Genomic DNA, 144,179 nt, shown 5'->3' with positions numbered 1-144,179 from the left:
TTTGAAATCCTATTTCGTTCACCTAAGCTCATTGATAAAACCTTCTTGTTATTATCTCGAATCATAGAATGGTTTGGGTTGGAAGGGATCATCTAGTTCTAACCCCCCTGCCATGGGCAGGGACACCTTCCACTAGACCAGTTGCTCAAAGCCCCATCCAGCCTGGCCTTGAACACTTCCAGGGATGGGGCAGCCACAGTTTCTCTGGGCAACCTGGGTGAGAAATTATAATTTCTTACCTTCTAATAACTTCACATGAAGAAAGTTACTTTCAAGTCCCTCCTGCCATTTTCCAAGATACTCAGGCAGCTACTTAGAAACCACAGTCCCCTTTTCCCTACGTTTCATTTTCACAGAACACAATATCTAAAACAAGTGAGCTGGCATACACAGATACTCTCTCATACAGTTGATTCTGTGATAAAAGGTAGGGAAACAATTCTCACCAAAATTGCCTTGAGTATTTCTAGACCTTATTGTTATAAAAGAAAGCTTGAAAACATGAATTGGGCAAAAAATGATGCAAGTTATGTCTGCATAAATGCCCTTATAATATGAAACATTATCAGTTGTAGTTCTGAAGGGTCTACTGGTGGAAACATCAAGATAATAATAAGCAATACACAAAGATAATGAAAAAGGTAAAACATTGTTAAATACATAAAATAAGCAGCAGTTAAGTGGCTGAACCGGAGCTTCTGAACTAATTGCATAATCACTGCCCAATTAATATTCTTATTCTTATTCTTATTCTTATTCTTATTCTTATTCTTATTCTTTCTTCTAATTTGCAATGTAAGGTTCAAAATTCCTGTTAGAGCAGTATACAGACATCTTAGAGCAGAATTTGAATCCAGTTTCACTGCATAAATCTTGCAAGAGCTAAACAAAGAAGCACAGAGAATTTATAGATCATCATCTTTTAAATACCCATACAGTCTGCTGAGAGTATCATTTTATGTAGAAGGACCTTATTTTGTAGTGGCTAAAGAGGGTGCAATTATCTGCTTTTCCTCCTTTCCTGGTTAGCCAGTGCTCCAGAGAAATAGAAAGGCAGGTAGCTGGAGTGGACCAGAGGAGGCTCTCAGGAAACAGGGAAGGAAGAAGTATTCAGGATAAATGGAGCAATTGTCTCACAGATGTGAATGTCTGAAATGGAGTAAAAGAGCCCAGATATGTTCAGAGGTAATTGTGTGGAATAATAGAGATTGGTTTCTCCTAAGTAATAACCTTAGGGAAGAGAAGGTTTTTTACCACTGATAGCAAAAGCAAGGCAGGTTGCAGAGAAATTGCATAAAGAAGGGATTTGAGTTTGGGTTTTCTTTTCCTCTCATGTGCTTAATCCAAACTTCTCTCAGTTTCTATCTGAATTCAGGTTAGCTTACTAAGCCTCACGGCCTTCCCCACTTACTGTACCACCTTTTAGTGGTACATTTGTTCCTGAGTCAGTTTTGGACATCAGCTTTGGAAAGGAGCATATCTGTGAAAGTATCTGCATACCCGATGATTCCAAACAGAGCCCAGTGGAATTTCACTTGTTTCCCACAAAAAATACTAAATTAATCAAGCACAAAATGAAATCAACAAGCACTAAATGAATCTGGTTATTCGGAAAAAAATTCTGCTATGTACCCTTTTTGGTTTAGAGTTTTAAAACTTCTGTTTCTTAACCAGGCTGATAAATCCAGAGGCCAAGTCAAACCAAATATATGCTGGCTGTATAGTTAAAGGGGGGCAGGGGGAAAGAGGAGGAAGATAAAAGGAAAAAAAATGGAGAAGAAAAAACCCCTGAAACAATATTAGTTTTGACTTTGCATAGACACCTCCTGATAAGAATTTTAATACAACATATATGAGGTCCAAATTCCTCTCTTATTTGCACTGTTAGCTAGAGGAAATGTTTTGACTGACAGGAAGTCAGTTCATGTTCTGATATACAGCTTTTCATTACTACAGTGTTATATAGGTTCAGCATGAATCCCCGAGAGCAAATCCCTAGTATATCCTAGCACATTGTTCTTTTCACTCCTGACGGCTGAAATCCTAATTGAAATCTTACGTTTATTTATTTATTTTCTAAATCTGTCTCTCAGTCGAACCTCAAGTGATTTCATTATGATTTCTATCTTTTAATGACTACTTGACCAGCTCTGGGTCTCACCTTGTCCATGCTAATGGAAATACTCTGATGATTTCTATGGGGCCAACTCTACAAGCACCAAAGACTCACTTTGGTGTATTTGCAGGACTGGACTTTTGGTTGGCAAATTATTCAAGTTCAAAAATTAAAAAGGAAGATTGGTTGAATGATATAACTGCAAGGAGCTACATTTATTTCTAGTACAAATCCCATGATGAAATGGCAGAGCAATGAAAGTCATCAGGGTATGGCAGGGATATTGTTAGAGGTGAATCAACAGCTACAGGGTTCATTTGACAAAGGAATTGCAGTGAGCCAGCAAGAGAAAGGTTCAGTTGTACAGCAGGAAAGCAGATGCCAGGCTGGCCATCAAAGCATAATGATGAGAGCTCTTTCTATCAATCCCCTCTCACTCCAAAAACCAACAATAACAACAACAAACCAGTAATTACAATCCCTATTTTTACCATATGGGGAAATCGGCTTTTCCCAGCCAATACACCAAGACATCCCTAGAGTGCTAACCGTTTAGAAATGTGTTAGAATGAACCACAACTGAAAAGAAACCTGCATTGCCATTTCTACAAGTGGTAGGAAGCTCCCAGTGTAAACAATCCCCTCCTGCATTATCAGAGAGAGAATGGGATTTTTTGCTATGGATTATTGAGTCACAGAAAATCCTCTGTCTCCTCAAGGTCTGAACCCAAGTTGAATCTCAAAAATGAAAATGAAGTACTTTAATTGTATCGTTATACTTCTGACTTGTTCAAGAGTTGCAAAATAATACCAGAAAGGGCAGTGGTGGTTTTATTTTCTGGTGGAAAGAGAGAAAATAAGAGGTCATGAGAAAGTCTCTTCTCATACCAGTCTTCTGTAACCAAGGGTTCAAAGGTTTGGAAAAATCCTGACATTTTTACTCTTTCATAATCAGGATTTAAAAAAAAATTTATTTTCATTTCATGACCACCCTGCTGCTATTATAATAGCATACATATTATTACACTGATATTCTAATGCACAGGCCTGCTAGTTATTGAGCAAATTTGAGTATCTCACAGGAACAGATTACACTGTTGTATGAGTTATTGAGTTACTGGAATCTGTTTGAAACAGCAGTATCAGGGAATGTTGAAACAATAATAATGAAGGCCTTAAATTAATACAGAACCTTTTTATTCCATATTATCACAGCTACGAGTTTCTTCAGACATATGTACACATGCATATAAACAGATACAAGCACACATATAAATGTATTTGGATGCAGAAGCTATTAAACAGAGCACAGAATCTGTAACACAAGAAGAGACCCACATCATGGTATTGTGATGACAAGGAACTGCTTAAGAGTTAAATCATAATATTTTTAACTTTGCAAAACAAGACAATAAAATTCTTTAAAAATGTGTCTCAATTCACCAACCTCTGTTTAGAAAGCCTAGACCAACAGACAGAGAAAGGAGCCCAGACACAGAGTAGTTAATTTAATTTCTCTGGTAATACACCTGGTAATGCCCTATTTCTGAGAGGGTAACACACAATGAAGCAGTAAAACTGGGCTGCAATTCATATTTTTTAGGTGCAATTTAGCATTTAAAGGAAAATTTTTACTACAGTTTATGGAAAAATCACACTACTGTCACATTGACGAGGAGCTTGTTCACCTTTTTCTGAAAGCCTAGGATGTCCCCAAAATGCTGAATATCTTCTAAAACAATCTTGATCTTTTAAATAGGCATCTTTATTACATTGGAAAGAACCTCGGTAGAACCTATATCTGTATTTAAAAGGATTGTAATTACACAGAGCAGCCAACATCTATACACTTAGATTTCAATAATTAACTTGCTATTAATTAGTACTTTAAAATCTCAGTAATTGTGTGTAATGCAATATTTTTGTAACAAAAGCAGTATTTAACTTGTGCACTTACTTTCAGTCAGATCTGTAAAGATAGGAAGTAAATTGAGGCCAAGTTCAGTTTCTCTCTCTCACTGCCTAAAAACCACAGAAAAAGAAAGGCAACATTGTCAGTATTTTCTGACTTTAACTCAGTTGGGAGGCATCAGTGGTTAAGTTGCAACTGCTGAGATGCATTTGATGAAAATCTTAAAAGCAATTGAGTAGTCTAAACTGTTGACTTTTATGAATTTGTATTGCGAATTACCCTTTGAAGGCTCTTTACCTGGAAGGCTTTGAACTGCCATTGTTGTGCTAAGCTTCCTGTATTTGGAGATAACAAAAATTAACTTTTCAAAGATTCAGTGGTCTGGAAACTGGGAAGTTATTTAAAAGGTTTAGTTTCCAGAGTACAGCAACACCCCGAACCCTTAATTATTGGAGACAATCTTTAATGCTTATCATCCAAATAAGAACAGGTCTATTCATTATTTTTTTAAACAAATAATCTGAGCTCATTCATTTGTGGATTAGTTGGACGTTAGTTTTCACAGAATTTTTTTGATGATTTGATACTGCCTTTGAAACGTAGTGGGGCACTGCTGTATTTACTTCACTTTCTTTTTATCCCTGTAGATTCTCTCACACAGTCATTAGGAGCACAAAAGTAGCTTCACAGTGAGTTCATCCCTTTCATTTTGTAAGGCATTCCTTAACGGTAAGATATATTTTTTTCTTTCTAAACATAAAGGGCCAGATCCTGCATTAATGAGCGCTTTTAACTCCCTTAGAAGCTAACAGGCAGTAAGTTTCTTTGGGGTACTGCAGAAGATGCCCAGCAGGATGCAAATCTGGGCTCAGAGTGATTTAAAAAGACAGTATGTGCTTCAAGCCCTATTCAAACCATATTGCTGCACAAGTAATATATTTCAACATGACTGAAAGACAAATCAGGCATTAACCTTGTTTCCTGTGGCATATGAAACCATAGATTTAATAAAATCAGAATATATATTGTTTACTGCAGCAAGATGGCCTCTGCAGTGTTAGACCATTTAATCTACCTGGTAAGAAACCATACTAATTACAGCAAGGAGATGTGGGGGATAAACTTCAGTACTATCTCAAGCTTGACTGAACTTGAAGAAACACAATTGTTTTTAACATCTGAAATACAAATGTTTGAGATTTCTCCTTTGCTTCAACATCAAGTACTAAGTTTGGAAAGAATATTCAACATTTCTGACTGTTGTTATGTTTAGGGCTTCTGCTATGCAGGATTTCATAAGAATCTTTAATTGTCAGTTCTGCATAGTAGAGAACACATAGATTGCAAACAGCTACCTACCAACTCAGACAGGTAGCAGAGAAGCCAAACTATGCTTGCAACTTTTGTCATGAAACATTAATATGATACAAAGACAGGGTTGTGTCAGAAAAAAAAAAAAAAATTGAAAAAACACCAAAAATGGACGTTTGCAAGGTATTTGTTTTAAAAAAATATGCTACCAAAAATGGACTCCAGCTTTTCTGAGACAAAGTGACAGTTAGAGGCTGCACAAAGGATTATGAGAAAAAAAAAATACTGAGAATTATTTTCTTTACAGACACTCTGAAGTCTGCAAATGTGAAGGAAACATTTTGGTTAGTAGGAGCCTACCTGCATTACTGAGAATTTTTAATACTCTCAGCAGCCATAATGAAAAACTGTCCTCGGGTCACTAACAGGGTAAGCAAAGCAGAGCTGAAAGCTGCTAAGTCCAACATCAGAACAGCTCCAGTTATCCACTTTGAGTAGGACAACATTTGTAATCTCACCTAATCTGCAGAAGCAATGGGGCATAACATACACCAAGGACAGACATCCACACAGCAGAGGGAAATGAGTGGAAATCCTTTCCCCTCTAATTAGACAGGACCTAATGCCAGTTGGCCTTGCCCTTTAAACAATGTTTCTAACACGCATAGACCGGGAGGTAAGAATTGTAAAGAATGTAGCTTTACTACGTTGCTGATGAGGGTAAATAACATCATCTGAGTTTCCCCTTCCATTTCCCATCCCCTGTGTCCCCCTCAGCCTGTAAATCTGCTGCCTCATACTTTGCCTTTCAGAAGGAATATGTGCTTGGAATGGCTAACAAAAAAAAAAACATACGAAATGCAGCCCAATAAATGGTTATTCTAACTACTGTCTTATATTGTAAGTAAGTCAGGGAAAGTAGTGTGAAGGATATTTAGCACACAAGTTAGGTTTTATCATACCTTTAAAATAAAAAAAAACAAAAATGCAATTCTTGATTCTGACAAGCTGGCTCAGAACCATGATTGCTGGATATCTGCACATCTTAACTCCTGGGTTCCCAGAATCAGAATCAATCTGACCAGGGGTATATTTGTATTCACCATAGCATTACACCAAGAAAAGTAAACTAGCCGGAGAAAAAGCTGGAACAGACTAAACTAGAGACAGTCTAAACCCCATTCAAAATCTGCAAACCAACCAGACAGAAATATATTCAGGCAATGCTACAAGAGTAAAAGAAGTAAGAATAGTTTTTCTTCTCCCCCACAATGCTGAAAAACACTGACTGGCAGGGATCAATATCAATTCACTGGATGAAATGTTGGATTCATCAAGCCCAGGAAGATGAAAATGACAATAAGAGTGAAAATATGCTTCAAAAAACTGCTGGAGCACTATTGTTCTTTTCCGTGGAAGACAATTGCCCTTTGTTCATCAAATGTCAATCTAACTCGCTACAGCTTTCATAATAAGGACTCATGAGTAGGTGTAAATGAAAGAAGAGTCTCTGTTATTTAAATTGAAATCCTCTTGCAATTCCATGGTATGTAAATTACAGATTATGTTATACGCTGATAGAGATGGTATAAATAGATCTGGAAGAATCTAAGGGGGCCTTTTGAATTGTTCTAAGTAACATGTGCCACATCTGAATTTGGCCTTGAATACCAACATAGAGACAAACACAAAAGAAAATTTAACTGCTGGAGAAACTTCGAATGTGTCTATAGGCAGTGCACAAGTGAACAGGCACAGCAAGGAAGATGAGACATCCTCTTTTACATTCAGGATCAAACACAAATATCAGTAAAGAAAGACATTATACTTTATGTGGAAAAGAAAGTTTCACCAAACTGCTCAAGATCCAGCAGGACTGTTAGCAGTATAATGTCTCCAAATGACAGTGAGACCTAACACCTTGTGAAATCCAACCCTGCTTAGTACCAATGGAGATGTAAAGTACAAGAATCCATGAAGGTGACATGACACAAGAAATCTTTCAGTCTGTAACAGTGCTAACGATTTCTTTTTGTCATAAAAACTTCCACAGAAGTATAAGATCATTAGTCTTTGGGGACATAATGTATGGCCTAGTGTTTTAAGTCATCCTTATTTCTTAAGTGAGAAACCAAGCGCTTTACACTTGGCAGCTGCAAAGTTTAGCAGGTCTGCTAATAACAGTACATATTGAACTTGTGAGGAAGTTTAATACTCCAGCCTTTCTTCGCCTACTGTAGATGATATACGTTATGCTGGAGGATAACATTTCTTATATTGTCACAATCATCAAAACTGCAATTGACAAGAAGAAACTAGAAGGTGGGCTAAATAAAAAATGGTATGTATCATCCTGGCTTTGAAAGGAATATTACATAGGCATGTAATAGAATACCTGTATTGAAAGCTGAATACTAGAAAATATCAGAAATGTATTATACAGTATCCTGGCTGTGAGCAAGGACGGCAGAATGATAAAGCACATAGGGACCAATCCATGAAGTTATTAAGGTGTCAAGCTGCCTATATTCATTGATTTCAATGGAAAGTAAGATACTAAATAAGATTTAAGCAACTAGAAGCCAGTGTGGATACAAGACTTCCTTTCTTTTTTTTTTTTTTAATGAAGCTTAAATGTGCAGATGATGTTTTCCACTTATCAAGTTTAGCAGTAGAAGCATTATGTTTCAAAATATAGGCTCAGAATTAAAGGTGCAAATATATACATAGCATGAGCATCACATAATGGTCAAAAAAGGGAAGGACTGGGAAAGCAAAAAAGATGAAACTATCACACAGTATGCTAGAGATTGGAAGGGACCTCAAAAGATCATCTAGTCCAATCCCCCTGCCGGAGCAGGAACACCTAGATAAGGTTACACAGGAATGTGTCCAGGCGGGTTTTGAATGTCTCCAGGGAAGGAGACTCCACAACCTCCCCGTCACCCTCACTGAGAAGAAGTTTCTTCTCAAGTTTAAGTGGAACCTCTTGTGTTCCAGTTTGTACCCATTACCCCTTGTCCTATCATTGTTTGCCACTGAGTAGAGCCTGGCTCCATCCTCGTGACACTCCCCCTTTATATATTTATATACACTAATAAGGTCACCCCTCAGTCTCCTCTTCTCCAAACTATAAAGACCCAGCTCCCTCAGTCTTTCCTCATAAGGGAGATGCTCCACTCCCTTTATCATCTTAGTTGCCCTGCGCCAGACTCTCTCCAGCAGGTCCCTCTCCTTCTTGAACTGAGGGGCCCAGAACTGGACACAATATTCCAGATGCGGTCTCACCAGGGCAGAGTAGAGGGGAAGGAGGACCTCTCTCGACCTACTAACGACCCCCCTTCTAATACACCCCAGGATGCCATTGGCCTTCTTGGCCACAAGGGCACAGTGTTGGCTCATGGTCATCCTGTCGTCCACTAGGACCCCCAGGTCCCTCTCCCCTACACTGCTCTCTAACAGGTCGTTCCCCAACCTATACTGGAACCTGGGGTTGTTCCTGCCCAGATGCAGGACTCTACACTTTCCCTTGTTATATTTCATCAAACTATAGAAGCCAATAAACCTGTGCAATAATTTTCAAACAAAAACTGTTTTTATAAGCTGTTTTAAATAAAAGGGTCTTGTTTGCACAGCAAATTCTGTACGCATTTGTGTGAAGTACGAATCAATATAAACAAATTGGTTTGTATCCTATTCCAAAATACAGAAGGAAGGAAGAGCACAACTGCATAACTAAAGATGTCTTTTCTATCCTATCTGTGATACACAAAAAGTGTAGGTAAGGTAGGAGAACCCTTTTCACAGAGAGCAACACTTTATTAGTATACACTTGTAATCTTGTTAAATTTCTTTGTGCAAATATCTTCTCATAAGTCTTAAAATCAGAAATGCCAACCCTACTGCTGGCATTTGAAATGTCCTCTGGTAAAGTACAAGGATGATTCAACTCTGAAATAGTTTAAAAAAAGTAATTAAGCCTTAGAATGTTCTATTAAATATATCCTGACAAAAACAGATATGCTGGTGACAGAAAGGTAAGTTAAGCAATCCACCACAGTCTTGACCTCAAGTCAATGAGAAGACTGACACTCCAAATCTGTTCTGGCAAAGTGCGTTCCATAGCTGCATGAAGAAGCTATGGGACACAGTGATTTATAATTCTTGCTCTGAACAAATGAAAGCCCAACTTTTTTACACTTGGGTAAAATAGGGTCTGGGCAATAGGGAACCAAAAACTCATTTGGATACATGTGGTGTTTTAAAACACATCATCAGGATCTTCAAATCGATCCAGTGCCTAATGGCAGGCAGCCCTGAGATCTCAGTGCAGAGACATACGATGACTGGCTATTGTGCATGCTTAAAATCTCAGTGGTTGCATTATTGTACAAGTTCTTGTTTTGTGAAAGGAGGCCTGAGTGAGACCTGCAAGCAGGGAATTACAGTAATCCAGACGAGATGTCACAGAAGCATGAATTGACGTTTCAGTATCTTTATGCGACAATGCTTTCAAACTTGTTATATTTCTAGGCTGATAATAGGAGTTTTGTTCCCCCTGAATGCACACGATCCCCAGAGAAAAGCCCTCAATTAAAGTTTACCTCTACATTTTGCACAGATGAAGACCAAGCAGTATTTATGTGTGCTACAGTGAAGGAACAAATCTTCAGACAGTGTTAACAGCATTATTAAGCACAGTGGTCTCATCTTTTTCATGTTTAAAGCAATTTTGGGGCAGTCAGAACTACATTTCATAAGAAACAGGGATCAGATACTCCTACTGAGTCTGTAGCAAAATAATGTAAGCCTTATTTCCAATAGCTGTGCAAGCTTTTTACTTCTCCTCTTCTCATCTTCCCCTGGATCTTATTATCCTCTTTTGTCTATGACATTTAATCAGAGACACAGTGGTTTAAACTGCTATATGACCTGAGAGATGACTTCTTTATCACCTCTGCACTTTTATAACATAAGTAGGTGATGGATAAATTATACAAGAAAGCCTAGACTGTGACCTGGGCTAATAATTTTTGTGGGCTAAGTCCTGGCATTGTAAGTGTTGCACAGTGCTTGTTCAGGCAAAATCCACACAGGAGTGAGTAAGAACTTTATCAGAGTCAAGCCTGAATAAAAGCAGAGTAGGGATCTCAAGATTTGGTCCTTTTTGACTTTCTACTTAGAATTTCTTGCAAGCATATTGGGCCATATTTTCAAAGCATTCAGAAGAGTGAAAGTCCTTTCTATGATATTATAAAATACTACAGTTCTGTACCTTCATTATTGGGGCATTTTCTAATGGTTTCCTGAATAAATCCAATATGCTATATAAATAGCACTCTGACTTTGCCAGTAAAATAATCAAAAACTTTAGCTTCACAAATTACTTTAGTTAGAAAAGACAGGGTTAATTATGAAATACCTCTAATGCATCTTGTCATGTTATAAGGGCTGTGCTTTGGAAATAAGTTTGGTGGTGCTTACAGTACCAAAACATTCAGAGCTAAAGTCACAAGTCAACAGGCTTGTCCTGGGTTCAGCAGTAGCAGTCATTTTTCCCCTTCTTGGTAGCTGGTGCAGTGCAGTGTTTTGACTTTCAGCTCGGGAACAGAGCTGATAACAAGCGATGTTTTGGTTTGGCCAAGGACTTTGTGAGCCTCATGCTCTGCCAGGGAGGAGGGGGAGCCAGGAGGAAGCAGAGACAGGACACCTGACCCAAGTTAGCCAAAGAGGTATTCCATACCACAGCACGTCATGCCCAGGATGTGACTGGGAGTTAGCCGGAAGGGCTGGGAGACTGCGGGGTTGGAGGAGGTATCGGTCGGAGCTTGGTTGGGCCTGGGGGGCGAGTTATCGGTCGGCTGGTGGTGAGATGATGTATTCTCTTCCCTTGTTATTTCCTTTATCATTATTATCATTGGTGGTAGCAGTAGTGATTCGTGTTATACCTTAGTTACTAAACTGTTCTTATCTCAACCCGTGGGAGTTGCATTCTTTTTGATTCTCCTCTCCGTCCCTCCGAGAGCAGGGGGAGGGCAAGAAAAGGGGGGGAAGTGAGCGAACGAGTTACCTGACTGGGTTTAAACCTCGACAAGGCTTCACTGACAAAGCTAAAAATAACACACTCTTGTTATTTCTCTTCATCAGAATATCCCAGGAGAAAGGACTGAGGGTGCTCTTTCCAAGGAGATCCCCAGCTCCAGTATCCAGGTGCAAAATCCATCAAGGTGAGTTATTGGGAGCAGCTCTCTGGATCACACTTCATACAAAGGGGGGTTGCTGTGTAAGGGTGTGGGACATTTTCTGGGATACAGGGAAGAACATTTTGGAAAGCAGCTTTACAGGAAAAGACTTGGATCTGGTGGGCAGCAAGCTGAACATAATAAGCAAAGCATGTAAGCCAGCAAAACGTGCCCCTGTAGCAAAGGCAGCTAACAGTACATGCAGAGATACAGCATTATGAATGTTGCCGGCAGGCCAAGGGTGATCCTTCTCCTCTACTCAAACTAAGAAGGCTACGTCTGGAGTACTGTGTCCAGTTCTGGGCTCCCAGTACAAGAAACACATGGACATACTGGAGACAGTCCAGTGCAGGGCCACAGAGATGATTAAGGGACTGAACTTTCTCTCCTGTGAGGAAGGGCTGAGAGTTGGAACTGTTCAGCCTGGAGAAGTTTCAGCAGGGTCTCACCATTGTATTAAAACATCTGAAGGGAGGGTATAAAAAGGACAGTGCCAGGTCCTTTCCGGTGGTGCTCAGTGACAGGATGAGAGGCAATGGGCACAAACTGAAATACAGGAGGTTCCCTCTGAACAGCAGGAAAACACTTTTTCACTATGAGGGTGATAGAGCACTGGCATAGGCTGTGGCCAGAGCTCGTGGAGTGTCCATCTCTGAAGATATTCAAAAGCTGCCTCGACATGGTCCTGGGCAACTAGCTCTAAGTGGCCTTGCTTGAGCAAAGGGTCTGGATTAGAAGACCTCCAGAGGTCCCTCTCAATGTCAACCATTCTGTGATTCCGTGAAAAGGAGTGGGGCTTCAGTCCTGGGAGTTTCTATTTCCAGGTCTTCCAAGCTGGAGAGACTGAGATCCAGAAACAGCTACTGGGCAGACTGAGCATGTGAGCCTCACTACTGGAGGGACCCACACTGCCCACGAGTCTGTCTGTGTATATAATGGACCTCTTCCCTGGTCAGCCAGGGAGTGGAGCAAGATGAAGCCATTGGTGGTGTCTATGTTCTTGTGAGTGTTCTGTGGGTCTGTCTGTTCTGAGTTGCCAGCCATGTAGAAATGCAGGTATACAGTATCCAGGTGCTCTGTGTGCTTGTGCATACTGGGAAAACATTGTCAGACCACTACTTGTTGGACCTGGGGCACTGCAGTAGTCTCACCTCCCCCAGGCTGTCAGATCCAGCATGATATATATTCCTCTGACAGAGTTCAGATAAATACAGAACTGTTAATTTTGCAGCTTCCCTTTCTCTTCTGTATCTCTGACTTGTCAGTTTTTCTTTTTTTTTTTTTCTTCCCCATTCTATTTCATCTCTTCTGTAAAGTCATAAAGCTGGCAAAATGTAACAACAGCTCTGCTCAGCTCAATAAGTATAGATCCAAATGCTTAAAAAAGCAAGTGGTAGTTATTGTTTGTTATTACCAGTTACACGCTTCATCAAGAGCTTCTGTTATCAATGCTCAAAAGCCCTGAGAATGCTGGCAGTAGCCTCTGACCAGTTTCAACACCCAGTATGCATAATGTAAACACCGTTGTTACTGTATTCTAGGGAGTGCTGGTCATTCTTAGAGGCATACATTATGGCTGTATAGATTGTACAGGGCACTAATTCTATCACTACCAGAAAGCAGCTGTTTTCTAATCAGCAGCTTGGAAAGTCAGGTTCATTGAAATCAACCAGGCATAGGATAATTTTGTCTGCTAGTATTTCTGAATGCTCTTCCTCTGCTTAAAAGCTCTTCTGTCTGTCTCCTGAATGTCCAGGATTCAGCAATCATCCCCAAACCAAAACAGAAGGCTTTCCTTAAATATCATAATAACTTTAAAGTAAATTTATCTTTCCCTTTTACCTATAGCCTTTAAAAGCCTTTTGATACACTGAAGCCATGTTTTCAAACTTTCCTCTCCAAACAGGAAGATAAAAAATTGTATTTTTGTTTAGCTGAAAGCTGAGATCCTGTCTTGACTACACGATTCACAAAGAGAAACAACAAATATTGCAGTGTAATAGTAATGGGTGGTGCCATGGTGTAGGCTTTAAATTATGTAAATATACATATACAACTTGTTGCAGAACCAGGGCCAAAGCCAGTAGTCTGGTGTCTCTCCTTCATCTGTAAAAAGAAGGAATTCAAAGGAAGCTGAAAACAGACAGTAAACTTAGTAGCAGGCACCCTAACCTTATAATTGAAGAGAGGGGACTATGGGGAGATGGGGGGGAGGAGGGGTGGGTGGAGAACCAAAACATGTAAGTCAAATGGAGCAGATTTGAGAAATTTATGGTTTTGCTGCTGTAAAAAGACAGTTTTGCACTTATGTTCCTCCTGTAAAAAAAGGTTTGCACTTCTGCTGGCCAACATAAAGCTCATAAAACCTTACTCTCCAAAAATCCAGTTTAAAACTTTTTCAATCCAATCTAGAAAAGATTAATCCATGTATGTACCTAACACCTATGGGAAGAAATGTCTTGTTGAAAAAAAAAAAAGAAAAGAAAAAAAAAGAAAAAGAAAAAAGAAACTTGGATAAAGCCATATCAGGAAAGCCCTTCCTGTTCTTCAGTGCAATGTATCTATATGTTCTTCAGTGCAATGTAACTATATCCGGGTCAATTGCTGAGACATAAAGGGTTAATAATTAGTTCCTGTATAATTAAATTTTGTGGTTGAAGTAGGGATGACTTCAAAACATTCAAAAATACATTTTAAGAATCCAGACTTAACTCAGGTAAATAACCCAGGCCTCTTCTTGGCTTTCCAAGTAAACTACTGGTTACGTGATTGAATTTTACATGAAAGTGAGCAAAATCACTACAAGAAACAGTTCCATGATATTCTGGATTTGGTTTTGGCCACCTATATGAGGTATTTTACTGGGTGATTGTCACAGAACCAATGCAAAATTTATTGCTCAAACTCAAGTAAAGCTCCACCATCAACTATGGATTTAGGATGTTACATGGATTTGTCACTATGATACAGTATGTTGCTTGCTATATACTGCACCTGCAATTGGTAGCCATAGTTACATAGTTACTGCATCTCGGGCCTGGGAAGAAGTCGCCCTTTTAAAACAGTAAGGAACTCACGGGCCCAGACCAGATCTTGGTTATGTTTGAAGGAACAAAGGAGAACATCCGGGATTGATGGCACCAAAAGGATGAGTTATTTTACAACTTAGCAAAGTGACTATTCAATTACCTAACTTGGCAAAAGAACCAACTTTTAAGGTGCCCTAACAAAAACATATTTCACACATGTTGCAAGCAGTGGCAGCTTTAAAGCTTGTCAGCTGGTGGGAATCTCAACAGAAAAATGTCTAGGAGGCTTGTGTACAGGTGAATGCGTCTTTGTTTGCATGCATGTAACTCAAAGGAGACCTCACTCAGGGCTACTGGGCAGGCTCAGAAGTGTCCTAAAACTGTGCATTATGGTTTATCATATACAAATAGATAAAGATGGAAATTACCACCTATTTTAACAAACTGTTGCATGTTAGGAACTTCATTGGTCATCTCCCTTCTTTCAGAGCCTGTAGCAACTCAGACAACACAAAAAGGCTGTTTAGAGTTGTAGCAAAAAGAGTTGTAAATGTCTTGCAGAGTTTTTATAGGTGAGTGGTCAGGTTTTCCTGTCTTCCAGTACTTAATAAGTAAATATTCTTGGTCCATTTCTTTTATCCTCATAATGAACAACCTGTGTTGTTCTTAAACTTCTGTTGCATTGCACTGCCATTGTGCTGGATATCCCTAAGAAAACATCCCTATTAAAACAGACTAAGAAAGAAAGGTTTTAGCAGGGTTTATAATGCTCTGATGGTGCCAGATCCCACTCTCCCCAAGGTGAGAGCCACCCCCAGGTGCAAAAAACTTTTGGCAATTTAGTTTTTTTTTTTATTTTTAATATGGGTAGCAAAAAGAAACATTAAAATATAGCACAGATTCTCCTGAATTGCAGAATACATTTTAATAATAACTAATAGCTACTTTTTCACCAGATCCCTAAACCCCATGAATCATAAGCATTGGAAACTCTGAGATATAACAGGCCTAGTCCAAAAATAATTAAATGTCCCAACTAATTATTGTCTACTTGACAATTACAGCAGGGATATAACCTATCAAAGGAATGGAGGGATAATTGAGACAATTTGACAGAAAGTGCTCAGGACAACAGAGTGCTAGGTCAGACAGACTAAACTATCAACATTCCAAAGCACTACAGCAGCAAAAACTTCCAAATATAAACACTGTCCATTGCCCTAGAGTAAAAAGTATGGACAGCTTAAAAGACAATAAATTAACCAGTCAAGTCACATAATGAAATTTGAGAAAGCAAAAGGCTGCCTAAACAACTGGGCAGATAGCTAGCCTTGTGTGAGGTCATTCTGAAAAACAGCAAATACTGAATCTGCTGACCCTAAAGTATTTCATTAATTCACAAGGCAAATGAAAAAAGAACATCATGGCCCTATATAACATAGTATCTGTATTTCAACACTTCACGTTTCATGTCTATAGAAGCAAGATTTTACATTAAAGTGAAAATTTAATATTAATCAGACAGGCAGCCCATCCATTGCATGCACTGGGAATCTTAAGAGGGGAACTGTAAATGATCCTTATGGTGGTCTCCACCTCTGCAGTGTCTCCTGGCCCCACATTCTGCCCCAGGTCTCCAGGGAAGCTGCCAGCTCTAACCAGCTCCACTGGGCTGCTGCACCTACTACTTCTAGCCCACACCTCTGAGATTCCTCTGTGAATTTTCTAAAGCATCAGTATTATGAGAAAAGAGAGAAAAAACAAGGAACACACAGACAAAGTTACCCACATTCTCCTGATCTGAACTAGTCTTCACACTGGAATCACCACCCCTGGAAGTGTTCAAAAAATGTGTAGATGCCCTCAGGGACGTGGTTTAGTGGTGGACTTGACAGTCCTGGAGTAATGGTTGGACTTAATGATCTTAAAGGTCTTTTACAACCTATCTGATTCTATGATTCTAGCAGTGCTTAGGGCTCTGATACAACCAGAGCAGATATACTTCAAAAACTCATTCTAGTAAAATATTTCTAATTCCTGGCTGCAATTCAGGATTCAGGCTGAAATTAACTCTTCCCGCTGAGGTGAGTGAACTGCATGTGCTCCAGTTTGCACCATACTCCATCCTCACCCGACACTTCAGACATAACTACTAGAACTGATGCAGTCCACTGGCTCTCCTGAGCTACCTCTAAATACTTCATATAACTCTTGCAGGCTTTGCAATCTACTGCAACCTCATACATTTTCTACTTAATGTGTAGATAGAGTATGAATTCTTATGAGCATAAAATAAAAAAAAAATGGACTATGAATTAATCAACATTTCTTTATTGTAACCCAGTGTAAAGCATTTATCTAGTGCAGTTATTCCTGATCAGTACAGCTCTGCTGTAAATGTGCTACAATTCACATGCTACATTGCCACCTAGTGAACAAATTCGGAAATTCGACTGAAAACGCGAGTACAGCAGCACTCTTACGATACACATGGCCTTAAAAATTTCCATCTACGGCTCCATTGTGACAGTTACATACTGTGTAAGCAGGTATTCACTGACCATTTTAATCCTTGTTCCTGCGTGCAGTTTGTTTATGTTTACATTGCTCTGCCTAATCACAATGCACATATGCATGATTATGAGTGTATTTACAATGTATTCCACTTTGATGGACATCAGTTTTACCTTGTATAATATATGTATGCTGCCACCAATGTCAAATAAGTATGGAAATTTTATGTGGTGCAGTCTGACATGCTTGTCATGAAACCACCTATGCCTTGGTGACATTAAATTGTTCAGAAAGATGAGGCAGTCCAAATTCTGCTTAGATAAAAACATAGCACTCATCAGACTGTGCTGGTTTACTTAGGCTCTGTAACCAACAAGCTGGACTACCAGAAGATTTGCCATGGCTTCTAAGACAGAGTGCAGGGATAAAAGATCTGCAGTGAAGCTCCTGGACTGACAAATTGCAGGTGGTATCTTGACAACCACCATATGAATTTTATGTCATGCTGAAGGCAGTTTAAGGACTTACATGGGACACGGCAATGCCAGACAAGAGTAGACAAGATGGAAATTTGCTGATCAAAGATTCTGAAGGCATAAGGCAGTGCTATTCTGAAAACTTTTGAATGTACTCCATCACCCTGACTGTCCAGAGTTGTTTCAGATGACATCTTCCTCACCATCACTCTCCACCAAGCAGGCAAGGTCATGACGTGAGAAGTTTAAGGACCTGTTTGTCATTATTTTTCCAGCAGGAAATACCCAGTTCTCAAGCAAAAGATGACAAAATTAATTATATGGCAGGGACAGCCTGTTTGGAAAAGTCTGGATTATTACAGCAACTAATTGAATGCTATAGCTCTTGGTGTATTTTGTGAATGTGTCTATATAGAAGGATGCATCTATTCAAAAATACAATTCCTAATAAACATGAAACAAGTGCAAATTATTAATGGCATATATGTCAGCTCAAATTTTTTTTCTCGTACTGCTGAGTCTGTAATTAGGATTTCACATTACTGGAGTAGTAAAAAGCAAAGTATGCTTCAATAGCTGCTGGAAATGGATGAAGTTCCTTTCAATGATGTCCTTTATTTTAAGACTATACATACAGACATTAGGGTACAATTAAATGGTAACCTATAATTTATAATTTTTTTGGCTTCAAAGTCCGTTTGCTTGTGTGCATTTTGATATTTACCATCTTTTATTGCCCTCTAGAACAGTAGTGGACAATAAAGCCAAATGCAGCTGATCCAGCTGTGTACCTAATTACAAAGTCACTTGCTGATCAAGGGTCATTTTCAGCAGCATACTTCCTCAGCTGGGTTCACTCATGCTAGTATAAAATAATCAGAATGCAGGCAATACATACAGTGTATGGAACCAGATACTGCTTATGTTTCACAAGTTAAACAATGAAAAATGCTGCTTGAAAGTCCACACATACCTCACAATGTCAAATGAAGAGGAAATTCCAAGTCCCATCTGGTTTTCAAGGGAATTTTATTATACCTTTTAGATATATTTTTCAGCTTCTGGGTATTGCGTTTATTACATGGATTTATTTGTAATCTGTTTTATTCCTTGACTGAAACCCGTTTTTATGAGTGAGACACTGAAATAACATGTTTTTTCTTCTGCTAGCTCTTATAGACTGTACATAGAATCATAATTTCATACTGTCTGTAGACTAGCAGGAGTCTTGTATTTGCTACTTCAAAGCCAAGTATGTGCAAAGTTAATGAATGTAAGTTCTTTAAACACAGGCAGAATCACTGCTTATAACTAATGCTTGTATAGTTCTAGGACTAAATACTAGTTAAGGATGACACTTCTGTTGGAACAAAAAAAAAATTGCAGAAAAAAAAAAGCCAAATTTTCAAAACTACAGACTTACTCATTAAACATTATCTGATCTATTTAATATCTGATTAATAATCCAGATTATATATCAAATTGCTGAACAGTTAGTCTCTGTATTTCTACATACTTGTGCAGAAATAGATGTGTCACAGGCGGTATAGCAATACACACATCACTACAGGAAAATTACAGAAAAAAATGGACTGATAAAAACAGTAACAGTTGATCTTTGAATACATACAAGAAAGAAAACTGACACTGCTGAGATAATAAACACCATAAACTGAATTGGCACCAGCCCTTGTTTAATGGAGATTAATCTTTTGCTAGAGTAAGCGCCTCAGAAAACAGCCCATCATACTGTACATTGATTGAGCCATTTTTAACAAAGCACAGAATGTTTTTTTTTCAGTACTAGAAAATAAAGCAGTCCCTGATTCTGCACACATTTTTTTGTGTATAGTAAATGCAACTTGTACATCTGATACATTATTAGAATGCATATTATGCACCATTAGAATATATACTATAAGGCATATTATATATGCACACTGTAATACACATTATACGCTATTAGAATGCACGCTTGATCAGAGCAAACTCTGACAAAAACAATTAATAAAACAAAATGCACAAGTTTAGAAATTGAGTTAGAGAAAAGTGATAGCACTGTTTCAGTCAGCTCAGATGACAACAACCGTATTTGTTGCCACAATGGTTTTACTGATTAGGGTTAGTAGCTCCCAGGTGGTACATTACCTAGCCATGATCATATTTCTAATTCAAGGATTACTGAAATTAACAAATGTTAGAATAGATTTCTAAACCTATAATATGATGTATTTTGTCTCAAAGCCTTTAAGCAGTTTAATCTTAAATAAAAATTGCTGGGATAGGCCTTTTGGACAAAATTTCATTAAATAATGTGTCACATATGGATTAAGACAAAATTTCAGATTCACGGTTTATAGGAAATTCTTACCATTTGAGAAAGAAATTAACAAAATATATGGAAAAATCTGCCACATTTTGTTCAATTTGTTATAATACAGGGCAATAGCAACTCCTCATGATTCCCTGCTTCTCCTCCCTGCTTTCAGATTCCCTGTAACTTGTGGTTTGATGAAAACACATTAAATGGGTATACTTTCAAAAACATTTCAGTTGTTATGTGGAAGTTTTCTTGAAGAAACTATGTCTTACCAGTTAATTATGCCTATTATTATTATTATATTTCAATAGCAATACATGCAATTCTTTAATGTGTACAAAAGATTGTTAGACAAATTTTTTTCATTGAGACAATATTGTTTAAAATAAACATAGAAAAGAAATATCTGCACAATAGAAAAGGAAAAATACTTCAAAGAAGTTAATTTAAGATGACTTTGGTAGATAGAAATGAAGAATAGTAGGCTCTTAAGAAGGAGGGCGGAGGTATTTCAGTCATCCATGACCCATTCTCTGTCTTCTCTAACGTGTGCTGCTCTGCCTTAGTGACTCACAGCCACAGTAAATCTCAAGTCTTCATATGTCTTCTCTAGTGATGCTCTTGAGCTGTGCAGACACTGGTGGCTGCCAGGAGATAAGAGTTCTCTACACGTACATACATGCGGGTCACTGATTTGAAACAGTCATAGGCTGCAGGTCATTTTGCACATTACTCAAAAATGGAAGATGCAGATGTAGAGCCAGCGAGTCATAGAATCATTTATGTTGGAAAAGAGCCTTAAGATCATCAAATCAAACTGTTAACCTAACATTACCAAGTTCACTACTAAACCGTGTCCCGAAGTGCCACATCAATTAGTTCACTGTGTTCTGTTAAAGGGACTATATTTCAAAGTAGTATCTTGAGATTTAAACCAGGTTTAAGTCAGTTGTTCAGAAACCAGCCATAGGCCAGGCCACACTTGAAAAGGGTTTTGGATTCCTACCTCCTAGTGTGCCTGTAGTATCACATGGTTGGTTGGGAACCTAAGCGTGAGTTAGGAGCTTAAAATAGTTCCTAGATCTAGGCTAGGCCCAGGACTCTACTGCAAACTATCATGTATTTGAAACATCATATGGTACTTCCTCTAAATATAAATTTGTAAATATAAACTATGTTTATTCGCACTACAGCTCTGGTAATTCTGCTTTTAGGGGAGTCAGACTTGACTAATAAGTCCTAATATGTAAAGTCTAGATGTTTTCTGGTGAGTGAATTGTTGGTACAAGGGTTAATTCAAGCAGCAACACACCATCTTATAATAAATTTAACAAAAACAAGTTAATGGAGTAATTCCAGTAGAATAAGAGCAATATTAGTATTGCCTGTTATTGAATTTGAATCTCCAGATGAAATATGGTCAGCTAGAGCCAGGTACCATATGGTTATCCAGACTATAGCTCAACAGATATCCCCCAAGGTACACAGCTCTCCTTCATATACATGAATGCAAAGAACACATGGTAGAATATATAATACAACAAATATGTTTGAATAAATAGTGGGGGAGCTGTTAACATAGTTCCTCTCAATAAGAAATGTGTAGTGTTTATGCAGATATATATTTTAAGTGAAAATTCTTGCAGATTCTCTTTACACTCAAATCCAAAAAGCATTATTTCTATTTAGAAGCTTGACCATTTTTATAGTCACACGAAAGTCATCTGGTGCCAGAGTAGCTCAAAATTAGGACCTGTTTGAATGGAAGTCTATACAGTAACACCATAGTTTCAGCTTTTCAACAAGTCTTACAGCTCCTTTAAGTAAAGTCTAAGCGATGATATTGCTACAGTGATTGACAAGCTTGTCTAATTCCAAATTCTGGAGCAAAAACTAGGTTTGCTTCTAAATAAAGAGTAGCTAGAAAGCTATTGGGAAAATTAACAGATAATAAAGACACTGGACTTGACCAATTTTAATATTTTAGAAAATGCTTTTCTGAATAGTTATATATATAATACTGAAAGAGTATAGGAATGTTTTATGAAAGTCAAGGCAATGTAAAGACGACCAGAGACTATCATAAATGGACTCAGTAATTCCTGTCTCGTACACCATAACATGTGTTCTTACAGACTAAGGGAGTTCCAGGTCAGAAGATGAGATATGTGTCCCTTTTTTCTCTATCAACTGCCCAAGCTAGCTAGGGCTCCAGGCAACTCCCTTGTAGTCTTGTAGGTGAACCAGTTCTGCTGATGAGGGAGTAGTCATTTACCAGATGCTTCTCCAGCGAAGCCAGTTAAGCCATCCAGAATACTAAGAGTCTGAAAGGTCAGTTTAACTATTATTTATTTACAAACTGAATTCATTATTTATGCTGCAAAAGCAATGTGGCATCCCCTTTCAATGTGACTCTATTAAAGTCTAAATCTAAAAAGTAATTGTAAAATCATAACCTGGAAGAGAAGAAAACATAGGAAGAAATACATTTTATTGAGGTTTATCTAGGGTATGTGATGATGTTAAATCACAACATAATTTCAAAAGTGAGTATCAAAGATAACAGCAAACACACGAAACACCACCTTTCCCTCAAGTAAAAACTTACAGAATCTGAGAAACATTTACATAGAATGAAAACACAAAAAATCTGAAGCAAAAATCTGCTCTTGTTTCAAATACAGAATCTCCTCTGTATTCTGTGGTATTGCACTTGTGTGACCATGAAAGGATGAGATTATTATAGTCAAATAATGAGACAAAATCCTTGCAAAGTAAGTAAATTCAGACTCACACCTGCTGCTTAACCACTGGCTTGCCCCTTGTCTCTAGGCATCATATCCTATGATTTAGTCAGTACAGAAGGTCAATTCCTGGCAAAAATTAACTTAAAAATGCAGTGGTAGCTCATAACTTTGTATTTCTGTTCTTTGTATCTCAGTTATTTCATCTTAAAATACAGTTGGTAAATGCTATCAAGAGCATTTTTGTTCGAGACTCTAGTTTGTCAGTCTGAAGCCAAAAAAAAAGATGTATTTCCCACTTAATAACCCCTGTGGTTAGTATCAGAGTCTAACAGAACTTGCAAAGGACAGTAACTGAATGGTTGGTACTTGCAGAAGCAGATTCTCAAAATTACTTTGACCTGATTTGTACACTTCTTCAATGATTTGGAAACACTGCAGAGCTGAGGATACATCCAGTTCAGACATCACGGAGCAGGAACTACCTCTTTATCACTTCTCTGTCCTGTTCTTAAAATCTACCTTCAAAATATTTCAGCCATCTTTACACCAAACACTATTGGGCTGGGATACCTCAGCAAGGTTTATGTGGACAAAACTGAGTATGAGACACAGAAGCAGGTATAAAACTTGGGGCTCTGCTTGTACAGACTAATACATAGGGAAACACAGAATAGCATAAGTGTGTCCTGACAAAGACTACAGAGGAAACAACTTGCACAGAGCACTATGCACAGACATCGTACAATTTTCTTTTCGAAGTTGGGTCTTACACATTGTAAACTATATCCTAAAGCAATTGCTTACTGCTTTGGGGTGTGATAACACTGAAAACATCATAGTGCTGCATGCAGTGTTGATATGCCCTCTAGTCGTAGGTAATCCAAAATAGATGAGGATCCCTTCTAAAAATTTTGGTAAGCATACTTGAAACACCTGAAATAGATGTACACATTGTACATTGCGATATTTCTAAGATACTATTCGTATAATACAAGTTCCTGGTTACCTTCCCTTCAACATTGAAAACTTTAAGTATGCTCATTTAACAATGTCAAGATAACTTTCAGACTTGGGGGAAGCAAACAGTAACTTGCTGCATTTGTCCAACAACTTTATTATTGCTATGGATCACATTTATGAAGACATCATAAAGTTACAAGGACTTCTAATAAAAAAGGCAGTTCCAACAATGTAAAGTGGTCCTTTACATGTTCCATGTGACAACTTTATTACTGCAGTGGACCAGTATAGCAATTACAACTAGGAAATATATTACACATAACTTGTTTTGAGACATAATGCTACAATAGGCCAAAATAATAGTGCAAGAACATATTGTTCTGTAACATGTCATAATTATTTTGAGGTTACAAAGTAAGAAAGTAACTTAGCAATCTGATAAAAAAGTGGCAACAAAAGCAAATTTATCAATGGAAACATGACTATTATTGCTTAGTTACTATGATGGCTGTGTGGTTATTATAATTAGCATCTGTACTTTTCCTCATTATAGATATTAATGCTCATTAACATATTGTCAAGGATCAGAGAGTGCTAAGTTAGGACACACTGGTGCTGTTCGCTATATACTTAAAATGATAACCCAGACCCAAGAGACCTTACAGTAAAAGTAAAAGAGAATGCATAACACATGGGAAAAGATTGCTGGGGAAGACATGAAACCAGAAAAACAATATGGGAAGCAGAGGTCTGGGTAACTGTGTGATTTTAACATTACACATTTTGAGAGAACTCACACTGATGCTGATTTTTATGGAGGATTCAGGTAAGTATAACTAAGTAGCTTTGAAAATGAGAGAGGGCATAAGGGTCTTTCCTAGAAGATTTAAGAGGTAAATGATGGAAACACTTACCATTCAACCAGTGTTGTCCAGTGAATGCGAGAACATACATATTGTAAGAAGCCATGAAAGAGATCCAAAGAGAAAAAAAGGAATTTAGAAAACAACAGAGTAGGTTGCTTCCACAAATCTACCCAAACCAGAAACCCATAACACAGGGTCATTTAAAAATATATTTTAATTAGAAGCATCATGGATTCAAAATGTTACGTGTCAAAAAACAAAACAAAACAACATAACAAAATCCCCATACTAAGTTTCTATAGCAAATGCTAATCGAAGGGTTGATTGTTTTTACTAAGAAAATTATTCTCAGATTTGCTTTTTGTGTTTATGTATGTTAGCATTAGAAAGCGTAAGCAAAATCAAGATTAAAATGTAAACAAATTACAGATATAGCTACAACACTTAATCAGATTTCAAAGCACATTTAGGGAAAATTTGAGACAGCAAAAAGGAACTAGGCATGCATTTTTGAACAGATGGTGCTAGATAAGGTCACACAGATATAATTGAGGTCAGAATTTGGACACTGTAGGAACAGACACTCTCAGTGAAAGAGGTGAATCTCCTCCTGTGTATTTCATTAATTACACAGTGCCAGTCAGTCACAGTGTTGTCTGTTACAGATCCTCTCAGTAATCCCTTGTCCACAGAACTATTTCTCTAGAATATTCTTTTAATATTATGCACTTGAAGAAAAATGCTGTGGAAACAATTATTTGATTTTTAGCTGCAGAGAAAAACGTCTACTGGTATCACCATTAATCTTAGCTACAGGTAACAGTAACTATTGAGGGGCAAACAGATGAAGGTACATTTTCAATGCCCATTTAGGAAGAACTGATATAAACCAACTGCTACTTCTCAGAAAAATACAAACAAGTTTTACATTCAAAGACCAATTTTAAAATACTTTATATCAGAGACAGAAGGCAAATCAAGAGCCCAGATGGATATAACAGAACTGATTTGCAAAGTTGTCTTGGGCAGATACTGCTCAAATTCTGCTCAGCTTTCAGCATGTAAAAACAGTTTTATCGACTTTGGTGTTGGTGTTGATTTCACACACTGCATCTGAGAGCAGTCTTTGCTTTGTGAGTTTTTTCACAGTTAGTATAAAAATACATTATATTTAATAACATAGTATACAGTAAAGCATGGATTCATTATTGCATTTATATCTAGCTGGAAGTCATTCACATTTGAATGCCAGTTAGAAAGCATACCACAGAAACCAAAACAACTTGAATTTCTACATGGGCCTCAAAGCATTATGTTATGCTGTTTCAAGTTGTACAAAATATTCTCTCTACAGCTGTGCAGATGCAACCAGCACAGTCAATACTTTTATTTGAATGAAACCCATATCAAAGTGCTTTTCTTTCATAATGGTCTATTTTACCTTTCTAAAAGAAAACATTATTTGGAAAATATCGTTAATATATCAATTTTAGGCACATGCTTGATTATATTTTCCTTTTTACTGACTACTGAATTACTTCCCTGAAAATATTTTCCTCTGTTTTCCTTCCTTTAACATTAATTTGGATCTATATTTTGGCCCTTTTTCCTTCTTGAACAGCTTCATACACAAATATGTGACAAAAATAAGAACAGTAATATCAGATATAAATCAGCTAACAGTATTTATATGAGTAAAGGTTTCTGTAGACTACTTGCAGCTTTGCTTTTGGGAACTGGCTGAAACCAAGGACAAGCTATTACTAAAGTCAAAACCAATACTGTATTTTATTACTTTGGTAAATAAAGGATAACACATTTCTTTTATGACAACTATTGAATTCCAAAGTCTCTGGATCATTTTGTTATAATAAAAATAATACTGTTTCAGGCTTTTTAAACCAGCTTAAGTACGCTTACAATTTATGCATGCCTACAAGCTTGAGCTTGTCACACATAAGGTCCAAGTGTCTCTTCTTAATGCAAACCCAAGAACAATGACATTACTGGTGAAGGATAATCGAGTTTGGCCATTAGATGTTGTAAAAGAGTAATGAGAATGAGCTGAAAAAAAAAGCAATAAACAAAAAAGCAGTATATTTTATATCCTTTTCTTGTGGTAGAAGCAGAAACCACCTTTTTTCATGTTTTTCAAAAGTAATGCAGCTGGTTGATGACCAGTAACTGAACATAATCAGCCCTGAACACAAATGGGTGCATTACGCTGACAGCACGTGAGCCTATGGACCTGACGTCAGACTGCTATGGCAGCATGTCAAATGGCTTTAAAATATCGTTAGTAGTTTACAATGAAAAGCTTGAACAGCAGGGACAGAATTAAAAAAATTACTTGTTACGTTTTATGATTTCTATAAAGCAAGGCTTTTTACAGATTCTTTTGTAAGCTATTCACTACAGTAGATCACAAAATGTCTTTCGCAGAAACGCCTCTGTGCCGTTCGGACCCTTTTGACAAACAGGCACGTGTTGGCAGGGTGCACGCTGTATGTGAATCTCATGAGCACACATGGAGATTGTTTTTGTACATGCTTTACCAGGTGTGCTCCAACCCCACAGCCCTGCTGCCACAGGGTCTGTGCTGGCACCCACCGCTCAGCCCCAGCACCACAGCCACCTCCAACACCCCAGCGTGACACTTCACTACCGTGACCTCCACACACACATGCTGGCTTTAAAGCACACCAGGCACACAATAAATATATAAGTGGCATTTTAATCTGCGCTAGGCCTTGGCTTTAGATGGGAAGCGTTTAGGCTTTCCCTTGACACAAAGTCACCCCTCAGCCTGCCGCCTGCAAACCCAACCCCTGCACATAAGCTAATCCCTACCGGACGCACCACTCCCCCCGGCCAAGTAGCGCCCTCCACCGCGGCCGGTACCGACAGCGCCCGCACCGCTGCGCTGCCGTGTGCGCATGCGTGGCAGCCGCCGTCCGAATCGTGGCGGTGCGGGGCTATGGCGGCGGTGGCAGGGTGTGGTGCGGCCCGGCGGTGGATGGTGGTCGCTGCTCTCCTGCTCGTCCTGTTGCAGCCGGCGGGTGCTGCCTTGGCTGCCGCCTTGCCTGTAGTCATCAACACTTGGGCGTTTAGGAAGGCCGCAGAGACAGGTGCCCGGTGGGGGGTCGGGTGGGGCGGGGTGTCCCGGCCTTCTGAGGGGCTGCCGGGAGTTCTGCGTGTTGGTTTGGAAGTCTCTTAAGCATGATCACGGTTATGTGTGGTAAAAAGTAGGCTGTGACCCGGCTTCTGGTACAGGGCTCCGGCTGCAGAGGGCCTGTGTTACGCTCACGGGGCAGAGCGAGTCCCGGTACCGCAGGGAAGCTGTGTGAAGTGCTTGGTAAGGGCCTGCGGCTGGTCTAGGGGCGTCGTAGTATCTTTCTGTGGGAAGGGGCCAGGCCCCTGAGATGCCTGTGCGTTGGTGGTGCGCTCTGTCTGAGCACTGGTGTTGCTTGACAGCCGGCAAGAAAGTGGTTCAGCTTTCAAGGTTGGGAAAAATGCCTTTAAAATAAAAGGGAAGCTGAGGGGTTATGGGCTGTGGAAAAGCTGGACTAAAAACATTCTTTTGCTAATAATATGTTTTTAATTGTGCCTTTCTGAGATTCATTCTTGCCCCAAACATTTAGGCAGTTCTTAGTACAGTATTTTTGGAGCTCTGTGTAGTTTTGTGATGTGTTATTGACATTCAAAGCAGATTTTCCTATGGCAACATAAATTAGTTGTGGATACTGAATTTAAAAGACTCAGGCTATTTTATCATAGTTGAGTTGCAAGTAATCACACATTATGGAAGCTTTATTAGTGAAATGGGTAAAACCTTGTATAGGTCAAAAGTGAAATGCAGTCATGAAAACTGCATGGCCCTTGCTTTGCAGATTTTGAAAGCTTCTGTTAAGGCTACTCACAGCAATAAAGGTAGTAGGACATGGAGTGGAACTCCTCACTGGAGTTTATAATAAAGACAAGTGCATGAGGAGTTGGATTCTAGGTGTCCTACTTCTTCCTTGGTGTATGTAGTTTCATGCAGTTGCATGCAGCATTTGTAAAGATGAGGCTTCTTGAGATGGTAGAGACAGTGTAATTGTTTGCTTCTGCCAAAAAGAGGTGGGCTGTATTGCTTCTCCTGCCACCCCTGTGCTGGGTCTGGCAGATGAGGGAGCACAAGGAGGAGCAAGCAGGATTGCTGCTGTCAGTGGCAGCAAGCTCAGCATGTAGGAAAATCTTGCCTGAGGTCCAGCCTTGTGAAATGTCACATGTGCTCCCATGTGCCAGCTTCAGGCTCAGCTTATTCAAATCATATCATTTGGCATGTCTGTAATGTCTTACAAAACAGCACCATGAGCTAGATCTTAAACAGCCGAAGACTAAAGGATTGGACAGGAGAATGTGGAGACTAATTTCTTATATATTGTTTCCACTTTCTTTTTGTTCTTATTGATAAAATTTTAGATCTTTTAGATCACCGTATGGTTTAGATCTTTTTATTCTGCAGCTGGACACTTCATATTCTCATATGAAGCTTTTGAGGGCTGCTTATTATAACTTTTGCTTTTTATTTTGAGATAAAAGTTTTGCTTCCCTCTTCCTCCCCCACTGTCAGAGGGCTTTAAATAAGCAGTGATAAAGCAATAGTTGGTTCTTGTCAAATGAGGAGGTTATTTAATGTATAGAAGTTGTGATGACTGTTAGTAAAGACCTTCTCAGTCAGAAAAAAGTTCAGTTTCTCAGTCATAAACACTAATCAGATATGCAAGAAGAATAGTATTTAGAAAAATAATGCTTTACGAGCTTCTGAATATATTAATATTTTGACTTTATTTCACCTATAAATTACAGTTTACTTGCTTTACCCACTTATATAGTGCATCTTCATTATGTCTATCTTTAAAACATTCTTTAAAGTAGTAGTGGAGATATTTCACTAGTGACAATTATATGTGTTGATTATAGCTTGGGGAGTATTGCAGTTGGGAGGTTCTGAGCTGGATGCAGTTGAGAGAGGCTGTGGTCAGTGTGAGATCGACCAATGTGATGGGAGCGTGGGATATGGAGGAAGTCCAGATGAAAGTGGAGAAACAACACTGGATGCAATGATTATGAATGGGTAAGAAAACTACATGGAGAAAAGAATGATCCCCATTATGTTTAGCACATTTTAATGTAAGATCTGTTGTTACAGAGATCTTGCTGATTTAGGGTTGACCATAGGACAAAGTTATATGTAAACTTGTGGAGCTAGGGAAAATAATTAGTGCAATAGTGGCTAAGCATGTTTGTTGCTGAATCTTTATGTAGTGTGGTAACCTAGCTCTGGATATCACACTCACAAAGCAGATGGTTGGTAGCATTGTAAGCTTTCCCTTTACGTTCATTCCATAAATATTTCACTTCTGGAGCAATTGTATTCTGTGCTTTATTTACCATTTAAAGCTGCCCTGATTAAAGAGTAATTGCGATTATACGCAATTATATAATTGCACAAATATGAGTTTATGTGATAAAATAGTTATTCCACTGAAAATATTACTCTGGACTGAGTTACTGTTAGTTGAGCCTTATCCCCATGCCTGTGAAAGTAAACAATACAGGGGTAAAGTTTTTCCCACAAGTGATGTAGTTTGTCTACTACTAGATTAGTGATGTTGTCTGTCTATGGCATAGAACAATTAAAGCAATGTGTTAAAAGAGCAGGCTTTCTAATTTAGATGAGAACAGATTTTGTCTGATAAAAATGTACAATTATTCTTGTATTTTTAATAAGTTTTAAATATTTCTTGTTACAGCAACACCATGGAAGTTGGAGCAGTTGCGGATCTCAGACATGTAAAAAATGCAATCAGTGTAGCACGAAAAGTCATGGAATACACTAAGCATACATTAGTAGTGGGAGAGTCAGGTAATTATCCTTTTAACTGTCTTCAAAACATACCTTTTTCTTATAACACTTCCTGCCAAAATTGCTGTATATTATTCTTGGTAATATAGGAGGAAGGATTCCCTGACAATCAAATGAGTATTCAAATAACTCAGAAGTGTTTACTATCTTATTACATGTGAATTAATCAAGTTGTTCACTGTTTGGACATGAAAAGAAAAACACGATTTTGTGGTCTTTCCACCAATTTATTTGGAAACGTTAACTTGTAATCGCAAGGCTTTGCTAATACCACTGATATGAAAGGTATCAAAGGTGATTTGAGATGAGGCACTGTAGCAGCTGTTAGATGTAAACATTTAATTTAAAACCATAGAGCAACTTTTTCTAAAGAATAACAGACTTAATAGACTGTAGAGTTAGATTTTACTATTGTAGTATGTATTCAGCATGACTATTGTATTTCACAGTTTAAAAATATGTGAGAATTTGAATGTAAAAAACTGCATTAGGGGTTGTAATCCTAGGCACAACAAAAGAGCGGTAGCAAACTGGAGGAGTAGTTGGGCTTTTCAAATATGAGCTGCTGCTGTTAGAATACTGGTTTCAAAAGAGATGTACATTCCAGGGAGGTATATGAGTAGTGAATGGAAGGTTACTTGGCTCACAGTTAAGGACTTTTAAAATGTATTTGCCTGTTCAGAAAGAAATGTGGAAGTCAGTGCAAAATTGGCATCTGAGCATTAAGGGAAGGTGGTTTGAAACTGCTAAGAAAAGATTAAAGATTCTTGAGGGAATTAGCATGTACAGAATGATAGAGAAATAAGTGCAACAGTAGTTTCTTGATGGAGTGAAATAGGGCAACAGAGGGAGGTGAAGACAGTGTTTGACAGGAAGTCTGAAAAGAGAGACTGGGATTTGCGGATTCTATTTCATTTGAGCAGTTGGTCATGACTAGGTTACAAGTAGCTTTGGTAAGAAAGATCTCACAGATGGTGCTGAAAAAGAAATTGGTCAGGTAGTGCTCGTCATACTCCTTTCCCCCTTACACCTTCAACAAGTTTACCAACACCACCGAGATTTGTGGTGTGATTGACATGCTGGAGGGAAGGAATGCTATCTAGAGGAATCTTGACAGTCTTGAGAGGTGCGCCAGCATAGACCTTATGAAGGTTCAAGGCCAAGTGCAAGGTCATACACCTGGGTCGGGTCAGTCCCAAGCATAAAGACAGGCTGGGTGGGGATTGGATTGAGAGCAGCTTGAGGAGAAGGATTTAGGGGTGTTGGTTGACAAAAAGCTCAACATGAGCCAGCAGTGAGCGCTCGCAGGCCACAAAGCCAGCTGTATCCTGGGCTGTGTCAAAAGGAGTGTGGCCAGCAGGTAGAGGGATGTAATTCAGCTGCATTCAGCTTTGGGGCCAGCAACAGAGGAGGGATGTGGACCTGGTTGAGGGAGTCCAGAGGAGGGCTACAGAGATGCTCAGAGGGCTGGATTACCTCTACTATGGAGACAAGATGAGCGAGGAGGGCTTGTTGAGCCTGGAGAACCAATACCTAAAGGGTGCCTATAGGAAATCTGGAGAGCGATGTTTTATAAGAGCATGTAATGACAGGACAAGTCTGAAGGAAGGTAGATTTAGATTAGATATCAGCAAGAAATTCTTTACTATGAGGGTGGTGAGACACTGGAACAGATTACCCAGAGAAGCTGTTGATGCCCCATCCCTGGAAGTGTTCAAGGCCAGGTTGGATGGGGCGTAAATGTTAGTGAATTAATCAAAGCAGAGAGAAATTAAGAAAGAATAGTATTCTGAAAGCATGTATTTTCTGGAGAAATAGGAGCTTGGATAAAGGAAACTATAGTTGTCTTTACCAAGCAAAAATTGATAAAGAGAAAAATGGAGCCATAGCTTCAGAAAAATACATCTGGACCTTCAAATCAGTATGTGGGAGAAATGATAGTTTATTTTCTAAATTAAAATGTTCACATTTTCACCAGAAAAGCTAGCTAGAATAGTAAATCCTTTTAATATAAATATGTATAATCTCTGCAGGCTTTCTTTATTCCAGATGCAGAATTGCTGAGATTATTCTTTTTTTTTTTCCAAATAACTAAAGTACACTTTTATTCGAATATGTTTAGTGATATAATCCAGGAAAGTCTGCCCATTTCCTAAAATATAATTTCTTTGAGAAGTTCATACTAGAGAGGAGGAGGCAAGCTGTGGCACACATTTATTTTGTTTAGTTGATCATTTTTAAATGTGTGACACGTACCTTGTTTCTGGCAGTAAAATGTTAATGAAAGTAACATGAAATTTTAATTTTCAGTGTTAAAAGTACTGATGGCATCTGTTAAGAGTGCCATGACACCTGAATAGTCTTCGCAGTTCTGTTTATATTGACTCAAAAAAAATGAAGTTTAGGTATCTTAACACGTTTTGTACATCAAGAGCTTAAGGAAGACAGTGCATTACAGAATCATAGGGTGGTTGACGTTGGCAGGGACTTCAGGTCTTCTGGTCCAACCTCCCTCCTTAAGTAGGGCCACCTAGAACCGGTTGCCCAGGAACATTTCCAGGTGGCTTTGGAATATCTCCAGAGATGGAGACTCTGCAACCTCTGAGCAACTTTGTCACCCCCCAGAGTGTAGAGGTGTGCCTTGTTGTTCAGAGGAAGCTTCTCATGTTTCTGTTTGTGCCCATTGCCTCTTTTCATGTCACTACACACCACTGAAAAGAGCCTGGCTTGATCTTTACACACTCCCTTCAGATATTTTTATATATTGATGAGATCCCCTGAACCAGGCTGAACAGTCCCAGCTTCAGCCACTCCTCCTAGTTTCGTATCATCTGCAAAATTTGGTGAGGGTGTGGACCCCCTCATCCAGGTCATTAATGAAGATACTGAACAATACTTGACCCTGTATTGATCCCAGTGTTATGCTGCTAGTTACTGGCTCTAGACTTCATACTGCTGATCACCAAACACCCTCTTAAGTTTGGTCCTTCATTTAGTCCATACTTCATCAACTTCTCTTTGAGAATCTTATGGGAGACAGTGTCAAAAGCCTTTGATGTGGAAGGTAGACAATATCCACTGCTCTCCCCTCATGTACCAAACCAGTTGTTTCATCACAGGTGGTTATCAGGCTGATCAGCCACAACTTCCCTTTCGTGAAGCCATGCTGACAACTCGCAGTTGCCTTCTTGTCCTTCACGTGCTCAGAAATGGTGTCCAGGCTTAGTTGTTCAATCATCGCAGTAATCGGCATGAAGCTGACCAGCATGTAGTTTCCTGGGTTCTGCTTCTTAGCCGTGGTGTAGCTTTTGTTGAGCAGATACAGATAACCACGCTGATCAGAGTTGCACTGTTAAAAGAACTGCTTTCTCTGTTCATTGCCTGATTTCTTTAGGACAAGTCTTGGAAAATCAGCAATAGAGGCCATGTATATGCTCTGAATCTGGTGAGGAGCATTTAATGCAGAATGATTACAAGTGAGAAAGCAAAGAATTAGTTTGGTTATCATGTGCCAAGAAGTTTTCAGGTTTGTCTCCAACAGATAGGAAAGTTTCATAATCACAGTATGCCTGACCCTTTCGCTTTGTCTCGAGCGATACTTAGACCAGTAATCCAAGTAAACAGTTCAGGGAGTAAAGATGACCAGTTCTGCTTCCTGGAATAGAAACAAGGCTTTAGAAGTCATGAAAGAATGACTGACAAATATGCACAAGCACAAGTTTACCTAAAAACAGTCCCCAAAACAAAAAACAACCAAACAAGAAAAACCACCAGACCTGCCTGTTTTGTTTAATTGAAGCTGTCAGTTTTCTTATACTCCGAGTACAAAGAGGATTTAACTGTGTCAGTTTTAAAGAAAAACATAGAAAACATGTCCAGAAATAACTGAAGGCTTTTCTTAATTCTTCAGCTGGAGAAGCTCGTTCAGCTGCATGTTACAGTGACATTATTATCATGGATTGGTAATATAAATTCAAGCATCTGAATTTAGCAACAGTATCTATTACTTGGTAATATCAAATGTATCTACAACTAAAAGATGAAAGAGTAGTTGATCTTTTTTCATTTCCCTTTCCCTTACAAGAAAATCCGTTCTTAGAAGTGCAGCATTCTTTCATTGCTTGTGTTGGTATTTCTTTTGCTCTCTTGACACATACTATATTAATTTTCAAAACAAGGAAGCAGTCACTTTTCAAACTGCAGGGAAGAAGTGTAATATGTAAGCTGGTGGATTAATTTCTGCAAGTATCAGTGTTTTGTGGTAAATGTGCTGCTGTTACTTGTATTTCATAGAAGACTAGATTTTTAAGGAAAATATACTGTTATTTGTATAATATACTTAAATATTTCTGTGACACACACAGCCCAGGCCACTCTTGCTTCAGGTTGTTTGTGTTCAGTTGATTAACAGAATTGAATCTGTTTTTTTTCAGTGCTAAAACTTACATAAGTTACAGTGAATTGAGGAAATTTGATATTGCCAGTGAAGGGAGAGTTTGCTACTGCAGTTATACATTACTATAATGTCTTGCACTGCTCCCTGAAGACATCTCTAGAGAGGATACAGTATTTTTGATTTCTAGATAACATTGCATGAATGTATTATCATAAAATATATAACCATATGAATAAATCAATGGTTTTGGTTTTGTCGTTGCTTTTCAAGCCTCCCTGTTTGCTGTAAGAATGGGGTTTCCGTATGAAGATTTAACTACCCAAAAATCTCTTTTGGTGTATTCAGAGTGGCTTAATCAAAGCTGTCAGCCAAATTACTGGAAGGTAAAGTGTGGTGGTGGTGAAAGTGGGGTTTAGGAAGTCAGTAATGCAGCATTGCCTCTTTCAGCTTATATTGAAGTTGTGCTTTGCGTGTGAAGAAAAAAGAAGTTTTGCATATTAAATGAAAAAACTTGGAATTACCAAGCATTTGGTAGGCTCAGCAAGAGTATGTGTCTAGCTCTTAATTTCTTGGATCCTGCTGGTTTTGGCCTTGGCGGAGTGTATATTTTTTTGATGCATTTATAAATTTCTGTAAGAAAACCTTATGGTAGCAATTAAGGTTCCTAAAAAGCGAGGCTTTATGCAGACCTGTGAACACATCACATTAATGCAGCTGTCTGTTGAACTTGCCTGTTGTGATGAGATTTCTCTCCTGTTTGGTTTTTTTGTTTGTTTTTGGACTGGTGTTACAAATTTCTACATGTTTGTATGCTGTCTTGTTTCTTGGCTATTAAATGCTGCATTGCTGAACCATTTTAATTCAGTATATATTGTGGTTTTCAGTTGGGAAAATATCTTGACTGTGATGACTATGATACTTAATAATATCTTGATGTTAGTAGAACAAATTCAGTTCATCTGGCTGGCTTTTAGCTCAAAAATTTTCTTTGTTTTGATGATCTTTTTTTTTTTTTTTATCAGTCAGTGGTGCAGAGGAGAATCTTTAACATAACTTTCTAGTAAGAAAAACTTTTAACTGCATAATACCAGAAGTCATTCTTTATTCTTTAAGCAAATCAGTCTGTGGGATTTCAGTACAGCTGTGTAATTTAAGTATCGGGCATCTGTTACCTGTGTGGTAGATTACAGGTATTGACTGTGGTATTTTTAAATTTGTCTATAATGAAGCAGAATATATTATTCATGCAAATCACAAAATGTTTACAGAATGTGATACCAGACTCTTCAAAATCCTGTGGACCATACAAACGACCTGAAAAAGTAACTTATAAAGAAGAGCAGATCTCACGAAGAAGTTTTCATAATCACGATACTATTGGTAACAACTTTTTGGTAACTCTGTTGCGGATGTATTTTTTCTTCATCATTCTTCCACCTTAGCTTTTGTTCAATGCCCTACTGCTTTTCCCTCAGATACCTTGTCATAATTTCTTGGGCAGCTATGGATGCTAGAAAACTGATCAAGATTAAAAATATTTATCTTGGTTATGGTCAAGTCTCCCCTGTAGCTGTCATACCAACTTGAAAGGCTTTGCGGTGGTGGAAGTGTAAACTATTAGTCCTGTTGCCAACCAAAAGCAGTGTTTGTTGAACAGTTGTTGCTTTCATTTTTCTTCTGTTCTGGCTTTTGTCTAAATAAATTTACAGAAAAGCTACTATGCTTAAAACAGGTTAGCAGTAGTAGTCCCAAAAACTTCTAAGAGCTTACTGATAGAGGACTTTTAATTGACAAGCCTATAAAGTGATTAATGATCAGATCAGACATAGGAGTGGAGCAGTTAAGGTTCATGTCTTCCAAAGCTTTATACTTTTTAGTCTTGAAGCTTGCACTCCTTGGTTTCATCTGAATTTTTCTCAGTTTAGCAATTCAGAACTTTTGCCTGACAGTATTTGCAATACCAAGAAATAACAAACTGTTTCTTCTTTGCTTCCAGTCTGCTCTCCTAATAACAAATTAACTTTCTACAGAAGTCAGGCAACCTACCAAATTCTTGATTTCGTAGATAGCTTTCTTTACTGGGATATACAGTCTTTAGTGCTAGAAAATTCAGAAATCACAGAATGTCAGGATGAAAGGGGAATCTGCTAAGAACAATTCAGGAATTTGTGTATCATTAAGTAGTCCTAAGCTGTTTTGTTATAAATGATGATGCTTACATTTATACTGCAAGTTCTTCCGCCTTGTTGTTTTATATATGAAACATGTCCTTGAATAACACATTTTGAGAAGAACCTTCATTCACAAAGCAGTTTGGAAGTTGGTAAAAACAAATGATCTTCCAGGCTTTCTCCAGAGGTTATTGATGACTATAGAGTCAGTGCCTCTATGCTTTTAGCTTCTGATGGTCAGGAATCTTTTCTGTGAGAAGGAGCTAGTGCTTATTGAGGTCAGAGAACCAGAATTCAGTGCTCTGAATTCTGCTTCTTGGATCTTGACTTGTACTGGAGTTTGATCCTAGCAACAGTTTCTGCCCTCTCTTAAAGAGGTGAAGCCTTACTCTACAGAGAAGCAGCTGATCCGAAAACCTGCTACAAGTGGCAATCTAAACTTCTGTAATATGAGGCAGTGCCTTCCTTATCAGTACAAAATTAACAAGGAGTAGGCTTATCCACACATCCGATGGCCTGACATGTAATTCTTGTTAACTTTGGCAGGCAATGTGTCACCGTCTGTGAAATTTAAGCTCATCCTTCTGATTCTTCTGACACACACCCCCCCCCCCCCCCCTTTTTTTTTTTTTCCCTTTAAGTCTCCCTAAAGTACCCTTTATACTTTCCAGACTTTTGTTGTTCTAGTGGTACTGGGGCAAGGTACCAGGTACATGTTATCTACTGGTTAAAATAGGTGTGTGTCAGGAGACAGCAGCTGCTTGGGCAGCAGTAATGTACAGCTCTGAACAGTGTGGCACTCACTTTTATATACTGGTTTTTGAGCTCTTGTAATACATCCAGAAAGTTTCCAAATGTGTTTTAAGAAGAACTTCCGTAAGAGTATGGCTTCTCTATATGTAAGGATATTGGTAGTTTGAGAAGTCTGGGTATTGTGGCTTATTTGATACCATAGTGCTAATTAAATAAATTTGTTAGGCTTGTTTCTGAATGTTTTTCATCCTTGTTGAAAACTTTAGGTATGATTGTAATCGGTGGGAGTGGAACTGTTGTTTCTGGGACATCTACTAATGGTGCAGTCCACAAAATTCCAGGGTTAGTATCTCTGATTTTACAAAAAAAGCTTTTTTCCTGTCTCATTTGCTACATTAAGCCTATATAAAGGTTATGTTTTAGACTGCAGTGATCACAAAATGGCCTGGCTTATTTCTGGGCATTGCCACAAATCCCAGTACTGAGAAACTGTTGCAAGATGTTTGTCTTTGAGGGAGTGCTTGTTTTTCAGCTCACTTAATTTACCATACAGAGACACAAACAGCTGGCACAGTTGCAAGGCACCTTGTAAGGCATGGCACCAGAGGCAAATAAGCATTTTGGAGAGGTGCAGTCTCCAAAGAAGTGTATGTAGAATCAGAGCCCTAGGCTTGAATTTTGTCTTTGAGATTTATTTTTTACCTAGATATGAATCTTGTCTGTCAACCAAGACAGACAACTAATGGATTTAGCGCCAAGTTATTGAACATACTAATGTCCCCAGCTGCTTACTGTTGCCTACTGGCTAAACCTTACTAGCCAGACAATAGTCAGTATAATAACAAACAGCTGTGCATTCAAGGTGGATTAAGCCTCAGGTCAAACAGGTTATCACAGATCACTTTTATTGGTAGTTTTAAGACAAGACTTCTGACTGCAGTCGAGTGACCTCTTTACCTGTTCTGTTCTCCTGTGAGTTTAACACTAACTCAGCTGGAAGCAGTAAGGTTGACAAAGTTAAAAGTATGCCCAGGTTACAAGAACTTGCCAGTACAAGGCCAAGAGCTATTACATTAGTGCAGTCCCACTTGAATTATTAAATTACCATTTTCTGTAGTTTCCAGGTTTTGTTTTGGTTTTCTTTTTTCCATTTCTCACTACAGCCGTGTAGGAGACTCTCCGATAGCTGGAGCAGGATCCTATGCGGATAGCACAGCAGGAGGAGCTGCAGCCACTGGGGATGGTGACATAATGATGCGCTTCTTACCCAGGTTTGTCCTTGGGGCAGGCTTTGCTATTTTTCTCTAGCAAAATGTGAACTCAGAAAATGAAGTAACTGTTCAAAAAGACAGTCTGTCTTACTAGCTGCTGAAGTGGGAGTAAAGGAGGGAATGGAAGGGGAAAGAACAGCATCACAATCAGGTCATCCTTAGGATCTGTCTTAAAAGAAATGACTTCTTAAATATCTTGATGACAGATCCCTTAATACTGCCACGCTGTTGAGCAAGCAGGCACCAGGTAATGAGTATATCCCCAACTTGCACACTTTAACAGAACTGATTAGCTTTCTCGTACAAAGTGTTTTATTGCGTGGGAAATAAGCCTTATAAATTGCAGGAAGGTTAGGGGGTGAGTCTCAGATTTCTTGGGAGGGCGGGAAGGTGTCATTGTAACAATCCTGTATAATTGCATCTAATTTGAAACTGGAAGAGTGTTTTAGTGCTGTCGTCTTGGTTGCATAGCCTACATAAAATATGGGTGTTTTCATGGCTGAGTTTTGACAATCATTCTTGTGAGTTGGTCTCAGCAGGAATGACTTATGGAAGTCTGTGCTGAACGTAATAGGCATTGATGCCTGAAGGAATATATAGCAGTGGCCTTCATATTCCTTGGGTGCTTTCTCTGAAACGGGCAGTTAAAAACGCTTACTAGTTTGTTGCATATTTACAAGTGTTCTCAATGAGTTTCAGTCTGTTCCAAGTCAGCCTTGAAATACAACGCAATTGACAACCTCATGAATTCTCCTGAGGTATCAGATACCAACAGCAGTATTGAGTTGAGCTCCACTATGAGGTTAATCAATAAAAGCTTACATTCCAGTTTAGCAGCCTGAAAGATTTGGCTTTAATGCTTGAAACACTTTCTGCTGGCACCAGTGGGTTTTAGAAAACAACTCAGACCAGATGGTTACTCACAGGTTCTTTGTAGGTACAGATCTTTCCTATGTTATTTAGATATTCCCACATGAAAACAAATAATAGAATTGACTTGCCAGAAATGAAGAAAATGTTAAATATATTTTCTGCCTGCCGCCTTTGAGATAGTAACATCTTACAGAGTTTTTGATTAGTGAAGAGACACTTGTGAAATACAGCTTTATATTCAGATAGTTATCTTTAGATAACTTGAACCTATTTGATTGTTAGACTAAATCTAAGATAATAGGGAGCTTTAAATTGTAAGGAAAGCTCTCTTACATGGTACTTCGCTAACATCTGTAGTTAATGTTATCTGTAGATGAGTCTTAGTGTAACGAGTTGGTTTTGGTATATGCATCTTTCATCAAAACAAAATCTAGTGTTGCTTGCTTGTAAGTTACATTATGTGTTCTAATCTTCAGGCTCTGAAAGAAAATGACAACAAAAGTTTATTTTCCCTCTGAGCACATTTTGGAAATGAACTGATTCATCTCAAACAATGCCCATGTATTTATTTGCCTAATTATACTGTAGATACAAAGAAGTTCATCTTGATTTCTCTTTCATTTCGAGTAAATTTTTTTTTAAATTGATTTGCAAAAAAATAGAAAGCTCAAAGTCTTGATCAAAACATTGTACCTTCATGTTCATGAGAGAAAGAAAATGGTTCAATTCGGAGGTTCCCAGAAACTGAAATTTTTTTCTGGACAATTTTTTTAAAGCTTACTGAAACCAGTAGTTGATCAGTAATATCAGAGGTCAGTTTTCTTCAGAAAAGTACCTTGGCATTTGCCTTTTTGAAAACTAGTCATAACTTTTCATGCCAAACGTAATCACACAGTGAAAAATAAAAGCCCCTAACTCTTTAGCTGCTTCTTTGCAGTTCTTTAACTGATATGTTGCTTATCCTCTTCTACTGCAAATGATGAGAGCATTATCTCAGGTTTAGTCCTGCCCTAGAACAATAGATGGTACAGAGGACATCTTGCAGCCCCTTTTAAGTCTTATTTGTAATTACAGTTCATGTAGAACTTGAGTAATAATTGCCAATATGAAGTTTGGATGAAGATTATTTATCATGTATTTCCATTATTCAAAGAAATCAATGTCTGTCAAAGGTATTTCAGAACATATAATCTCAGTATGGCTGTCTGGGTGTCGTAACTGTGTTTCTTTCAGTTATCAAGCTGTGGAGTATATGAGAATGGGAACAGACCCAACAGTAGCCTGTCAGAAAGTTATTTCCAGAATCCAGAAGTATACTCCAAAGTTCTTTGGTGCTGTCATATGTGCCAATAGAACTGGAAGTTATGGTATGTATTTTGCTTAACAGACAAAGCTTGTTGACCTAATTAGGTCACAGAAGTACAAAGCCAGAAGTGGATTTTGAAAAAGAGGTCTTTAATTATTCTTTGAACCCCGCAGCAATACTGGCCATTCATAATATCAAATGCTGGTTAGCAGGGCAGCTGTGTCCTAGTGTGGACTTGAGATATTTTCATTTTTCCTCTGCATTTCAATGTCTTAGACTTCCACAAAATCTTTGGAAGTCCTAGTAAAAATCAAAAATATTTACAACCTTTATGTGTTTTCCTGGACTGTGTATGATTAATTTGAAAGTTTTAAAAAAGAATGGTTATGCCTCCCCTAGATATGGCATAAGGCAGGGAGAATGTGAATGTTAAGCATAGCTTCAAAGCATTCCAAGATCAGTCACTGTGCCAGGCATCTCATTAGTGAGCTCTTAGATCAGTAGGAAATACAATTTGCTAATCAACATGGCTTATTTAGTTAGACTGCTTATTGCTGTTCTTTGATCTCTTATTTCCCATAGTTCTGTGTTTAAGAGATTAGTGTTGGAGGAACTCATTAAGTTAATCAGGATTGAAAGAGAGATTTTCCTAAGTTGTGTTGCTGTTTCAAATTGTATTATAAGGGCATTAATTGCACTGCAGCAGGCAGCAGCACTGTATTTTTACTTAAAATTCAGTACTTTCAAGGTATCTTGAGTTAAACAGATTGTAAAGAACAATTACACCATTGTAGTACAATTAGTAACTGGGTCTTTAGATGATAAAGTACAATAACAAAGACACTAATCTTAAATGCAGCAAATTACACTTTTTTTCTTTCTTTCCTAGGTGCTGCGTGTAATAAAATTCCAGGATTCACTCAGTTTCACTTCATGGTTTCTAGTCCTTTGCTAGGTCATCCAACTGAGCAAGTAGTAGATTGCATTTAATTTCTTTTGTCATATTAACATCTAAATTTAAGACAGGGAAAGTGCTAAGCTTCCCTAGATGCTGCTTTTTAAAATGGTTATTCCGAGGTCTAATGGCTCTTACTGTCTGTTTGGTTTTGTAAGAACTAAGTAGCCAAAAGTGATGAACAGTAACCACTGAACTGGACCTTTGCTTTGCCATTTGGTAACATATTTGGCAGAAATCTGAAAGGATGGGGAGCAGGAAGGTCTCTGCCTCTATGCACGAGACTTATTTTGAGAAAAATTGCCTAAGACAGTCCAGGTTTTCATTTCTCTTGAAAAGAAAATTGCATGCAAATGCTGACAAGCAAGGAAGGAGGTTTGAAGAGTAGTGGAGACTATTTCGAAGCTTTAATTAAGAGGTAAGGAGCATCTCCTTGTGGACCTTTTTAACTTGTTTCAAGACAGCTGAGAATACATTTGAATAGAGAGGGCATCCAAACATCCCTAGTAGTACAAGCCTTCAAGGAGTATTGTGTTGACTCTGACTGGATGGGAAAACAGTTCAAAACCTTCCTGTCACCTGTTTTATGTAGTGGAAGTTAAGTTATAAATCTTAATCCAAGTGATTTCCTTGTCCTTAATATGCTGTGCACTTTCCCTATGACACATTTACACCTTCAAAGGAGCAGCTGAATACCTAAAGCATGAAAGTTACCTACAGCTGACAAAGCTGGGTTTGTCACTTTCTATGTCTAGATACCAGGATTCATTTGTAATAGAACTTCAGCATCTTGAGGATTGTTCCACAGGTATTTGAAGATGTTAGACTCTTTTCTTAACTTGGAGTCTTTCTGGTCATTTGATTGAATCTTTGCTAAACTTGGACTAGGAAAAGTTAAAGGGGGGAGCAGGTAAAATAAGTGTCTTGTCATAAACTTGATTTATTCTTTGTCTACTTCAATAAAATTATTGGGTGATAAAAGCACACCTTAATGTATCATTTGTAAGTAAGGTTGCTTAGATGCTTGTGTACTGTGCCTTAGAATGATTGTTGCCTTATGTTCCAAGTTGGTATCTTTAAAAGCTGGAAAAAAAACATTCAAACCAGAATAGCTGTCTCCCTGCTGTCAAACTTAATCAACAAAGTAAGTTATTGGAGGATTCACTTCTGTCACTGGATCTTCAGAGCATCTTATAGCACAGAGTTCACTGTAGGCACAGCAAGCTTTTGTCAGAGGAGCCCTTGCTGAATATATCTCTAGTGGCTTAAGATAAGTTTTCTACCTGTTGTATCTGCCGTGGCTGCTATATCTTCAGATAACTCAAGTAATCAAGTGCAGATAGATTAATAAAATCCCAGTGACTGTTGCTTTGGAGATAACATTCTGGATTGTGAGCATAGAAAGTTCAGTATGAGCAGCTGAGTGGCAGTGTCTCAAACTGCTGCAGCTGAGTTCACCAGGACTCATTTCTGAAAGAGATGGGAAACATCCTTGGCTGGCTTTCTAGGGTGCTAGCTAGTGTATACCACTAGAGGTTATGAGTGCTCTGTAACAGTGTACCTGAGGTCACTGTTACAATTCTAACAATTCATCTGTATGTGAGAGCAAAATTGCTTGTCTCCATGAGACATATGCAATCATAGAATCATAGAATAGTTAGGGTTGGAAGGGACCTTCAGATCATCCAGTTCCAACCCCCCTGCCATGGACGGGAACACCTCACATTAAACCATCTCACCCAAGGCTTCTTCCAACCTGACCTTGAACACCGCCAGGGATGGAGCATTCACAACCTCCCTGGGAAACCCATTCCAGTGCCTCGCCACCCTCACAGGAAAGAACTTCCTCCTTATATACAATCTAAATTTCCCCTGTTTAAGTTTTAACCTGTTAACCTTTGTCCTACCACTACAGTCCCTAATGAAGAGTCCCTCCCCAGCATCCCTATAGGCCCCCTTCAGATAGGAAGGCTGCTATGAGGTCTCCACACAGCCTTCTCTTCTCCAGGCTGAACAGCCCCAACTTTTTCAGCCTGTCTTCATATGAGAGGTGCTCCAGTCCCCTGATCATCCTTGTGGCCCTCCTCTGGACTTGTTACAACAGTTACATGCCCTTTTTATGTTGAGGACACCAGAACTGCACACAATACTCCAAGTGAGGTCTCACGAGAGCAGAGTAGAGGGGCAGGATCACCTCCTTTGACCTGCTGGTCACGCTCCTTTTGATGCAGCCTGGGGTACGGTTGGCTTCTTGGGCGGTGAGTGCACACTGCCAGCTCATGTTCATTTTCTCATTGACAGGCACCCCCAATTCTTTCTCTGCAGGGCTGCTCTCAATCTCTTCTCTGCCCAACCTGTAGCTGTGCCTGGGATTGCTCCGACCCAGGTGTAGGACCTTGCACTTGTCATGGTTAAACTTCATGAGGTTGGCATCAGCCCACCTCACAAGCGTGTCACGGTCCCTCTGGATGGCATTCCTTCCCTCCAGCGTATCAACCGAACCACACAGCTTGGTGTCATTGGCAAACTTGTGTGTTCATTCCTCTACATAAGTTCTATTAAATTTACAGATAACCAAACCATGACTGAAATGCCTGTGGAGCAGATGTGGCAGAATGTCAGGATTTTGTGACTAGTTTTATTATTGTTTAAGCTGCCGAGTCAGGCAGCAAACCTTTTCAGATGTTTATGCATTTAGCAATGTTACCCATGTTTTCATTTTCTTCTGTTGTTTTTCTTTGTTTTTTTTTTTTGGGGGGGGGGGGGATGTGTTTGGTTTTTTTTTGCTTGACAGTTGGAATCGGTGTAGGTAAATACACCTGCTAGTGCAGTGCTCTCTTGGTGTGATTAGCTAATGCCTTTACAGTGACAGGTGGTGGTTTGTGAAATAAAAGCAATAGGAGCTTCAAAGTGTGCCAGCTGTTCAGGGAATTCCTGTTATTGGTAACTTGTGTTTTTCCTAATAGGACAGGGAAAAATCTTTTAAAGAAAAGCTTTTTTATTATACTTTTCCCAGGTAGAACTTTACAAAAACAATTGTATTGTAAATGTCAGGGGGGGTTTATTGGTTAGAAATGGTGATTTTGGAGCTCTGCATGGGAAGAACTTTCGTGTCTTAGATGAAAGGAATTTTCTTGTTTTCACCTGTTGCATACTTTCCAGGCAGACTCTGAAATACATTTCAGCTCTAATTCTGTTTGTTGCTCAATTATTATTTCAGTGCTGGTTGTGTTAAATACAAAAAGCAGTGAGCTTGCTTTTTGAATGTAATTGTGAAGTTGTATTGCATTTTGTATTTCTACTTTTTTCAGCATTTGTCATCTAAAGATCCTAAGGAATAAGAAATGCAGTTTAGCAAGAAATCCAGTGGCCTTGGTTTAAGTACTGTTATGTGCAGGTGGGAAGCATCCGGAGTTGTTACCTGTCCAAGACAAATATACAGAGAATGTTACAGAACCTGACCCTTCCAGCGGGAGAAAGGCATTTTGTGAGTGTCCATTTAAGTCTGATCTTCCAACTGCAGGTGCAGATTGTGTTTAGTCGTTGTAGAATGTCAGGGTAACTGAACAGGGAAAGGTTTTTTGTTTTGTTTTGTTTTTTATACATACAAAAACATAGTAGATAATACTGTATTATCCTACATTAACTAATAGCAATAATAATTATAGAAGCTGTATTTTTAGTGGTTGAGGGATGAGTTACTCAAACTGAGAAGCACTATCACGGTAGATTCTAGTAGTGCTGTATTACAGATTTAGTATTATACTCAGCTAGGTCATGAATGCTTATTGTTATAATTAGATGCTTGATGGTATGTGTGGTTATTTATTAAATACAATGTGACAGGCTATTTGAAAATAAAAATGATTTTGCTGCTAGCTTAATAGTGCTCCTGAATATTCATTGTTATGACAAAAATTACAAGGCAAATTATCATAGATCATCTGTGATGATGAAGATTGGGTTGGCGTGCTAATACATAGGGAAGTATAAAGGAACTGAAACTTGTCATAAATTAATGTTTTCATCAGCAGTGCTTTTCCTGAGCATTGAGGAGCAACATGGAAGTGACAGTTTCCTACTTTTGTTGTGTAATCAATTCCTTATCTATGTAGGATTTTTTCTGAAAGATTTACAGTAATAGATGAAGTAAAGCATTATAGATTAAAAGGGTGGATGTAAGAAGTGCTATAAACAAGTCTAATTCATATGCAGTCAAGTGTGTTTTGCTAATTTGGTTGTTACTGAGGACTAATTTGTGTGTTACAAAGTAGAAAATAAATTATGTTGGAGTAGCTACAGTGTTAATGAACTGTAACTATTTAAATTCAATCTGTACCTGTTCCTAGGATTCTGTCAACATGAAAGGCTTGTGATCTCGCTTCTCAGCAAGAGATCTGGCAATTTTTGTTGTTCCTTAGTGAAACTGCTAGTTGCACAAAATGGGTCTTCAGAGGGTAACATCACTTTGCCAAATGGGCTTAAGGATGTTAACAGGCTTTAACTGATTTCTGCAGTGCTACCTTTCCCTGCCTTCTGTATCTCTTTGATGGAAGTTCTGTACTAGGACTGGCAGACAAGGGTGTATGTACTCACCTAGACAGCTTCATGACAGATCCAGTGGTTTAACCTCTCTGACAGCCATCTTCATTTTGCACTGGGAATAGCAGGTGCCTGCAACACGTTCCACTGGCTCTCCTGTGGGCTTCATAACTTGTGATCAGAGCAGTAACAGCTCCAGGGCAATTTGACTGCAGCTGTTTGCTGGGGGAGTATGCATCAAAGCCCTCAGGTGTTTATAAAGTACCTTCCTCATTCCTGTGAATTGAGCTCCTAGGCTCATAGTTACGGCCATGGGGATAAAAAACACAAAAAGCAACTATACGGAGCAAAGAACAATTAGCTACTAGCGAAGTCCTGAAGAGAAGGTTATGGTTGAACCTTTGTCCATCTCTGGAGTATGGTTTCAGCTGGATAAAGATTTTGGTACCCCAGAAGGCATGGTACTACTCACATCCTCCACTGTGCATTCTCTGTTCAGTTAAGCAATTGTTTCTGGTGGTTATGCAACACCACAACATGGATCAGCTTGCTGGTCTGGCTGAAAACTAATCTTGTCTTTTTTCAGAGTGTGAATAAACAACCTGTCCTGTCTTACTGTACAGCCACTTGTCTGCTAATACCAACACAAGGCAGACTGCAGGAATCGCAGTAGGGCAGTGAGGAGCACAGGAAATTATCCAGTTGGTGACAGCAAATACTTAGGTTAGTGATGGAAGACTTCAGAATTTTCCTGCAGACTGAAGTAAGGTGCCTATCTCTCTGCAGGTTTCATGAGGTCAACCTTCAAGCTAGATGCCTATCCTACTATTTCTCCCTAGTAAAGTTCAGTAAGAGACATCAAAACTTGGGATTTCAATACAGGATTCGTATGATTTCAGGGAGAATTCTTATCAACAAGCTATTATCTACCATAGGCTTCCCATCTTCAGGATGGGAAAGTGCAGTGTCTCCATACAACCTTCTGATGGCTTTCTCTTTTGTTAAATTGTGAATTTGAATTTCTTCTGTCTGAGGAGGCTTTACAAGTCAGATCTCATACTTAAGAGCAACTGGTGTTACTGCAATGCTTTATGAAAATGTGAGTGCCATGAATTCAGTCTCTTGACTGGCTGTTTAATCGAAAGTCACTGTGAGATGTGTTCTGTGTTAACACTGCTGTGTTTTGGACAGACTGCTGTATTGGGCTCTCGGAGAGTTCTGTCAGGGATGTCTGGTTACTGGATCATAAAGAGGTTTAAGCAAGAGACAAGTGCCAGTATGCTCAGTGGAGCTGAGGTAACATCTCCAGTCACATTCAAGAATAAAGCTATAACCTGTAAGCTGTAACTTAATTCAAAAAATCAAGTCTCTTTCAGAGTTGGGAATATAAATTTGACCTCGCAGAAAGTTGTATAACAGTAATGTGGTGCCTCACCATGACAAATGGAAATGCTAATGCTAGATAAATATTCCACCGTTTGTAATTCTCATTCATGCACTTTTGGTCAGTCTTAGCTGTTCATAGTGTGCCAGTCAATGTTGAACTTAACCATTACGTTCTACTTTGTAGCTCTGATTTTTCCAGTGTTGGCATTTGGGAAGAACTTCAGATGTTCAAATACTACAAGTTGAGGCAATCTGGTTAAATAATAGACCATCTCATGTAAGTGCCTCTAAAGCATTTCTCACAGCGAATAACAAAATTACTGAACAATCTAGAACTACTGAAACCTTCAGTCTCAGTATGCAAAGATTAGAGTGCTTTATCCTTAGAAAGGGAAAAGTTGTCTTTCTCGGGAAAATCCGAAAGACACTTGGGCACAGGAATCAAACATTTTAAGCTTTGTGAGGACTTCCTTGTGTTCAGTGCTGCTTTTTAACCTTGTAGGTACCCCACATCTGTCCCTGTGCTGGTGATGGGTATATTTGTGTCTATTTGTGGGGGCATGTACTGGTGTAAAACCAGAAGCTAACAGGACCTGAAGCTCTTACTCTCTTAATCCTGGGGCCTGATCCAACAGGCCTCCTGACACACAGAAGGCTACTCAGCAGACGGGAGTGAGTTTGTGCATCTGTGGTTTGTTGCACTTGCTTATTCTAGTGACTGTGCCATTATAAGTGAAATGTTAGTAGCTGTGTTCAAATAGTAACCTCCTGGATTATCCTAGACCACTGAGACCAAAGAATCTTTTTCTCCTTTTTCTGCTGTTAGTAGTAGCAATTCCTTTATACAGTGTGAAAGAGCTTCGGTAAGAAATGTGAGACCGTGAGAAAGAGAAAGCACATGAAGATCTGCTTCTCCAGGAAGGTGGACGTAAGATTCCCTGGGGGATACACATCCTGACATATTTCTCGCTCCTCTGCTACTATTGCTTAGGTAGTACATGGTACCAAGCATCTGGTAAGCATTCTTTGAATACCAGTAGAGCTCAGGAAATAGGCTGAGTTCCTGAACAGTTTGCTAACAACAGGATAGTAAGGGCAACTTCTTGGTAATTAAAGAATAAATGTAGACTACTGGCATCAAAAATCTTCTATCGGTGAGGTTCCTTAAGTTCCCATTTATTAAATTTCCATAGTAGTAAGTGTCTGCTCCCAAGGATGTTATAAAGCCATATGACTTAGGTATGTTGCTAGTTGTTCACTGTTATCTCATGCTGAAACACCACGGAGTTACAGTCTCTTATACCTATGAAATGCAATTGAGTAGATTCTGTTCTCAAACTAGGTATATGAGATTGCTACACCAGGCACAAAACTTTTCCTTTTATGCAGTCACAGTTTAAAGCCTGACCTCCCCCATGTGGGAGCAATACAAATCTCTTAGGTTGTTGACAAATTTAATATTTTTAATGACATTTTGGCAATGTTAGCAGCATATCCATGGGTGAACAATTTAACGGGTATCATTGTAATTTCAGGAATTAATTAATTAATGAGAAATTGCTTATATCCAAGAATGTTTACCTAAAGGGGTTACTACCAGGACCTGTGTTCAGATGTGATCCTTCACCATAAGCTATGCAGTAAAGCAGCGTTATAGCCTGAAAAGTGGATGTGCTGTGCACTGGTTTAGATGAGAATTTGTAATTGCTGTGTATGTTAATCTGGCCAAGCACATGAGATGTATGTGTTTTGTAATATTTTATGACTGTTAAGAGCAACATTTGTTACTGCAGGGAATAAGTGGGAATTGCTTGTTTTCTTCTGCAATCTGAATAAATATTTTTGTGGAAAAGGCCCATGAAGAAATTCTAGAATGAACTATCATTATTATAATATATTTATCATCATGGCAAAATGGACACAAAGGACATTTGCAGGTCATTCCTCTTGGCCATACTTCTGCTTCCAATGCAGAAGCTTTTCACTGTTTGCAACACCTGGGAAAAACAATATTTTCAGTGAGTATGAACAGCATTCTCTAACTTAGCAGCTTCCATTAAAATACGGTAATTCTAAATACACTTGATTTTAAATACAGGGGCAGTTTTAGTTGTGTGTGCTTTCATTTCCCAAGTTGCAGTTGTACTCTTTTGGCATGTAACAGCTGGAGTGAATGTCCTAGCTCATAAGGAGTGGGCTTGCAGCCTGCTGCCAGCTGCTGGTTGTGCCTGCAGCACTGCCCTAGAAGGAGTAGAAGCTGAGAGGTGCAGATGGTTGTGGCCCAGTGTCACTCTTGCTCCTAGGAAACAATCCTAATCTCAGCTACAAGTTTTTCATCAGTAATTTCTTCAATCAAGCAGCCTAAGCACTCTGTAAATATAGATTGAATATAATCACCTAAACTATCATTAAAAGATTCATCTCAATCAGCAGAGCCTGCTGGCTGATTGTCACCTGAAACCTTGAAATTAATGCCATGACTGGTATTTTTGACAAAACAGCTGAGTGTGGCTTGATTAATGGTGCTATCTCAGAAATGGCCTTTTCCAGTATTTATTACCATCAAAGCTGTCAGTCCTGCATACTGTGTTATTCTGAAGGCTTTACAACAGATACAGCTAAATGAGTATATGTAAAATAGATTTTATCTGGCTTCTGGAGATTTAAGTAACAAAGTTCAAGTTCTTCATGTATTGATATAACAGTAAATTAAAGTTAATCCATTTTGTGCAATGAATCAGAGGGTTTAAACTGAATTTGAAAATAATGTGTAGTAGGTTACACCCAAACCTAGATTGTGTGGAGCAGTGTGTGTGTGTGAAATTGTTTGAATTGCAGTTGATTATTGTTATCAGAGGTTGAGTTCAGTACTGCAGAACTTATTACATTCAAACTAGCATCACACAGTGAGCTAAATTAACTTTTGGGTTGGTAAACCTAAACCAAACCAATTTATTTTTTAAATCCTTTTGTGCATGCTACAGTTTCAGGATTCTGTTCCCCCTCCCCGCCTGAATTCCACTTTCAGTTTTGTCCTGTAATTGCTTTCCTCCTATTTTAACCCGAAACTACATAATTCCTCCATTTTATCAAAGTAAGTTATAATTAGCAAAATATAAACAGCTGAAACTTCTGTAGTTGCTATAGTATCTGTGTACCTGAATAGTTTTATGGTAATAGTTTCTTTTATGCATATGATTCATTCCACCTTGCTACGTACAAGCAAGCCAACTCAGGCTCTAGAGTGATAGTTAGCGCATTTACACCTTTCTTTGGTCACCTGATCTCTGTCAGTACTGGTCTGTGTAGTAATCCAAGACCTTTAATAGCCAGCATCAGGATTGCATGTTTAATATGTTTCCATTGAAAAAGTAAAAACGTTTTCTGGTGTGATTATGTACAGGTTTTGACCTCTCATTTCTTTTCAGTGATTGCATATTTATGACAAAGATGTAAAAGGTTCTGTGGTGACTCTGAAACCTTCTGTCCTTATTGCGAACTTCCTGTATTTTGTTGCTGCTACTCTTAGTGTCTAATATTGGTTTAACTTACTGATAGTCATCCTGAGTCATTTAATGAGTGCAGGGAAAATCAGAGAATTCAGTTTCATGAAAACACAACTTTAAGAAGTTGTGCTGCTATAATAGTAAATATTTCTGTTCTGGCCCACTTTGAGTCAGTTCATGTTTTTAAGAAAAACATTTGCTGCTTTTATATAATGAAGTTATTTTGTATTTGTAAAGCCTTGTCCTATTAGACTACTTTAGACTGATTAAAAATAAGCACGTTTTTCTAGTGAAGATGAACTGAAGTGTGACATGAGACATTGCACATGTTTCTAGGTGAAGTCGTATGGTATTATAATACTAGGCAATGACTGGACTTTGGAGAGAAGCTGAGAAGTGGCAAGTACTGTGTAAATAACATGACCTATCAGAGAAAGCAAAGGATAAACTGTATATTTGATGTATATGGTAATGTAAAGAAAAAAAATAATGGTGTGTTACTGTTACAATTTCTTCTTCATACAAATGGGTTTTAAGCTTGCTTGTGCATTCTAGTATCAAGCACAGTTTTTACTTTCATACTTTTCATCTACAGAGCCCAGGATTAGCTTAAATGTTAGTTCTTAGTCACAATCAAATCAAATGACATTGTTAGCTTCTAGACCACTTCATGTGGAAACACCATCCTTGAGAAGTACAACCCACTATCCTTGCCTTCAGAGTAGAACTTCTGCATGATGCTTTTTCACTTTCATAGATTCTGCAGTACTGCTGTAGCAGTTTAAATTTAATACTGTAAATTAGCTCTCCAAATGTAGTCTAGATTTAAAATTGAAATTGAAATCTAAATTTAGCTTCCACTTATATGTTGTAACTTGAGTGTTTTTCTAAAGACATTTCAAAACTTACATATGTATAAGATCATCCTGAAGTTCTAGAACATGTTAATTTATTAAATAAGTGCTTGAATTCTTATTTCTTGTTTCTTTCTGATAAAAAACTTAGGTTTTTGTTGCAATGTAATTATTTATACCCTGAGAAATGTAGTCTGAGTTATTTTTATGAGACATCATGCATTGTTTTTTTTCTAGTTGCTCTTAATGGACATTAGTTTTAGCCTGACAATAACGGAAATAGTATTAGCCTAGGCCAATGTTTACCTTTTCAACAGAGTCAGGTAGTTGGAGCAAAAGCACATTGCAAATGCTACCTAACTGGGTTAGGGGTACCAACACTGGTTATCTCTATGTGGTGCTGCATTGTGTTTTCTGGATAAATCTTAAAATATATTTCCCACATTTCCCTGTTTCAAGTGCTGGTTTGTTTTTCCTTTTCCATAAGGTCTCTAACAAATTATGAAGGGTTTTTGCATGTCTGATCGTTATTGTCACTGTCATTATGATCAAGTATTTCCTGGGCCAGAATGAGAGAGAGAAGTTACGTTTGAAGGAAATAACCACAAACAATTTCTAGATTAAGTGCATCTGGAGGAAGATGAGTGGACATTAATACACTTAAACTGATTAAAGGAGCATAATAAATCCACCTAGTTTCTGCAGAAGGGTAGGCTAGATGATTACTGTAATCCTTTCTAGATTTAAAAATATGTGAATATATCCCTCTGAGAAATATGATGCTGTCAAAAGTGCAATATGTAGAAATCAGTTTTTCATTTATAGGAAACGATAAACATCTGCCCCATCTGTCTTCCTGGATCCTATGATCAAAATGTGAGGGCATCTCCACTGAAGTTGCTGCCTAGTGCAGGACGTAAATGCAGATTTCTTCCAAAACCTGCATTTGCTCTGCATAAACTACAAACCAGTGGAACACAGATGAGTTCTTGTCCAAAGATGTGATGCTTAAGCTGCTGTGGTAAGGCACACTTCAAGTATTGTATTTTTGGAGCTGGCTGGAATCGGGCTGGAGCATGGACCTGTCGGTAATATTTATGCATAGGCCAGTTTCTAATAGTGAAATGTCTAGTTGAATTTACTCATCATCTGAGGTTAAAACCTATTTAATCTGAGCACAGAGCATTTGGATTGCAGCTAATTTGTTTAGTTGATCTCAAATGGTGTAAGAGAGGTTCATGTAAAAGACCACACAGACATCTGAAGGAAGGACTTAGGTTTCAGCTCCATCTGTAGCCAAACCAGGCAAATGGGACTTCTGCCAAAACACTAACTCTTGCTTCACTTTTCCCTTCAGAGTTCCTATCTACACAGTTTTATTTGATCTTTAGGTTGGGCTCTGCTGCTCATCAGTGCCTTCTGAGAGGCCTCTCTTTGCCAACTCTCTGGATCTCGCCCGAAACTTAGTATTAAAAGACAACTAGTGTTTAGGATCTCTTCACAGTATGTTTATACCACAGAACTAATAGCTAGAAGACAGTCATGTTGTTTGAAGTTGATTTTATAATAAAAATTATAAAGCATACAAACTCTGCAGGAACCTGTACTTAGTACAGGAGTGGCAATTCAGTAAGTTAAATAACTAAAGCACTGACTGTGTTTACACAATACTGTGTACACTTGGAGTTCCACTCACCCTTAAGTGTGCTTGTTGCATTTTTAATAAGCTTTTCTCTGGAAAATAATTTTATCGTTGGATTCTCTCCTTAATTGGATTTTATTTTGTTGTTCCAGTAAAATAAAGTATAGCACACTTCCACACTTTTCTAAATGGCCTTTCAATGTATGTTTTGAATGTTGAAGTTAAAATTGGACATAATAAACACCCTTTCAGGCATTAGAGGAATGAAAAGACAGACATGGAGCATATTATGTTATGCCAGATGTTGAACGCCGGCTGTCGTCAGCAAATGTCAGTACAAACAGAGCTGATGGCAAGTTAAATTGCACAGTGTAGAAGGGTACAAGAAAGATATTGAAGAATTTTAAATTTTCTAGGGATTTTGTTTAGAGAAAAAGCCTACCATTGCTGCGAAGTCCATGGAAGGTTTTGCAGTACCTTTTGATTCCATGTGAAAGATACTTAGCCTCTAATGAACATTCATACAGGTATCAAGGAAAGGATGGCATGTCCCACTTCTTTGAAAGTCCCCTTCCAGCATCAAGCTAAATCTTACTCATTTTTTCCCTTCCAGAAAAACAAGTGACAACTAGCACCATTTTATACAGGAATGTGGGTGCAGAAGTAGTTGTATAATTGTAAAAGTCTGTAGTCACAGCTGTGACATAGTCCTGTCTCAAAACCGGAGTGCATACCTTTGGTGTAAATTTATTTATCCCTCAGTGAGTTACTGACATAAGACCATTGTTGCTTCAGACCTCAATCTAATTGCTGAATTCGCATGGCCATTAAATCATAGTTATACATGTATATATAACAACTATACAAAAATAATGTATTTCTCTCTAACAAATAGCTGGTTAGCCTCCTGCAGATGGGTACAGGTTAAAGTAACAAGGCTGCATCAGAACCCTGAGGCCTTTAAAAAGGGCTGTATTTTTTAATAAAGCCATTGACATTGGTTTTCATAAGGAATATAAATGACAGAAAATGGTTAGGATAGACAGATCCCTCTTTTAACTTGAAGACAGGCTGAGAGAGCTGGGATTGTTCAGCCTGGAGATAAAGAGGCTCTGGGAGACCTCAGAGCAGCTTCCAGTACCTAAAGGGAGCCTACAAGAAACCTGGAGAGGGACTTTTTACAAGGACAAGGGGGAATGGCTTTAAACTGAGAGAAGGGTGATTTATGTTGGACATTAGAAATTTTTCCCTGTGCGGGTAGTGAGATGCTGGCACAGGATGCTCAGAGAGGTTGTGGCTGCCCCATCCCTGGAAATGTTCAAGGCAAGGCCAGGCTGGATGGCACTTAGAGCAATCTGATGTAGTTGAAGGTGTCCCTGCCCATGGCAGAGGGCTTGGAACTTACATGATCTTTAAGGTCTCTTCCAACACTAACCATTCTGTGATTCCATAAACTTAGGCTTTGTTATTCTTTTAGCCTCCACAGTTGATTGCATGCAACACAAGCCATTAAAATGTGTAAACCAAATATGAATCTGAAATGTGTGTTCCATCACTTGTACTGTAATAGATGAATCAATGTGAAAAAATAAGTGCATTTATAACTACTAGGACAGAAGCTGAAAATCAGGACTTTTACCATGAGCAAACACAATACATTCTTTCACAAACTGTCTGCAGTTTTGCACCCTTGGCTGTAGATTATTTCTGAAAGGTTGAGAGGGGGATGTGTTACAAGGTAAGTTTTCTTGCCAGATGTTTTTTTTTTATCAAAACCTTTTATGACCTTTTATGATCAGCTGTCAGCCATAGCTTGTTAAACAACTAAACATAGTGCTGGCCTCTGTAAGAAGAAGAGAAATAAAGAAACTGGTTTTGCAAAAGCAGTAAGTTTTGCAGAGGCAGCTGGTGAATCAGAATTCACTGTCTCTTGCTTAGTCTCCTACTTCTCTGGAGTTCTCCTACTTCTCTGGAGTTCTCCTACTTCTCTGGAGTGTAAATGTGTCAGTTTCCTCCACATGCTAGTTCTCTGTGATAAGCTCAAGGTATCCTTACCCTCAGTTATTTCCATTTCTGCCTTTCCTCACCTTGTGATATTATACAACCAGGTTATATTCTAAGCAAATTTAGGCTGATATAAATATGTCACCTCTTCAAAACAGACATCCAAGGAAACACACTCTATAAACTTTAGAAGTTCATAGCCTAAATGGATGGTATTTATAGAGAAGACATGAGATTAGAATTTAATAATTTATAATGATACTTAATGTGTGGCATAATAGCCTCAGTAATGTAAGAGAGCAGTTCCCACTGATACTAGCATACCCTACTTTCACAAGGTTTAGGGAAGAGGTACTAGTTCCAGAAGTTGAGTGTTACGCAGTAATCTTAATTTCTACATGTAAAGTTTTAAGAAATAAACATTTCTGCACAATCAAAACTTTCATGTTGCACTTCTTCAACAGCCATGCCTTGCCCTGTGGCTCCTGCCTTATTCTAACTTCTTACATTTATTTCTACACATTTCAGAATTCCTCTCAAACATTTTACATTTTATCTGCTAGATGATGTCTCTTGCCTGAATTTATAAGGTACCTATTTCCTGAAACAATCCTTTGTCCAAAATAGTGATACCATTCAGTCATGCAACCATTCTGAAATATCTTCAGAGAGATTTAGATTTTTAGAATTCTTAACCTGTATTATTTCAACTTCATGCACAATCAAGAGACTATAAAAATCTCTGATTTGCAACCTCACTGGTAAATAGTATCTGCAGCCAGCTCTGGTTTCTTCAAGTGGATAGAGCCTGTGCTAGCCTATGACATTACAACTGAGATAGTAAATACAAGTTATTGCATGCTAACATTTGTAGCTAGGCTGAAAGTAGCAGAAATGAGGCAATACAGAAAGTCATTTTTTTAAAACACAACTCCTATTTGAGGTGAAGCTTCTGCTATTGTAATAGTTTTGTTTTTAATGTAAGTTATTTCTAATGCTTTTAATGTATACAAACTTTGGGGAAAATGACGTATTGATTTTATCAATTATTGTATTTTAAACACTTTTCCTTAGTTTAAGCAGGATATACTGCTCATTTCAATGAAGTATTCAGATTTTGCATCCTCAGAGGGTAAATGAAGTTTATACATCACTGCTCCACTGTCCCAGTTAACTTTTATACTTCTTATGCACTTCTTTTTTAAAACCATACCACCCGTTATAGAAATGTAAGAATAGAAAAAGGGAAGTGATTGCAGTATCTAATAAAAGCAGTTAATCCTTTAAAACTTGTATGTGCCGTACGTAAGTGGATATTCACATCTTGTCTGGGTGTTAAGATAAAAAAAGACAACAGCCCAACTGTTAATTTTTGAAGTGTCAAACTTTGAAAAAGTTACTTAACTTCCAGCTTCAGTGAGATCTTAACATCTGTGGCAGGCAAGTGATCAAAAATGGCTGATAATTCTGTTCTGTTTTTCATGTTTAGCTGAACTGTTGAAGATTTATCCCTGTACAAAACATCCAAAGCATGTACAATTTAAAAATAATCAAACACTATCACAGTAATCAATTGTACAAATACAAGTGAGGAACTGGTTAGATAGGGGTTTTAAAGATTTAGATGTATAAGCACAAGCTAGCAGTGACACTGCATTGTTAGAAGAAGCATCATACAAAAAGATGGCAATGGAAAGGCAGTCTTTACCATGTGAAGTAGCTTGTTTTGTTCTCAGGTGGAGTTCTGTACCCTGCTATAAATAATAGGCTTCATGAAAGATACATATAGTCTTTGGAAAGAGGCCACTGAGCAACATAAGGATTATGGTTTCTATAATCTAATTAGAAAAGATTTCCTTCACATAAGAAAATTTTAAAAGATTTCAGAGGTATGAAAGGCTACTGAAAAGATGAAGAAAAAAGCCTCTAAATTTGTGTTGGGTTAGGACAAGAAATCGGTTTCACTTGCACCATGGCATGGAAGATTTAATTGGACTGAACTTCCACAAGTTTCTCAGGAAAATTAAGTAGTCCTTCCCCTCAAAATAAATAATAAAAGGCAGTTACCTCTCAGAAATGGCACAATTAATTCTGAAATATTTACAAAGAGGTATGATTTTATTGTGCATTACAGATGGATTGACAGAAAAAAATTTAGTAGCAACTAGAATAAATTGTTAAGACCTGGATTTAAAATATGTAATTAGGAAAGCTGCAGAGTCACATTATTAATTTTAGGGCAGTTTTTGTCTTTTTCTAAACCTAAGCAAGGTCACACATTCAACTATGCTAACATTTGAAGTGTACAGTCCATTGCTGTTTCATTTTAAGCTCTGAGTAAATAAAGCATGAAGTATTTAAACAAGTGTGTTTTCTTTATATTAACTTTTATTATTTTATTATGTTTACACTTGTGGAAAAATCTGCCACTTTAAAATACTAATTTAAAGTTATTGATTCTGTAAATCACGTGCTTGAAAGTATACAGTGCTGACAAACTTCAATGACATGTATAGGCAAAAAGAAAGTTCAATTTTTAATTAGAAATACAACAGTATGTTACAATATACTGCAAGCTAGATGATTATTGCAAAATAGCATGCAGCACACAAGCAGCGTTTAAGTTTTACAGGACTACATAAAATGACTCTTTCCAGACCTGCAGTTCTTTATGCTGTTGGAGCTCTTTTACTAATGAAGCAGCAAATGGAAAAATGACTAGGCAAGTTGTATGCACTTAAAACATCCTGAGGAGCAGCTAACTATTAACATTGGCCATCAAGGAATAAGTTGCAAACCTGGCCCATTTTCTGCCCATTGAAAAAAGCCACACTGTTTTTCCTTTCCAAGAGGGCACACAAAGAAGTTCTTTCCATTATTGGGACCGATCTTCAAGACAGTCTTCATAACAGATCGCTTGCCATGGTTACAAAATGGAAAATCCAAGTCAGCCCACTGCCAAAAGAAACAGGTTTAGGCACAGTTTTGGCATATAGGGTGGCTATGAATTCCTTATTTTAAAATTGGCAATAGAAACAGATCTATAGGGGGAAGCCCTAGAGGAAACTCCTCCTAGTAGTTTTATCTCTTTTGCGATCACTGATTTTAGGTTTTTCTCTCAACTGCACACACTAAATGGTTTAAATTTAAATGTTGCTAACACACAGTTTTCTTCAAATAAAGGCACAATAGTCATTACTGTCTGGAGTTCATCTGGTGGGAGGTGACTGAATCAAATTCTTCTCAGTCACATACATTCAAAGCAAGGAGCAATGGCCACCAGTTGCAGCTAGGAAGGTCAGGTTAGGCATTAGTGCAGCAATGGGAGCAGTTGCCCAGGCAGATTACAGAATCTTCATCCTTGGATATTCAAGATTTTGGCTAGACAGAAATGTGTCTGATTTCCATATCTAGAGTTTGCCATAGTCCTCCTTCAAGCAAGAGGATGATCTGAACAACTTGTACAAGTCCCTTCAAACCAACATTTCTGCTATGCATCTATTTTACATCACTTGGAAGCAGATAAAGAACATTTGGACAAGCAGGGGCCTTCTTAGCAGGAAGAGAAGTAACTAAAACTATAATTTTGTAACTGCTATTATGCTTTTAGCTTCAGTTCAGTGTGCAAAAGTATTTAAAATTACCTCAAACGTTAAATGGATCACATCTGTCCACAAATACAGATCACTGGGGCAAGAAGGCTGCAGAACAAGTGCTTATTAGAAAACAGGCCCTGCAATCTTATACATACCTGAAAGTAGTCACACTGAGTTTCCCTGGGTAGAGGACAGGTATAAAACTGCCTGCCTTTGTTTTCTCCATCCTTTCTCACAACTCTGAGGCTGCAGAGCCGGCTGTGTTTGCTGCAGCGAGGATGGCCTGCACTTAACATATAAATATCATGTCAGATTAGCTTGAGGTATGCTGTAATGATAGGTTACAAAATGACACCTGCATAACGTCAAAGGTATTACCAGCCAAAGAAACCTCTCTTACCATTACAATAGTTCACTCAGTGTTCTTTCGCACACGACAGTCAGAAAACTTACTTCTCTAATGCACTCTATTGCACCTTTAAAGCTGAATGATTGCTAGTAGCGAAGACTGTGTGCTTTTCTGCAGGTATTACACCAGTTTTCCCCAGCATTAGCCCTTGTTTTGAATAATTTTAAAGTAATATACAAAACAAAATAAATATTACCACAGCTATTATAGTGCCCAATCCAAATTCTGACATATTCTAAAAGAGTATCCTGCTGTCAGCAGAAAAAGACCAATACAAAGTAGTTACTCCAGGTATTTGTATGCTTCCCAGAAGACTCCCACTCTTCTTACTAAAATATTACAGTAATGCTCCAGACAAGAAGTAATCCACCCGAGGCAGGGTGGGTGTTCTTTGAATGGGATAAAGTTTCTTTCTTTCTTTGCTATGATTGAGATAGTCAGATATTATCTGAATGCAATAAACAAGGCTTTATCTAAAAACAGTAACATGAAAAAAAAACAGTTACACGATAGTCTGAAATGTATCTTTCCAATGTGTGTATATAGCAGAAAGGCCTGGAGGGTGAGGGGGATAAATAATTTATTCTGGTTAAGTTACCATCTTAGGAATTTCATGTTCTTTTATGTCTGGCAGATTGCAGTCCTGCAGACATCAGTACTTTTCTTCCAACACCTCATTGAAGCAACAGAAAAAAAACCCAAGACTTTCTGATGGGTTTTGTTACAAGCGTTTGGTTTTGGTGTGGGTTTTCTTAATTTTTGTTTTATTTGCTTAGTTTTTTGCTTGTGTTTTGTGTTTTTTAATGTTTAAGTGACAAGTTGCTTTAACTACCTGTTACCGTGATAGATACAGTCTCATTTCTTTTTTGCACTCCTGTCTTCTCAGTTATCCTGCCCACCTCCTCAGTTCTCTGTAGCTGTCTACTGCCACAGCAAGGAGAAAGTATATTCACACAGCCTAACCTGGCTAGCCACTGGGATCCTTTTTCAAAACTGGTGCTTCAACATTGCAAGGAATAATTTCTGTATTTCGGAACAGACACATCACCAAGAAGTTTGTAGCATATTGTTAATATTTCACACTCACCCTGAATAATGTACCACTAAGTGACATCTATCTTGCAGTCCCATTGCTGTTGTGTATGTCTGCCCAACTTTCTGACAACCCTAATAGGTTCTCACGCTTCTCTTAACAAGGCAATGGATGTGTCTGAATAGGGCTGTGTAAATACAGATTCAGGATGGGTAGAGCACTGAAGTAGTTACATATAGAATGGGAAGGAAAGTTAAGAGAAAATAGTGATGGGAGGTTCATTAAGGTACCTGAATAGAGTTTCATACCATGGGAAGAATTTTGAGAACTGCTAGTTGACATGACTTTAATTGGAATATATTCATTCAGCTACCTTCCTTTTGTCATCTTTCATGATGATTTCAATGATCTCTCTAAGCAGATAGCAACTACAGTGCTAAGATCAGACAACTCTTTATGTAGAACTTGACCTATTAGAGCTATACTGCTCTATCCCATAGGAATAGCTGAACTATGAACAGCTGTTTAGTTAAGAGCAGTACTGGCCAGATGACAAAATCAGGACTTTTCTAATGACAGCCTAAGTCATTCAGTGCTTTTGAAATCTGTAATTTTAGTTTCCCAAGAATAATCTACCTCTGGCAGAAATCCAAAGACAACAGTGTCTGAACCCAAAAGCATAGTATTCCAATAATCTTCAGGGATAAAGTTGATCTTTGGAATTATAAAAAGACTTGTTTACATTTTAGAATACATACCTTATTGCCTTATTATATTGGTGAACTGTGGATATATGATCAGTTTTCTGTTTCTTCTGTACATGTGTGAAAGAGAGAGGTTGCTGACAGGAGGACAAAGCCATAGGAGTTACAGGTGTCGGGCAATGCTTGGCTGTGCTTCCCCATGACTGGTAGACATTGTTTTGTATGTGTCTACAATTACTTTTTGAAGCAACACACTGAGAGTGTCCATCGGATATTTGGGTATCATTTCTCAAATCATCTTTGTTACCAAGATCTGTTAAGACAAGAGTTGTAGTTCCAAATGCAGTTTTCCTATTGATCTTTATTTCTCTGCTGGGTTTTCTGAAGTCATTACAAGGGTACTTCACTAAGTTTATGTTAAAGGCTGCAGGATCTTCAACATTCTCTGTCTTTGGAACTAAGGAAAAAGAAGTTATTGGTTATAATTCATCTGTATAGTGATACATCCTATTTCTGATCTGTAGTCATAAGTCATTGTACAGAGAGTGAAAGAGTAAATTTACCATACCATCTAGAAAGATGGCAAAACCTGTCACAGATTGGATATAGTACCAAATTTCTCACAATAATGAGAGTTTATACGCTTTTGGAGTCACATACAGCATGTGTTTCTAGATAACATTACTGTTGTTCAAATAAGACCAGATGTGAATAGTAAAGCTGTTAGAGAATTAACCATACAAAGTTGAATTTGACTTAATTACAGGTATTAAAATATTTAAATTCTCAAAAATAACCTTTTATAACCCTAGCACTGGAAGATGGCAGGGTATGGTATCTCCCAGCAGCAATACATTACCCAAAGTATTGTTTTACTGTTAACACAAAAAGGAGCAAAAAGAATTAATTTGTTGGGTTTTCTAGTGCTTTCAGGGCTCACATCCTTTCCAAACATTGCACGCATCCAAACTTACTGATCCCTTACTCTAAGAGGCTTTAGAAGCAAGCAGTTTAGACATTTACTTTGCATTTATTTTCTGACATGAAAAAACAGTGTGTTTCTTCACAGAATGCGAGGCCTGTCTAGTGGGCAATAATCACTCCAGAAGAGTCCAGAATTTATTAATCCCAGTTCAATAAATAAGGAGTGTGTAGGTTATCTTTCCTGAGAAAAGGGTGAAAAGATAAACTTTTACGGGGTCCCTATGTGCAATCTTTGTAAAGGAGCTGTGAAATCATAGTGTTCAAGAACAGAGTCTTTTCTACCATCTCCAGCAGTGTCTCACTCCTACATCTTCCATCCATACAAGGAAGAGGGAATAAAGCAGAAGAAAAATGGGTAGGTAAGGCATACACAAAGGCATGCTTTCTCTAAAGGCATTCTCAGTCAGAAACAAATAGGAATCCTTACAGTTTTCTTTAAACGCTTCTTAGAAACTGAATTATTTTGGCTCTAAGGCCAGTAGCTAACTTTACATACCAAGTATTCTGTCCTCAAAAATTCAGCCTTTTCTGCTGACAGTAGTTAATTTAGAAACAACATAAAAGACAAAAAAAAATAAAATAAAATCAACAAAGTAAGAAGGTAAGGAATCCTAAAGTTTGAGAAGAGAGAGGTAAACAAAACTGCTAAAACCAATCTCAAATACCTCTCCTACGATTCAAAAATAAGTTACTTTTTTAAAAAAAAAAGAAATTTCATAAAGTATTCCACCAAGTCTAACACATGTTCAAATTCCAGGCCTCTCTGCAGCATTGGCACATAGCTACACAAGTGAAACTTAAAAGTACCTGAGAAGGAAAAGGATTTTGTTACAAAGCTTAAACTAAAGCATTTGTACACACACCATTATGTATTTTAAGGTCCAGCTGACACTATTAATTCCAGGATAAATGTTAGTTGGTAAATCTGAGTCTGTGGACAGATTAAAACTTTCAGGTTTCTGGCACTGATTTTGCAGAAGAATTATGCAAGATTAGCCTCTGCTGGCAAGAACTGTCATGTAAGTCATGGAGGCATACTTTTGTTAATTCCTGGCATAAAGAAATGGACTTCAGCTAGTGTAAGATAAGAGTTTCACACACTACATTCATAAAATCAATAACTAGAATGAAGTAATAATTAAAAAAAAAAACCACATTTGAACTTGTAAGGACCAAAATTAGTACCATAAAGTCATTTCTTCAGCAGCTGGGAATTTGGAGGCACTTTGGAAAGTATGGCTCAATTAAAGATCAATATGACCTTCAATTCCGATTTCAGCATCTATACTTTCAGTCATAGTTTAATGGAGTAAACTTTTAACAACAGGTCCTGAAACCCACATAAAACCACTAATTCTTCTCAGATACAAAATGCCTATATATTGTTTCCAAATATCTTTTCTTTCAGTTTTGTAGCACCAGAGATAGAAAAATTAAGAACTAAATTGTAGTATGCAAATTTCAGCCACTTACTGAATAATCCACCTAATGTGAAATAAGTAATAGTTTTTGAGGTAGAAAAGCTTCAGTATGGAATTGCTATAGAATTAGCTTTATCCCGGAAAGCCACACACATGCACGCCTCTAGGCCTTGTTTCTTGGAATGCACGTAGCAATTAAACGTGCTTCAGAGCAACAGTCTTGATGCAGATAACTTCCTCTAAATTCTTCCACAGGATTCACTCACTTTTTTCTACAGAAAGTGCAAAAGAATACAAAGCTCCTCTTCACAGAGAAAACAGGTCTCAGTGGAAAGTGTGTCCATAACCTCACTCATCCCTTCTTAATATCCAAAATTTCAATACAGAAATCTGTATTGAAGTCAGCACGTTATTCATTCCATCTTTCTGCCCATTTTTGGGTCTCATTCATAGCTGCTTCTGTCCACCAGATCTAGAGAGCAGCATTAAAAGCTCCAGCAAGAGAGAAACAACAAGTTTAGGTAAGAAGTCCCAAATCATCCTTACTCTGAACTTGGAGCCAAAAACCTAGCTCCTGAGAAACGTGACATCCTTTTGGAAAGGGTACCAAAATATGCTGCTTTTGTCCACATGACAGAATGATAATTGCTTTTCTGCCTCTGGGGATTTCTCTGCAATATGCTGCAATCATCTAATGAATTTAAGTAGAGTTGAGAGAATAGAGTTTTGTCTCACTCCTTGCCCCTGAAAATAAAAGGGTCACTGCAGAGGCTTTTCTATAGAGTCCCACCTGAACACAAAGTGGAAAGACAAGCCTCTTTCAGGCTTTAAGAAAAGAGGTTTTCTATGATTGTCTGTGAAATATTTCCCCAAAATACAAATTTAAGTTAGCTAATTACTTAAATATATTCACAATAAGGCACTTTTACAGTTCTAAAAACCGCATCAAAACCAAATCCTCCCCCTTTTTCCAGTACAAATTCCAGACAACCTTTCAATACCTTCAGGCCTTGAAGTCAAACAGGCATCACAAATTTCAGCAGAAGGCTTGTTTATCAGGGTACAGCGCATGCACGTCCATTCCTCTTCGGACTTCCAAGCTACATCTTCATTAGAACATGACCCTCTGCCATATGCCCAGCCAATTAGGCTATTTCTAGTTGGCAATTTGCTGTAAAACAAAAGAACGACGTTAGTCTTTTGTGACATTTTTTCTACAAATTGTCTTATACCACTATGTGCAGGGAGGCACAGGGCTGGAGAACAAGTAATACACAATGTTATGCCTGCCTATCAGAGCTTGGACAGCATGTCACGGTTAGAGTTTGATTTTTTTTTCTTCTTTACCTCCAGGGCAAATCTTTCCCAATGCTGCCTTAGTAAATATAAATATTTAAATCATAAAATCATAGAATGGTTAGGGTTGGAAGAACTGTTTCAGTACATTTCTCCCAACCCTTGTATAGAATGCTTATGAACAAATGCATTTTTGGACAAAGAACTGTTCAGAAGCTAAACTACAGAAAGTCACACAACCTAGCACACAAATTGGTTTGCCCTCATTTAAATGGTGTCCATTAGACCACTTTGTTATTGTAACAACCAACAGAACTTAAAACCTTAAAAGTTAGAAAGTCTAGAAAGTCTTTCTTGTGTATCACCATTTGCTAGAAAACTTTTCAAAATGTAGGAGTCCACTCAGAATAAAGTATTTTCTTTTTTTGTTGTTGGTGGTGGTTTTGTGGATTTTTTAGTCCTGATCAGAAAGAGTTCCGGAATCTCCTAGCTGTGACCGGTAAGCCAAATCTGTACTCCAGACACTCCTACAGATTTAATTTTATTTATTTCCCTGTTAATTATAATACTTCCTATGGCGATACACTGATATACAATCATAGTTACCATTTTGCAGACGCTGCATTTTGTCATAGTATTCAAATATTGTTAGCGCAGTAAATTTAACTTGAACTTTCCTGTTAAGGAAGATATATGTAAGCTTTTAAATACTACGGTTGATAATTTTTTATGGATTTATACATTCGGGGGGGGGGGGGGGGCTTTTTTCTAATTCTAAGAATTTAAGCACTTAATAATGCAAATGCCATACTTTGGAACTGTTGCGATACAACTTAGACCTTTAACAGCCTACATTTCTAAGATAATGGGAAGGATATCCACTACTTACTACATATCTTGCATAGCAGGAAAACTAAAGAGGGCAATGAGAACTGCTGACATACCGGAGATGCTATGCTGTCAAGAGGTAAAGCAGACATTACAGTATCCTTCACCAAAATACTGTGGCTAGATAACAAAACAGCTGAACTGGAAGTGTGAAAAATGGGTATTTTTACATTATTAGATCAGATGTTCTATTCAGTTACCAAAAATGTATTACTAGACTGAATATGTTCAGCATGTCATCCTCCCAGTGTGACCACAGTGTCATCCTACCATCCTTCTCACCATTTTGGAACATGAAATATGGGGTGTGTGGTGGTTTTAAGACTCAAGATACATTTGGATTTGATGAGGTATAAGCTTATAATGAGTATTTTCTTCATTTTTTTTCAGTTGAGAAAAATCATAAGCTACTTGATTTTATCCAAGAACCATTGGGTTAAATTCTACACTTTATGATCTGTAGCAAGTCAGTTTGATCACACAGGTTCCTTTCAGCCTTCAAACATGAAAAGCTTGAAATGGCAGATAAACCACTGGAGCTACACATACTTTTATTTGGTAACAGTTACTGCATAACAGAAGACAGAGCAGTAGAACACAAAGAGCTTACCATTAGGATGAGAACAGCACAAGAAACCTTTTCACTTTATAGCTACCATTGTTAAGTTTTTCAATGAAGCATACCACTGTTTAATTATTTGTTAAAAAACACCCAAAAGAAACACCACCACCACAAACAACAAAACCCCAAACTACTACTTGTTCTAGAACAGAGAAAGAGATCTTTTTTAACTTGCATCATTTTCTAGTTATCTGACTCAACAGAACACTGCTGCCTTCCCACCCTTCTGCAAAACATTGCTCATTGAGGTTATCAGCATGTGAAATATTTATCTCACATGCTGGTATTTTCTACAATTGATCTATACTCAAAGGTGATTTTTAAGCTTTAACCAAAATCCCTTCAGCCATCTGAATCTTCAAAGTAGGCTGAAGGTGGGAGAGGGATTTGTGTGTTCTGTAAATCTTATCTAATACACACACACACACACACAGAGCTTGCAAAGCAAAGCAATGGCTTTTATTAGATTGACAAAGCTCAGTGTAAAAAGGCAAGATTCTGAAACCTCAGATGAAAATTTTCAAGAATAACTAGGGTATAAGAATCCCAATAAGGTGCTTTTGGAATTTTTACCTTCTGACCCTTTGTGATATCAAATGCATTTTGTGCACACCTAAAATAAATGAAGGAAATCTGCTGCTAGCACAACTTATGTGGAACTGAAAGTGCCCCTGTGGCACACCTGTAGTAAAAGCTTTCCAAATACAATAAAGAGGAAAACAAAAACCCCAGAAAGTCCTAAGCCCTACAATATTTGCTGCACTCTGAATTTACTGAAGTTTTAGTTAATCTCATCCAGAACAAAATTCCACAGATGCACACTTATCTAGATATTTGAGAACTGAAGAGGCTATCCTATGAAAAGAAATAGAGACAAAAAATAACCCACCTTATGCCGTTCAACTCAGTTGTGCGTAAGCATCCAAGCCTATTATATTGATAGCACCAAGAAAGGGGCAGTTTTTCCAGCAGCAGCGAGTAATTCTGAGTACTCTGAATTGTTTTTTTATTCTTACATTCAAATAACAACCATTTAATAACAGATGTGCCCTTTGAAAGGAAAAGTATTAAAGAATCGAAGCTTTTAACCATTTCTAAATGACAATGGGCAAAACATTTTTCTTTCGTAAAGTCAAGAAAATCAGAAATAAAATGCACAAGGATTTATTCTATTTGAGAAGTGATAAACGCACTTGGAGGTGCTTAAGCATTTGATGCTTAAAAGTATTACAAAGTTACCATCATACCTTAGATTGACAAGTTGAGGATCTGCCTTTTGACATCCAGAGCAGAAGTAAGTCATCCTGTTATTCTCTCCTAAACGACACACAGTGATCTTACCATTGCACTGAGCACAGGCTGGGCGCTTGTATACTTTGTAGTGTTTGTAGAGTGGAGACCCTGTTTTGCGGCACTAAAATAGAACATATTTAAAAACCAAGTCAGAGATCAAATATAAATTTTATGTCAGTCCTTCTACAGTTCAACTGAAGCTAAAATTAAAAAAAACAAAACCAACCCAGAAACAAGTAAACTGACAGCTTAATGACTACATAAAGATATTTAAGGCACATTCACAATGGCTATCATATTCTTTTACGAAGAGTTTACTTTAAATCAGGTATAACACTGGCTAGAATTCTCCACATAATGGATTAAAAGAATACAAAAAAACCCACAGAATACAAAACAAATACATGCTAGGGACTCCCTGTGTTCAGCTGGACCAGCTAGCTTGATTTAGCAGAAGCCATCTTTGACCTGGCACCTGCAGGAGTGTTCTTAAGGAGCTGATGAGCTCTAGCCAATGCAGCATAGAAAACAAAATTAAACCAAACATAAGCCACAAAACTACCACCACCTTCCCTTGTCTGAAAAAGAGCCAAAACCACACCACAGAGCCAGCTCAGACCTTATGCAACAATCTGGGTTGAGCAGCCTTCCCAAAAACCTAAAGAACCGCACAATGCAGGAGTACTGCATTTCTGCAGTATTTCTGCAGGAGTTGGGTAGCACCCAGTAAAGTTGCTCAGCTTCAGCCTTAGCCCTGGCCATACCAGAGAAGTTGGCTCATGAAAAGCCACTTGGCACTATAGAAAGCTCCCCAGATCCTGGAAGAAAATCATATTGAATTCAGTACAGTAGAAGCCCAAAGGGCACAGCGACCTAGAGAGTCTCCAGAGGGCTGACAAGCAGGTACATTTCATGACAAAACTCACATGACATCAGCATAAACATACCTCAGCTAAAACTGGCAGAAAAGCAACAATAAAAACAAAACCAAACAAGAAAAGCCCACTTGAGTTGCAGCCAACTCTGCAGAGCCACACCAGTTCCTGCACTACACCTGAAGTTCAAATGATACTACAGCTGGCCCAGCAATACCAGCCCAGCTCTGGCAGGGCTCAGTGGCTCCAGCTCCATAATGCACAATGACCCTTGAGTTCTCCCCAGATACAGGGAGTTTTGAGCACAGCATATTTGCTTCTGCTGTGCTCTTGAATAAGCCTCGCTGAATGAGAAAGCTTTCACCAGTACAATCTAGTAATTCAACCAGAAGGAATTACTAACATATATTTACATTAATATTCACAAGCAGTTTGCTTTCTCCTCAAGGTTTACAGTTAGTTTCTTATTAGTAGTTTTCTCCCATCCAGTTATTTAAAAAACAAACAAAAGCAACAGCTTTTTACATAAACAAGATTCCTCAGCTCTGCATCTGTAAGGTGTTACTACAAACAATATAGTAGGATTATACATTCTGTAATAGTCTATAAAAAATGATCAAGCACTACCCCTTGTATTAACCTATTTTCACTGGGTTTATCTTAAAGAGGTTTGGTGGGGGGGTGATGACTATCCTTTAAAAGCACTTGGCTGGTGAATACTTGCTAAAATATAGATTATAAAAGTTTTTAAAATGGCTAATCTGAGCTACAGAAAGTTTAATGTGTTTGTTTATTGTCAGTCTAAAAGACTGTTGACACATTTAAATTTCCTAGTACTATAGTTGTTGCAGAATGCTCTCTTCACTGTCAGACTTCAGTTAAGCCTGGAGAACGAAAAGATGTGCCTAGCCAACAGACTAAACTACTCTTCAGTAGGTTGGGGGAAAGCAGACATTTAAGCAGACTATTAAATTATGTGTTTAGCCTTTATGATTGAAAGATGGTATTAAGGAAGTCAGGTGCCCTCCTTCTAGCCTATCAAAAAAATAATTTTTAGCAGCACTAGCTCCTTGCCTTTCGTAAGTACCAAGATAAACAGACACGAATTTCATTGCTCCTTTTCATTTCTTTGCATGCAGCTTAAAGAAGAAAAATATACAAGAATTCTGTCAAATTCTCTCTCCTATTTTGGAAAGTAAAGAGCAACCAGGATGGAAGAAATTAAATCCTACTGAAGTTGTGGCAGTAGGGAGAAGCTGGAATTTATTTTACTTTAGCAACCAAAAATATTGCTTCAGTTAGGAAAAAAAAGTTGTTGAAAGTTACAATCTGTTCACTCAAATAAATATACTGCAAGTGGCAAACTCTAGTTCCCGGTTTGAAGAGTGACCTTTACGTTCTCTTACAAGTAAATGTGTGCTTAACCTACAGCAAGTTTGACATGTTCAGAGCTGCATTACAACACATGCACAGTGAAACTGAACTGGCCCTTAGGCTGCATCTATCAAACTCTTCTGCTGCAACTGGGCCAAGCTATGCATATTCTTACAGCCTAGACTCCCTTACCTTTCCATCATTTGACAATTCATAATTAATAGAGAGCACACAAACCAACATTCCTATTTATGGAAACACTTGTCCTGTTGCATCTTATGACTATTTTCACTAGTTGATCACATACAGCTAACATGCTGGAGTCAAGTTTTGGAGGTTCCTCAGAAACATGTGCCAATACCTTATAAAAAAGCATGGTAAAATCACGTGTCATTTTCACCAAATGATGTATATGCTCATCTGTCAGTTGGCAAACCTGTAAGTAAGACAAAAATGATTTTTAGAATATTAGAATGCCAAGGGACAACAGCAGAAAGACCTATAATGCAGGGGTACCTCAAACACTTCCAGCTTATGTGGAACTGCATTGACTCCTGTGGTGGTAATTCTTTGACTTCACATTGATATATAACACCTCAGTAAAAATGTATGTTTAGTCATTCTATACTATACAAACTCACTATGTAAATACCAAGCAACGCACTTTAGCTCATGCTTTGTGACACAAAACATTAAATAAAAGTTTCAGTTGTCTTTGTCTATACTGACCTAAGAGTTTCTGATCACAGGAATTATGTGAAGTTAACAACTCTTAGTTGCCTCTTAATTTACTCATGGATTGTGATACAAGCTGTCTATCATCAGAGGCTCTTTTCTGCAAAAAATCTTCAGGAAAAATACTTGAGCCAAAGGCATCACAATTAGATATATCAATCCAATTTTTGTTAAGAAATTGCATTTTTGTTTCCTTTGTTCCCGTTGCAGATACAACTAAAATCCTGACTGATCCTAAGAAAAGCTTTCAAAATATTATGTGTATAAAGCTTTCCAGTTACTATCTTCACCAGCTTTTCTTTATGTACTATGTAATGTCAATCTGTTCTGTAAACATCGGGCTTCTTTTCAACCAAACTTTGGAGATCCATGTTTGAGGATCTTAATAAAGAAAGAATGTTAAACAATGGTAGAAAAGTAAATTATGCCAGCTAGCAAGACAGGAAGTGGAAGAAACAGCAGCAAAACCAATCAACTCTACCACATAAACTATTTCGGCTAGCAGCTGAACAAAGAAAACAAAAGCACTTTTCACTTTATTTATAGGCTGACAATTTAATGATAGCAAAATAGGATGCCAGACAAAGTCAGGATTTTAAGGTTAAATTAATTCCCTGCTAAGGAGAGATTTCAAGATGTAATAGAGAATGCTTAGCCCCACAAAATATGCCCACTCTGTGAAGCATGAGTAGCAGCAACAGTTTCCAAGGACTGCCATTGCAAATGTCTCCAGTTATAATGATAAAATGTTAATTTAATGTCTTAAAATAACTTGAAAAATGACAGATCATAAAACCAAGGTAAGAAGATGACAAAATGTTATATGAATAAGTATGTACATTCTCAATACTTTGGTGTCATTAAAAGCAATCTTGTGACATTTCACCCACCTTAACAGCTGGATGAAGACCACTGTCAAACAGTGCTTCATTTTTTATTATATTTCCCACTCCAGGTAATACTGTTTGATCCAGTAACACATCACACAACATGAGGGTTTTGTGCCGCTTAATCTCACTTTCTGCTCTTAGGAAACTAAATTTTGGAGAACAGACATCTAAGCTTTCCATCATTCTCACTTTCCGTTCACTCTCAGCTGCATTTCTGGAAGAGAATAATACATTAAGATTTATTTTTATTTCAATTATATGCTAACATAGCAGTATGATTTTAAAAACAACACATGAAAGTATAATAGAACATTATATGCAGATAACAGAAATCTTGCAAATACCAGTGACAGGAAGAGGCACAGAAATTACATTAACCACCCCTCCCAGAAACAGGTAAGTGATGCATGCAAGGAACATTCATCTGATCCAGCATACAAGAAAACACTCTCATTTTGTTCATATTAGTTTGAAAAATAATTGCCAGATCCTTGTTTTAAAACTACTACCAACATGGAAAGACTATGCATTTGGACCATCAAACATAACTAACTGTATGGTTACATGGTCCAATAGTTACTAGAAGACAATAAAAGGTAATAGTTTCTTAAACCTTAACTCTACCAGGTTACATAGTCACTTGAAAACAGTACAGTAAAAGAAGTCTCAGGCTTACATAAGCTTTTATTTTGTAATATTAAATATGCATATATATATGATACTTGAATTTACATGGTCCTTTTCCCCAAAGAGCCTCAAATGCTTTAAAATCAAGCTTGCTATTATTTTTATTAGCAGTGAGAAGTACCAATGCTGATGGTCAAAAACGTGCACTTAATGTAAATTAGAACAATTATATCAATTTGCTTCCAAAAAGAAAGCAAACGTAAACACACACCCTTAGGAGCATAAAATCTGAAACTAGTAATCATCAAAGGTCCTTATTCTTGTTAAGGAATTGAGACTTGCATGGAAATTAAAGGAGCAATGGGGTTCAGCATTCAGATCCAAGAACGGACTTATTCGCAGTCTTGATGCTATTGCATAGAAATACTTTAAACATATGTAAATTCTGATACAAAAGTAGCAAAATTAAATTACCATACCAATATTTAGAAAGCTTTGTTTCTTTGTGTCTATGATGGCATCTGAGCACTAAATTTGTGTGTGATTTTTCACTATGTTCTTAAAAGAATGTCGTAAAAATAAACCAAGCTGTGTTTAATTTGGTTAGTTTCTGCTTTACCTATACTCTACTGTCACCTCGAAAAAACAAACAATATCCTCTGTAAGCTGTATCTCCAAAACTGGTAGTGCTGCATTTCTGCCTTTGCTTCCATTGGGATTAATGCACATGGAACCGTTCATACCAAAGTGAATCCTTGGAGAGAAAAGAGAGTTCTTACAGGTATTTTATCTTCACAATGTTTCCAAGCATCACACTAGTGTATGTTTGAAGTTATAAACTGTTCTTACCTAACCAAGTCAGTATGTATGTACATTAATTCTAGCCATTAAGAGTAACACAGCAACAAACTACTTGCTTACATAATGTTCAATTCCCAGAGAAAAATCTTCCCAAGTCAAAACTACTCCAAAACATAGCAGTTTTCCAGTGGTCTTCAAAATTCACTAAACAGAAACCAAAACTGATCATTAAGTAACATGCTTTTCTGGTGTATCACACTTAGAATTTTTTCCACTTGACATGCTGGTCTTCCAACACAGGTTCTTAAGTCTTCAGGGAGGCTGAAGGAAATGAGGCTACTTTACCAGAAAATTTTCAGTTAAATCTGGCAGAAGTTACCTTGTATGAAAGGAAAGATTTCAGTCCCTTAATTGCCAACACTTTTATCATATCAAAGCTACTTCCAATAACACCATAAACAAAGTAACATCTGCCATATGTTGTTTTCTGCTTTTCTTTGCCTACACCCAAGGCAAAACCTGCAGGTCAATTAAAAACTAATATAAGAAAGAAACTGAAAAATGCCCAGAGGGCAAAGGAGTGGAACAGACTCTTTCAAGCATTCCTCCTACTGGTCACTAATGCTTTAAAAGGTCTTACATTTTATGATATATCCTACTAGGAGCTAGTATACGTGAGCAAAGGACAAGTTTGACTATGGCCTCATGCATTTTATTTATTACAAATTCACCTGTTACATTCAAGCCATAAAAAAAACTGTAAGAGATTGTCCTACTTGTATACATAGTATATCAGAAAATAAGGATTATTTTGTAGGTACAAAAAGATGTAACAGAGTTAGAAAGATTAGAATTATGTTGCAAGTAGAAGGGTAAAAGAAAACCCTTAAATGGAAGTCTTGTAAGAGTCTTACTTATGTATCCTGTATTAATTACCATAAAGAATGAGAGGGGATTTTTTTTCATAATCCAATATACTGTGCATTTGGTTAGATTTATTTTTAGTTGACTTTGCATTACAGAAGCATACTGAAATAGAAAAAGTAATCTAGATGATTCCAAGTACAACCCTGGTGGCTAGTACAACATGTCCAACGGCTTAAAGCATTGAACAAAATCCTAAACATGCCAACAAACTCGTAATAAGCTCTGCAAAGCATAAGCAAACAATGATTTGGCAGTTTTTACCATTTGTCTAGGAGACAGCTTCACAAAAAAGTTAAAGTACACTCGTTACCAAAACCATTCATCTGCCAAATTCACAGTTCCAAACCAAGGAGATGTTAATATTGTTGAAAGAAAGCAAGCAAGAAAGTAATCATAAATGTATACATACTGAATACTAAGTTGGTTTTGGTTTGTTTTTTTTTTTCCACATTGGTTTATTCATGATTCAGTTGCTCTGATTAATGTTGAGTACAGAATTTAAGCCTAAATTTCTTAAGGAAAGTTAGAAAGACTTGCAAGTAGAACTTGTAGTGGAAGACATTAAGTAACTGTTACTTCATGCACTTCTCTGAGTTTTGTCCTTAGAAAATGCAATTTCCTGCTTGAAACAAAGCATTTCAGGGATTAATTGTCCTTTTCAGACACTGTTACTTGGAATTTTAGGCTAAGAATAAAGTAGTAGATTATCCAAAAAGGTAAGTGGCTATATCTATTATTTCCAGCATTACAGAGAGAAGATTGCAGGTAAGTTTCTTGATAACACTAATTTTCAAATCTCTGAAAGTGACTTCAGCAAGAACAAGATGACCCATGAATACATATAGTCTGAACGCACAGGAAGTCTTTTTCTCTCCTCTTACCTCAAAGCTTTCTGATCAAAATACATAAAAAGTTCCTTTCCCAATGTCTCCACACCCCTGTAAACATGTCCAACAAGGAAATCATGACCAGAGGTTCCCTCCTTGCTTGCAGCAGTCTAAAAATGAACACACACACACACAGATTAAAACAGAATTTATACTGCTTTGATTCTAGCATTAGTACACATTCACCAAATTGCTGATTTTTCCATCCTGAACATTAGACCTTCTCTTCTCAAGCAACTCTACCAAAACCCATGAGACTGTTAACTCAGGAAACAAAGAGTCACTGTTGCTCATACTATCCCAACTCAGCTCCTTCTCTTCTGAATTGCAACAATACATCTTTTTTATCAGTGAATTTTATGCCTTTTCCTTCAAGTAATGAATTTACAAGAAGACTTTAAGGCTGATGCAAATTAAACAGGTACAGTTCAAACACTAGTTGTCAGTATCAATTCTGCCATTTGCTGGCCTACATCCTTCTCCAAATGCCTCCTGCTGGAATTTCTACCCATGCTAATAATGCTTTCAGTGTTTCACATGGCGCAATACATATTACAGAAAAGCTACTGCTGAGCTGACAGAGATACTTCTCTCTTCCTACTAGTTTAAAGTCTAATCTCAGATGATGTTGAACAGGAGGTGGAATGCTAAAAGAGGACAAGAAAAAGATAATTCTGAGATGGAAACAATGATTTTTTCTTGCTTAGCACATGAAACTCCACTGAAATCATAAGAAGGGACCACTATTGATTATCTTGTCCAAACACTGGGGGCTCAAAGCAGGACTGTCTTACATCAGGCAGCCTTAGGTCGACTTCAGAGTGGCTCGAGTCAACTTCAGAGTGGCTCTAGGAATAGACACTCTATTGGGCCCTCGTCCCAAGACTTGACTATTGTATTAGGAAATGTTTTCATCCACAACTTAATCAGAAATTCTCCTGTTGTCACTTGTATCTGTTGTCTCTAACCCTACCTGCACCTCTGACAAGAGTCTGGCCCGGTCTCTTCTGCATCCTCCTTGTAGGTAGCTGAAGAGAGCAGTAAAACCCAGTTCTATCAGCTTCTTCAGCACTATATACTTCAGCCAGCTAATCATACCAGGGGCTTCACTCTAGCATGTTACTTTTTCCTAGTGGGGAGTTGGAATGTACTCCAAAGTCACTGTAATCCAAATGCAGCCTTGCAAGTACTGAGCAAAGGTAAGAATCACTGTCCTCAGCCTGCTGGCTACATCATCATTAGCACAGTCCAGTACAGGGCAGGCTGTCTTCCTTGGAGGGGCAAGTCTCAGCTGGTCTGAGCCTCTTTAATACGTGGAGCTGTTTTCCACCTGATCAGCAGCCAGGCCTGTGCCACTGCATGACATATTCTGTTCCAGGTGCAGGACTCTGCATGTCCTGCAAACGCTGCGCCTGTAAAGGTGCCCATGACAAAGAGAACCTTGAGGTCCCCAGGTCTGTTCAGCCCCTGCTGAAACCTGCAGGCACTATCTTCACTGTCATGGGATCCCTAAGTGCAAGGCAGATTGGTGTACCAACATTACATCCTGTGTGCACTGAGACCAGGTGCCACATTTATTTAAATAGTTGGTCTAATTAAAATTATTTAAAAAAATAGTCATAGAAGTAAACCCTCCCTCTCTGCAGCCCAACATGTACCTTCTCCACCTCATGTCATTCAGACTTGTGAAGACTTATGAGAAAAATTAAAATTAGTAACTGCTACTATAAATTTCCTTCTATTGTAGGTTTCCTGACACTAAATGACATTTAAAATCTACTCTAAGTGAATGAGAGTGATTCTAAAACATTTCCCTTGCTATTTCCAAAAGCCCCTGTGTTTGTACAGCTTAGTATCCCATTACACAACCGACCTTGTTTGTTATGATGATAAGAATATTTAATAATTTAAAATACGAATTAAGACTGTACCTACGGACGATCCCCCAGCGAAGGGTACCCGGGGAGCAGGAGCCCACCCGGGGAGCAGGAGCCCCGCCGCTGCCGGAAAGCAGGAGGAGCAGCCATGTCGGCCACAACGGCCATCCTGCTCTGGCCCCGCATTCTCACCCCCCACCCACTGCCTGCTCCCAGACTCGAGTCCTCTCCCATAAACCCGGCAGCGTTCACCGCCGCGCACACCCGGGGACCCAAGCTCTGCGACCCCGGCCCGGCTTGGCTCGGCGCTGCCCCTGAGGGGAAGCGCCTCTCCCTCACCGCGCTCGGTCCCTCACCGGGCTACCAGCTCCGGCCGCGGCTGCCACAGCGCTACACCGCACGCTCCGCACCGCCTGGTCCCGCCGCACCCGGGCCCGTAACTTCTCGCCATAGAGCGCGCAGCCCGGGCCCTCCACCATAACCGCAGGGTACCGCCAGGCGCGGCACTCGGCGCCTCCCGCCTCTTCCCTTCAAATCTGCCACTGGCTCGGGGGCGGTGCTGCCTCGCCGGGACCGCCTCCGCCCGGGTGAGCGCTGGGCCAGTATCAGCGGGGAAGTCGGGGACGCTTACGGTCCCTAGGGAGTTCAGGCCTAGACTGACAGAAGGAAACCGTGCCCCGAAGGGCTCCGCGGGCAGGCGGGCTGCAGCTGCGGGGCTAGGTGAGGGTGGGTCGGTGCGGGTATGGCTGCTGTTGCCGGACCGGAAGAGGTCAGTGAGGTGAGACTGACCTAACCCACCGCATAGTTCTCTTCCAGTGCCGCCCAGCTGGTGTTTTAAGCTTGGACGGCCCTTTGTGTGGACGGGAGCCCTAATCAAACAGCATTGTTTTGTGAGACACTTCAGGGAAGGCACGGTATCTTCATTTTGTTCTTAAGTGTGAACTTTTAATGCCCTCTGATACCTAATGAGCTATCACAGGCTTTCTGGTATTTAAGCCACTCTTAAAGTCCACCTTCTTTCAAGACGTTCTTAATGCACAGCTCGAAGTTTCAGCCTTATAAAGTCAGTATTTAATAGGTTTTTGCACTCAGTCCACGTTTACACGAGGTAAATGCTTCCTTCCCTGCTTCATTTGAAGTAAGAATAGACATCATAAACTCCACAAGCTCTTAACAAAATTGAGGGAACTTGCATTTGAGGGTAGTCTCAACTAATACTGTTTGTTACATAAACACTGCATATCCAGTCTGTTATCTGGGTTCAATCTAAATGCATTTATTCCTAAAAGAATAAATCTCTTTTTTTTTTTTTTCCTGTAAGGAAGTGACTATATGAGGTTAAAGTAGTTATGTTTGCTGAAATAAAACTGTGAATGCAGGCGTGCTACTGAAGTTGAGTATGCTACCCTTTGTTACAAATGCCTTTTTTCTTTTTCGCAGTGATGTTTTTGCTGTGATCTTTCTAGATCAAAACAACAAGGCAGTCGTTAGCCAGAGAATTAAGCTTGCTCATCAGAGAGCAGAAATCACCAACGTTCCAATACGGTATGTGAAACTCGGACTGATTTTTCTGCTGCCCTTGAGTCCTGCCTTACTGTTCTTCCAACACAGAAATTAATGCATAACTTGGGTTTCTGTATTCATATGTAGGCACCTTAAAAGTACAGACAATAACAATTTCTGTTACTTAACTATCAAATGCAATGTTTTTCATTATAAGGGATTTTATAACTGGATATTTTTCAGTGGATGGTTTGTGCAGTGTGTTACAGCAGATTGGGTTTTCAATTCCACATCTAATTCTGCAGGTGCATCAGAAGCTCCAATACTATCCATTTGTTACGGTTCTCTAGCCCTTTATCCACTCATGTAAACAATAAACTTTAACTAGAGATTCCACAGTAACTCTCCTTTTGCATGCACTTTTATTCCTCTAAAAGTTGATTTCCAGGTACATACAAGCTGTCATTGGTGAGCTTTGTATTACAGCATTTGGTGGTGGTTGGTAAATATTTGTGCGTTTGCTTTAATAAAAGCTTTTAAGAATGCATTTGAAGCAAAAAGAAGAGAGGTAATAACACTGTAAGAGACACTAATCTGACTGTTTTGCACTTTGAAACAAATGCCCAATGCTGAACTCAAAATCAGGATATTTTTAGGTAAAAGTGCCTAAAAGCAGCTGAATGAGGAACAGTTGTTGGGCAGAACTGTTGCTGATACAGTTTTTTTAATTATATAGTAGTACAGCCAAGACAGAAACACGCAACTGTGTGTTTTCAGTGTTCCAAGTAGAATAATCTTAGCTGCTTTTGTGGCAGTCATTCCTTGAGTCGGGAAATCTCAGTTGCTGCCATTCAGTTTCAACATTACAGTTCACAACAGGCTACAAGGGAAGAAATTCTGTTAAGATGCAAGTGTTAAAAGGAGGCTGATGGATTGCTTACAAAATAAAAGCTTTCATTAAATTTATTTCAGGGTTCTTTATTAAATAACAGTTCTTGGCAGGTAGTTCCATCAATAGTTGTTCACACCTTATTTTGACTTTGAAAAATGCAGTGTCCACAAGAAATAATCTCTCCTGCAGGTAATTAAATGTGCAAATTTCAAAAACAAACAAGCAAATAAATCTCACTTGAGTGTAAGTTTAACATTTGACTATTTTTTACTTCCTGTCTGCTGCTGGATCAAAAAAATCATAGCATATGTACTATAATAATTGATAACAGCAAATAATAGCAAGTTACCTGCAGTGAAAGGTAACATCTATTTTTAAAACAGAAATTGAGTAAATCTACATATGCTCATAAATTTGTCCTGTTATTGTAGCTGTGTGCACAGCTGCCTCTGTTATTTTTCCCAGTGGTGTTCTCAAGCACCATTTCTTGATTTGATTGTGCATTTGCAATATTTACATTCAGACAATGACATACAGTGTCACAGTGTGCTCTGGACTGAACATATATTTTTGCTGACATACCTGGGAAGTTATTGCAGTTGTGATCTCAATAGGAAAAAAACCTCAAACATTTTTTTCAAAAAATTCAGATTTTCCTGAATTATGAAAAGAATACAATCCTTTATTGCATTTCCCAGAATTCATATGGAAGCCCTGCTTCCCTGCCTTGTTGTATTTGGCATGAAATTGCAAGAGTAGAGCTATAACAATCCAGTTGCTCAAACTCTTTGTTCTATGTGGAATTCCTCCGTTCGATTAATGTGTTAGTCTTAGACCATTGGTGCACAGCTAAATTTGCAGTTAATAAATCTTTGGAAAAAAGATGTTGGCAAGGAGTATTATCCTATGGCAAATATAGACTAATTTAAATGGAGTATCAGTTTAGACCAAATGGCAAAGTTAGATTTTTTTGAAGGCAACACAAGAGAACAGAAAAATGCAGAATACAAGCACACACTGTTATCTTAATCCAGTGGTCTGAAGAACAATATCAGGATTGAGACTCTTGCTCAAGTCATAGTTTTTTTTGTTTTGTTTTGGCTGGTTGAAATATACAGTGAACTACAAAGACATTCCCTTTATGGTGGCAAAATCTTGGATAAGAATTAAGAAGCAGTGGATGACTGATCTGTTTCATCCTTGCCTGGAGAGTTAATGTGAACAGTTAAGCACACTCAAATTTGCTCATCATGTAATCCTAATGAAATTCTTCCTAACCCTTGTAAAAACATTCCCAAATCCTTCAAAATTAAGTCTCTTAGTGCAATTAATCCAAATAGTTGCACTGTTCAGGGAATGCATTCTGGTTCTGAATTCCTGGTCTCCCAGTGATTTTTGAAGGTCACGCATAGTTTATATGGATGCATAGTGAAACCACTTTTTGTCAGTTACCTCAAAATAAATAATGCCTTGAGTGCTGGGATACTTTTTTGGTGTAAAACTCTTACTTTACATTACAAAACATGTACCATTATAACTTTGTTTTTTTAAAGCTGCAGTTATTGTAAAGATACAGACCAAGGAAAGTCTATGGAAATTGCAGTAAAGCGTCAATATGAAATTATGAACTAAGTTGTGAATATCAGTTTTAGTGTAGGAGTTTCTCACATATATTTCAGTGTTGCAGCCACAATAAAATGCTACAACTCACATACTCTTCTTACTGAACATGGAGCATGTGTTAAAAATACTTATAATTAATGGATTAGTGGATTTGGAGTAAAATGGGTAGTTGAAACTTAGTGGTACCATCCTAATTTATGACAATGGAAAACTGGTCATAGATAGGCATATTCCTAGGGTTCCAATTCATATACTAAACAAGAAAGTCAATTTCTTATTTATAAGTTGAATACATTATACTTTAAGTAAGTCACCAGAGCAGGACAAGACTTAGATAAAATACCAAGAACAAACCCCAAACAAAGAAGCCACTTAATTATGTGTGCAGTTATATTTTTAAAAAATTACTAATGTTTTGATATTGTCACAGTATTGCCAGAATTTCTCTGAGCAATGATTAATAGTGTGACAGATTCACCTGTCAGTAAGTGTTCGGCTGTAAGCAAGTCACCATTCTTTTAGAAAAAATAGCTTTTCTCTCTATCAATTCTTGATTTCTGCAGAGTTAAAAAAAAACAAAAAACTATTTGAAACTCTTGGGTAGTTTGACATCTAAGTTTTCAGTAGAATAAATTTGCTATATTCAGTCAGGAATTAGATGTGGATTGCTTTCAAATGGTGAAAGTCATACTTCTTTCCTAAGAGACCTTTGTACTGTATTAATCTATTACCCTTCAGGTTGAAGGGTTAAATCCACAAGTGGGAATTAGACTTAAAAGGAGAGAGGCAAACTATTCACACTCCCTAAATTTCAGTAATAATTAGGGTCCACTGACTATACTATATTTGTAAGGTAATGGAAACTCTGAACTCCCTATCTAATCAATGGCAAAAGGTAGGCACCTCACCAGACAGTGATTTAGAGCAGGGGCCTCATCAGGTCTTTCTCTCCACTAGGCACACTGGGAGCAGTGCCAGTTCCTGCTATTGGATACCCCACCCCGTAACTTCAAGCAGTCACCTCTTTTCCTTATGCACTGTAAGGGAAGAGATAGATCTAAGAACATGATTCCCTTGTACTTTGAGCCAGGTGCTGTCTGGAAGTGTCATGGAGTTGCCTAGATGACTCTCTGCAGTCTGGATTCACAGCAGTGAACCACCTCCTTTGGTTAGATACCCAAGCAAAGCAATTTTTTTTCAAAAAAGAGAATGTGGAAGGTTCTTGTAAGCTGCAAACCATTGATACCTGGATAATCAGTGGTGCACCTTTTCCCTGGGAAATGGAGAGCAATTGATCATAGAGTTTCTAACTCCTGAGAAAGTATTCAGGGGACTAGAATAGTCAGTGTTCTGAACTGAGGCTAACTCCATCTCTCTTGATAGAGTGTTTCTATTTTGCGTAAAATAATTTCATTTTTAACTAGAGCACTGACTGGCACCAAGGTCGTATAGGTTAGCCTGGAATTGTCAAATCTAATCTTCAGCATCTGACTGCTGAACATAATCATCTCAGACTTCGTATTTTGTAATATAATTCTCTCTGGAAGGATATTCTGATCTTAGGCTGTGATCTTGCTGTTAATTGTAACAGGAGCTTTTGAGAGTATGAATTTAATTTTGGCTTGTCTGGAATAAATCTGCATATAATGGTGTAGTGATTGAGTTATGTAAAATAAGTATTCAGTATCCATCTACACCCTTTGTTTGTTTGTTTGTTTTATTGAAGGGAAATATTTCACTACTCTAGAGATCCCTCTTCCTTCCTCCATCAGAGTATCTAATAACCCAGTGATAATGGCAGTTCCTTTGATGGCAGGAGATCAGCAGTCCATATGCTGCTCCATATCAGATTGGATGCTTTGAACCTAGATATATTATTCCTTCTGTGACTGTTTTAAGCCAGCAGGAAAGAGAGCTTCAGAGACCATAGCAATATTATCCTCACCATGTTTCTGTTCAAGAGTTGACCTGGTAAACATTACAAGAAACTACATCTTTTGGAGTAGATTCCAAAAGCAAGATATGTAGAAATACTCAATTCCACCTACGTATGAAGGTGGAAGAAACTGGTATCTTCAAATCTTGATGCCCGTGCACATCCTAGGAGCAGAAAATTGGCTACAGCAGAAACTAGCTTCCTGGGAACAGAGGCAGCATTGAAATTAAATGTGGACAGCCCTGTTTTTTGGTGACTTAAGAGTTGGTATCAGATCTCTGAGATAAAACTATTACAGGCTAAGTGTTATTTTGTGTGTTAGAAAGCAAAACTAGAGAAAAAGATCAAAAAATATATTAATTCCTTCAGAAATGTTCAGCATAGTAGGAAAATCATGACATTTCAAAGTTCTATAACCATATTAAGCGATATCAGGTTTCTTTCCCGAATGTTTCCTTCCAAATGACGATGCCCAAAGGAGAGAACGTCTTTTACAGTTCTTCAGTTATAGAGCAATATCAGAGAAGAACTTACTCAGACTCAGGCTAAATTCAGAAATAAAATGTTTGAAAAATAACTGAAATACCCCCAAAGTTATTTTGCAAATTTGTACTGAAAATTACAGATTTCTTAAAGATTCTTATTCCCTTTCCAGCTATATCCTCTGTTTGCTTTTAGATATTCAGATCCATCAGCATAGATGCCTCTACCCATTCACAATCGCATAATCTAATTTACAGTTGTAGTTTAAATTCATCTGGAGAAACAAGTTTGACAGCAATGTGCAACTGCCTCAGAGTGGGAACAGCAGATCTTACTGAAGCTGGATATTCATGGTGTAACTACAGACAACCTAGCAACTTATGAACAGTGCTTGTAACTTTACTTCATCTTGAGACACTGTTCAGTACCAGTAGTTTCCCTTGTTGTGTTGATGGATAATGGCTCCTCCCAGATTGAGCAAAAGTAAGTTACATTTGTCTGGAGGAGAAAAGAAAACGTTTAAAACTTGCCGTAGTTTATTCAAAGGCTAAAGCCTTGAAGATGTTTAAGAGTCCAGCAGTGCCTCTAGGCTATCTACACACTAAAACAGATGAAGGGAAAAAGAATAAATTTGGTACCTGAAGAGAGGCAGAAACAGTAGATTCTTTGCCAGTACTGTATTTATACATACAGTCTTCTGAGGTGTATTCTCCTATGGATGGTTTCCAAGTAAGATTAATGCCTCAAGGAAAAGTAAGGAGAAGGCGATCTTGGGATGAAGAACTTGCCATTTTTCCTTCAGGTTTAAATCATAGAATTAGAGAAATGTTGTACTTCAGTGCTGTCCTGAAAAAACATTAGGATATTTGTTTAAAAGCATCGATAGTATTATAGATCCATGAAGCTCTAATAACAGACCAAAATAAGTGGGGTTTGCTGGGCAGAATACAGTGAGGGCTATTGCAAAAACTGGCCTAGCAGATGCAACCAGTTTTTATGTCTCTGTTACACAAATAGTACGATTCCTAGTACCTTGCTGCAGACCTTTATCAGCTTCATACATATATGCAGCACCCCATTTTAATTAGCCTGAAGATTCACGGCTTAAAAGGAATAGCAGGAGTCTCTAATTATGTTCACAAACTAGTGATCTGCCCAGAAAATGAGGTATGAATAAGCATTAAGCAGTCAGAGGCCAGTATTCAATCACAGAAAGAAGCAGGAAGAGTAGAAGATAAAGTAATGCCATTTTCACCGATTTGTCTGGGCCTTGAAAATGACTAAAACCACTCCTTCTTTAGTAAAACACATCATGTCTCGATATAGAGATTTTTGTTTTATTCTTATCAGTAATGTTGGACTAGATTTTTTTTTTTTCTCATGTCTGTGTTGTATTTCTAATATTTCTATTTTAAATATATTTGTTTAGGCATCAGCAGCATTTCTTGAAGGGCTGTTATGAGAATAATGCTTTCCAAGTATCATTTATAATTTTTCAGTCCAAGTTCCAGAGACTATTCTTTTCTTCCCTTGAAAAAAAAACATTACACTGGGATTTAAATCATTGCTATTCACAAACTGGCCTTGACAAAAAAAAGGCTGAGGATTATCTCTTTAGCAACTTTTAAATCAAAGCTGCATTATTGATACTAAGCTAAAAAGGCTTTGCAGTTCTTTGTATAATTAAAAGCAACTGTTATGGAAATTTTTCGGAACAGCTGGTGTATTGGAAGAAAGGTTACACTCTTCTCTATCAGTAATCCCTTTAAATCTCTGACATGATTCATAGCGCCTCAAACAATGCCAGTAAATTAAACAAAACTGGATGCCTTCCATACATACATTTATTACTTGTACCCCTATCAACAAGTCATGTAAGAATGCAATAACAGAACTCAAACTGGCTAGTGAATGTAATGTGAATGTCTCTTTTAATGAACTTTACTTTTGTTTTCTAAAATACTCATTTTGCCCAAAAGTGGTGTCAGTCTTCCTAACTGGCCCAGATAGCTTACAGTCATAATTTATTCTTGAACATCAGTCAAGAGTAACAGACTGGAAGGAAAGGATAGGCCTTGCTGAGTTTGGTAAAGGCTAGAGACAGTTTTGAAGTAGTATAAAAAGCTTTAGCTCGTCATGAATTTTGGCCTTTCCTTTCAGAAAGTGGGAAAAGATTTTTCCTGTTGGCTGGAAGGAAGCAGCAAATCATTACTGCAGCTGAGGTTTTTCATTTTGTTCCTGGCTTTCAAGGCAGGGAGATCTTTGGAAAGGGGAGAAGGAACAGCCAAGGTACTTCTTTTTTTATCTTTAAGGGATAAGAAGTACCAGGGAGCAGAAAGAAGGAACAAAAACCAAACAAATGTGGGCCTCAAAACCCAGAATTGGTGAATGACTTGCTGGGTTTCAGAGTGTACAGATGAAGGGTGTTTTGTAGACATGAGGGAACTCGGAAACGAAGTCTGGGCTTGTATAGAAGCAAGATGATACTTCTTTTCAAAGGGGTGGAATAACCACATGCAACAAATGCTGGCCTAGGGACTGACTGGTGGAGAAGCAGTGCTGCAAGGACAGGTCTGCTGCCGTCGGCTCGGTCAAACAGAAAATGAGCCAGCAGTGCACCCCTGTGGCAATAACGGCTCACCGCATTCCTTGCTGCTTCACATGGTACACAGCCATCAGGTCAAGGGAAGCGATTATTTCTGTTAGCACACGTGAAGCCACATTCAGACTCCTATGTGTAGTTTTGGATTCCTCAGCACAGCAAGACATTAACAAACTAGAGAGATTCCAGCCGAGCTCCACCAATATGTTTAGGGTGCTGGAGCACATGGAGGACAGCAAAACACTGAGAGAGCAGTGATTGCTTAGCAGACAAGAAGGGTAAGGCTTTGTACACTTCTCTGATTGCTGTCTTCACCTGCTGAAGGAAAGGGGAAGTTGTTTAGGATGCAGAGGCTCTTCCCAGAGGCACACAGCAAAAGGACAACGGAATGCAACATATTCAGGAAAGGAAATTTTTACTATATGAGAAAACCAAAAATTCATGAAAAGTGGTTAAGCACAGTAGGTTGTCTGGGGTGCATGTGAAATTTCCACCCTTGGAGAATACTCTTGGGAAAGACCCTGTGGAACCTGATCCCACTTTGAATATTGCCTTGCTTTGAGTGGATCATTGGACTTGATGACCAGTGGAGAGAGCTCTTCCTTGTTTCTGTGAGTCTGAGATTCACATTGTCAGCCAGATTTCTCTTTCTGTGTTTTTTTTTAATCCTGTGTGAAATTCTTTATGCTACTTAAAGAAATTTCAATGTGTATTTTGCACATGCTGCAGTCCTTATTTATTTTTCCCCCTTCTGATAATGAGATACTGTATCTAAGAGGTGTTGGCAGAAGGCTGTCAGTAAAGATTTGCTGGTTAAACTGCTGTAACATTAAGAGGCGGGATTCTGTGTAATAAAGTTTCTCATGATTTGTGAAGTGGGGAGAATATTGCTTTAGCAGTATGGTTCTTTGGCAGGGTATAACCTGATAGAAGCTGATGAGGAAGATGTTTGACAGGAGTACTGAAAAGTTCAAAAAGGACAAAACTTTCTGGATGCGCTTTTTTTAATTTAAGGGTTGGCAACACTGCAGTTCTACAAATTATTTATTCCTTTTGTCTTTGGCTGTTTTGAACTCTCTTTGCTGTATTTCAGTGTTTGCCTTCAGTTCCCTTGCACAGACTTAGTAAGTGGTGATAATTTTGTATTAATAGAGTGTGTCTCATGACAGGCTAAGGAGGGTTGTTGACATAGCAGTCAGGATCTGTTCTACTACCCACCTTGGGTCAGATCTAAGGGAAAGAGAAGCTGTGTAAAGCAGTGAATGAAAGTGTGTAGCACTGTAAAAGGTTTTAGACACTTGTGTTACTACTAAGTAGAATCTGGTGGGGAAAAAAATAACCTGAGAGAGCTGCATTAAATAAACCAAAGAGTGCCTCTAACTGGACTTGACAACTACACTGGATAGTCATAAATCATGTTAAGCCTAATATTCATTCTCTGGTTTGGGAGCACTGAAAGAAAAATAGGTTGTTTTCTTCTAGGAGTTGAAGGTTTTGAATTTTTTTTTGTTCTTCTTGTTGTGTCTCTCTATCTCAGTTAATTCAGTAGGGCTTCTTTTCAAAAAAGTAGGGATTCACTTCTATAAATTGTCTGTCATCTAGAGCATTTGCAGTGATCTGGTTGCTGGACTGTCTCTGAAGTGTCATAAACCAAAAAGTTTAGAGCTCTTCTCTAGAACCTTGTCAACCAACAGTCTTTATTTTCTAGCTTGCACCAAGAAGCAAGTAAAGTCAGTGAAGTTTTTCAGTAATCGGTGTAATATATTCCCTGTGGTTAACGTAGCCAGGCAGGTGGGCAGCCTCCTTTTACATCAGCTGTATCATCCAAACAATCTCCAAAGAAAGAGTATGATGAATTATGTTGTGAGTAGAGGTGTCTGCCAAGGCACCCTGGGATTAGTGTTAGAGCTGGTCTTATTTAACATGTTCATTAATGATCTGGAAGAGGGAGTAAGCAGACCATTAATTAAACTGGCAGATACTACACTGAAATAATTCTAAGAGCCTAGCTAGACAAACAAAGGCAGACAAAAAGGTGGGTATTAAGAAAATAAAAGTAGTTTATGAAACTGGTTTCTGTTTGCCCACAGCTATATCTGGGTCATTTTACAGATTGTGATTGTATGTACATTTGTGTCATCTGCACATTTAAACACTATTTAATAATTAAAATCTTGGCAGCTTGAGAGAAGTAACAGCTACGTAAGATACAGGGTTTCCTTGGTTTTAGCAGGGATAATGAGATAAAGTAGTAGGAACAGTGTGTTTTAGTTTCTTTCTTCATCAAAAGACTGCACTACGGCATCTCCTTAGACAAAGCTTAAGTGATGCTGTCTACTCTGCGTATTTATCTGTCAATATCAGTATAGAATCGTAGAATAGTTAGGGTTGGAAAGGACCTTAAGATCATCTAGTTCCAAGCCCCCTGCCATGGGCAGGGACACATTTTATCAATAAAGTCATTTTTGAGCATTCCTAAAACACTGAAGTGAAGAGGGTGAGGAGTAGCACTTAGTATACCCCCTCTACTGATATCCCAATTTGATTCTTGTGACTTTACTTTTTAAGATCTTTCAGGTGGTTTAATTTACTTTATATTTTTACAAATAGCTTTGAATCAGAATTGCATGTGGTCTAATAATGTCACCAAAATTGTTTAAGTTTTTCTAGAAATAATGTGTTGGGTTTTTTTTTTATTTTTATTAATTCTCCTTTAATTTGTGACTGAATTAATGTTGTATCACCATGATTTTGGTAGGGTTCCATATCAAATGCTGCTATCACTACTATAGCCTGATTTCCCTTTTAAAATTGATTTTTAAAAGAAAAATGAAACTCATTGTTTGTTATATGCCAATTTTATACAAGATCTTTGAAAGTACACAAAAGAATATCTAAGATCAGCAGCTCTAAAAATCAGGTACAAACAATCAAACACCACAAAACACAAATCTGCTTGATTTTTCAGAGGTTGTGAATGTGTTTCATGTGCAATATTCTGTACAGACTCTGCACAAAGACTGTTCCCCATCTGTGTAGGCCACATCAATGCAGGCTGCATGCATTTTCCTTGGAAAAGTCTGTTGTTTCTGTAAATTGGGGATAAATCTGCACAGCATGGGTTAAGTTGGATATAAGCAGTGTATCTGGAGGACACAGTATTGCAGTTCCTGTGGTGCTTGGAAGTTTACTTTAGTTCTGCTTGCAAGCACAGGAAGCAGGCTCCTGATACAGCAGTGCTCTCAGGAGGAAGGTGGCAATATAGCAGAACCTGAGTAAGTCAAAAGCAGAAAAGTATTATTGCAAGTGCATCTGTCAAACCGGGGGATGCAGGAGAAAATGAGGCGGTGACAGGCTGAGCAGAAAGAGAATTAGCATAATATGAAGTGAATTAATGATGCCAGCAATTTTTAGCAGTTGAGAAGGTAAGGGCTGCAAAGGCAAGGTGGCATTCTATGATTTATGTGCAAGAAGCAGGCAAGGTGATATTTTTTAAAGTGTTATGTTTTAAGCTTCTAGGCTAAGTTCAGATGTTCAATTTCACTGTTGTTCAGTATGTAATTATAAAACCTGTGCAGCTGGAATTACTCAGTTATTCAGTGATTTGCTATTGCTTGTGTTCCAGTCCAAATGAGATGAATTGCTATTAACAAGTATTGATAATTGAGGTTTTGGTTTTCTTATGACTGTTATATGCTAAAAAAGGTCCATTAATTTCGATTGGATTGTTACTCCTGACTTACCCTATTAAAAAGAAAAAAAAAAACAACTGAATTAAAAATACTAATTGTAAAGATGTAATTTTTAATAGAAGCAGTTTGTCCTGGCCCAAAGTGCCTGTTATTTTCATCCCACTCATAAAAAACTTTAACATGTGCTGGACAGCAAAAATAAGTCATGCCATTCTACGTACCTGAGTTATTATTCATGCTAAAAGGTTGAATGCTAAAGCAAATTAAAAGCAGTAGAAAACTTGAATTGAGATGTGGTATTTTCTTTATTAGTGAAAATCAGTGAAAATTATTGGAAATTGAAGAGGTATAAATTGACAAAAAGCTACAGCATAATCTAAAAATCTTCTAATAATGTGAAAAATCAAGGTATTCCCCACATTTCCTTGACAAGAATGTCATTTTGCTGTCTGCTGCAGTTTGTTTCAAGGTTGGGTTTTTTTAAAAAATGAATGTCTTTTATTGGTGTTACATGCGCAATGTATATTTTATGAGCTGAGCAAGTACTGTTGGGGTGAAGTGTATGTTTAGATACAAAATAGTATTAGTGTGACCTAGATTTGAAGACTTCTAAAAGTAAATTAAAGAAGATGAAACAAATAGATCTGGGTGTTGTGTCAAAATAGTGTTCATTTGATCATCCATATTTCCTGGCTTATCTAGTATCTCAAACTATTATATTCTTGTTAATCGAAGTCCCAGGTATAAGCTGCTAAAGCTCTCACTTTGGGCGGTGACTTCTTACTTTAGAATGAGTTTGATATCTCTTCTTGAAAGGTGCCTAAAAAATGGTTAATGTTAAAGCTAAGGAAAGAAGTTATCCAGAGGGAATAATATTCAGTGCATTGTGTATTAGGAGGCATTTAAAAATAATAAATAATAGCTGGCAAAGGAAGCTTGTTGAAATAAGGTTGCAGTAAATAATAATAAATAATCTTGGAGGACAGCAGTAGAAATTTTCAATAAGCAAGCGTGTGGTCAGGTGAGCCTCTAGTACAGTAGTTGCTAGTCACTGTCAGAATAGTAGCTTTTAAAATGGCAAAGAAATGGGATGTGTGTTCATCAGTGTATGACTGATGTGCTGACAGAACCCTAATTATGTCATGAGCACAAGAATGCTGCAATACGACTTCACCATAAGGGACTCAAGGCCGTAAATATATTTTACCAGCTGCTATGTGGAAGAAAAACCTACTGCAAGAATTTGGTTTTTATGGGAGTACCAGAGAGGTGTTGATCACTGAATCAAGTCATGAATTCTCAAGATCATGGTAATCAGAGTGGGCTAAGTATCTATTTGATGTAGGAAACATCTGTTAAAGAATTTCTTCTGAGTCTCATCAGTAGTTGGCAAGTCTCATTGCTTTAGCAGTGTTTTCATTATTGCTGTGTGTATAAAATGGTGTAATACGTTTTGTGCTACTTTGCTGTATACACAGAAATAATAACAGGTATTTTAATTCAAGCTTCTTGATAGAAGAAATTAAAATAGGCTAGCCTGTCATAGGGATTTATATGTTAAGCCAAATAAATAGTCTATTTATCTGTTATTTTTAATGAACTGACAAAGGCCAGCATCAAATACTTGAGCAGAGTTGAAACAATTGTGCAGTGGGGGCATCAAAAGAAAGATTTTCCAGTTTGGCTTAAAAATTTAATCCATTGATAATTTACTATTTTTTTGTTATGAATTTGAGGATACTTTAGGTTAATATGCAGTTTTCAACACAAACCTCATGGACAAAGGAGATGCTTTATGGTAAAGTCTGTAAAGCATATCCTTTTGACTGGTGTTTGTTGCAGAATGACTCTTAAGAGCAGGACCATAGAGTTCTGGAGGACTGTGCAAGCAAGGCAGGGGGTGGCCCCCACAGGTAGCCGGAGACCGGACCTGGGAGGAGAATGTGGAGGAAGCTGTGGGGGCTAACCAATACTGTTGTGCCAAGAAGGAGTGGCTGAATACCACTCCTATATATGTGTGAACTGCGTCACAAATAAACTAGAAGTTGCTTATCACCCATATTGGGTTGGCCTGTCTGCTTCTCCTCGCCGCTTACAGGTGTTGATTGGGCTGTGCCAATTTGCTGAATGGTGGCTGAGCACATGTATGTAGAGACTTAATCTCTATGAGGAACTACACATTTTCATCAAACAAAAGAAGAGATTCATGTACAGATGCTGGTGGACAAAATACACTATTTTATGCTAAAACTAGGGTTCTGTTTCATCCAATTTTAGCAATGTTTGAAGAAAATACTATTTTGGTGTTTAGGACAGTTGTGCATTACAGACCATGCATCACAATATTAATTTTGCCTGTCAAAGATACCACTTTCTTATGTCCATTTTGTGTTTACAAATCTTCACCAGACTAATATTCACAGCAGAACTGAATTTAAAAACCCCCAGAGGTACACATTCGTCTTAGAAAATGAATAGGTTTGAAGGCAGGGGGAGATCTTCACTGAGAAATTCATGATAAAAGTTATTCAGGAGACAGACTGAGAGAGCTGGGCTTGTTCAGCTTGGCAGGGTAGAGCTTAAAAGTCTTCCAATACTGAAAGGGGCCTACAAATCTGGAGAGGGACTTTTTAAAAGGGCATGTAGTGATAGGGCAAGGGGAAATGGCTTTAAGCTAAAAGATGGGAGATTTAGATTAGACTGAGAAGAAATTCTTTACTATAAGGTGGTGAGACACTGGAATAGGTTGCCAAGAGAAGCTGTGACTGCCCCATCCCTGGAAGTGTTCAAGACCAAGTTGGGCAGGTGAGCAACCTGGTCTAGTGGAAGGTGTCCCTGCCCATGACAGGGGTTGGAACTGTATGATCTTTAAGTTCCCTTCCAACCCAAACCATTCTATGATTTTGTGATGTTTTGAATTATAGAATAATAGAATCATGATTCTATGATGTTTTGTATAATGGTTGTGATAACAGTGACGTTTGAATAAAGGCATATAGGTTATTATTTTGCTTTCTCTGCTTTTTCCTTGCTTCACTTGCTTTTTTTGTTTTGTTTTGATTTTTTTTTAACATCTGATATATCTAGCAATACTCTAAGTGCTTTACATCTATGCAAATGTATTTTAATATTCTGTCTAGTGTAACAGTATATTCATTAAATGTATGCTTTTCCTGTCTGCTGCTGTCATATCATTATAGTGGAGAGTTCAACACATTAATTATATGCTTTGTACTAATAATCGCTTAACTTCAAGCCTGTTGTCTTTCAGTTTTCCTGAATGGATCCTTGCTCTTACATTAGGAAAGAGGATAAATAGATGTTCATATTTACTTTTTCGGATTTGACTTAGATTCATTGCTTTCAGAAATTATGAGCAGCAGCAAAGAATTTAATGTAGAACTGAAACATTTCAGAGAAATAAATTCAAAATATATGTGTGTGTATGCATTTCTTGTCTTCCCTAAAGCTTATACTACAATTGGAGCATAACTAGACCTCCACTTGACTTGGCTGTATGTAATGCCTTGATAGTTCCTCTTCTTTTTGTACTTGCTCTCCACTGGTCACCATCCTCCATTTCTCAGTAATTTATTTTCCATGCGTTACATTTTAGCAAACAAATACATACTTCCGAGTACATATAGAGTGTCGTCATCCTTTTGTGTATGCTATGTTGTCTCTGTTTCTTTAGAATTTCTTTAATCTCACTTTTGCTTCTCTCTGACCCTGTATCAAACATAACCAGCATCTTAATACAAGTTCAGTACTGTTATACAGTGCTTATTTTACTTTGTTAATAACTGTAATAAAATCAGTGTACCTAAAGCAGTGAATAGTATCTTCATATCTAACACGTAAGGCTTTGTTGTTCTTGCACGTAAATTGCAACCGCAAGGTCAGTAATTCATGCAGTGGACGTAGCCAATAAAAGTAGCTGTGTGTAGTCATGCATGAATTCTTATACGTAGGAAAATTACTTAGCAAATGCACTCGATGCTTTTTCTGTGGTGCCAGATGTAGAACTGGAAAAGGTTTAGTGTTAACATGGGAACCCTAACTGTACCATTAAAGGCATACCAACTGGTGTGAAATATCTGAGTCATTTGTTCCAAATCAAAGTTAAAATAACTCTGGTAGAGAAGGGGAGTGACAAGGTTGTAGAAATTATCAATATTGTAAAATATGACAAAAACTTCAAAAGAAAGGAAAAAGAGGCAGACACCATGGCAGGTGTCATCTTTGGATCTGGAGTTGTTTTATAGTCATCTGACTTGTTAATTTCTCCCATTTGTTACTATCAAAGAGAGGATGAAACAGCTTAGCTTCAAGGCAATACCTAAGCCCTTTACATGTAACTCCAAGCACCTGGCTCTCTTAAGAAAGAAAAGCTGTTCATCAGCTTGAAACCGGCAGTTCTGAGGCACTGTTTGCCACGTACAATTACATTGGTTGTCACAAGACATTAGGCTCACTGTTAAGGCGTCACAGAGTTCTAGGGAAGAACTAAGTTTCCTAGTTTTAGGAGTTAGCACTTAAAGTGCTGAGGTCACTACTGCACAAAGATTGAGAGCAAAGAATTTAATATTGAGGTTGTAATGGTTAATATTGGTTGTAATTGTTGCAGCCTTCTAGAATCCACCCGTAGCAGAAGTTATTCCTTTAGACAATCATGATCAGTTCAGCCTTAATTCAGATGATGCTGTACATTCATCAGTGTGTAGGGATCACAGCATTGTTAGGGTTGAAAGGAACCTCTGGAGATCATCTAGTCTAAACCCCTGCCAAGGCAGACCCACCTAGAGGAGGTTAAACCAGAACACATCCAGGTGGGTTTTCAATGTCTCCAGAGAGGAAGACTCCACAACCCTCCTGGACAGCCTGTTCCAGTGCTCTGCCACCCTCAAGGTAAAGAAGTTCTTCCTTGTGTTGAGGTGAAACTTCTTGTGTTTTATTTTATGGCCATTGCTACTTGTCCTGTCACTGGGCACCACTGAAAAGAGTCTAGCACCATCCTCTTGGCACCCACCTTTGAGATATTGATATGCATTATTGAGATTCCCTCTCAGTCTTCTCATCTCTTCTCTTGAAAGAAGGTCCAGCTTCTGCAATCTCTTCTCATAAGTGAGAAGCTCCCAACCCCTGATCATCTTTGTGGCCCTCCGCTGGACCCTCTCCAGTAGCTCCTTGTTTTTCTTGTACTGAGGAGCCCAGAACTGGACACAGATAGACAGTGCTACAAAAATAGAACAGCTTTTCTAGCTAGACAAGCTAGAAAAACAAGAGTGGGTGTTTTGCTGAATTATATTTTACTATGCGTTAGAGCAGACCAGAAGTATGTACATTGGCAGTTACCATATTTCAGGTGAAGTATAGTAATTGAGACCTGAGAAGTGGCTATCTCCACCTGAGCTCAAACAGAGTATTCACAGATTATAAACTTTTCTGAAACAATTCTGAGAAAAGGAGTGTTGTTTATAGTGTTTAACAGTACCTAACCTGTTAAAAAAAAAAAAGCTTTAATTTGTTGTCCACAGAGTACTTCACATGGTATAGCCAGACTCATAAAATTAGCTCAAAAAAAAAAGGTAAAAAAGGGGTCAAATAAATTGTTTGCAATAAATAGGTCCCAAGCCTGCCTCCTTTGACTTTATTAGGCGTACACTAGAGATGAACCTGTCTCACTCTTTCTCCTGTTAATACTAACCTCTGGTTGCTGCTGCCATTATTAAGTTAATTGTTTGGATCATCAATCTGTGTCAACAAAGCTTTCAGAGTGCTTGATGAGATTTCAGGCATCAAGCTGTGAGGCATTAAAAAATGATGAATTTACATCCAGGTAAAACAATGCCCTTCAGCTATAATAATGAATCACTACTTTGTTTACAAATGGGTATTCATCGTGAGACATGGCATGCATAGACATTTTTGAAGGGGGAAGGCATTAGCACAGTAAATGATCTTTGCAGCTAAAGCTGAATACAGAGCAAAGTGAGAAAGGAAAGCATGTCAGGTTGTCTTTTCTGAAAAGAATTATGAATGCAAATTCACACTGGTGCTGCCTGGCCCATATTTAAATATTAACAAAAGATACAATTCAGTATTAAGATGTCCTTTTTCTGTAGAGACAAATCAACACAGTATACTTCTAAAAGTTTCATCAGTGAATAGAATTTCTCAGTGTATGCTTTTAGATCCTGGACCAAATCTTTTATTCACAATGAAAGACTATTTCCTCTAAGCAGGCAACAGGTGCCAGTAGTCTACCTCCCACCGTTCTGGCAGTCAAGGAAGATTTAACTATGTTGGCTTTCCCTCCCCACACTGTTTCTGCCAGTGGTTGGGAAGACTGATGATATAATGTTGTTAGGCCTGTCAGCCCAAATAACAGTATGATCACATCACAGGTAAATTTAGTGTAATTAGTCTCACAAAGGCAGTGAAGATGCTACTGCACAGGCTCAAGCAGCCAGTAAAAGTGCACAGAATTGCTGGAGGTCTGATACTGTGATTGCCAGAAAATTACTAATACTGGGCAGATTATAGTTGTCAGAAGTATGCTCACCTGTCTTGTAATCGTACCCAGATCATGCCTTACAACTCTGTATTTGGAATCTAATTTATTAGTGTTACAACTCCAGTGTCATTAGTACTGTCTAGAGAGTACCTTCCATGCCATAATTTCTGAGGTCTTATGATATATTTCTAGTTGTTCAGAAAACTCACTACATTTGTGTTTGCAGGGGGGTTATTCAGTACAGGGGACATGTCAAAACAAAGAGTTCCACGATAGGGTATAAACCAGAGACACATTAATACCCCAATAATAAACTGTTACCGTGAAGATCTGTATAAGATGTCTGTTAATTCTAAAAGAGCCTCTCAAAGTCTGCTCTTTGGGAGAGGAATATGCAGTAGAAAACGCAAGCATGGCAAAAGTCTCTAATCAAATGATCCAGGCTAGTTATTGTCATTCTTGTGATTAAATCCTAAGACTACTGAAGCAGTAGGACAACTAAAGTTGTCCTGTGTCTGAAAGTCCTGAGAGTTGTCTTGGAGGATCTCTTCAGCAACTTGGTTGCAATTGTCTCAATAGTACAGGTTGACAAGAAAACAGTACCCATGCCAAAGTGACACATTTTGATGGAGGTTTTGGTGTAGAGGCAACAACTATTTCTGCTAGAGAACTAGTGATTCTGAAATTAAGGGTATGAGGAAGGAATTTATGAAGTCTCTGTGCTACCAGCATTCATTGTGCTCCTCCTTTCTCTCTGGAAAATGCTTTTCAGCCTAGCAACTGAGGCGAAGGGGAGGAAACCTCAAAACAAACAGTAAGATTTTCATGCTGTTAACGTCTTAATACCCTTAACATTAATCACATAAATCCCAAGGCTTGTTAAATATAAAAAAGAACTGACACAAACTTCAAGACAGAAGGTAATTTTCCACCTTTAATTTGAAATGTGCTGGCAAAAGTGTTGTTTCTCAAAGGAAAGGATGGGTAAGGGATGGCTTTGTCTTATTTAGACAAGGCAGTAAGTAATTTTGTACAATGACTGTACGTTAACTGTGCTCAGCACCATCATACATTATTGATTCCTTTTCATGAAGAAAGGCTTTTTTTTCTCCCTTAGTTGGGGAGCTGTCTGCCAACATTCTGTGAAAAATTGCAAATAACTCTAGGAATTGTTTACATAAGGCAGGAATATCTTTGCAAAGATAGGCTGGAAATGCTGTAACAGCTCCCATTTCTACAATGCATCACTAAAGAATCGCCTTTGTGTTCAGAATTTTAATTTACGAACACAAGTGACTGCAGTTCATTTGGCTGAAGCAATTACTGTTTGTCTGCTTGCCATTGTCTTGGAGATTATTTCTTCTGCAGCAGGAGCAACCACACATGAAACAAGTTCTGAACAACTGGTGTTTACTACCCAGGATATTAAAGTAACCCTGAGAAGCATCAATATAATTTGGTGGTGTGATTTGGGTGAGATAGTGAACTATATGTGATGGTTCAGGAGTTATTCCTGCTTTAGAAGCAGAAGCTTTCAACAGACAGGCAGGGGAGGCAGCTGAGAGTGGCAAATTCTACTGTCATCTCACTGTGGCAACAATCATGAGTTTCCTCAGATGTTTCTTACTAGTCTGGTTTAACTTATTTAAAAGCAGAAGTGTTTGTGTGTTAGAAACTAGGCAAGTTTCACCAGAAATTCTAGCTCTGTACTGTCGGTGACACTTTACTACCAACTTATTTACTGTAACAGTTTTGCATTTTTTAGGTTGTAATTATTCTCTATAATTTTAAAATAAAAACGATTTCAGTCTGGTGCCAAGAACTCTGATTTATTTTTTTTAATAATTCTGTTGCTTTGTTGTATGCGTCATTCACATTCACAGTCAAACTTGTAAAATATAAACCAAATGCATCTGTCACACAGCACAACAAATAATGCATTCAGAGTTACATAGAGGGAGCTCTTGCTTCGTTTTTCCAATGCAGTAATGCAATAAATATTTCAGAGCAATGACATATTCTGAGCCAGGATGAAGACTATTTGTTACACTCTAAAGCAGTAGCACTTAACAGTATTGTGGCATTTGATGATTTTCTAACTTATCTGATATAGAATAATTAATTTCCCTTAAAATTCAGATGCTTTCAGCTGCTATTTGTTTCATATACAGAAGTGAAAAGAATAAACTGTGTGACACTGAAGCTTCACGATCCCCCGTTCTAAAAAATTTCTCATTCTAGAGTGTATAAAATGAAACTGTAACCCTACAAAATGATCTTAGAAGAACTAATACTTGTCATGAACTTTGTGTAGTTTGGTTCCTCCCTTTATCCTGGATTTGTAACTATGTATTTGGTTCCCATCATTGTTAACCTATTATTTAATCTGCAGATGCAGTTCAAAACCTTTCATCTGTTCAGTGTGCTTGTTGTGTTTCAATTTTCCTTTTCCTGGAGTTGTTTGCTTTTCCGAGAATGTTTGAAGTCCAGCTGCTAAACAAACACTAGAAAGAATGAGATTTCCTTCCTTGTTACTTATATGAGAACTTTAAAATTCATTTTTATCACAGATATGTGGAAGCATTTTCTTTCATAGGGAATCAGAGAGGAGAATGTACTTCATAGGCCCTTAGGGCAGCAGACAGAATTCTGTGCAAGGAAAAGAGAAACTTGAACCAGAATCTTAGGCTATGTGTACTAACAAAACAAATACTCTTAGGGTGTGATTTTCTGGAGTGGCTGACCTTTTTTATGTACCAATTTTCTATCCAGCATTGTATTCATCTTGTAGTGGTTTACAGTCTACAAGCTCCACAAGGAAGTATTTTTTAAATTTGCTAGTTACACATCAGTTTTTTAAGAAAATGACACCTGCCAAATACAGCATAGCTTGTGAAGTAATATTGTATAATATCTGCGAGGTTTGAGATCTTTTACAATTCAGTGTGCTGGGTGTTCTTGTTTGATAAGCTAGAATAATTATATGAACTGTCTGACTATCAGTCATGAAGGACTAAATAAGCTGGCTGCTCAGACAGGATGCTGTAGTAAGTTCTGCTAGCTGTGTTTTGAGGTGCAGGTGCTTAGTATTCTCTCACATCACTATTCTCCCTGTCTGAGTTATTCCAATAAATCTGTAGAGCATGAAGGATTTAACACAAATCTAGACTAAGTTAAAATAATTTCACTAAGGTGAACGAATCTCTTGTTATAGAGGTGAAAGGCTGTTGCAAAATATTTTGAAATACTTTAGAAAGCAGAATTTTTTGTCATGTTAATGGTTTTAAAACTTCTAGGACATAGATTCACACCTTTACATGTTTATGTAAGTTTACAGAAAGATGTCCACAATTACATATCTCTTTAAAAAGTTTTCAGGGTCTGCAAGTAGGTGTTTACTGTAATCTGAAGCTTCAACTGGTCCAGCAGCATTAGTAAAGCAGAATAAGTGGTAGGAATCAATGTTGTTGAAGGTCACATGCTCTTCACCAATTGCTAAGTGCTGAAGAGGCTCCATTTGATGTTGCTTGTTTATGAAAGTCTCTTCACCTCTTGGAAACAATAGGCCGGTACTTCTAGGCCACCTAATTTCAGAATATCCCAGGACAGGGAGATGAGGCACCTCATTCAGTTCCTTTTTTGTTTGTTTGGGTTTTTTTGATGAGTGCAGTATATTGTGGCCTTTGGAAAGCAATTCTTTGGTTATAAGATCCTGTTTTTTGTAAGGACTGAGGAAGGATGTTTTGGGCTGGAATAAAGCATATTCCCAGCTTTCAATGGGAATAAAATGTGTGACTCCTGACTTGGCTCCCAAACTCTGCTGTTCCCTTCTTACATAAACTAAAGAAGGATTTCTTCCTACTTGTTGCTTGTAGGTAGGCAGCCTGCTCTGTACACCTGTGGTGTAACCTCTGTAGTATCCAGGTTAGGTCTGAAGACCGATACAGGACACTGTACCTCATGACAGTAGTTACCTTCCAGGAAGTAGAAGGGCCCTGGGAGGACAGAATAGCTAGCTGCTAATGCAAGAGGTACTGCCCTGGCTCAGGGTTTCCACCACTTTTACTATAAGACACTGGTGGGGTAAGGTAAAGCTCCTTATGTTGTACTGTATAATAAGGTTGTAGAATAGCTGTGGAATAGAAAGGTTGTATCCATAACTGGAACAGATCCAATTATGAGATTTACAGTTGGTAAAAAATTTAGTAACATTCTGATGAATGCTACAAAATTTCTGGGTTTAAACTGAGTTCAAACATGCTGTCCTCCAAACAGTTTTTACATTTTGCAGTGAGTTTGCAGTAAGCTTTTTTTTTATTGTAGTCTGGATGATCTGCCAAAACCCCCAACAAACCCTTTATCAAAATAGTAGTAAAAGAAAAATTGAAGAACTGTAGCCAGTATATTTTACAGCCCAATGCTGATATGCTTACTTGTCATTAACATGGATAAATTGCTAGAGTGTCAGTATGAAAATTCTTTTACTTCTGAAAAAAATACAATATTGTCTTGTGATTTTTCATATTTTCTAATAAGCTTATAGTCTGTCTTTCATTTTTGCTACCGTAAACTGTGAATTGAGTTTCCCTGAGCACAGACTTTATGTATTACTGTGAGAAAATAATAATAATTTGTAGGGAACAGTTCTAATAACACTATTCCTGGAGGAAAAAAGATCTAAGATATTATATTCCTTTACCAGTTGTCACTGATTTACCTTGCTAAGCAAACAAAAAAACCTGCAACCCCATCCTACGGTAATGACATTTAATAATCATGTATACAGACTATTTTGGTAAATGATGTCTTATTTGGTAAGCATATATACTCCTTAGAGTAACAAACCCAGACTCAAACCAGAAATTCTTTCTGGGAGTGGTGAGTGAAATAAGAATGCACCTGGTTCTAGAAAAGGGATAGAAAGGATCATGCTAGAGAAATGACACTTTTGAATCATAGAATTGTAGAATCATAAACCGGTCAGGGTCCCATGGGCAGGGACACCTCACACTAAACCATGTCACCCAAGGCTCTGTCCAACCTGGCCTTGAACACAGCCAGGGACTGAGCATTCTCAGCTTCCCTGGGCAGCCCATTCCAGTGCCTCACCACCCTCGCAGCGAAGAACTTCTTGTTTATATCTAACCTAAACTTCCCCTGTTTAAGTTTTAACCCATTACCCCTTGTCCTATCACTACAGTCCCTAATGTAGTGTCCCTCCCCAGCATTCCTATAGGCCCCCTTCAGATACCAGAAGGCTGCTATGAGGTCTCCACGCAGCCTTCTCTTCTCCAGGCTGAACAGCCCAAAATTTTCTTATCCTGGCTTCATATGGGAGGTGCTCCAGTCCCCTGATCATCCTCGTGGCCCTTCTCTGGACTTGTTCCAACAGTTCCATGCCCTTTTTATGTTGAGGACACCAGAACTGCACACAATACTCCAAGTGAGGTCTCACAAGAGCAGAGTAGAGGAGCAGGATCACCTCATTTGATCACTGTTGATCAAGTTGCAATTCTGGGTCCTGAAAAGATCAGAAATAGCTTATGTGAAATCACGCTTGAGAGTTCCCGGTATGAAGCAGGCATTTCTTATGACATTCGTTCAGAATAGCCAGTGAATTATGTCATGGAAACTTGTTGCAGATGAAAAAAAGTGATAATTTGAGCTATTTTTTTATGACTAATAGTAACAAGTCAACAAAGTCACATAAGAATGTTGTCACTATGCTTGAATGTAGTGAACCTAATTGTAATATATTATTTTGTCCTAAGTGCTAAATTTAATTTTCATTGATATATTTTGTAAATTGATGCAACTTTTACAGTCAGTAATAAAGTATACATAAAGAATAAAAAATGTAAGCTCATAATCACTAAAGATATTATAAAAATAATCTCTTACGTACCCAGTGCCCTAACACTTACTTATTCAAAACTGAACAATGACTGGAATCTATCCAAATACAGACAAATACTACATATTGCCAGTATACTGCTGGTATAAAACCAGTCTCTCTTGGTAGTATTCAGTATCCCTAAGGGAATAGTGACCTTTACATTGCCATCCATAATAGCTATTTTCCCAGGAACAGAGGGGAAGAGAATGTTTGTACAACCAACTTTGGTAAGGTGAACTACTTTTTCTTCATATTTTACTGTGGTTTGGTGGTAATCAAATGTACCCGGAGAGAGGACTGTCTTGCTAATTCAGATTTCAGAGGCAGAGGCAGAAGAATCAGTCAGAGCAAGTGTTAACTCTCTACTTATCTATTACGCTACCTAATTCTCTAGCTTGCTTTATATTGTTCTTTCTGTCCAGCAGTGATTTTCTCATTGTTTATTTGATTTTGCTGTAACTTACAACTCTACCAACTTTTGAGCACTGAAATATGAGCCCTTAAGACAACTGTCCAAGAACCAAGATTGTATATGGGAGACAAAGAAGAAAAGGAGTCCAGGAAGTCTTAAATTAGGATTTTGCCCATCTCAAACAAAGCCTACAAGACAAAAATACCCCCACGGTTCTTAGCAGAGGAGGATGTTTCTGATAGCAATCGTCTGATTCAGACAAATTCTTAAATAAGGATAAGCAACATAAGTCATTAAATAAGTAGTCTTCCCCTTTGACACAAGTTCCACATTCTCTCCAGAGTTTATGACCATGGGAAAGGAAGTACAAATGTTCCTAGACATTTATGGGCCAGACAGCCAGAATCTGAGCTATTCCAGCGGAGCCTTATCTTCCTCTTCCATGTCACAGTTCTGTCCTCTAGTTCATGAAGTCTATTCACAGCATGTCTAGAAAGATTCAAGAGTTGAAAAAAATCCCATGAACTATGTGAACACTGTGGATGGGCAAGGCCTCCTTCGTTATGAACTATTAGCAGAAAAAGTAATTTTGTCCTTAATCAATATGTACAACTGCACTCATTGATGAGATGAACTGGAAGATTCCGCTTTAGCAGAGCAAGAAGAATTCACTAGTTTCTCACCTTCTTTCCCACCCCCCACCCCCCTTGTTATTTTTTTAAACAAGAGCACTCATCTGTGTCTTAGTAGGTGAAAAGAAAGCGATGTGAAAGGTAGGGTTGTCAGGAAGAGAGGACAGTGTGCAAAGAGAATGCTAAATCAGACCTACAGAGACAGGCGCAAAGGTTCCTTAGTGGGGTCTGTAGCTGAAGGCATACATCCCTTTAGTGGGGAAGGCTAATTCAGGAGAAAAAGCGTGCATGAAGTGATGATGAAGGGTGAAGATGATGATGATGACAATTTTATACCATGCTGCTCCTCCAGTACTATATACTTTTCACAAGGCTTTGCTCAAACTCCCTACTAGTTGTTCTTGTTTCTGATACTACTAGCAATGATTGGAATATGCTAAATAGATACAAATGTTACACTCTGATTGGTTGATATATTATGAACTCATGTTTATTGAGTATTTAAATAACTATTGTCATAACACTGTGCCCTTTGTGTGTTTTGATTTTCTCTAGAATTAACTGAAATATACAAAATAAGAGGTAAGGAACAGGGAGGAAAGGAGTCATGATCCCCTTGCCAGTGGTAGTTGGTTCCGTAAGAACCTACCACAGGGCCCATCTGATGAGAACTGGACTGAATCTTCCAGCTGGGTATCCTCTGAAAGGAAGGAAATTCTGATCAGATCCAAAGCCCAGTAAGCAGAGATGATGGGGAGGTTCACATGAACAATATACTACAGGTCTAAATTACGATCCTGAATGCGGATATGCCCTGTGAAGACTAGCTTGGTGATGTTACAAAGACAGGGAAAAGTCCAAAGTAATGTTAAGGGAGGAAGCAGACATCTCAGAGAATCATGAGTTAGACAACTGAAGTTGCAGGCTCCGATTTCCTTGCTCCTGATATGAAGGTTGTCACTGCGTTCTTTGTTTCTCTCCACAGACATAAAGCAGTCACAGCTGATGCTCAGAATTAGGTTACTCTTGTCAGTATGTGGTAGGTGTAATCCGAAAACACCGGCTAGATCTGGACTCTGGTTTTGTGTGGTGCTTGTTTTCTAAATGATACCAGGCTTACATGGAAATCAGGAGCTAGTCTCTGCCAAGCATTTCAGTTCTGGGTTTGAAGAAGAGGCTACCATAGAAATGCTACATGCGTAGCTCAAGCAGGGTGGTACTCAGTGAGTCAGCATTTCCAGTGTTTGGCAGCAGTGGATTTTTATTTTGAATTTTAATTTAGACATTTTGGTTATTTCTGTGTACTTATATCTCTTTCTCAGGAAGAGTGGAATTCATAACTAATACATATATGTGGTGTTTTTGTATTAGAACCTTTCCTGGTGGTTATAATAATGATTAAAGAGCTGGCCTGTTAAACACTGTGTAAAATATAATGAGGGACAGAGCTCTGAAGAATATCAAAAAGGCAGCAGAAAAAGAGGTGAAATACCTTATCTTGTTTCAATACTGGAACAAGGAAAAGAATGTTTGTCTCATTAGTCTCATGGCACTTGACTCCATGTTGCTGTGCTTCCCAATAGAATTGCTTATTCCCTCCATTGCTGCTCTGTGGTGATGATACCATGATGCATCATTTGATTGTACACCTTGTACACCTTCTGTGTATACTGTTTGCTACTTTTTTTTTCTTGTTTTTGCAAGGCGACTTACTTGTTTTCAAACATACTTCTAACAACTTCTGGCCCTTCTTGTGCTTGCCTATGGCAGCTACAAAGTTTGCTGTCTCTGGCCTGATTCTGTAAAGTACTGAGTTCCGTTAATGCTACTAACTCAAGCCTTAGCTCATTCCAGGAACAAACCTCGTCTAACTGCAACATAAATGATCCAAACTAAAGACTAACACAGTTGTTGAATTACATTTCACTGAGTCAATTAAGTTGCAATTATAGACATATTCAGCAGTGTAGAATTCCTAATCTTTCTTGATGAATTATTATAAATGTTGATGTCATGTCTCCACTAATGCAGGTTCACAATCTGTTTCCTGAGGTCACCTTATCCATTAATACCATTTTTTGCTCTGTTTATTAATAAAGAAATTGCATTCTCATATATTTAGCTTAAATGTTGATAAGCATGGACAGTAGGTAGTGGAAGGAGCTGCCAATTCTTTATTCTCAGAAGTGGAGAGTAGAGAATTATCAAGAGAAAATCTTTACACAGATACCCAAAAGGAACATTTGGACACATCAGCTATATTAGCAGAGTTAATTGTTAAGCATGACCCAACTCCCTTCAGTCTAATTACACCAGTCCCCTAATTCCATGAAAAAGCAACAGCTGAGCAATACACAGCTGGAAGAATGGCTTTCAGATGCAGCTGTCTTGCTCTTTTTAACAGAGGATTAAAAAGATTCAAGAGATCATTATGATAAATAGAAACCTTTTCCTTATGTAAACTGTGAGGACAGTCTGCTTGCTCTCTGCTTTCTCATGAGCGTTCAGAGATAATGACAACATGTAAATTTTTTCTCAACCTTATGTAAGGCAAAAAAAATGGCTTGTTATTGAGCATAACAACTTTGTTCCTGAATACCGTATCATTCATAGCTCAGCAGATTCAATATTGCTCTAGTGACTTTAGCTGAAAGCAGTTAAAGTTTGTTCTATGAGAATATTTTTTCTTTAAACTGCTTTGTTTGAATTTTTTTTCTCTTTTCATTTTTTTCATGCAAATTTTGAAAATCTCAAAATATACTGGGTTGTTTTTTTGTCTGAATTCTTATTTCAGAAATACAATTCAACTGATTTAGTACTAATATCTTTGAAAACAGGTTTTGTGGACTGATCTGCATCACAGTATCATGGTTTAAGCTCAGCCAGTAATTCAGAACCACTCAGCCACTCACTCACCCCACCTTCCACTCTAATAACTAAAGTATAATATAAAACTACTATTAATAATAATAATAATAAGTATTATTATAAGGAAATAACAAGGGTAGAGAATATAAAACTAAAAAGGGGAGAGGGAAAAAAAAAACAAAACACTGGTGATGCACAATACAATTGCTCACCACTCACTGACTGATACCCAGCCCGATCCAAGCAGCAATCAGTCCCTTCAGGGTAACTCCCTCCAGTTTATATACTGGGCATGACGTGATGTAGTATGGAATACCCCTTTGGCTAGTTTGGGTCAGGTGTCCTGTCTCTGCTCCCTCCTGGCTTCTTGTGCCCCTCCTCACTGGCAGACCATGAGAGACTGAAAAGTCCTTGATCTGGGTAGGCGCTACTAAGCAACAACTAAAACATTGGTATGTTATCAGCATTGTTGTCAAGCCGAAACACAAGCACTGCACCAGCTACTAGGAAGGAATAAAAAAATAACTGTTACAGCTGAACCCAGGACACACACATATAGATATCAGTTTAATTTTTGACTTATTTTTTATGATACGTTCATTCAGTATGACTAACTCCTGTTCACTGACATTCCTGTTTTCTCTGCTCTACAGAAAATTATATGACTATGACAAAAAAAAATAATCGTTTAAAAATATATGCAGCCAAACAAAGAATTCTGTTGCCAGGAAAAACCAAACATTAATCTTTTACCTGTCAGCATTCCTTTGTTTTGAGACTTCTCTTTTTAGGGTAAAAATACTATGTGTATTATACAGATATCCAGTACTGAAATAGAACTGCTAGTGCAGTTTACAAAGAGCAGTATTTTACTCAGCAAGAACATTATTTAAGTCAAGGCACTACCCAAAAAGTAACCTGGCCTTTAAAGCATCCTCAAACCTAAACATCTTAGACAAGTTGACTATAGGAAAATCTATCACAGGATTGCAGGCATGTCACCTTTGTATGATGAGTAGAATTTTCAATCCAAGCTGTCTTACTTTGTCATCTACTTCACATGATAGTATTTGGCAAGGAACTGCAGCATCAAGTGACATGCAGAACTGGTGCAACAAACAGGAGAGAGCTCCAAAGATGGAGCTGAAGTGCCCGTGCTCCTTTACCTATTTGATGATAATCCCGTGTAAGAATATGCTACATAAATCTTCTCTTTTGCCTGATCCTGCATTAGGATATGATAGCTTGCATTTAAAACTGCACATATTTCTGAATCTCAGTACAGAAATAAGATATCCTGGGTCCTTTGGGAAGATTGGCAGTCTGGCCTCTGCAATCTGGAATCCCATTTCAGCTTCCTGGAATTTGCATAATTAATAATTCACCATGTCCAACGTGACTTTTTACCTTTGCTTGCCTGATGAGTTTTCTTGTCTGGCCTGATCTCTTCTTTTCATGTGTACTATTTTATTATGATAGTGTACAACTGCTTCCGGGATCCTTTCTACACTAGGATACAATGATTACTTAAAAAATCCAGATAAATTCATTTTTATTATATCCTAATATTGCTGAATTTTGAATAGACTTCTGCTTTAATTATGGTACCTTATGTATTGCTTTCTTACCAACCAAACTATTTTAACTTGACTTTCACTTAATAATTAAAAAAAAAAACCAGATGCTGGTTTTATTTTATACCTGTATTTCCTCCCCTTGCTTTGCTCAAAACTTTGTAGTGAGGTCTCATTCACAACTTAAGAGTCCATAATACCTTCCAGATACAATCAGCTGTGACAGAATACTAGATAAAATGGAAGACACTTGGTAGCATAGTTTATTATGATAATATTTAGTTTTATTGTAAGTGGATATTTTGTGATTATTTTGTCTTTTTTCTTTGGCTGTTCAACCATAGTCAACTCTGATCCAGATAAAAAGATGCTTTCAATATGTTTTCTTTCTCCATAAGCACAGACAAGAAAAAGTCATAGTAATGTATGTGTTTCTCAAATAGTACAAGGAAAAAACATTCCAGAACTGAAGTAGCGAACAAGTACATTCTATAGAAGACAACCTTCATTTTCTGGCAGTTACTTGCTGCCTACCCAAGCTGGGCAACAGGTTTGAAAAAAAATTAATTTCCAGATTACTCTGTATTCAAAGGCCATATTTTAAAATGAAGTGAAATTAGGTAGTCCTTTTATAACATGTTGGAAAGCATGAAGCCAGTATTAACACCTTCAGAAACATACCTGCCTTGGTGCATGTCACATTGCACTGGACATGGCAATTATACTTGATCCAGAATTCAGCTGCTGGACTTTGTTAAAAGCTTACCCTAAAAGTGACCTCTAAAAATTTAGCAAAATATACAGTGGAAGAGGTAGAAAACGTTCCATTCTACTAATAAATGTGCTGCAATCATAGCTAATTTCTGTGTGAGTTACATGGCTTTATAGGAACAGTTGAGCCTTTCTAAACACAATACAGTACAAAATAATTCAGTAGTAAGATTTACTTTTCTAGATAAATTTAATTATAGACAATAATGTGCATGTTATAGACCTCTAGACATAAATTTGTACAGGTTTGTGTATCTTTATTCAGATCATGGCCTACATATACTACTTTGCAACAGAAAGCAAGTAAATTGATTTCCATGGGAGGAAAGTGCCATTTTTTTCCTTTTCCAGAACAAATATGAAAACAAGCTCTGCTTTATATGACTAGTGTTATCCCAAATCAACATCAGTTAATGTCAAGATCACTTTTTATGCAGTCTGCATGCATTCAAGTATGCAGTCTGCATATCCACTTTTAGATAAATTTTTGAGAATGCCAAGGAATTAATTCAATGCTGATTACCCATTGCTTGTGTAAGAGCTGATAAACTGAGCACCAAGTGTCATAATACCACATTGCAGGGATTTTATTCACCCAATAAGAAGGAAACATACTGACAAAAAGTGGTACATCAGCCTCTTCTTTCAGTGATTAAGCGCAATTGGCCTTGTATTTTCTGACTTCTTTGTAACAAAATGCAAATCCAGCCTGAACTAGAAGAAAAAAATCAAGGTCTAATTTACTGACAATTTTAAGAAAGGCTTGATTAGTTCTAGTCAGTGGAATCATTTATTGACTTTGCAAGTGCTGAGAAAGGAACTTTGTAACATCCATCAGGGTTAACATGAAGAAAGATAGATTATTATCTCTGGAGTTGATTTGGTATTGGCTTTTGCTCTTGTTTCCCAAACCTTTGTTTGAAGCTCAGATGGAAGAAAACTGAATTAATTGAACAAAGGGAGGCCAATATTAAATACAGAGAACCGTGTGATTGCCAGTGTTCCTGTGAGCTTGACTGTTGTAGGTGATGAGAGCATAACTGGATATCTGCGCAGCTACTCCCACAGAGGGGAGACGACTTTTGATTTTTCTTCACATTCTTCTGGTGGGAGAGGCTTTCAGAAGAGAAAGATTCTGTTCCAGATCTTTAGAGAGCCTTTAGGCACAAAAGGCTCTCTTCATGGAGTTTTGCATCTCAGTTTCTCTTTGACAGTATGCATATTCATGATGGAAACATTTTGATATAAAAGCTCCCTTGCTCCTGGAAGCTTTCTTCTAAGAAGCATTTTTATAAGGTGAAAAATATATTTTACAATATAAAACACACTTAAACTAACACTTCACTTTAACTTGCGTAATAGTTTTATTGGACTCATGAGGGCATGTTTCTTTGCATAGTCATTTTCACACTCAGTGTCTACGGGGTTTTCTGCAGAGCATCATCTTTGTGGCTGAGAAATTAAATGAAAAATGTTACAGCCTTCTCTCTAGCTTTCAATCCTGAGACTCATTTGTATAGTGACTGGGTATGTAGTCTGAGGCAGAATTTTCAATCAGAGGATACCTCTGGATTATTTCTGAGTGATTCAGTTCAGTGATAGAAAGAAAATCATTCATCAGACTTAAAAGAGGGAGAAGGGTGAAAGAATGACTTAGGAGGACATGGTAGTAATATAAAAATATTTATCAATCAATTTTAAAAAGTATGACGAATCAAAAAAATATTTTGTTATTGCATACATTTTCTCAGCAATGATGTCTGATATTCTGAAACATCGGAAGAAAACTATTTTTTGAAAGATTGTTGTTTTCTTATCATGATATACTGATTTTAGCTGGAAATAGCTTTGTACATTTTAACATAGCAAATTTTGTACTAAGCTCTTGTACTTTTGGCATTCCAGGCATGAAGGCGTATGTCTTCAAACTGTTTGAAGACTGAACAGTGCAGAGATTGTTACTGGTGCACAGGCACCTTCATTTAGACTATAGAGGAATAAATATTTAGGTCCTCTTGCCCATTTTTAGGGAACAAAGGCTGTAAGTAATGTCCAAATACTTCTATTGCTTGTATTGACATAATTCTGTATTTCAATTTTAAATATTTCTTTCTTTAAAAATTAGGGAAGCTGGTTTTTTTTTTAAACCAGGACAGTAACTTTCTATCTAGATCTGTAATGAAATGTATGGAAATTTAAACTCTAATTTATCATACTGTATTTAAAAGCAACTTATGGTATTTTCCTATTGATTTATTCCACTTAGTTCAAAACCTTGAAGTAAGGTTTTCATTTAGGTTTATGATTTAATATAAAACATCAGCACCTGGTTTTTATGTTTCTTTTTTATAAGCTTGTTTGATAAAGTATAATAAATGCATTGTATTATTATTGTAATTGCAACTATTCTAGTTATTGAAGAGATCACTTTACATCCAACTGTCTAACCCGCTAATGTTTTAGACACATGGAACATGCACAGCTTACAATAACCTATCTTTATCTGATAAAGCAATCAATTAAGATCCAGACATTTTGTCACCTGTAATAGGATACTGAAGGATCCATACAATTTGTTTGTGCAAGCCATCTGTATAAAATCAGGATGTTTTGCTCAAAGGTAAGCTCAAATGAGACATTCTCAGCCACAGTCAACTCTTTGGGAGTAATACGCTACTTTCTGTTTTTTTCTTATTCCTTTGGCAGGAGTGATTTGTGCATATAGAATATGGTTTATACACAGCCTAGATATTTTTCAGGTTAACAAAAATACATTGTACTGATATATTGCCCATGCTAAATTTTCATTTGCAACAGTATTAGTAGGCAGCATTGCCTGATGAAACAATGTGGCTTGAGAACTACGCACCTTAGAGAAATTTAACTTTTACTGTCAGCTCTGTGTCCACCTTTGGAGAATTTCTTAATGCTTTCTCAGCGAGCATTGTCATAATACTTCTGGCTTCATTTCCAATAAAGCAATTTTTTATGTTCTGTCTGGGTAATGCTAGTTTATCTATTCTCAAGATAACATCCCTCAAGCTCAAAAAATGTTACTGGAAAATAAATTATTTATGTACCGTAAATATGTACCATATCAGCTGTTATTTCAGAAAAACAAAGAAAATAAAACAAAACAAGAAGGTTGGACGTTTGTAATGGGAATATGTGCTTTTCCTATCTATAACCTGCTTTACATGTGCCTGTATGTGTGTGACTTTTTGTTTACCAACATGTGTTCTATTAAACTAGTTATAGGTGAGATGTTGCACATAAGTTTATCTGTCTATCATAGTATAAGAAAGTCTTTTTGAATAAATTGGAAAAGTAAATGTATAGATTCTCACTCCTACTCTGTCTTGGCTTGTTACACAATGTTTGCCATAGGTCAGAAAACAATCCAAAATTCTCACTAAAATATCAACAGCACATCTTATCTCTATTTCTGTAGTGGCTAATAATATGTATGGTTTTTAACTATGAGTAGTCAGAAATGAATGTCTTTACATTCTTTTAGTAGTGAAATATTTTGGTTGATAATTCCCTACAAAAGGTATTTTTAACTATTCAGTTAGAAAACAAGAATAAGAACCATAAAGAAGGTAAAACCATTCAAAAGGCATTAAGAACCCCAGTAGAATAAAAGACAAGAAGTCTGTTGTATTTTATTAGAGCCATAATCTATATGCTTGAGGAAGAAACTGCATGAATAATTGTTAGGCGTTTGCATAATTATGTTTACTTCTGAAGTTGCCTGTAAAATACTAACTTACAAGAATGTGAGATCTACTTCATGTTCTTAGTACAAAAGAGCTTTTCCAAGAGATCCACCCTTTGGACCCAGAATACAGATACTTTTGTCAGAAGAAATAGAAATATAAGTGAAAAGAATTAAGATACATAAAATATTAACGAGATGATACATTTGGTTTGCAGCATCGTAGCTGATCTGGGGTATATGATCATTCATACATTCATCCTGTATCCTAATTACCATTTAATTATTTATAAATTGTGACATTGTCAGTAAGAGGCACTAAGAACCTTTCCCTTCAGTAAATGTGTAGCCAGGCTTCTCATCTAGGGTAGCAGTTGAAGTTACCACTTGTCTTTATACACCATGCAGAATTAAACCTGTTGTTCCCATCTACGAAAGTTCTCTAGTTGTGTACGTTAGGGAGTGCTTTATACTTTCTACATTGTAAAAAGAAGACATTCTTTAAGAGATGACCACCATTAGGAAGCAAAATTCAGGATGTCTTTGATGAAAATTGCAACTAAAAGGAAGTAGTTATTTCCAGTCAGCCTTACTTAACCCTTACTCTTTATTACTTATCAGCTTCTAATGTTCTTTTCATGTGTCCTTAATTCATATTGTGCATTACGTGAGGAGCTGAAATATCTAGTCTGGGGTTCAGAATTTAACCGCCATGCATTTCCATTAATCTTTTTACCTTTTGCCTTCTATACCGTAAATTGTATTATGTATGTTTCCTTTCTCAAATTATTCAACTATCATAGAAGGCATCTCAGGTAACACTAGAATACAATAGAATACATCTCAGTAATGATGGCTTGACTTAGTGAAGGAAGATCTCAGTAATAATAGAAACCTATTAAACAGATATATAATAATCATTGTGGTAAAAATGTACTGTGCTCAGTAGAAATAACTTTTCTATATTTGAAAGAAAATATCCTACATCTTTGAAAGTGTGTATTTGCTGTTAATGTAATGCTGTACAGATAAAGGGCTCTTCACAAGAGCAGGGTTGGGTTGCTAGGGTTTTCATTCATTCTTTTCTGAAGAGACATGGAAAATTGAATTATTCTATGACAAATACATTAATTACACTTCTGATTAAAATAAATGAAACAGCTTAATTGTGCTTTCTGAATTAGAAGCAACTTCTGTAGCATCAACAGTTCTCCCAATGACAGTTTTTGTACCACATACAGTATGCTAGGATCCTAGTATTTTCACTAGAGGGTACGTTCACACAGATACTTTATAAAGACCCTGTGACAAATATCTGCAATTGATTTCTGCAATTACGATCACAGTATGCACTAACGCAGTGTGCTTCTTACTAATCAGCTCTAGGAAATTCTAGTAGCATTGCAGATATTTTGCCCAGATGCCTCTGAGCACCACTGCATGTTAGGTGACTTGAGTTTACTCTGTGGTTAACTAACTGCGCTTAATATATTCCTTTATTGATTAATGATTGGAAAGATGCTTCATGGCAATTGTCTATTACAAGCTTTGTTTCTTCCTGAAATATAAGCTATTTATCATTCAAAATACCATTTAACTGGTGCTGGGAACCTTACACAAAAATAGACTGTTTTGATGTAATTCACCCTATTTAATTAATGTGCTTGCCTAATAAAGTCAGCTAATATCAGGAAAAATGATGCTTAACTTGCCTTACAGTATAGCTATATAGGGTCAACTTAAAGTCACAAAGACTGACCCAATTAGGTAAACTCTTGGAGGGAATACATGTATATTCTGGTCACTTCTTAGCCAGAATAAAATCACTTTGAAGTATGAGACCCGTAAAGCTGATGACAAGCTAAAATACAGGCTCTTGAATATCTCCAACATGTTGGATAAATTAGTATTAGTAGAACCCTTTATAGTTCATAGGGCTATTTTGGAAGAGCTGTTTTAAATGTGCCTACTAATCAGCTTGGAATTGCCTAAGCTGTTACTTGGGTCCTTTAGGTTTTTTTGAACACTTGTAAAACAATCTTGCTGTGTATCACATGCACTAATTAATCCACATATAACAAAAAGGTATTTCAAACACAGGAGGAGTGTAGTAGTTGTGAACCTATTAAAATCAGAACCTTCATTTGAGTTTATGCTATTTGATGCAGTGCTTTCATGATTATATGGCAAGGTGATAAATACAGAGTAAGTTTTTAGAAGACAAGATAAATGAAGGCTATAGTGAGGGATATTTTTCTTCATAGTGTTGCAATTTCCATGAAAAAAAGATTTCAGGTCTTTAAAAATAACATTTAAATATTTTCTAGCTAAAAATTACCTTATACTGAAATATGATTTTTGTAAGAATAAATAGTCTAAGGCCAAACATTCATCTTTTGGATTTGTAATCGATGTGTTAACATCGCACACTCTTGACCCATAGCTGCCATCTCTTGAGAATTTTAAAACAAAGTTGAGACTTCCAAAATTATGAATTATGAATTATGGTTATGATTTTTAACTTTTTAAAATCATGATTTAGCAATGTAATAATAGCTGTGATACTTAAAAACACCATTTAGTTTTTAAAAGAAAGATTTTCTTATTTTGCTTCTAGTGGTTATAGAGAGATTTGTAATAAAACTATCAAACTTATTTAATGCTTTGTGGTGATGGAGAAAAGACAAATATCCTGTCTTGAAATACTTACAGTTAAAATTAAACTGAACAAAAATCGGCATGAGGAAAAATACTTAAGAATTAATGTTATTTTCAGGGGATACATTAAACATTTCAGCAAGTTACATAATTCTGTGTTTCCCATTTTATTCTTAGCCAAATGGCCCAGGGATAGAGTGCAGAACTCTGTTAAAGCTTTATTTCAATAATAGAAAAGTGAATTATTCCAGGAAAAAAAAAATAAAATTGCTTCAAAATAGATAAAACCGTTTGTCCCTACTGCTTTTCCAGGAGTCCTCTTGAAAATCTGTAAGATAGCACGTTTAAATATAATGGAGCTTGTATTTACCTCTTGCAGTCCAATGCCAAATGTAATGGGTCACACATTTTTTGAGAGTACAAGGTAAATTGAATGTTGAACAGAAAACTGGTAGACAAGCCAAATTCAGTTGCTGAGGCACAGTGCATGCCTGTGACCATGCCAGAGTTACATAGCAGACAAAATTTGTGTTCAGAAATGCGAAGGATGAAGTATTAAATCAGATCATATATATTTTTAGTGGTGTCCTAAAGGGACACTATTGAAAAGAGTAACTGATAAGGGCAATTTCATTTTAAGCTCTCTCTTAGCTATCAAAGTTGGTTGCTTCATTTTCTCTGAAATTTTGATTTTCTTTGACTTTGGTGGTGGGTGATTTGTGACACTTTCTTGTACTCAAAACTGAAGTTAGAGAAAAGGAAATTATTATAACATTCAGAAATAATATTTGCTATCATCTAACGTCCTTGGCTTTCTGTGATGCCAATTTAGCTTATCTAGCCAGAGATAAGAGACTGGCTGTTTAGAACATCTAAAAGTGTCATTATTTCAGATAGACAGATAAGAGAACATTATTTTATCTAGTAGGAGCTCATACGGACAAGAACAAGCCATTAGCAACAGTCTAGCTAGGAATATGCTTGGCCTTCCTATTGAAGCAGAAACTAGGCCTGGAAGAGGACAATTATTTACAGAGCCATGTGGCAGTGCACCTTCTGTTTCTCAACAGAGGATTCTTGCCCACAAAAGAGAGTGAAACTAGAATGTGAGGCAGTGTTCAAAGTAAGTGGAACCTGGTGGCTGTAAAAAGTATCTTTTTCTCTACTGACAGTAGTTACTCTTGTTTTTTTCACTTAGATATATTGTGGCTGTATATATCCTACAAATGTTTTGTATGCCATATACTTTGTATGCTACAGAGTTTATCACCTGTCATATGTTAGATTGAAATACTAGTTGATTATACTGTCAGCTCTTTCCTCATTTAAGAATTTGTGTTGCTTCAAAATGTGAGAAATATCATCTAGACTCTGTCATTCATGTTTTGGGTTTGACCTGTCAGGAACGACAATTTCTGGAATTCATAGAATAGTGTAGTCCCTTTTGTTTTAAGTCTGCCTCTGAAGTTTCTGTAACCTGGAGCTCCTCCACTGAACCCTTATCTCTAACTCTGCTACTAAAACTGTGTAAAAATAAAGATAACCATTGCATTTAAACATTTCTATCTCAGCTAAAAAGTGTTGTTGTAAGAATTTTACTGGATTCTGTGTAGGTGGGGAAATGGAGGGATTGTTTTTTAATTTCCCTTTTTTTGGAGGAGCGTAATTCATTTAATAATGCTGTAGTATGTTCTATTTTCAGTGAATTTTTTGTGAGTCAAGAGCTACTCCATTGTTGTAGTCAGTGGGATCCAGTGAAACCATGGAATACACCCTGTAGTAGTTATACTGCTAATGTAAATCTGTGTGTGCTTTGCCATGGCAGCGACTTGTTACTGGATGAGGCAGATGAAACTCTGCATTGAAAACAAGGTGTAAGGATTGAAGCTGATCAAATGCCTCCTACCATAGTCAAAGACAAGACTGGATTGGCCTCTGTGTTTGCCACCAAGAAGAGCCTTTAGCTCCACTTTTGGCTGCAACCCAGCAGGCGTTGAGTGGTGGGAACATATGCCGTGCCAGACCTTGATGTGAGGGATGGATTCTCAGAATCCAGTGAGAAGACAACATTAAGTGTATTCTTAATTCCATCTGTCAGACATGTTGCAAAACAAGTATGGAAGGAGTAAGTTGATAAATATATCCCTTTAGAGTCCTGCTTTGTTGCAAATTGTCTTGAAAGCTGGATTATGCTGTGTATTATAGAAAATATTTGTTTCCATAACTTTGCAAGAAGAGTTAAAGTTAACTCAACGTTTTTGAGGAATGAAAATGAGATCACCAAAATGTGAATTTAAAAGCATCTCCAATTGCTATGCAGGTTCTAGTTGGTATATGATTACAATTTCTGTACTCCAAACAATTTAAATGTCACTAGAATAGGAAGAGTTTGTTTGGTTTTCATTTGTACTTAAGTTAAAGATTTTTGCCAGGGAATTAAGCCTGTGCTTTAGTAACTTTGGCACAAGGCATGGATTGTTCCATTTTTATTATTTTTCGTAAAGATTTCTTGCATGTTTTTTAACATCCCTAAAATTCATAATGCTTACATTTTCTTCTACAAAATTCTCTGCAAAAATGCTGAGAATCTTTGGCAGTCTTTCTTGAGTGATACCTTTTCAATGTTGATCTTATATATGGCATCTGCCACTCATTATAAGCCTGAAAAACTGTCTAATAGAGTTTTATTGCCTTTGATGAATCATGAGCTTTAGATTGCCAAATAGGAACAAATATTCAAATTCCTAAATTCCCTTAAGCATTTAGATTTTAAAATTTGCTGGATTATAACATTAACAGCAAGAAAACTTTAACTAGTAATTTCTGTAAAATTTTGATAAGACATCTAAAAATTATAGATGTAGAAACTTAAGCTGCTAGCAGAAATATGTCTTCAACAATAAGAATCTGAGGCATTTCAAAGAAAACTCATCTCTAACATAGCACTGAATAAAGACCCTTTAAGATAATGAGATTTGTGTTGTCTTTCTGCATTCATTTTTTTCCATTACCAAAAAGTCAGATTGGTAGGCTGGTATCTGGAAAATGTTTCAAAACTTGTTTTGTAGTTCTGTTCCCCAAATCCCTAGTATTTGGTGTGAGGACTGTTCAGATTTTCTGAAAGCAAATGAAAGCAAATGCTTTCTTCAAATTCTTATGACCTTAGCCAATAAACACATAAACAAATACCTGCTAGGGCAGTTTATCTCATAGGCACATAAGAATTAGCCTACATGGAAGGATTTCCTTTCTGATACTAACTTAAAACCTGAATTCTGGTAGGAGAAAGAGGGCAAGTAAGGTAATTGATTAGATGAAATCTCACATTTAGTATTTAATTTTAAATGTAGGTTTGTATTTGATTAGCTTTGATGTATTCTTTTAAGAAAAAATTCTACTCCAAGACCTTGCTTTGAGTATATGAGTGGTGACTGTACAATGCCACAGGAACTGTTTCATGACATCTTTTGCAACTGGCATAATCATTACAGTCTTTGTCACAAGCACTTAGATATTTCTTTTAAATATAAACTATGTGACGTGAGATGATATTGCTTTTCCCATTTTATAGGAATCAAGTTGCAGAATCAGGTTACAGAGTAAAAATAAAAGTACTAACATTTATTGCCATATTAGAAGCATCAGATACCTGGATAAGAAGCATATTAAGCAGTGTATTTTAGTATTCTCTCTGTTTCCTTAATTCTGAATTACTTCTAAAACTTAGTTTTAATGAAAGGTGCTTTGGCTGAAGCTACTTTGCCCTTCCAAAGTACCAAGCACGAGAAACTACTAAGAGTGACAGATCATGTCAGAATCATCCTGCAACTTTCCTCTACTCTTGTGTCATTATTTCTATGCAAAAGTTTTTGTAAGCTAGTGTCCTCCTTTCTATTTTCTTATCTGAAATGGCAGATAGCATTTATTTTACTTCTCATTTCTTTAGTGTGCTGTATTATTCTCTAGTTAATTTTTCTTTCTCTATGAAAAAGAGATTATTAGCATGATAGGTGGCTTTCTAGAAATGAAGGAAGGATGGAGTGAAGCCTAAAACACTGCAAAGATTCTCTTGGTCTCAAAATGAAAAAATAATATTTCTATACTGTTAAGTACTTACAAGGAAGACTATTTGCCCATAAAAATTGTCCTTTTTCTTTCTCTTGGGTTGGTGCATGAGTCATTAATGGCTTCTCATTATTTTTTGTCATTACATCACTTCCCAAATCAATATGGTACATATTTATACACACACGTATGTGAATCTCTCCAGCAGCTGGGCTCAGACACCCAATCTGCCCAGTAGCTGCTACTGGATCTCAGGCTCCCCAGCTGCAGGCATCTGGACATGTGAGCCCCGAAGGCTGCAGCCCCACTCCAGATGTGGGTACAGACTATTGCACACACACAGCTGGCTGAGGTTTCCCAGTTCCCAGTTCAGATAGAACAGAGAATCCCTCACCCAGGAAAGACTTATGTTCTTGTGACATCTCAGAGTGAGACAGTAGCAGTGTATGGTCATAAACTGCATGGACAAAGCAGAGAAGCAGCCTAATACAAATGCCTGTACCTAAAATGCAAACTATTCTCTTCTTTTTTTTTTTTTTTTTTTTTGTCTAGGAGGAGCTAGTTACTATACAGAAGTAATGCAATTTCCAACAAGAAGCACACTAAAGTATTGGTGAGAGAATTAGAAGTCTGTTGTGTGAGCAGATCTTTTGTAGGATTAATCTGTCAAGCATTTTATAAGTGAAAGATTATAGGTCTTGCAGACAGGTTTCCCCTAATTTGTCATTTATCAAAATTACAGCTCCAGCTTTGTGAATTCCCCTGTGGTACTAGCTAGCAGATCTTTCAAGGCATGAAAGCAGTAAGAGGGAAACAGAGTCATACTGCTGCCCCACCTGGATTTGCTGTTTGGTTTTTAAGAGTGAATAACATGGTAACCATTCTGAAAGTGCATTCTTCTTTAGTGTCAAGGGACCCTAGGAATTCTGTCTTTCTGAAGCACAGGAACTCATGAATTATTTGAGCTGCTTCAACTAAACACAATTTAGCTTTATTTGGCTATTTAGCTTTATTTTGTCATAAACCTACGTGGACAAAAGGTAATGTTTGTATGAAAGATACTGTTAAAACATCTTGAACCAAATACTTACAATTTATTCAGGTTTTGCACACGAGAAGTTTTCATTCATATCACTAAGAATGACAATTGAGCAATTCTTGCATACTTGTCTGCATATGCAGACATATAATTTGAGGTTTCAGAGATGTGGAAAGAAAATGTTGCTATTTCCAGACTATAAATGCCTGAAAATAAGCCTATTTGCAAACAACTTGATTTTGCTTTATTTATTCAAATGTAAAGCTTAACAGCCATAGCAGTTTATTGCTTTGATGCTTTTGGTTCTTTACCACTTTAAAAAAACCACTCGAAGTTTCTGTTCCCAAAATAATAAAGTTTTGTGATGAAAATTTTGTGGTGTGGAAAGATAAGGGAAAGCAAGCAGAAATTATTTACTATTCATGAGGAGTCTCTGCTGATAAAGCAATATGGTCATTATCTATTGATTTAAAAGATCAAATGAGGTACTCAGGTTACGTTTCTGTTTTGGTTAAATAAGGTCAGATAACCTTCACCTCTGTACTCTCACCTTCCAATTTTTGAATGACTGTGATAAATTAGTCATTGACAGAGATCATTCTTACTGAGACTATAACTTGAAATCTTTCAGAATAAATGTACGTAATTTTGTCAGCACTGCTTACTATGAGTGCAAGTGAAAATGAGAATTATTGTATAGATACTGTGTGAAGAACATCCCAGAATTCAATTGACTGTAGTCAGATTAAAGCCCAGTGCTTGCCCACTCACTAAAATAACAAACTTTACAATCTGAAGTTATTTTTTTTGCATTATTTAAAATAAGATGATGATGTTGGTGACATGATGATGATGGTTACTGTTCTGGTGTCCCCAGCATAAGAAGGTCATGCAGCTGTTGGAGCAAGTTCAGAGAGCCACAAAGATGACAAGGGGGCTGCAGCACCTCCCATATGAAGACAGGATAAGAAAATTTGGTCTGTTCAGCCTGGAGAAGAGAAGGCTGTGTGGAGACCTCATAGCAGCCTTCCAGTATCTGAAGGGGGCCTATAAGGATGCTTGGGAGGGACTCTACATTAGGGACTGTAGTGACAGTACAAGGGGTAATGGGTTAAGACTTAAACAGGAGAAGTTTAGGTTTGATATAAGGAAGAAATTCTTTACTGTAAGGGTGGTGAGACACTGGAATGGGTTGCCCAAGGAAGTTGTGAATGCTCCATCCCTGGCAGCGTTCAAGACCAGATTGGACGAGGCCTTGGATGACATGGTTTAGTGGGAGGTGTCCCAGACTGTGGCAAGGGGGTTGGAACTAGATGATCTTAAGGTCCTTTCCAACCCTAACCATTCTATGATTCTATGTTCAAAACTCTGTCCACCAAATACTGTTGTACATCATAAATGCTTGAATTTGTTTTGACGTATAAGAGTAAGACTCTGGGATGTATCCAAAACAGTATTTCTGTGCTGCTGTGTTGTGGGTTTTACCACTTCTGTTCTAGGCATCTGTTCTGCAAACAGTCCAGAATAAGTTAAGACTCTGTGTCTTCTATTTGATGCACTGAAAAAATTAGATGTCTCAAAGAGGAATCAGTCCATCTTGGACAGCCAAACTGAGCCTAGTGAGGTTCCACAGGGGTAAGTGAAGGGTCCTGCAACTGGAGAGGAAGAATAGCAAGTCCCAGTACAGGTTGGTGGCTGACCTACTGGAGAGCAGTTCAGCTGAGAAGGACCTGGGAGTATTAGTAGATGACAACTTGACTGAGCTGGCAGTGTGCCCTTGCAGCCAGGATGGCCAGTAGTGTCCTGGGGTGCACTGGGAGGAGTGTGGCCAGCAGGACAAGAGAGGTGATCCTCCCCCTCTGCTCAACCCTGGTGAGGCCCCATCTGGCCACTGTGTCCAGTTCTGGTCTCCTCAGTACAAGGACAAGGAGCTACTTGGAGAGGGTTCAGTGGAGGGCACAGAGATGGTTAAGGGCCTGGAGCATGTCAGTTGTGAAGAGAGATTGCACAAGCTGGGCCTGTTCAGTCTAGAGAGGACCAAGAGGGGATCTTGTCATATATATATTATATATATATTATATATATAAATATCTCAAAGGCAGGTGCCAAGAGGGTGGTGCCAGGCTCTTTACAGTGGTGCCCAGTGACAGGACAAGGAGCAATGGCCATAAAGTAAAACACAAGAAATTCCATCTCACCATGAGGAAGAACTTCTTTACATTGAGGGTGTCAGAGCACTGGAACAGGCTGCCCAGAGAGCCTGTGGAGTCTCCCTCTCTGGAGACATTTAAAACCTGCCTGGACATGTTCCTGTGCAACCTGCTGCAGATGGCCTTGCCATGGCAGAAGGGTTAGACTAGATGATCTTGTGGAGGTTCCTTCCATCCCTAACAATGCTTGTGATTATGTGACCAGGAACAAAGTCAGTCATCCTAGTAAGAAAGATTATCACATGAACTTTTTTCTTTCCTTTCATTATCCCAAGTCAGTAGCTTTCAAACTACATAGCACTTTGTTATGTTTGAGTTTGGTTTACTTTCTATTGTAGGTGTCTTAATTCTGTATCTAGTACATGAATTCCACTGCATGCCTAAGGGAAGTTCTTGACTTATGGAACACGAATTAGAAGACGCTATGTCAAAAATAAAAGAGGGATCAGGCATATGTCACGTCACTTTCTGGAATGTGGCTTATAAATCAGGTACAGCTCAAAATGTAAGGAAGATGAATAAACTATTTGACATTTTTTCAGTGACAGTTTTGATCATCTACATGTCTGAAAACTCAGTCATGAAGTCACAATCAAGAACATTTCAGCATCCGTCTCACGCTTTCTGTACTGTTTCCAAGTAATGAATCACTAAGTCTTTCAAGAGTTGCTTTAGTGTAGTCATTTCCTACAGCTTTCTTTTTAATATTACAATTGATAAGATATTTAAACAAATGTCAGAAAACAAACAGAAAATTAAAACTTTCCACAGTACCTTTATCCACACCTGCAACTTGGTGTTTCCAAATGCATTTCCAACGTCTGAATTTTTTCCCAGTCAAAAAGGTGCATTTTCATCAGTTGTTAAATCTCAATTACATTCAATTGTAGCATCATTTATTTCTATATTTCATGGCTAATTCTTGAGCTATACTTGACACTTCTACTTCATATTTTGTTTCAAATACAGTTGCTGTCACCAGTTCTGAAATACGGGACAATCCTACTTTTTTTTTTTGGACTTGAATCGGTATACATCTCTTCTATCCTAATCTTCGGGCATGCTGTACCATCACTGTGCTGTGACAGAATGTGAACTGCTTAGGATCATAGGAGAATGTGAACTCTTGAGATCTTGTCCTCCCTCTTTCGTTCATTAGGAAGAACTCTCATACTCTCCTCTTCTGAATCTGTGATCTCACTGTGATGATTGACTCTTCCCCTTTTTTAGATTCACATAAGGATATTACTTACTTTCTGGAGTCACAGAATCATAGAATCATAGAATTGTTAGGGTTGGAAAGGAGCTTAAGATCATCTAGGTCCAACCCCCCTGCCATGGGCAGGGACACCTCACACTAAACCATGTCACCCAAGGCTCTGTCCAACCTGGCCTTGAGCACTGGCAGGGACGTAGCATTCACAACCTCCCTGGGCAACCCATTCCCAGTGCCTCACCACCCTCACAGTAAAGAACTTCTTCCTTATATCCAATCTAAACTTCCCCTGTTTAAGTTTTAACCCATTACCCCTTGTCCTATCACTACAGTCCCTAATGAAGGGTCCCTGCCCAGCATCCCTATAGGCCCCCTTCAGATACTGGAAGGCTGCTATGAGGTCTCCATGCAGCCTTCTCTTCTCCAGGCTGAACGGTCCCAACTTTCTCAGCCTGTCTTCATATGAGAGGTGCTCCAGTTCCCTGATCATCCTCGTGGCCCTCCTCTGGACTTGTTCCAACAGTTCCATGTCCTTTTTATGTTGAGGACGCCAGAACTGCACAAAATACTCCAAGTGAGGTCTCAAAGAGCAGAGTAGAGGGGCAGGATCACCTCCTTCGACCTGCTGGTCACGCTCCTTTTGATGCAGCCCAGGATATGGTTGGCTTTCTGGGCTGCAAGCGCACACTGAAGCCGGCTCATGTTCATTTTCTCATTGACCAACACCCCCAAGTCCTTCTCCTCAGGGCTGCTCTGAATCTCTTCTCTGCCCAACCTGTAGCTGTGCCTGGGATTGCTCCAACCCAGGTGTAGGACCTTGCACTTGTTATGATTAAACTTCAGAAGGCTGGCATCAGCCCACCTCACAAGCATGTCAAGGTCCCTCTGGATGGCATTCCTTCCTCCCAGCATGTCAACCAAACCACACAGCTTGGTGTCATCAGCAAACTTGCTGAGGGCACACTCAATCCCACTGTCCATGTCACCAACAAAGATGTTGAACAAGACTGGTGCCAACACAGATGCCTGAGGGACACCACTCGTTACAGGTCTCCAGATGGACATTGAGCCATTGACCACAACTCTTTGTGTGCGGCCATCCAGCCAGTTCTTTATCCACCAAGTGGTCCATCCATCAAATTGATGTCTTTCCAATTTAGAGACAAGGATATTGTGTGGGACAGTATCGAACACTTTACACAAGTCCAGGTAGATGTCATCAGCTGCTCTACCCCTGTCCATCAGTTCTGTAGCCCCATCATAGAAGGCCACCAAATTGGTCAGGCAGGATTTCCCCTTAGTGAAACCATGCTGTCACCAAGCACCTTGTTGTTTTTCATGTTCCTTAGCATGCCTTCTAGGAGAATCTGCTCCCAGATTTTGCCAGGCACAGAGGTGAGACTGACTGGTCTGTAATTCCCTAGGTCATCCATTTTCCCCTTCTTGAAAATGGGGGTTATATTTCCCTTTTTCCAGTCAATGGGAACTTCACCTGACTGCCATGATTTCTCAAATATGATGGCCAGTGGCTTAGCAACTTCATTTGCCAGCTCCTTCAGGACCCGCAGATGGATCTCATCAGGTCCCACGGCCTTGTGCACGTTCAGACTTGTGCACGAACCAGATATTCTCCTACAGTGGGCCCAAGGTCTTCATTCTCACAGTCCTTGCGTCTGCCTTCCAAGACATGGGTGGTGTGGTCAGAGCCTTTGCCAGTGAAGACCGAGGCAAAGAAGTCATTCAGAACCTCAGCCTTCTCCAAATCCTGTGCAGCCAGGTCTCCCCAGAGCTTCCTGAGTGGGCCTACGTTGTCCCTAGCCTGTTTTTTATGTGCTATGTACCTGTAGATTCCCTTCCTGTTATCCTTAATATCCCTAGCCAAGTTTAATTCTAACTGGGCCTTAGCTTTCCTAACCAGGTCCCTAATTTCCCAGACAACATCCCTGTACCTCTTCCCAGGCTGCCTGTCCTTGCTTCCACTTATTATAAGCCTCTTTTTTTCATTTGAATTTTCCTCAGGAGCTCCTTATCCATCCAAGGAGGTCTCCTGGCCCTCCTGCTGCACTTCCTTCTAGTTGGGATGCAACAGTCCTGCGCTTGTAGCAGGTGATCCTTGAATATCAACCAAGAGTCTTGGGCCCCCCTGCTCTCTAGGGCTATATCTCATGGAACCTTACTAGGCAGGTGTCTGAAGAGGCCAAAGTCTGATCTTTTGAAGTCCAGGGCAGTGAGCTTGCTGCACGCTCTTCTCATTGTCCTGAGGATCTCGAATTCAACCATCTCGTGATCGCTGCATCCAAGGCTGCCCGGGAACATCACATTTCCAATGAGCCCTTCCCTGTTGGTGAGCACTAGGTCAAGCATGGCACCTCTCCTTGTCGGCTCCTCTATTATTTGTAGAAGGAAGTTGTCTTCCACACAATCAAGGAACCTCCTGTATTGCTTGTGCCGGGCCGTTCCGTCCTTCCAACAGATGTCAGGGTGGTTGAAGTCACCCATGAGAACAAGGGCCTGTGAGCATGAGGCTTTTCCTATCTGTCTATAGAGTGCTTCATCCGCAGGTTCTTCTTGATCAGGCTGTATGTAATAGATCCCCACAGTAACGTCTCCCATAGCTATTTTCCCTTTAACCCTGACCCACAAACTCTCTGTTAACTGATCACCTGTCCCCAGACAGAGTTCCATCCTCTCCAGCCTATCCCTAACATAAAGGGCAACTCCCCCTCCTGGTCTGCCAGGCTTGTCTTTTCTAAAAAGCCTGTAACCTTCCATTCCAACACTCCAGTCATAGGAGCCATCCCACCATGTTTCTACAATGGCTATTATATCATACTCCTGTAGACGTGCACACATCTCTAATTCCTCTTGTTTGTTCCCCATGCTACGGGCATTTGTATAGAGGCATCTGAGCCAAGCTCCAACTGAAGCCGGCTCATTGGCTGGAGAGGCTGGAATATCTCTACATTGCTCTGAGCATTTATTATAGGTACTGGCAACTGACTGGGTGTGTTGAGTTGGAATGATGTCCCCCTCCCCCAGCACATCTAGTTTAAAGCCTCCTTGACCAGTCTGGCAAGCCTCCTACCAAAACTGCTCTGACCAGCTCCACCAGCACCCAGTAGACATGGCCTACAAACTTGGGTCCTGTGTTCAAGACACCCAAACCCCTGACTATAACAACATCCTTTTAACCATTTATTAACCTGGCCAATCCTCCTAGCTTTCCTTAGGTCCTCCCCTGTACCCTGGAGAATTGATGAAAGGACTATCTGAGCTCCAGAGCCTCTAACCACCTCTCCCAGGGCTCTGTAGTTCTTCTTTATGTTCCCTAGGCTACTACTATCTATATCCCTAGCACCCACATGTATCACTAGAAGCGGGTAACAGTCCGTGGAACTTACTAGAGCAGGCAGCCTCTCTGCCTCATCCCTGATCCGTGCCCCTGGTAGGCAGCACACCTCCCTTGAGACCGGGTCAGGCCGACAGATGAGTGCTTCTGTGCCTTTCAAAGTAGAGTCCCCTACTACTACGACCCTCCGCTTTTTCCTGGCAGCACCAGTAGAGATCTTTACCTGTGCATCAGCCGGCTGTTTCTGGCTCGAGTGCGTTTCCTCATTAGCCCCCTGCAGGACAGCAAAGCAGCTCTGCGTGGGGACAGGGGATTTAGGAGGAAGCCCCTTCCTTTTGATTGTCCTCTTCCTCCTTTTTTTTTTTTTTGTGTGTTTTCTTTTTGTCACTAATTCCCAGCTTCCCAGGTTAACGTCCTCCTTCTTTCCTTCATGAGCTAGAGGGGAAGCTTGAGGCCCCTGCACGGTTTGGGCCTGGAGCAAGCATTCCTGCTTCCTCTCAGCTTCCCTGACATCTCGCAGCCTATTAACAGCATCCCGCAGCTCAGCCACCTGCTGCAGGAGGACCTCCACCAGGGAGCACCGAGTGCAGCCCTGCCCATTGCGCACCCTCCCCTCACCAGACCGGTGCAGGCACTCTCTACACCCCGAGCTCTGCACTGCAGCCTCCCCTCTCATCGGCTCTGTCTGGGTGCCTACGCTGGCCACCGCCGGGGCAGCCAGAGCAGGGCTCAAAAGCCTGGCCCTGGTCATACGGCGAGTGCTCACCACCCCCTCGCCTACGCGCCCGAACTGCCCCGCCACACTCCTGATCGCTCGAGCCCCTTGGGACAGGTTTTTACCCGCTCAGGGCTGGTGCCGCTCCTCCTGGCTCCGCCCCGTGTGAGTCAGCTGCTCGCTCTCGTCAGCTGAGCTGCCGGCTCCTGGGCAGGTCCTGTCGAGGACTTGAGGCTCCCTCGGTGACTCTCGCCGCTCTGAGCTGAGGCTCCTGGACGCTGATCTTCCCCCCCTCTCCGGTGTTGAAGGCGTCCTCTCTCGAGCTACTCACCTCAGCAATGTTACTTTATAAAACAAATCTGTTACTCTGATTAGTCTGTTCCTGCTTCAAAGTTCTGATTCTTAATCAGTTGAATTCCCACTTCAGTGTAATCACTATTTTACCCTTTGCCATGCTAATCTCCAAACTACATAAAATGTTTGAAACCATGCTCTTATTTCTTGAAGCTTACTGATTTTTGACAGCCTCTTTATGACAGCTCTTATTGAATGCAGTTTGCCAGATGTTGAACAGAAAACTGTATTTCCCACCTTAATGTCAAAGTGCTATCTCCCTCATCATTTTTATGTAAGGCAAGAAGAACATTCTCTCTGATTTGATTCAACTTTGTGTTCAGCTTTTGACAATGGATGCATTATCAAACTTACAAAAATTCAGCCATTCCTGGTTTTGAGCTGTTCACTGCAACTCTTTGTATGTGGCCATCCAGCCAATTCTTTATCCACCAAGTGGTCCATCTATCAAATTGATGTATCTCCAGTTTAGAGATAAGGATGTTCTGCAGGGCAGTGTGGAACACTTTGCACAAGTCCATGTAGATGATGAGTTGCTCTGCTGTTGTTCATCAGTTCTGTAGCCCCAGCTTAGAAGGCCACCAGATTTGTCTTGCATGATTTGCCTGGTGTGAAGCCATGTTGGCTGTCACCAACCACCTTGTTTTTCATGTGCCCTAGCATGGTTTCCAAGAGAATCTGCTCCATGATCTTGCCAGGCACAGAGGTGAGACTGACTGGTCTGTAGTTCTCTTTCCACTTTCCCCTCTGTAAAAATGGGGGTTATATTTCCCTTTTTCCAGTATTTGGTAAGTTCGCCTGACTTTCATGTATTTTCAAATACGATGTATAGTGACTTAGCAACTTCATTCACCAGCTCCTTTGGGACACACAGATGGATTTCATCAGGTCCCATGGACTTGTGCATGTTCAGGTTCCTTAGATGATCTCTAACCTGATCCTTTCCTAAAATGGGCTTAAGTTCTTCATTCTCCCAGTCCTACATTTGTCTTTCATGGTTCAGGATGATTGATATTTACTTTTACAGTGTAGGGAAATATTAAAATGTCATTATTTTAAAGCCCACTGTTCAATTAACCTGAAGAACAAATTAAATAACTCTTAATTTAACATCTCATCAAAACTGACTTGTCCAGAAATTGCAGGAGTAACTATTTGCTCTTCAGGACGTAGGTTTGGCAGTCATGGTCTAAGTTCTCTTCTGGCTCCTGTTTAAAAGGTGTTTTGATCCTGGGAAATCTGTTGTAATTTTTTTCTCCATGGTAACGTGAGGATAAACATAATTCTTTTTGTAAAATGCCACATGGTCTACAGATGGAAGGTGGTGTGTAAAAGCTACATAACTGTTATTTAGATCATATATAACCTACCATTTGTTATTTTATACTCTACTTCACACTTTTCTGCGTTCAGGCTAACGGCAACCTCTCCCCTTCTTATCAGTCACATTTACAGGACCGTAGAAAACTCACAATCTTTCTGCTTGTTTTTATATAAGATGGGGGTAAAAGTTCACAAAGCAAGAGTACAGGCTAGAGGGCAGTGTGCTGGAAGCAAAGGAAATATGTCTGTGATCGGCAGCCTCGCAGAGATCGTGGGAGACTCTGGCAGAGCGTATGTCATGGAGCCCTAGTAAGGTTGCACAATATTGAGTGGAAGTTACAGAAATCCCTGCTGTCTGATGACAGTAAATTACATGTTTCTTTGCTACAGATTTGACTGTAAGGGAAAGCTGGATGAAAAGTGACTATTTCCAACTCATTTTTTCACTAGTATATTAGAGCTTCTATAGCATTAGAGCTTCAGCTCCCTGCCTTTGTTTTTGACCGCACAAGCAACCCTGTGTGCAGGCTCTCTTCTTCCTTATGATAACTGGTAGACAGCACATAGGGACCTAAATAGCCATGGTATTTTTGTGATTTATATGCTACATATAATTTTACTTTTAGTTTTTGGACCTTTTTGTGTTTTTTTCTACAATGAAGTAATACAAGTATTACTGTTACCAAAACGTTACCTCTGAGCTGTGAAATACGTATGTATTAATTAATGTATTTATTTACACTATTGCGTGATCATTGAAAACCAGGCAAGTAGTTGGACAGAATTTCTATATTACAAATGCTAAGAGTCCATAGTTCTATTGAGCTTAGATTACTTATGTAGACATATCTTTTAATTTAAGAACTGTGACTTTTCTGCTACAATTCTTTAAAATATTTTCTTCAAGCGATCCCAGCAGGATTAAAAGCATTGCTCTACATGTCTCAGGACACCACTGATAAGAACAGTCTGGAACTAGCGGACTGGGTTAGAGTCAGCTTCATCAATCCTCCAGACATAATCTAAGAGCAGAAAGGCTTACTTTGACCAAAATGACAACTTCTGCTCATGATGACACTGCTGTGATTGTGTCCTTCTGTTCTTCATCAGTAGGATATTTCAGGAGGGTGTTTAAGTTAAAAGGGAAAGGTTGACAGTGCGTTTCCCATTTTATGGTAATCTAAGATTTATTTCCAGTCAAGGTCTCTCTTTAATATATATATATATAATGGCTGTGATGTGTCTTTAAAAATAGATCTTTCTTTGTGATTAAATTAGAACTTTAGTCTCCAGTATGTAATGTTTTATCCATTCAGGATGAACCATGAGATGAGTTTCAGTATTAGCATTTAGAACATCAACAGTGTGCAAGCCAGAGCATATGGCTTGTAGGAATTAGTGATGATACGGTATTAAGGTAGTTGTAGGAGTCTAGAAACCTGCTTCTCTACAAAAAGGGTAAGATTCATGTGAAAAATGTTTATTCAGGAAAATGCAAATAAAGTAAAAAAAAAAAAATTAAATTAGAAATAGAGCCATGTTTCAGATTCAGATTTGAATATGGATGTCCTTATAAATTAGGAGACTTTGTGTCTGATGTATGGGAATGATTTTTCTGAGAATCTTGGGTCGCCAGCATTAATTACCAGATATCTTTATTTGTAGATTAGAAATATCCACAGACAATTCTTTCAGTGCAGTTTCTCTCAATGAAGTTTTTAGTGTTTGTCATGGTTTAAGCCCAGTTGCTAAATCAGAACCACATAGCTGCTTCCTCCCCCTCACTCCCCCCTACCCAGGCAGGATGAGGAGAGAATCTAAGGAATGTAAGACCGATGGGTTGAGATAAGAACAGCTTAATAATTAAAGTACAATATACTACTGCTACTACTAATAATAATAATAACGATAAGGTAAATAACAAGGGTAGAGAATATGAAACTAAGAAGAGGAAAGGGGGAAAAAAACACAGAACAAACAATACGATTGCTCATCACCTGCAGACCAATACTCATCCTGACCTGAGCAGCGACAGGTCCCTTCAGGGTTACTCCCCCCAGTTTATATGCTGGGCATGATGTGCTGTGGTATGGAATACCCCTTGGCTAATTTGGGTCACTGTCCTGTCTCTGCTCCTTCCCAGCTTCCTGTGCCCCTCCTCACTGGCAGAGCATGAGAAACTGAACAGTCCTCAGGAGTAAGTGCTACTTAGAAACAATTAAAACATCAGTGTGTTATCAACATTATTCTCAGACCAAAACACAGCACCGTACCAGCTACTAGGAAGAAAATTAACTCTATCCCAGCCAAAACCAGGACATGTTGCTTCTGGGTAGAAAGAAAACCTGTTTTTAGGGAGGGTTCCAAATAGAGTAATTCTTGGTAGTTTGGTAAGAATGAAACACTAAGAAAGGTTGCAAAAACATCAGTTGTCTGTCAGAATGTAGAATTGACATTGTTCTTGCCTTAAAATAAGGTTAAAGAACATGTCATTGATGGCTTACTGCATAGGGAAGTTTTTCCACTCTCTTTATGAAGATTAAAGCTTTTTCATTCTTTCACAAGTATGGCAGTCATTTGGCAGAACATAAAATACATGATGATCAGAAGTAGCTTTGTAAAATCCACTTGTCCCCTTTTAAAACTTATCTATTAGTCTGTTTAAAAACAGAGATACAGTTAAAAAATTTCCCTGTGGGCTATCTTGAACAAAACTCAACTTTGCATGTTTGTTATTCCAGTCTAAGCCATGAAATTCTGGACCTCCACAAAGTTTTTCAAAGCAGCTGGAAATACGAAACTTTGTGTTTGAAGGTTTTATTTATTTTTAATAATCACTTAGTTCTGAGTCATGGTCCCCTGATCATCCTCGTGGCCCTTCTCTGGACTTGTTCCAACAGTTCCATGTCCTTTTTATGTTGAGGATGCCAGAACTGCACACAATACTCCAGGTGAGGTCTCACAAGAGCAGAGTAGAGGGGCAGGATCACCTCCTTTGACCTGCTGGTCACACTCCTTTTGATGCAGCTCAGGATACAGTTGGCCTTCTGGGCTGCAAGTGCACATTGCCGGCTCATGTTCATTTTCTCATTGACCAACACCCCCAAGTCCTTCTCCACAGGGCTGCTCTGAATCTCTTCTCTGCCCAACCTGTAGCTGTGCCTGGGATTTCCCCGACCCAGGTGTAGGACCTTGCACTTGTCATGAAGTTCAACAAGGCTAAGTGCAATGTCCTGCATGTGATTTGGGGCAATCCCAACCACAGGTACAGGCTGGGAGGAGAAATGATTCAGGGAAGCCCTGAGGAAAAGGACTTGGGGGTTTTGGCTGATAAGAAGCTCAACATGAGCTGGCTTCAGTGTGCACTCACAGCCCAGAAAGCCAGCTGTGTCCCTAGGATGCATCAAAAGAAGCGTGTTCAGCAGGTTGAGTTAGGTGATTCTCCTCCTCTACTCCATTCTTGTGAGACCCCACCTGGAATTCTGCATTCAGCTCTGAGGGTGGTTCCAAGACAAGAGGGACATGGACCTGCTCAAGTGAGTCCAGAGGAGGCTGGAGCACCTCCTATGAAGAGAGGCTGAAAGCGCTGGACTCGTTCAGCCTGGAGAAGGCTCCAGGGGGGACATTAAAGCAGCTTGCAGTACCTGAAGGGTGCCTACAGGAAATCTGGAGACAGACTTTTAACAAGGGTATGTAGTGACAGGACAAGGGGGGAATGGCTTTAAGCTGTCAGAAGGGAGATTTAGGTTAGATATTAGGAAGAAATTCCTTAGTGTGAGGGTGCTGAGACACTAGAACAGATTGCCCAGAGAAGCTGTTGCTGCCCCATCCCTGGCAGTGTTCAAGGCTTGGAGGTCTAGTGGAAGGTGTGTGTCCTTGCCCGTGGTAGGGGCATTAGAACTTTGGAACTAGATGATCTTTAAAGTCCCTTACAACCCAAACCATTCTATGATTATATGATTCTGTGATTCTATGACTAAATCATGTCAGCTATGCAGTAGTGCTTGAATATTAGCACAGGACTGTTTATGCAGTTTTAAGTACTAACTATTCGTGTTTTCCAACAGTCACATCTTTTTGCTTTTTCATATTTTAGGCTGTGTTGCACAACAAAATATGGTGTTGTGCAACAAAATTAAAACTGTTTAAAGAAGAGTTTAATGCAGTGCCTTAGAAATGCTAGTGCAGCTTTATGTGTGCGTTTCTAAGTTTAGTTCACTTTTCAGCATACCCTATTTTCTGTAGCATGAGTATATATGATTTTATGTGATGACACAGTATCAAAAAAACCTCTCTTCTCTTGCCCATTATTTCTCAACATCTTTAATAGATTCCAGGTTTAGGGATATATTATTCCTGAGGACTTTTAAAAATAACTAATGAAATAGCTATTTGTTTAGAGGAGGAAAAAGTGATTTATAATCCAAAAGAAGTCAGAAATCTGAATATTTAATGCCAGGCAAAGCCCAATATAAGTGCCTGAAGTATATATTAATGGAAAAAGGAACTTATAGCAGTTAATGTATTTTCAAAGCATTTCTTTCCTCTAATGTTACATAAGTATTCCAGTTCCAAAATAGATTTAACTGATGCCAAATCAGTTTCTGTACATCCTTTCAGCAACTTGGAAAGTGATAGGAATTCTGCTTAATGAAAATTAGATTTTTCAAAAGGCAGAAAGCCCCTTTCATGTGGCTTTAAGTTCTCTACTATAAGTTCTCAGATGTTCACTGTCACTGACTGATGATACAAGCATTATTTGAAAGAGAATTAACATGAAATAGTACAAAAAATCTATTAGACATTGTAGATTATTGATAAAGAACTGAGAAGAACATCTAAGCTCTAGTGGACTGGCTATAGGACACAAGCAGGCTAGTGTTAATACATTTTTTAGTAAATAAATAGGAATACTTTCCAAATGATGCAATCTTGAAAAATTGACGTATCCATACTGATCTACTATGAGTATTATTCTTTTGATTGTTTTATTTATTCAGTGTGGAATTTTTCAGTGTTGAATTCTCAAGAGATTAACATAGGGGAAGCGCAGAGTTTAATGCTATAAATATTTACTAAAATCTATTCTGGATAACCAAACCAACGAGGGTGGCTGATTTATTAAAAAAAAATCACTTCTTATACACATTCACACACTCCACTTCCATAACCAGTCAACATTTTTCTGTTAAACTTGTCTTATAGACAAAAGCTGCACTTAAAGCGTTTGTGTGTGAAATTATGTGACTTTTGTATGTGTAAATAAATATATTAAAACTCCCCTGATAATTACAGATAACCCATTGTAAAAAAATCATCAGTTCGGGCAAGCACAATGAAAGGACATGATTAATTAGCATTCCAGACAAACTTCTAAATCACAGTAACTTTGCTCAGGTTTACATTGTGATCTTTTAATTTATTTTGATCAATTTGGTTGACATACTGGGATTAAAAATGCTGCCTTTTGAGTTATAAAAACCTTATTTGTATACAGAAGAAATAGGTAAGTTTAAAAATTGTGGAATTAACCGAACAGAATACCCACATGCATGTCGATCATCTGTGACTTCTGAGTGTAGTCTCCTGCAAAGAAACCATTTTAGAGTGCTTTCGGAGTAAAAATACCAGAACTGAATGCAAATGTGGAGACTGAACTGTAAAAAGTTGCATGTATAAAGGATTACTTAAAGTTCATGGAATCCTTAAAGTGAGCATATGAATGTTTTTCATTACATGAAATAAGGTAAGTGAGCTGCATACATGAAATAGTATGCAATTATCTCTAAATACATAAGTATAAATTAACAAATACTGATGATTCCAAAATTATTCTAGATTTTCAAGTTTACTTAATCTTGGCAAAATAAACACCAGAATACTTCACATTTGCAACATATTTGTTATATAGTAAACATCAGATAATTCTAATTTGCAAGTTTTACTTAACTGTTTTCTTCATTGCATTAGACCAAATGTCTCCCACAAATAAAGAAGATGAAGTTAACCTCCCCTAACATTTGTATGTCCACTACTTACCCTGTCACATGATGGTCTTTTCATAGTCAATGACTGTTAGTCAACATAGTCAACAGAATCTGGAGTCCATTTCGCATTAAGTTGGCAACTAGATGAATCACACCCCAAAGGTACCTGTTGCTGTCCATGGAATGCCAAATTGTGATTGACTAGTACAGATGTCTGTGCTGTATATGCTTACACTTCAGGGAGACAAATCCTGTGCAGTCACTCTGAGTTGTATGAGTGAATCAGAATTTATGTGCAAACAGTTGACTCAGTAGAAATTCTACAAAGCATTTGTGGTTTGGATGTCTGATACATGTCCTGTCCAAGCAATCTGGGCATTTTCAGTACCTCATACCAAGCCCACAGGACTTATTGCGTGTACACAGGCCATTTCCACTGCATAGATCGGGTTGAAGAAATAAAAAATGCATGGTATGGGCCAGTTGGCTTGTCTGCAGATGCACTGAAAACTTCACTGGCATTTCTTGGTGTGCTACAAATGCTATACTACCTGAACTGTTGAACATCCTGGGTAAATGTCCATGCTGCCATGTTTTATTCGAGCAAGGTTACCATTATTCCATGGAAATCCAGAATTAGTATCTCATACATTACCTGAAAAGCATATCAAATGAATAAGTTTAATTTTCCTTCACATGTCTAGCAGTGATTTCTCATAATTCAATATAAAATGGAATGCATATAACAAGAAATAGAAGAGAAGGATTCGTCTTATGGAAAGGTAGTCATAAATCCTCAGAACTAATTTTTCACACTGGTTTTATGAACCACTGGAGCTGAAAAGCCTTGGAGAACTTTTTGGAATTTTCTGGCAGAAATAAATACAGTTGGCTGGGTCTAATAAAACACAAAACGTCTCAACTAGATATGAAATTGTTGTTATTGTTATTGTTAGAAAATCACTGGCCATCTGGTTTGGCATAATGTGCCATAAGATACAAAATATGGGTGTAAAATTTAGCATTCAAATATTTTCTTTAAAATAGAGGAGCCAAATATATGCTACATCATCAGTATTCACAACTGGAAGAGAGAGATAGAAACTGAAGCTCTGAACTCTACACTGTGAAAACTAATATAGGACAAACAAAATAAGCTGTTCGTCTGAAGAGTAAATGAGCATACACGCATGATGAAACCCTCATTTAAACTCAGATGCTAGGGAATAGTACAGTGGCACTTTAGATACAATTTACAGCCTTTATTGGAAATAATTGTGTGCATCCTCTCAGGAGCTATACAAAGATTATATAAAACAGAAAGAGCCCACTTTTCTGAAAAAGAAGAAAAAGGGTGCAAGCAAGAATTTTCCTGGGGTTTTTTGTTTTGTTTTTTTTTTTTTTTTTTCAAACTTTACTTCTACAACTTCAGGTACTCTTTGCAGCAAGGCAAATCATTGAAGCAATATGAAACACCCAGGTGCTGCAGACAAAGCAGTTCTGATTAAAATCCAGATTATCTAATTACCCTATCAATATCTTTACATTGATCACTTACAAATAATGTTTGATAAATAAATGCTTGCAGTTAATCCTTTGAATTTAAAAATGTAATGTATTTATATCACAATTTAAATGTCTCTAAAACTAGATGTATTCCCCTTTCTTCCAGCTGCCTCCAGTGGATTTATGTGACTATGTAATGGAAATTAGCAAGAAATTGCTGTATATTTTCAGAGACTACATGGACCTCAGGAGAAGAGGTACTGGAAATGGATAGATTTTCATTATTTTATTCTGATTTAAGTAACTGAAGGAAGAAAGTATAGTTGTCAGCAAAAGGAAAGTTAGAAATAATCTGACTGAGAAGAACTATAGGCCTGGAAGAGCTATATAACACATGGTTTTGCTTCAGATCATGTATAAGCTTGGACACACTAGGCAGGTCATTAGCAATCTGAACATACGCATCCAGGCATTCTGTGTTATTCTGGTGGGGGAACCTCTGTGACTCTGCCTTGCTTGCCAGGCAGGAGCACTTTGTGCTTGCAGGAGTCTATTTCCCCCTGATTGCTGTATCAGGTACCTGACTGGATCACCCTACATCTTTAGAATACCCATGCTCTAAGTTTGGAGGGAAGCCAGAATATGTGTATGTCTTGGGGAGTGCAGAGGTAAAAGCATACACGTCTTATTCCAGAAGTTGAGAAGTGCTTTTGTGTTACAGAGTTCTCATTTCTGTAATGAAAAGCAAACTATCCAAAACAAGTAAAAGATATTATTGTAATCCTCATAAAGATAAAAGGTGTTAGCTATTATTGTCATTACCTCACGATCCTCAGAGTCAGCTATTGGGGATGAAAAACATCTGGGTGTCATTTACAAAATCTTAAGTGAATGAATTTGACAAATTTGTTAAATGAAACTGAGCAGTGACAAAAAATTAAAGGGAATATGCTACCTCCCTGCAGTGTAATACCCGGCATGTCTAAAAGTTGGTGGGTTTGGGTTTTGTTTGTTTTTCTTTTTTACCAGGGAAATCAATAATACATGAAATAGAAATTCATAACAGCTGAAGAGCAATTTGTATGCCAGCATTCACCATTTATCTTGACACATGGGTATGTTGTGGAATCATAGAATCAACTAGATTGGAAAAGACCTTTAAGGATCACCAAGTCCAACCATTTCCCCTTGACTGCCAAGACCATCACTAAACTATGTCACTGAGGCCCTCATCTACATGGTTTTTGAACACTTCAAAACTGTCCTGCCAAGCATCATCATTAAATACCTTTTAGGAGAATACATTTTTCAGTAAAGCAAAAGGCAGAAGGGGACTATTATAGGGAGGCCTTTTATGATTTAAAAAGGAGTAAGATGTCTGAAATTTTCCTTCTGAATATTGGCTGCACTTGTTTTGGGCAAAGGATACATTCAGTACAATATTAAGTTGAATTGATATGAAAATGAAGCCAAACACTACACGGTGAGAGAATGCAGATTTTGGTGACTAACCCAAATCTGTCAATTTTCTACCTACCTGTACTACTATATACTTACCCTATGTTAAATTAAAGATCTTTGAAAACTGTAATGTGAACCAGTACCCAGGTCTTGCAGATCTAGTCCCATTCATAGTACTTTGTTTCTGTCATGTACGTACTTCACTCTAATTCTCAGCACAATTGTTTAGGGTCATCAGGATGTCATTAAGAAATGCAAACACTGAATACTATGTACTCATGATTTAATTTTTTATGTCCATAAGTCTTCTTTACATAAATAAGCATCGGGGGTAATGTTTATGTGGGATGTTCCACTCATCATTTATATAACTTAATCCTAATTTTTTTCATTAGTGCTCTTAAGCAAGATAATACTGAACTTTGTATATATTGTGCCTTATATATGTAGACAATCATACATGTACACAGCAAGGATGCTGGGAGAGGACACAGCCAAGACAGCTGATCCCAACTGACCAAAGGGATATTGAATCATAGAATCATAGAATAGTTAGGGTTGGAAAGGAGCTTAAGATCATCTAGTTCCAACCCCCCTGCCATAGGCAGGGATACCTCACACTAAACCATGTCCAACCCAGTCTTGAACGCTGCCAGGGATGGAACCATCACAACTTCCTTGGGAAACCCTTTCCAGTGCCTCACCACCCTAACAGGAAAGAATTTCTTCTTTATATCTAACCTAAACTTCCCCTGTTTAAGTTTTAACCCATTACCCCTTGTCACAGTATCACACAGTATCACAGTATGCTAGAGATTGGAAGGGACCTCAAAAGATCATCTAGTCCAATCCCCCTGCCGGAGCAGGAACAGCTAGATAAAGTTACACAGGAATGTGTCCATGTGGGTTTTGAATGTCTCCAGAGAAGGAGATTCCACAACCTCCCTGGGCAGCCTGTTCCAGTGTTCTGTCACCCTCACTGAGAAGAAGTTTCTTCTCAAGTTTCAGTGGAGCCTCTTGTGTTCCAGTTTGTACCCATTACCCCTTGTCCTATCATTGTTTGCCACTGAGTAGAGCCTGACTCCATCCTCGTGACACTCCCCCTTTATATATTTATAGACACTAATAAGGTCACCCCTCAGTCTCCTCCAAACTATAGAGACCCAGCTCCCTCAGTCTTTCCTCATAAGGGAGATGCTCCACTCCCTTTATCATCTTAGTTGCCCTGCGCTGGACTCTCTCCAGCAGGTCCCTGTCCTTCTTGAACTGAGGGGCCCAGAACTGGACACAATATTCCAGATGGGGTCTCACCAGGGCAGAGTAGAGGGGAAGGAGGACCTCTCTCGACCTACTAACCACTGCCCTTCTAATACACCCCAGGATGCCGTTGGCCTTCTTGGCCACAAGGGCACAGTGTTGGCTCATGGTCATCCTGTCGTCCACTAGGACCCCCAGGTCCCTCTCCCCTACACTGCTCTCTAACAGGTCGTTCCCCAACCTGTACTGGAACCTGGGGTTGTTCCTGCCCAGATGCAGGACTCTACACTTTCCCTTGTTATATTTCATCAAGTTATTCCCTGCCCAACTCTCTAGCCTGTCCAGGTCTCGCTGGATGGCAGCACAGCCTTCTGGCGTGTCAGCCACTCCTCCCAGCTTAGTGTCATCAGCAAACTTGCTGATAGTACACTCAATTCCCTCATCTAAATCGTTGATGAATATATTAAATAATACTGGTCCCAGTACTGACCCCTGAGGCACTCCACTAGTTACAGGCCTCCAACAAGACTCAGCCCCACAGACTACAACTCTCTGGCTTCTCTCCTTCAGCCAGTTCACAGTCCACCTCACTACCTGATCATCCAGACCACTCTTCCTCAATTTAGCTGTGAGGATGCTGTGGGAGACTGTGTCAAATGCTTTGCTGAAGTCAAGGTAGACCACATCCACCGCTCTGCCATCATCCATCCACCATGTTATTTCCTCATAAAAGGCTATGAGATTGGTCAAGCATGACCTCCCCCTGGTGAAGCCATGTTGTCCTATCACTACAGTCCCTAATGAAGAGTCCCTCCCCAGCATCCCTATAGGCCCCCTTCAGATACTGGAAGGCTGCTATGAGGTCTCCACACAGCCTTCTCTTCTCCAGGCTGAACAGCCCCAACTTTCTCAGCCTGTCTTCATACGGAAGGTGCTCCAGTCCCCTGATCATCCTTGTGGCCCTTCTCTGGACTTGTTCCAACAGTTCCATGTCCTTTTTATGTTGAGGATGCCAGAACTGCACACAATACTCCAGGTGAAGTCTCACAAGAGCAGAGTAGAGGGGCAGGATCACCTCCTTTGACCTGCTGGTCACGCTCCTTTTGATGCAGCCCAGGATACAGTTGGCTTTCTGGGCTGTGAGTGCACATTGAAGCCGGCTCATGTTCATTTTCTCATCAACCAACACCCCCAAGTCCTTCTCCACAGGGCTGCTCTGAATCTCTTCTCTGCCCAACCTGTAGCTGTGCCTGGGATTGCTCCAACCCAGGTGTAGGACCTTGCACTTGTCATGGTTAAACTTCAGAAGGCTGGCATCAGCCCACCATACAAGCATGTCGAGGTCCCTCTGGATGGCATTCCTTCCCTCCAGCATATCAACCTAACCACACAGCTTGGTGTCATTGGCAAGCTTGCTGAATATTCACTCAATCCCATTGTCCATGTCACCGACAAAGATGTTGAACAAGACCGGTGCCAACACCAATCCCTGAGGGACACCACTCATTACTGTCCTACTGGGCATTGAGCTGTTACTCACTACTCTTTGCATGTCGCCATCCAGCTAGTTCTTTATCCACGGAGTGGTCCATCCATCAAATTGATGTCTCTCCAATTTAGAGACAAGGATGTCATGTGGGGCAGTGTTGAACACTTTGCACAAGTCCAGGTAGATGACATCAACTGCTCTACCCCTATGCATCAGTTCTGTAGCCCCATCATAGAAGGCCACCAAACTGGTCAGGCAGGATTTCCCCTTAGTGAAGCCATGCTGTCTGTCACCAAGCACCTTGTTGTTTCTCATGTGCCTTAGCATGCTTTCCAGGAGAATCTGCTCCAAGATTTTGCCAGGCAAAATCTTGAAGACTGGCTGGTCTGTAGTTCCCTGGGTCATATGTTATTTCATACGTTATATATATATGATATGATCTAACATACGTTATATATGTCATATCATTGTTTTATATATATCATATGTTATTTCATAACATATGGCGTCATGCTCAACATGTAAAGCTGTGGGAAGAAGAAGTAAAAGGGGGATGCTTCAGGTGATGGCATTTAACTTCCCAAGTAACTGTTATGTGTGATGGAGTCCTGTTTTCCCAGAGATGGCTCTAAACACCTGCTTGCTGATGGGAAGTAGTGAATAAATTCTTTGGTTTGCTTTGCTTGTGTTCATGCCTTTTCCTTTACTTGTTTAACAGACTATCTCCACTCACAGGTTTCTTTACTTTTACCCTTCTGATACTCTTTCCCCATCCCTCCAGAGGAGGAGAGTGAGTGAGCAGTTGGGTTGTGCTTAGTTGCTGCCTGGGGTTAAACTATGACATTTTTATGTGGAAGAAAAAAAGACAGCAAACGCAGAGAACTGAGGAGTGGAGTATACTGAATTATGCTTACTGTTGCCCCTGAAAATGGTACTAAGGTTTATTATTGTTGGGATTTAGCTTCTCAACAGTACCCACAGCATCCAGTGCATTTGCTGCCTTAATATCAGCTACAAGCTAAGAGTCTGGCATTGACAGCAGTCTGCTCGTGGAAATTTTTCTGTTTGTTAGACATGAAGGTAATGACTACAAATTATAATGTTAGAAGAAAAATTATGTATGAAAGTTCTTCGGGTTTTCAGTAAACTTTGAATTTTTTATATCTATGTAGCACCTTTTTTTCCGAGGGTTCTTGATCCTAATGGTTTCCTTTTGGGAATTAAAATTGTGGTAGGAGTGTAGAATAGTCCATATGGAATACTGGATAAATGCATGTGAGTGTACTTGTGCATGAACAAAGATGTAAAGTATAATGCTGTGCAGTCATATGTTTCACTTGGCATAAAAGGCACTTCAGAGGCTTGCTGAAGTAGTCAGAATGACTTTATTCAGTTGTGTTTTAGTCAAGCTGAGTATCATTTAGAGGACCAAACGTTACTCTGCTTTACTAGAAGTAGCACCATTTGAAGCAATGTCCCAGCACTGTGCTACCCAAATAACAGCACAGAATATTTTGTAGTATGTACATATATAGGAATATTTGCAGGTGCATTTACAGATACATATACACTTCCTCTCCTCATGAAGCAGGCAAATAAGTTCTTCCTACTGCTTTTTTATCCTCACTTGCTGTGTTGACACTAATACAGAGAGGATTAACAAAATGTTCTATAAACTTTTTTGATGAAAAATGTTTAAGGGCTGCCAAGTCCATAATCATTTGTGTCTTGAAGTTTTGATGAGAAAGACTGTCAAGGAAACAAATAATAATGAATTACAATAGAAAATGCTGCCTTTAGAAAACTGGGGAGATAGGAGCCGAAGATCTACCAGACTAATCTGTAATTGCTGAGGCTTTCACAATAGAAGAAGACACTGCATGGATACCCTAGGTTTTAATGTAAAAAGTTTATTTGTAAATGTTTTAATGAGTTTTCAAGGAACATTCTGAAGATAGGTGGCAAAGACAGTTTTGACATCATGCAGTAAGGAGTACAGTCATTTTCTGAAATGTGTTCCAGGCAACTGCTTGGCTCATTTCTACACACATTAAATTTTTGGTTTTTTTTTTTTTTTTCCATTCCAGACTGGAATGTGAAGTGATCTTATGGAAATTCATGAAGAACAGGTGAACTAATTCAATGGGAGAGGAACATACCTGCTATTTAATTATTGATGAATATTTTCCAGAATTCCATTAGTTTCCCAGAGGTCACTGCTAAATTACATCAAACTTTATGATGTGATTATATCATGAATCAAGATTCAAGTGTTTAACAAACAAAATAATTTAACATTGATATAATGGGAACTTGGAAATATTTCTTTCTTTCCCTTACCTGAAAAGTTCCTGTCTAGCAGCATGAGTTTGGCAAAGCAGTTCTGGATGACAAATTTTGTTTGTTTGCTTAAATACTCATTGTAAGAGCTGTAGGTGGGCTATTAAACTAAAACAGCATTTCCATTACACTGTGTCAAAGCAGAACCCATGTCCTCCAACTGGTGGCTAAGATACTGTCAGCAGCATGCAAAAGAAATTCAGACACTATAAATAAAGCTTTTATTTCCCCAAAGAGCTGTTTTTTTAACAGCAGAAATACTATAACTTTTCTACTTCTATTGATTTTACTTCTTAAGGACTAAAATGGAGCCTCACTTAGTAGAATGTCTTCTGCCTGAAACTTACTACTCTTTTTTCAATCCATCTTTAAAAATAACTAAATAGGGCCTTTTTTATACATACCAGATTTAGTTTGTATACGTAGAGATCACAGATTCAGCACTGGGAAGAAAAACAGGCAATATATACAGATTAGGAGGAAAATTATTACTGAGGTACAGAGAAACACCTACACTGGCTTTCTAGTCTGTAATTCATATTGAGCTTCTCATCAGCCAACACCCCAATGTTCTTCTTCTCATGGGTGCCCTGAATCACTTCCCCTCCCAGCGTGTATCTCTGGTTGGGATTGGCCTGACCCATGTGCAGGATCTTGTACCTTTTTGAACTTCATGAGGTTGGCATTGGCCCACCTCTCAAGCATGTCAGGGTCCCTCTGGATGGCATCCCTTCCCTCCAGCATATCAATCGCACCACATAGCTTGTGTTGTCAGCAAACTTGCTGAAG

The 144,179-nt window shown here is 38.4% G+C and overlaps 2 protein-coding genes and 1 long non-coding RNA gene across 4 annotated transcripts; 2 read left to right on the top strand and 1 right to left on the bottom strand.

Moving 5' to 3' along the window:
- Positions 1-27,469: 27,469 nt before the first annotated feature.
- AGA (aspartylglucosaminidase) lies at positions 27,470-43,125 on the top strand. 2 transcript variants are annotated; one of them, XM_062624433.1, is made up of 9 exons: positions 27,470-27,552; positions 29,459-29,612; positions 30,292-30,404; positions 35,071-35,183; positions 36,069-36,180; positions 37,991-38,066; positions 38,888-38,995; positions 41,102-41,235; positions 42,064-43,125. In XM_062624433.1, the coding sequence occupies exons 1-9, from the start codon at positions 27,471-27,473 to the stop codon at positions 42,162-42,164; spliced, it is 993 nt and encodes a 330-aa protein (XP_062480417.1). In that variant the 5' UTR covers position 27,470; the 3' UTR covers positions 42,165-43,125. The 2 variants fall into 2 exon arrangements, with proteins under 2 accessions (XP_062480417.1, XP_062480506.1); XM_062624522.1 differs by lacking the exons at positions 35,071-35,183; positions 36,069-36,180 and having other exon boundaries at positions 27,485-27,621.
- A 14,414-nt stretch (positions 43,126-57,539) lies between these two features.
- NEIL3 (nei like DNA glycosylase 3) lies at positions 57,540-77,898 on the bottom strand. The gene is made up of 10 exons (XM_062624308.1): positions 77,659-77,898; positions 75,420-75,535; positions 73,430-73,564; positions 72,184-72,397; positions 70,920-70,994; positions 68,264-68,430; positions 65,212-65,381; positions 61,860-62,262; positions 59,815-59,947; positions 57,540-59,018 (listed from the first exon to the last, which is right to left on the bottom strand). Exons 1-10 carry the CDS (start codon positions 77,779-77,781, stop codon positions 58,842-58,844), a joined length of 1,713 nt encoding a protein of 570 aa, XP_062480292.1. The 5' UTR covers positions 77,782-77,898; the 3' UTR covers positions 57,540-58,841.
- A 223-nt stretch (positions 77,899-78,121) lies between these two features.
- Positions 78,122-143,471, top strand: LOC134164440 (uncharacterized). The gene is made up of 4 exons (XR_009965191.1): positions 78,122-78,410; positions 78,769-78,847; positions 137,010-137,100; positions 143,138-143,471. It is a non-coding gene; the product is annotated as an uncharacterized LOC134164440 (long non-coding RNA).
- Positions 143,472-144,179: the final 708 nt, after the last annotated feature.

The sequence above is a fragment of the Pezoporus occidentalis genome, unplaced genomic scaffold, assembly GCF_034315485.1.
Source record: "Pezoporus occidentalis ecotype Australia unplaced genomic scaffold, CSIRO_AGI_Poc_V1 ctg1, whole genome shotgun sequence".
Classification (NCBI taxonomy): domain Eukaryota; kingdom Metazoa; phylum Chordata; class Aves; order Psittaciformes; family Psittacidae; genus Pezoporus; species Pezoporus occidentalis.
This window is presented reverse-complemented; position numbering and strand designations above follow the sequence as displayed.

Bases quoted from the DNA above. Each gene is read 5' to 3' on its own strand.
- AGA (XM_062624433.1), top strand. From the start codon at position 27,471: ATGGCGGCGGTGGCAGGGTGTGGTGCGGCCCGGCGGTGGATGGTGGTC. The intron at 29,613-30,291 runs GTAAGAAAACTA...TTCTTGTTACAG, and splicing joins GATGCAATGATTATGAATGG to CAACACCATGGAAGTTGGAG. The intron at 38,067-38,887 runs GTTAGTATCTCT...TTCTCACTACAG, and splicing joins GCAGTCCACAAAATTCCAGG to CCGTGTAGGAGACTCTCCGA.
- NEIL3 (XM_062624308.1), bottom strand. From the start codon at position 77,781: ATGGTGGAGGGCCCGGGCTGCGCGCTCTATGGCGAGAAGTTACGGGCC. The intron at 72,398-73,429 runs GTAAAGCAGAAA...ATTCTCTTCCAG, and splicing joins GAGGTGACAGTAGAGTATAG to AAATGCAGCTGAGAGTGAAC. The intron at 59,019-59,814 runs GTATGTATAAGA...TTCTTTTGGCAG, and splicing joins CTCAGTGTGACTACTTTCAG to TGGGCTGACTTGGATTTTCC.